General features: G+C 39.7%; 7 protein-coding genes across 16 annotated transcripts in view; 4 read left to right on the top strand and 3 right to left on the bottom strand.

Moving 5' to 3' along the window:
- Positions 1–12,034, top strand: part of tp53bp1 (tumor protein p53 binding protein, 1) — a 20,240-nt gene extending 8,206 nt beyond the window's left edge. For 3 of the 4 annotated variants that reach the window (XM_058381584.1, XM_058381585.1, XM_058381583.1), the window contains exons 12-29: positions 1–701; positions 1,333–1,449; positions 1,595–1,786; positions 1,934–2,000; positions 2,921–3,010; positions 4,077–4,356; positions 4,446–4,505; positions 5,323–5,472; positions 5,556–5,776; positions 6,257–6,388; positions 6,863–7,230; positions 7,341–7,532; positions 7,662–7,835; positions 8,800–8,988; positions 9,072–9,166; positions 9,640–9,836; positions 11,095–11,231; positions 11,732–12,034. The exon at positions 1–701 is cut by the window's left edge and continues 506 nt beyond it. In XM_058381584.1, coding sequence (XP_058237567.1) covers positions 1–701; positions 1,333–1,449; positions 1,595–1,786; positions 1,934–2,000; positions 2,921–3,010; positions 4,077–4,356; positions 4,446–4,505; positions 5,323–5,472; positions 5,556–5,776; positions 6,257–6,388; positions 6,863–7,230; positions 7,341–7,532; positions 7,662–7,835; positions 8,800–8,988; positions 9,072–9,166; positions 9,640–9,836; positions 11,095–11,231; positions 11,732–11,916 — 3,547 coding nt within the window. In that variant the 3' untranslated portion in view covers positions 11,917–12,034. The remainder of the gene's footprint in view (positions 702–1,332; positions 1,450–1,594; positions 1,787–1,933; positions 2,001–2,920; positions 3,011–4,076; positions 4,357–4,445; positions 4,506–5,322; positions 5,473–5,555; positions 5,777–6,256; positions 6,389–6,862; positions 7,231–7,340; positions 7,533–7,661; positions 7,836–8,799; positions 8,989–9,071; positions 9,167–9,639; positions 9,837–11,094; positions 11,232–11,731) is intronic. The other variant, XM_058381586.1, reaches the window with a different exon arrangement.
- tubgcp4 (tubulin gamma complex component 4) lies at positions 12,024–21,563 on the bottom strand. The gene is made up of 18 exons (XM_058381587.1): positions 21,384–21,563; positions 21,026–21,154; positions 20,588–20,710; positions 20,443–20,496; positions 20,293–20,349; positions 19,931–20,010; positions 19,477–19,678; positions 17,808–17,973; positions 17,603–17,727; positions 17,461–17,511; positions 17,012–17,117; positions 16,793–16,900; positions 15,146–15,290; positions 14,864–15,041; positions 14,148–14,282; positions 13,865–13,981; positions 12,330–12,469; positions 12,024–12,247 (listed from the first exon to the last, which is right to left on the bottom strand). The coding sequence occupies exons 1-18, from the start codon at positions 21,459–21,461 to the stop codon at positions 12,235–12,237; spliced, it is 2,007 nt and encodes a 668-aa protein (XP_058237570.1). The 5' UTR covers positions 21,462–21,563; the 3' UTR covers positions 12,024–12,234.
- On the top strand, positions 21,558–26,330 carry cdkn2aip (CDKN2A interacting protein). 3 transcript variants are annotated; one of them, XM_058381590.1, is made up of 4 exons: positions 21,558–21,716; positions 22,092–22,357; positions 22,448–22,569; positions 26,302–26,330. In XM_058381590.1, exons 2-4 carry the CDS (start codon positions 22,113–22,115, stop codon positions 26,313–26,315), a joined length of 381 nt encoding a protein of 126 aa, XP_058237573.1. In that variant the 5' UTR covers positions 21,558–21,716; positions 22,092–22,112; the 3' UTR covers positions 26,316–26,330. The 3 variants fall into 3 exon arrangements, with proteins under 3 accessions (XP_058237573.1, XP_058237571.1, XP_058237572.1); XM_058381588.1 differs by lacking the exon at positions 26,302–26,330 and adding an exon at positions 22,910–23,676; XM_058381589.1 differs by lacking the exon at positions 26,302–26,330 and adding an exon at positions 22,910–23,676 and having other exon boundaries at positions 21,624–21,764.
- A 67-nt stretch (positions 26,331–26,397) lies between these two features.
- On the bottom strand, positions 26,398–27,717 carry cart3 (cocaine- and amphetamine-regulated transcript 3). Its single transcript, XM_058381591.1, has 3 exons — positions 27,498–27,717; positions 27,300–27,383; positions 26,398–26,535 (listed from the first exon to the last, which is right to left on the bottom strand). Exons 1-3 carry the CDS (start codon positions 27,660–27,662, stop codon positions 26,428–26,430), a joined length of 357 nt encoding a protein of 118 aa, XP_058237574.1. The 5' UTR covers positions 27,663–27,717; the 3' UTR covers positions 26,398–26,427.
- Positions 27,718–42,281: 14,564 nt separating this feature from the next.
- cartl (cocaine- and amphetamine-regulated transcript-like) lies at positions 42,282–43,955 on the bottom strand. Its single transcript, XM_058382164.1, has 3 exons — positions 43,769–43,955; positions 43,396–43,470; positions 42,282–42,715 (listed from the first exon to the last, which is right to left on the bottom strand). The coding sequence occupies exons 1-3, from the start codon at positions 43,898–43,900 to the stop codon at positions 42,608–42,610; spliced, it is 315 nt and encodes a 104-aa protein (XP_058238147.1). The 5' UTR covers positions 43,901–43,955; the 3' UTR covers positions 42,282–42,607.
- A 7,580-nt stretch (positions 43,956–51,535) lies between these two features.
- On the top strand, positions 51,536–90,822 carry iqgap1 (IQ motif containing GTPase activating protein 1). The gene is made up of 37 exons (XM_058382143.1): positions 51,536–51,784; positions 53,927–54,029; positions 66,843–66,999; positions 67,093–67,170; positions 68,927–69,003; positions 71,040–71,107; positions 71,676–71,789; positions 72,638–72,816; positions 72,915–73,002; positions 73,082–73,245; positions 73,333–73,417; positions 73,655–73,818; positions 73,906–74,066; positions 75,970–76,094; positions 76,176–76,339; positions 80,119–80,209; positions 80,294–80,461; positions 80,549–80,691; positions 81,077–81,247; positions 81,363–81,446; positions 81,559–81,630; positions 82,463–82,532; positions 82,659–83,023; positions 83,114–83,277; positions 83,392–83,616; positions 84,297–84,437; positions 84,647–84,731; positions 86,174–86,406; positions 86,556–86,688; positions 86,806–86,908; positions 86,998–87,133; positions 87,218–87,305; positions 87,394–87,603; positions 87,910–88,076; positions 88,205–88,327; positions 88,430–88,538; positions 89,547–90,822. Exons 1-37 carry the CDS (start codon positions 51,739–51,741, stop codon positions 89,658–89,660), a joined length of 4,968 nt encoding a protein of 1,655 aa, XP_058238126.1. The 5' UTR covers positions 51,536–51,738; the 3' UTR covers positions 89,661–90,822.
- Positions 90,823–93,902: 3,080 nt separating this feature from the next.
- crtc3 (CREB regulated transcription coactivator 3) lies at positions 93,903–128,266 on the top strand. Of its 5 annotated transcripts, XM_058382144.1 has the most exons (16): positions 93,903–94,239; positions 95,283–95,446; positions 104,486–104,596; positions 107,146–107,277; positions 110,732–110,793; positions 115,780–115,842; positions 116,924–117,021; positions 122,033–122,071; positions 122,622–122,707; positions 123,713–123,762; positions 123,872–124,089; positions 125,329–125,594; positions 125,762–125,956; positions 126,873–126,956; positions 127,386–127,584; positions 127,920–128,266. In XM_058382144.1, exons 2-16 carry the CDS (start codon positions 95,312–95,314, stop codon positions 128,123–128,125), a joined length of 1,944 nt encoding a protein of 647 aa, XP_058238127.1. In that variant the 5' UTR covers positions 93,903–94,239; positions 95,283–95,311; the 3' UTR covers positions 128,126–128,266. The 5 variants fall into 5 exon arrangements, with proteins under 5 accessions (XP_058238127.1, XP_058238128.1, XP_058238130.1 ...); XM_058382145.1 differs by having other exon boundaries at positions 93,903–95,446; positions 127,389–127,584; XM_058382147.1 differs by lacking the exon at positions 115,780–115,842 and having other exon boundaries at positions 93,904–95,446.
- The last annotated feature ends 14,992 nt before the right edge of the window (positions 128,267–143,258 follow it).

Raw genomic sequence — 143,258 nt, 5'->3', positions numbered from 1 at the left:
TGTAGCCTCTCAGCAGAAGAATGAAGCGGAGTTGGGTGAAGATCTGACCTTGAGTAGTTGCTCACAAAGCAAAGAACAGGCCGGGAGACTCACTAGCACAACTCCTGTTCCATCTCAGTCCCAATCTCAATCTGTCATATCCTCTCACAAGAGTCCTCCAGGTGAAGGAGAACAGGAAGTTGATGGTGAGCAAAGACTGAGCCAGCCCGTGTCTCAAAGTCATCGACTTGACATGAGTATCAGCAACACTAAGGATGTGGATGAGGAAGAGGATGTCAGAATGGATGAAGGAGAGGTACAGAGTACTAGCAGGACCCAAGGCTCCGGATTCGGCCTGGCGCTTTCTCAGAGCCAGATCGGATCTCCGGAGCCGATGGAGGACGAAGGGGAAGTCTCCCAACCTGCAGACAGCAAGGACGAGGAGAGCCTGAGTGTCATAGTCCTGGAGGAGAGCGAGAGAGTCTCCCAGGAGCAACAGCATGTTGAGAGGTCACCAGTGTTCAGAAGTTCCTCACAGCCTGTCAGAGGCTCCCCGAAGGAGAAATTTGAGCCTGGCAGAAAAGTCACAGGATCCCAGCCAAACAGCTCGGGCCAGAATTTGCAGGTGGCCACTAGAACTGGTGCCAATAACACACAGGGTAGTGATGGAGGATCACAAGTCCTGAATGTGGCCAACAAAAGCCTGAGTGACAGCTCTGGAGGTAGGATTTTATATATGAATTAGTTTGAGGTTAAAATCAATATTACAAGATACACAAGCAAAACGATCAGGATAAACAACATAAAAATGTAGCATTGTAAGAATTAAATCAGACTTTACTTTACTCATTAGATTTTGGGACAGACCTAAACAGCATCATAGTCACAGCAGAGTCAAGCGTCGGGCATGGTTTTTATTCAGTAGCTTCCTTCGTGTTTGCAATATATTTGAAGGACTTGTTGGCAGCAGAGGTCTTCCCTCGACAGCACTGGCTTCGGGTTCTACTAGCTTTTGGATATTATGGGATGGATATTGTCAGTTGGTGTCATTTGTATAGTGGCGATATCCTGAACTATTAATGTCTTATTATATTAATGAATCATTACATGCTATTTTGTTACTTTCTAATCTGTAAAACTAAGCCCACCGAATAGCTTGTTTGTTCCTTATTTACACATGACTGTTTTTCCAGATTTGAATGCTTCCTGCCTGATGATGCAGTTCTTAATACTTTTGATCTCTATTGATTAAGGGTTAAAGTAGATACTCTGCTTCTGCCTGCTTATGGCTTTTTAACACATCTAAATACTTAGATTAGATGAAATACTTAGCATGCTCGTTTTGCTCTACAGATCTTCCATTCCACTTCACACTTCCCAGAGAAGGAGAACTGATTGGGCCTGCTGCGAGCGCAACTCCTCCACACGTCAGACAGCTAAAGAACACACCGCTCCACAGCACTCCTATCGGTGGGCGTCCCTGTTGTATGACATTTTAATTTGTATGCACCTAAGAGAAATGAATTCTCAAGGGAGACGCAGGAAACATTAGTTCTACACACCGGATTCTGCAACTTTCCACATTGCTGATTACAGACGTTTTTACATGTTGCAGAAACGAGTACGTTCCGTGAGCGGACAGAGGCCGACGTCACCCGGGAGACGATGGCTGCCAGCGAGATCTCGGTCGAGGAGAGCGGAGAAGGAGAGGAGCTGGCAGCAAAGGGGGGTGATGGGAAACTGAGTCTCAGAATGAAGGTGGTGACCCCTGTTGAAGAAGGCAGCTCAGAGCATTTCAGCCTACAGAGTAAGAAATTGTCTCCTTTACTTAGTGTATTGATCTCTAAATATTAGGCCTAGATATAAAGAAATACTCATTATGAATGTATGAGAAGAATTTACTTCATTGTAGCCACTTATCACAGTTCGCCGACTTTTGGAAATGTCTCACCAGAACCGTCCTTATCTGATGAGGAAGGCTCCGTTTCCAAGGCTACCGCTGTTGCCAAGGCTGTTACCAGGTAACGTCTGGTGGTTGCTATGTAAGAAAAACGTATTTCTGTGTGTGTGTGTGTGTGTGTGAGAGAGAGAGAGGTTGGATGCCATGTTTCCACACTCATACCTGCTGATTCATCGTCACTTACATTTATGGCACATTTCTGCAAAAAGAGCTTGATTATTCATCCACAGTCTTTGGTGTTATCTTTTGGGAAGATTCATGATTGACAACTAGATAATAAGAAATCTTGAATGAATATTTAATAAACTCTCAACTATAGATTTACTGGCACTCTTAGTGGAGAAGAAGCAAAAAGGGTGTCTCATATTTATGACAATTACTCTCATATATGTTTTATATAAAGAAATGAAAAGAATAAAAGAGAGAAGCCACAGTGAAGTGCTTTTATTACATATCCCAGCTTGTAAGGAAGTTGGGATCATATCACAGGGTCAGTCATGATGGCTCGTTTCTGTAGAGAGGGTTAGGGGTCATGCACAAGGGCCCATCATTCACAGCTTGGCGGTGCTGGGGCATGAACCCCCAACCTTCTGGTCGACAACCAGAACCTTAACCGTTAGAGCCACCACTGCAGTATGTCCAGTCTGTAGCAATAGTATTAGCACCCACATCCTGTTTGGGCATGGCACTATATTTACTCTATTTGACCACATATGAAGCTGCGCACATCACTATTATCCTCTATTATCCATCAAGGGGCATTGAACTTACAGGCCTTCAAAACAAAAGGGACAGATGAATGCTCTTCACATATCAGATAATGGCTATTTAACATTTAACTGTAAATATATCTAATGTGTTTCTTTCATCGACTGTGAAATATACTGCTTAAGTAAGCTATTTATATATCAAATCTTTGTATAACTTTGTTTAAATGTGTAATGACCGCTACACTTGTTTGCTCCATGTCCATCACCTCAGCCCTCAATCCATCTTCACTCGTGTCCGTGAGGTTCACAGACAGCTACAGGTGGAGGTCGAAGAGAAGGAGCCCAGTGATCTGTCAATCAGGTGCTGCTGCTCACCCTGCTCACACACACACACACACACACACACACACACACACACGTCACCTGTTCAGTCTTATTTGATCACATCAGCACAAGAGTTTACATTAATGCTGCTAATGTGTTGATGGTGTGTTGTATTGTATCAGGCATGTGGATATGAAAAGCTACAGGTTTTCTGTGCGATTCTCACCCTGGTGTCTGGAGTATGCCTGACCTTGGCAGTTTTTGTAGGAGTTATAAATAGAGCTCCCTTGGTATAGGGTATTTCTGGAGACCATTAAATTGGTTTCACAGTGCCCTGTTTGCTTAGAGTGATGGTATGCAGTGAAATGGTGTGTGTGCCCTACTTACACTATCTGAAGTACCTTGGGGAGGTTATTCTGATTCTGTAGACAAGCGTGGAAAAGGGAAGATTTGATTCTAGTTTTCAGACTATTAATAGTTTTCAACAATAATCTCCCATCAGTTGAGCTGCTTCTCTTAAGCATTAGGAATATACATTTCCTCTAAAAGACGACTTGCTATAGTGTTGTTGAGCAAATTGTCTTCTTCAGGCTCAAAGATAGCCGGCGTTGTGGTATCCTGATCTGGCGTCTCATCATTTTGTAATAACTAATAATAACTAGTGTAATCAGAGTAGTCAGGGTGGAGAAAAAGGGTTTGGATTAGTAATGAGATTCAGTTTACATACTCAACTTGCCAATCCCTTGAGCTTGCTTTAATCAGGCAAATGGCTGTTTTCAGTATGATATGTAGTGTGCTGTTATAATTTTATGACACACTTTACATTATTACACTGAAGGCAGGCCCATTGATTTAAATGAAAATGAAACTGGTTCAGAAGACCATTTACTTCATGAGATTTTACCATTAATGACTTTCCAGTTTGCATATTTACAGATTTTTTATGAGGTTTAGCCGTTGCCCCGGCATTTTAGAAAATACCCCTTTGTGATTCAGCAGAGATTGTTTTCCAGTGTTTATTGTTAATCTTGTAAATACTGTTCTGTTGTTAACTGAAGCACTTTAACTCGTACCCATTTGCCATTATCTTTTTCTCTCTCCAGAACTACTAGACCTCTAAGCCAAGCTGACCTCCTGAACAGCGAGGACCCTGAGACACCTCCTGGGCCAGTAGGTAACGGTACACCGGAGCAGTCGTTGCAGCAAACCAACGGCACTGCCATGCACTCGGAGCCTCTGGTTGAGGTTCAGTCCCCCACGGCTAAAGAACATGAAGCTCCCAGCACTTCTGGACAGTCACATCACAAGTCAGTCGTAAGTCAGAGAGCCGTGTCTCAGCAAGCCAGTGTGGACTTCGCCTCTACAACAAGTCCTCTGAGCAAAGTAAGATTTTTACATAGAAAAAACAAATCGTATTAGGAGAGAAATTAAGAGTTAAAAAACGGAGTGTATTTTTCCGTTTTCCTGTTCAGAGAGCAGTATCGCAGCAGACCAGCTTTGATGCATCTGGACCACAGCTTCCATCAGGCAGGGTAAGAGACTTCACTATCATTTATAAAATCTGAATTACACCCTATTTTTTTTACTGCTAATGTGAAGATAATGTTTTAATGAACATTGTGGCCAAAAAAGAAATGTACGCAGTGTTCACTTTACCCAAAAAGAGCCACAATTTAAAATGACTTTTATTGTTAAAACTGTAATGCATGTGTTGCTGTTTTATTAAGATGATCAAGTGTTATGAACAAAACCATACAACATAAAACCTAGCAGTTACACTGATCAGCCATAACATTATGAACACTGACAGGTGAGGTGAATAACTCTGATTATCTCCTCATCATGGCACCTGTTAGTGGGTGGGATTTATTAGGCAGCAAGTGAACATTTTTTCCTCAAAGTTGATGTGTTAGAAGCAGGAAAAATGGGCAAGTGTAAGGATTTGAGTGAGTTTGACATGGGCCAAATTGTGATGGCTAGATGACTGGATCAGAGCATCTCCAAAACTGCAATGCTTCTGGGGTGTCCCCGGGTCTGCAGCGGTCAGTATCTATCAAAAGTATCCTTTAAGTCGTGTAATTATCTTTAAAGTCCTGGAACCTGCGAGGTGGGGCCTGTGGACGCCCCACCTCACAATTTACAGGACTTAAAGAATCTGTTGCTAATATCTTGGTGCCAGATATCACAGCACACCTTCAGGGCTCTAGAGTCCATGCCTCGACAGGTCAGGGCTGTTTTGGCAGCAAAAGGGGGACCAACACAATATTAGGCAGGTGGTCATAATGTTATGATATGCCTGATCAGTGTATATAGCAATATTTATGTGCTTTCTTGTATTTCTTTTTTCAGGGGGAGCCAGTCACTCCAATCCGCTCGCAGTCAGGCCCTTCTCACCGCAGACACGTCCGCACCATTCAGGAAGTGCGCACTATCATCACTCGTATTATTACTGACGTGTATTATGAAGATGGCAGGGAGGTGGACCGTAAGGTGGTTGAGGTGAGGCACTCTTTACTTTATTTCATAGTGAGAACATATCAGAAAGATGCTCTATAATCATAATGTATCTGTTTCTTCTCCAGGAGTCTGAGGAGCCAGTGGTGGACCGCTGTGTCATTGACAGCGACATCTCTCCCTCACGTACAGGAAGCTCCATGACCTCAGGAGACCTGGCCGATGTGAGCTCGCTTTCGTCCAAGGCTGCGTCCCACTTCAGTTCCAGCGGGACCAGCAGTGGAGGTCCAGCTCCCAGCAGGATGACTGACTTCGTCATGCCTCCCAGCCGAGGAGCGAAGTCTGGCAGGTGAGTCGCTGTGGAGTCTGTCCAGTGGCCTCTGCATGACCCCCCCTTTAACTCTGGTACTATTTACTACTACTATTACTTTCTACTGGAGTTGAGTACATGCACTGGATTTACTTGTGTAAAATATATACAGCTACTCAATTTCATGTTTACCTCAGAGGAGAGATTCATTCATATGCAATGTGGCACATTCATGTCTCACTAGTAGAATTGGTAGTGCTACTGAATTACATCAGTTTCTGTTTTCAGTTTGATATTTTAACGGTAATCCCCAAGCATGTACACAGCTCTCAGTACCACTTACCTCTTCCAGTTTCTCACACACACACACACACACACACACACACTTACACACACACACTTCAAGAGAACACTCATGGCCTGTACAGCTATTTCCCCACTGCTGCTGCTACACACTTGCTGGCTGAGAGCGAGTCTTTTGACCGCTTCGTGTGTGTGTGTATGTGTGTATGTTCTCAGCCCCAGGCGAGGGGGTAGACAGGCAGTGGGGTCAGAGCTAACAGGTGTTTGGGGTTCTCCATCCACTGCCCCGCTGAGCCCCAGAGGCCACGGGCGTCGAGGAAGACCCCCCTCACGTGGTCCACTGTCAAGGTGAGGGTTCACAGACTCCATGTACATGATTCTATCTGTAAACACCTCTTAAACCTGATGGGAATAATAGAATTTCATCCAAATGTTAAGAGAAAACAAAGGAGCTGCTGTACAAAAAATATATAAAAATAAATCTAGTATTTCAACAATAATTTTTATTTATCACAAAAAAATAAGCAAATAACAAATTCTAAGATATATTTTATGTTTTTAATTAGTAATGAAGGACATCATATGTTTTTTTTTTTCCCTTTTTGATATTTTTATCAAATTTTAATTTTTTGTTTCGTTTTAGATTATCTTCTGTATAATCAAAAAAACATGTGGATGGAAATTCCCGCTCTTAACATCTTCTGAATTTAGTACCCTTTCATTTAAATTCTTACTAACCCTTCTGTCCGCAAAACCTCTTAGTAGTAAGTCTAATGTGTCTAGGATACGTGTTTATGACTTTGATTGTTGCTGCTCACTCAGAGGTGGAAGGTCAGCTCAGAGAGGAGGTGCTCACGGTCCAGCCGTGTCTTCTTCAGAAGATGAGCATCTCGCTCGTACAAATGCCCGCATCCCTTCCAGCCGTTTGGATGCACTGAACACTACTTCCCCTGAGAACAGTGCTGGGAGCAACAGCAGCTTCATCGGACTGCGTGTGATGGCCAAGTGGTCATCCAATTCATTTTTCTACTCGGGGACCATCACTCGAGACCTGGGAGAGAACCGCTTCCGCCTACTGTTCGACGACAATCAGGAGTGTGAGGCGCAGGGGAAGGACATCCTGCTGTGTGATCCCATTCCTCTGGAGACGGAGGTCACTGCGCTGACTGAGGAGGACTTCTTTAACACTGGTAAGAGGCTGGAGTACATAAATAAATCATTTATTTATTATCCTCAGTGTTTCGCCTTTGGAGTACCATTAAAAAAGTAGTAAAGGCTAAATGTTTGTGTCTGTATGCAGGTTTAGTGAAGGCATACAAGCGTCAAGGTGCCGAGTTCCTGTACTGTGTAGAGAAAGATGGCCAGAGCACGTGGTACAGCAGGACTGCAGTGATCCTCACCATGGAGCAGGGCAACCGTCTGAGGGAACAATTTGGCCTCGGGCCTTACGAACCCTCCACACCTCAGAACATGGCTTCCGATATCAGCCTTGGTGTGTCATCCGTCTCATAGTTCTTTTGCAGACAAGCAGTTAACTGATAACGGAAAATTATTACTGCTGTTAGCATTGTTCGCCATTTAAGGAGCCCATGTGTCCTAACAATTCATGATCTCTCTGTAGACAACCTCGTAGAAGGAAAGCGGAGGCGTCGAGGAAATGGGACTGGGCCTGGAACACCAAACAGCAGTGCCACAAACAGCCCAAGAACCCCGGCCAAACGGAAACTTGCAAGCTCCACGGAGGACGAGAAGACACCAGCAAAGAGAGGACGCAGAGGGGGTGGGGCCAGAGCGGGTACGGATGGCGTCCGGACAGAGATTAATGACTTGCAGCCTGAGCAAAGAAACCTGAACTGAGGACGTTTTTAGAGCTATTTAATAATGGCTTCATGAATTCATCCATTTTTTTTCTTTTAATGTTATAAATTGCATTGATCTTATTGTGTAAGGTATTCTACATTTTAAACTCTTTTTCAAAGTATGCATTTTAATGATCTTTTTTAAACATGATTTTAAAAACTCTTATTCCCTGGTTTGGCATCTTGATGTTTTAACAAACCTCAGATATTTTACATAAATTTGTCATATACAAGCGTGAATCAAGATCCCTTTTGTTTGAGTTTTAATGAGCAGCAGATCCAGATCTCTTATGGATGTTGGTATGTAGATTTTGGGTACGGTTGGAAAGGCAGGTGGAAAGGTGGTGTGTTTGTGTGCGTGTGTGTGTGTGCGCGTGTGTGCGCGTGTGTGTGCGCTCACAGGGTGGTGGCTCATTTTATTTTGCATGCTCCAATGCAGAACAATAACTCTAAATATGGTGTATGGGTTTCTAGTGTTCAGTTTAAAGAAATGTAAGTGTGAAAAAAACTAATGTACACAATTTTCTACTTGCTGGAAATGTAAGCACATGCTCCTGAGGTTTGAAGCATAGTCATTGGAATTGATTTTCACACTTAAAAACACTTAGATTTTTCAATACAGTATGTTTCTGCTAAGTTTTTTATTACTTAATGATAATGATGCCTGAAACAAGTATATGAAGATTTGGGCATGGATTTATACAAAAGTGTTCATTGAGAAAGACTATTGTGAGAGGTTGCTTGTTCCGCTAGCTTTGAAGCTTGAGGGAAAACTAGGCGCATGAAAGTCAGACACCTTTTGAGTTAAGTAGAAAATTGTGTCATTAGATTTTTCTCTGGACCAATCTGCACATAATCACACTTTAAATCTTGCATACTTATATTAATATTTGGGTTTAGGTTTGAAAATGGCTCCATGTGACACCTCTGGGAGCGGAGCTGAGCTGCCTTCTGATCCCAACGACATCCTGGTGACCCACGGCCCTCTTCCTGAGAGCACGTCTCTCTTCATGGGCTTCGTCTTCATGCTGACCGCATCCTCTGACAACGACAGGAAGTCCAACCAGCCTACCAGCGATGGAGAGGAAGGTGAGAAAAGAGACTCGAACTCTATTCATTCTTTCAATCTCTAAACAGTTTGTCAGACTCTTCTGTTTCCTTTTTGTTGTTAGAATACGTGCCCACAGCTCCATATAACAAGCAGTACACCGAGAGGCAGTTAGAGGCAGGTGGAGGAATGATCCTGCCTGAATTTAATGAAGAACAGGTAAGACCTCATTTGTAAACTCTAGTAGTTATTTCTACTGTGATTAGAAAAATATCGCCGAGAATCTAGGGGAAGGTGTACAAGACAGTGGTGAGACCGGCCATGCTTGTATGGTTTAGAGACAGTGTCACTGAGGAAGAGACAGGAGTCAGAGCTGAAGATGTTGAGGTTCTCTTTGGGAGTGACACGGACAGGATTACGAACGAGTACATCAGAGAAGAATGTTGGACATGGAACTGCCAGCCAGGAGGCAAAGAGGAAGGCCAAAGAGGAGGTATATGGATGTAGTAAATGAGGATATGAAGCTAGTGGGTGCAAGTGTTGAGGGTGCAGAAGATCGGGATAGGTGGAGAGAGATGATTCGCTGTGGCCACCCGTGAAGGGAAAAGCCAAAAGAAGAAGTAGTAGTAGTTATTTCTACAGCATTTACCTTCCATAAAGTTGAACTTTTCCTGTGTGTTCTGTCTGTTCAGTGTAAAGCAGCGTACCAGAGCCTGTTGATCGCTGATAAGCATTGCCGTACGCAGACGTACCTGCTGTGTGTGGCAGGTGGAGTTCCCTGTGTCTCTCAGATCTGGGTGCGAGACTGCTGTCAAGAGAAGAAGCTGATGAACTACAGGAACTACCTGCTCCCTGCTGGAATTGGGCCTGAGCAACGAATCATAGAATGGTATTGCAGGGCTTCCATATGTTCTGGAAATTTACTCACTATTAAAAAACAAATAATAATAAATATGAATCAGGGTAGGTGATGTGACCAAAACCTGCATCACAGTATATAGGTTTGCTAAGAAATGCTAATAGTGATAATAAATTGAGCTTAAGGATAGGTTTATTATAACACTGAATTTTAAAATAAAAAATTAGCTACATTCCATTGTAAAGAGTTTGGCACTGTAATTATAAAAAATGACAATTTATTATGATCTTGTTATAATCCAGTATATATTAAATTGACAAATTGTAAAATCATATATACATTATTCTGTTGCATAGAATATCTTATAAAATATATAAGATTCGAGGAAAAAATCTTTTTCCCCATCAGGATTTCATCAACTCTTTTCTCTAATCAGTTACCAAGTGAATTTATGAGATCATATGCTTTTAGGGGTAGTAATTCAACTCAGTAACACTGTTGTAGAACACTGGCTGCTTTATACTCCTTTTAAAGAGTGCCCTAATCAGTAGATGTCATTTTATATATAATATAGCCACCATTGGGCCCCTGAGCAAGCCCCTTAACCTCCTGCTCCAGGGGCATCACACGATAGCTGACCTCTGCTCTGACCCTGACCCCCAAAAGCTGAGATATGTGAAGAATTTAATTCCATTGTGCTGTAATTTATGGCAACCATTAAGGCTTCTTCTTTGTGTACTGTAACTCTTCACCAATTATACCTCACCAGTTTAAAGCCAAGTAACTGAGCTTCATATTATATTATATTAGTCTCCTTTATCTAAGTAAAATGACAAACTCGGGAGCTCAACTAGTAGTCAAACTAACCGAACACAACATTTCTTTTCAGAATGATTTACAAATACATTTGTTTGTTTCCAGCTTGATAAGTAAGGCTCAGTGGTCGTGCTCTACGCAGTTCTTAGACACAGAGAGAAGAGTTTTAATCCAGCCACTGGATCTAACAGCATTCAGTAATTCGGTCTACTTCAGTCTGTGTATTTCTTTAAACATCATTTATGAAGCATTGTAGGTTGTGAGAGATGATCTGTTTTATTCAGCCACTGAAGTGTTGGTGTTTAATGTTAATATCACAGATGTGATGTCAGTCCATGAGCAGTTCCTTTCACGTATGGAATTAATTTGCTAAAAAGAAATGAATTTCCTGGAAATCTTGTGACTGATAGTAACTTTTATTACATTATAATACAGAACAGTACAGATTTAAGAAAGGTTCTTTTTCCCACAGGCATGCTCGCTGTACCCCTTTCAAAGCGTTGAAGGTCCTGCTGCTTTCAGATGACCGTGTGGATTTGTGGACTTCCTTACTCACCATGTGTGGAGCCTCCAAGGTCCAGCAAGATAAAATAAGCAACAATAGTTCTGGTAGGTTCTACCTACTTCACTTGAAGATGTTTTTACCTGAATGTCTGGGTCCCTGACCACCAAATTACCACAGAACTGGACTGAGATGTGTACAGTAATCCTAATTAAATAAGAAGGAACCTGTGATTGCAATTTTGCTTCTACAAGAACATACACACGCTTGCTCTCTCGCGCACACACCGTGCAAGTAAGATCACAAAATTTTGAACAAGCTCCAGCAAAATCAAGCATTTTTGGCTGCAAGAAGCACAAAAGAAAACAAACCTGGAGACTGCTCTGACGTAGATCTGAAAGTATTTGGATTAGGCCACATGAATGTATTTCATGTGTGAGGCTGGATATTAAGTTCAAAACTGTACACTACATCTATTTTTGTTGATTTATTTTCCCTACAGTTATAGCCTTGGTCCAATTTGCTGACTTTTTCAGGGTCAATGAAAGGTTTTAACCTGAAGACGAAGCTTTACAAATAAAGCCGTTTCCTTTGTCCTGGTTTGTAGATATTTCAGCAGAGAGGTTTGACCTGGTGGTGTCTGCGGCGCCGTGTCCTGCAGAGGTGTTGAAGTGTGTGATGGCCACAGACACGCCGGTGGTGTCTCTGGAGTGGCTGGTTCAGTGTGTGATCTGTGGAGAACGTCTGGCCTACAGCAGTCAGCCTGAGTATCATCATGATTACTCTTCTTAGGCTCTGTCTCTTCAGTATTTTTTTTAACGTCCTGTACTGTTTTAGCACCTGCCTGCTTTTACTGTATATAGTTTTAAAACTGTTTTTGACATAATAAACTGTGTGTCTCCTTTTTTTCCCCTTGGGATTATTATTATTTTTTTTTTTTTAATAATTCAGTATTTACAATAACACAAATGTCATTTGAACAGAAAACGAGCCAACATAAATATCAGGAAATAGAGGCCGTGTGTGTTAATACACAATGTAAAATCATATCATGACTTTAAGACATATTTAAACAGTGTAGGTTGAGGTAATACATCCTCCGTTTCTGTCTCAGAGCCCAAAACTGCAAAGGAAAAGAAATACGAGTTATAATATTGCTATAATTAACAAACAATGTGACATTATTCAAGCTTCACCACACGTACCTTCCCAGCGTGCCTCCTGACTGAGTGTAGTATTTGTTATAGTCCAGACGCAGCAGTAGTTGAGCCAGGTCGGAATTGATTTGGTGGTTACGCACACTGGAGAGGATTTTGAAGAGCAGGAACGACTGGCGGCTGAAACCCTATTCAAACAGCAGAGTGGTTAATGTTACAAAAGTCAGTCTGTAATTTAGCAGTTTTTAAACCCACGGGCCAAAATCAAGCTCGAGACATGGTGGAGAACAATACACTGAAAACTTAAGTGCCACATTCTTTCATTACGTATCCTTTTTTTACAGGAATACATTTCTGTGGTTTGATTCCCCCCCCCCACACCAGACACACTCTCCAGCTAGCTCGCACAAACACACTTCTATTTAAACTCCGATCTCTAAGCCTCCATTAAGCATCCCTCACTGTCTCGAGGATTACAGACTGTCTGCTCAGCTTCTATTTATATTCATCCTATATACATAGGATCTGTAATTTGTGGATGAACAGGTTCGGTCGAGATACTGGTATGGATTTATCTGTATAAAAAAAAAAAAAAAAAGACGCCGGGACAAGAATATTTAGCTTACTAGTCTCCAAAATAACCAAAAAGTGTATCTGTTTATAAAATCCATGTTAGTGGGTTCATCTGTTTAGCAGCACTACTAAGGTCATTAGGAACTGATTTGTGGATGAGCGATATGTAGATTTTTTCAGTCCTACATCTAGAGGAAAATCAAGCGACCTGTCTATTGCACAAATGACTTAAAAGATATTAAGCAAGCATGATGTCGCCGGAGTCATCTTGTAGACAGCTCTATCTAATTTTTATGTAGAATGGTACATTTTAATATGTTGTGGTATTAAAGCTACATTTACATTTCTGCCATTTGGCAGATGCCCTTATCTAGAGCGACTTACAATTTATCTCATATTGTTCAACTGAGCAATTGAGGGTTAAGGGCCTTGCTCAGGGGCCCAGCAGTGACAGCTTGGTGGACCTGGTATTCGAACTGACAACCTTCTGATTAATAGCTTAACTCCTGAATGAAGAAAAAGTAAAACTTGTGGCATAGTTACTGGTGTTTTATTCTGATGGTTGATGTGAACATCAGAAGCTGAAGCTCTTGTCCTGTATCAGTATGATTTAATGCACTGTGCTGCTGCCACATGATTGGCTGACTGAATAATTGCATGAGTGACCAGGGGATGGTGAGTACAAATGTTTTTTGAGTTACAGGCTAAAAATATTGTATTATAAGCAGCCCCGACAATCCTGTAATAGGATACGAGTTGTTTATGGTCTTGCAGAAAGAGCACAGTTACACTGAGGCAGGTCAGCAATGCAGAGGTGCTGCTGTGTTACCAGGCAGCCGCATTAAGAGCTGCACGTCTGACAGCAGCTAAAAGACAAGCTCTTTTACATTTTCATTTTATTCTAATAAAACTTCCACAATACTGAGAAATCACAATTTCCAAACAGTAACTTTTCAGTTTACTCCTATCATTTTCAGCTGAAGTTTTCCATTAGCCACTAGTGTACTGACCTTCACCATAATGTCCAGCTGAGCCGCTCCTCTCTCGTCCAGTGGTCCCAGGTTCTGGCTCACCAGCAAGCAGAAATTGTGACAGAGATCCAGAATCTCATTTAAACAATGAAACACCTAGGACAGTCAGATTTGGGGGTTAAAAAAAAAATCAAATAAGTTCCCTGAAGAGGCATCAGTTCGAGATGTGTATTCCTCACACTCGTAAATCACTTTCACTGTAGTAACTGCATAATAGGCTGGGCAATTTAATAATAAATCTGAAAGGTTAATCAAGACTCACTGGCTTGAGCAGGATGAAGGACTGGGCTAAGAGATTACTAAGGAAATGATCATGAGCCAGGCGAATGCTCTCAAAGTCTCGTGTCGAGTTGATCTGCTGCAAAAGCTGTGAAAACTGTGACTCCAAGACATCCACCTGAGTGGGAAATGAATTGATAGTCAGTGCCAAAAAACAGTTACTACATATACACTGATCAGGCATAACATTATGACCACATGCCTAATATTATGTTGGTCCCCCTTTTGCTGCCAAAACAGCCCTGACCTGTTGAGGCATGGACTCCACTAGATCCCTGAATGTGTGCTGTGGTATCTGGCACCAAGATGTTAGCAGAAGATCCTTTAAGGTGCGAGGTGGGGTCTCCATGAGCCTCCATGGTCCCCACCTCGCACTTTCAGGACTTAAAGGATAGTTTTGATAGATACTGACCACTGCAGACCGGGAACACCCCACAAGAGCTGCAGTTTTGGAGATGCTCTCCAAAACCAGTCGTCTAGCCATCACAATTTGGCCCTTGTCAATCCTTATACTTGCCCATTTTTCCTGCTTGTAACACATCAACTTTGAGGACAAAATGTACACTTTCTGCCTAATATATCCCACCCACTAACAGGTGCCATGATAAGGAGATCCGAAGGTGTTATCCACTTCACCTCTCACTGCTCATAATGTTATGTCTGATCTGTGTAGAAATAGCTACTCGGGTAGCTCAGTACCTGTAAATAATACTGCAGGTTATCAACAAGGAAAGCCATGTGGTTGCGCAGCCTCCATTTGACTGCGTCAGTCTTGTTAGACTTTAAGTGTTTGCGCTGCATCTGTAAGGCCCAGCAGTGCTGCAGCTCTGACTGCACCCGGCGCACACTGAGCAGGTATCGAAACACTACGTTGTACCTAAACAGAAATTCAAATCATGAAACATATACAACAGGCGTGTCCAGTTCTGGTCTAGTTCCTATCCAAGTGCAATGTATTCCACACATTTCTGCATGATTTACTTTTCCAGCACAGCAGGAGTGAAGAGAATGTGCAGAGGCCACTGGACTTTGTAGGCCAGTCCCAGTGCAGCCCAGCCTGTGGAAGGAGGCTCTCGAGGAGAAGACTCCTGAGGAGGTGTGGTGCCTTCTCGAGTCCCGGATGCCTCTGTTAAAAACATAGACATAACGTCTGCGTTAATAAGAATGCACTTTACACTGATTAGCTTTGTCGTTTCTCTATAAACAGGATGTATAATATGTTGCCAAAAGTTTTGGGACACCCCTCCAAATCATTGAATCCAGGTGTTGTTTTTCAGGGGTTGGGCTTGGCCACTTAGTTCCGGTGAAAGGAACTCTAAATGCTTCAGCATACCAAGACATTTTGGACAATTTCATGAGATGACATGGATGAGTGAGTTTGGTGTGGAGGAACTTGACTGGCCTGCACAGAGACCTGACCTTAAACCTGATGGAACACCTTCAGGATGAATTAGAGCGGAGACTGCGAGCCATTCTAAAACTGGGAGGTCTGCCTTTACATGCACATGAATGTAATATGGAGTTGACCCACCCTTTGCAGCTATAACAGCTTCAACTCTTTTAGGAATGCTTTCCACAAGGTTTAGGAGTGTGTTTATGGGAATTTTTGACCATTCCTCCAGAAACGCATTTGTGAGGTCAGGCACTGATGTTGGACGAGAAGGCCTGGCTCTCAGTCTCCGCTTTAATTCATCCCAAAGGTGTTCTATCAGGATGAGGTCAGGACTCTGTGCAGACCAGTCCAGTTCCTCCACACCAAACTCACTCATCCATGTCTTTATGGACCTTGCTTTGTGCACTGGTGTGCAGTTATGTTGGAACAGGAAGGGGTCATCCCCAAACTGTTCCCACAAATTTGGGAGCATGAAAATGTCCAAAATGTCTTGGTATGCTGAAGCATTAAGAGTTCCTTTCACTGGAACTAAGGGGCCGAGCCCAACCCCTGAATTCAATGATTTGGAGGGGTGTCCCAAAACTTTTGGCAATATAGTGTGTGTGGGTCCTTAAAGAGTCTGTTCTTAAATAAATGTGCAAAATTCAAATGAATATTGTGATACAATTTAGGCTCTGGTATCCTCTAGATCAGCAAGCAAGCTTGTTAGGTTTTAACTTCCTTCATTATAACAAGTAACGTAATTGGGTAAACACTGTATGGTAAGATATTAATGTTGTTCTTTCGGCTGCTCTCTATGTTTAGGGACGCAACGGCGGATCATCTGGTCCGCATGTTTGATTTGGATATGGTATGATATTAATAATAATAATAATAAAAATTAAAGCTATATTAGGCATCACATTATACTCCCAGTGTCTGGTAAATTGTTATGGGTATCTTAACAATGACTTTGCTTACTTTTATTCAAATAAGTGCCATGTAAGGGCTTCTGGGGAACTGCAACAAGTTTATCCATATCTTCTAATAGCAATTAAAAAACTAAAGCTTCCATTTATGTGTTGACAGTTTATATTAAAACCAGCACTTATCAAATTATGAAAAAGTTTAACTAGCTCTAAGGATTTGTATCTTTCTGCCACCACTAAGTGGTGCTACAAGCCAAACATCTACAGAAGAATGTCATTTAGAAAAACCCTTGCAAGAGATTCAATATTTATTGTGGTGACAAGTACCTTTGGTGTCTTTCCCTTGATAGTCAATAGTGAGATGCAAGAGGGGCAACAGGTTGTCATCATCAAGCAGAACTTTGTGAGCAGCTTGCTGAAAGGCCACGTTCACATCTGGAAACGAGAGTGATAACTAAATGACGTTATTACAGTGAGAGTTTATTATTAAATCAGATACTGATGGCAGTTTTATGAGAGGTGCTGAGCAGATCACACCACACACACCATGTTCTGTCACGGCTGACGGTGGAGTCTTCAGCATGTGCTGGGCGAGGTCGATGAAGACCTGATACAGTTCACCACGTCCCAGCAAATAAAAATCCTTTATGATCTATTGGGGTAAAAAACATATATGTACAGCAATTAAAGTTGGATATGGTGAAAAAAATCATATCAATTTTTAAAAGGTGGGTCACAATATATAAACACAATATATAAAAAATGTCACTCAGCGATACACATCAAGTCATTTTTTTGATAAACTATTAATAACCTGATTTTTATGGTTTTGTTTGAGTAACAGTGGAGTTCATCATGAATAATAAGAGCTGAATATTTTACATTAAAAAAACATTTATTATAGCTACATTTATCTTTATATCAATACTATACTGTATCATCATCATCATCATCACTGCTTAACATTACTGTTTGTAACATGTCCTCCTGTTTACCTTGAGTTGACCCAAAAGGTCAGATTCTTCAACCATCAAAGTCCAAAGATGCTAAAAAAATGAAAAGCAGAAAGTTAGAGTTATTATGTGGCATCAAGAGTGTTTAAAAAACAGAAAGAAAACAGTGTGCTTCATAACTGACCTCAGCAACTGTGCTTCGAATTCCATCGATTACATTCTCGAAGTCCACCAGGCTGAAAAGTGGCTGCTGTTTGAGTCTGTGCAGTTCTGCAGCAAATGTGTCCTCTTGGTGTTTCAGTATGGACCCTAAAATAAACACAATACAGCATGTAAGGATTATACTTTACAGAATCAAATACAAAATCATGCATCTAATGCAGGCTCACCAGCTCTGGAAGGACTATGGTTGTGGTTCTCAAACATTTGGACCGATTCCCCGACAAACAGGATTTTTTCAGCTACTCGGACAGGAATGTACGAAGGCAGCATCTCGACGCGCAAGGAGAACTGCTGCAGGGACGGGGCGAGCATGTTCTCCTCCTCGATCAGTCTCTAAAGAGGAAGAAGGTCAGAAAAGCTCAGAACATTTCACAAGCCAAGATAAGAAAAACTGCGGCAAAAATGTTCAGAATTTCTTGAGGATTAAGATGATTATGATGTTGATGTCATCACTATAATCCCTGACATTTCAAAATGAGACAGTTCATTTCAGGCATGGATTTTAACAGAAGCTTAGAAAACAGTTATCAAAAGTAACTTAGTTGTTGTTGTTCTTTAGGCTGCTCCCTGTTTGGGGTCACCACAGCGGATCAGTTGGTCCACATGTTTCAATTTGGCACAAGTTTTACGCTGGATGCCCTTTCTGACGCCACCCTCCCATTCAATCTGGGCTTGGGACTGGCATTGAGAGTTAAATCATAAGTATCCCCGGGCCATGGCAATGAGAGCACAGGATCCTGCTGCTGGACCACCAGGAGGCATTATTAACAGTAACTTAGTGTTAAGTCAAAAAGAATTAAAAACAGTGATAAAAACCAGGAAAATCTGAGACACAAGGATGTACATAATTACAAATGGAATAATCGACCCACACATCAACATACTAGCTACATTAACACTGTAGGATGATGATGTTATGAACTCTTGGATAAAGCTTCAAGCAGATTATAGGCTTTTAAAATGCATGAACTATCATGTTTTGAAAGAATTATGTCTCAAATCCGCTACATGCTAGGGTTTTATAATAGTTCAGGAATTGAGGTCTCAGGATTTTATCAAGCTGCAATGTCATACAAAAATAGTGAGGCAACTGGAAATTAATGTTGGTGTCTCTATATACAAAAATCACGTGCACAGCCGCAATATCAGAACTAATATCTTTTGCCTTTGTGTATTTCTTTCTTTTTTCCCCCTCTATGTTTCTGTTTGCTTTTCAGGCCTAGCAAAGTAGGCGTGGCCTCTGTGTGTCAATCACAGTAAGGAGGAATGAATTTTCTGCAGGTCAGGTTCAGTAAAGTAGGCGTGGCCTGTGTGTGTCAATCACAGTAAGGAGGAATGAATTTTCTGCAGGTCAGGTTCAGTAAAGTAGGCATGGCCTCTGTGTGTCAATCACAGTAAAGAGGAATGAATTTTCTGCAGGTCAGGTTCAGTGAAGTAGGCGGGGCCTCTGTGTGTCAATCTCAGTAAGGAGGAATGAATTTTCTGCAGGTCAGGTTCAGTGAAGTAGGCGTGGCCTCTGTGTGTCAATCTCAGTAAGGAGGAATGAATTTTCTGCAGGTCAGGTTCAGTGAAGTAGGCGTGGCCTCTGTGTGTCAATCTCAGTAAGGAGGAATGAATTTTCTGCAGGTCAGGTTCAGTAAAGTAGGCGTGGCTTCTGTGCTGCTCAAATCCAATAAAGAGGAAGATTGCCTCCTCAATTCCTGGACTCTTTGTGGTGTGCACAATAATAATTGACTCTCTTTATGTTGTTCATTTTCATACATGATTTTCACATCTTCCTGGAGCCACAGATACACAGCCCTATTTCATATGATGTGAAGAAAAACATTTTCTTACCAAGTCTTGCAGTTCTCTAAGTTGCTTCCCACTGAGACCTCCAATGCCAAGGTCTTCCTCCTCCTCCTCCTGTGCTGCTGCAGCTCCTCCTGCGCTGGGGCCCTGTCTCACAAAGAACTCCTCGCTCTGGTCCAAAAGCAGGCCATGAAGCATCCATGCAGCCAGCTGCTTATACATCACTCCATGGCACACTGCAAGAATCCTGTTTAAGCCAAATGTTTGTTAGAAGATAACCTGCTGAGTACAACTCGAATCCACCAAAGATAATTCACACAATTTTATAATATTTATAGGTTTGTTTACATTATTTTGACAACATCCATCATACCAAAACCATCCACACAAAAGCCAAGAGCTTAGAAATGAATTCAGAAATTTCTAGTCTGATGTTTTACGAAAGTGTGCCAAAGCTATGACTGAAGGCAGTGTTTAATAATTTTTATGTAAGACTCACTTTTCTAAGGCCATCCGTACAGGGGGAAGTCCTCCACAGCTGTGCTTGTAAACAGTCTCCAGAATCTGACAGCCATGGATCTGATCCAAGCAAACACATTTAACATATTTCATTTACTTAACCTTCATTATTTAACTTCATCAGGAGTGTCCGATCTTATCCAGAAAGGACCGGTGTGGGTTCAGGTTTTCATTCCAACCAAACCGAAGCTAGACCTTAGTGTATTAAAAAGCCAAGATCAGCTGATTAACCAGGTGGAATCATGTGTTTAAGTGGAGTGAATACTTACACCCACACCAGTGCTTTGATGATAAGCTTGGACACTCCTTTTTTATATCAATGTGTTAAAACAATCAACTAACCTTTTGAGATTTGATGGTTTCCACCACAACCATCACAGAAGGGAACAGCAACTGAAACTGATTAGCAAGAAAAGACCACAGGATACAGAAAGTGTGATCAAGTTTGTCATTTAGTTTAACAACTCTAAACTCAAATGGAATGTTTAGTACCTGTTCCAGCTTGTAGTTTACATGGGAAATGGAGAGATGTGGATCACCAAGAAACTGCAAAAATATTTAAAAGACCAATTTCAGTCTAAGATTCTAAGATACTCATATGAAAGACGAGAGACGTTTGTACAGTATGTAATAACACCTCTTGTTCAAGATCTAGTAATGCTTGTCTGTAAGGCTGCAACATGGAGTGCAGACCAGTGCAGAAAGCCCTCAGGTATATCCCATGTAACCCACTTTGGCTCTGCTGGCTCAGGTGGTGCTCCTAGAGATAACAAATTAGAAATCACAAACAGGGAAAAGGTTTTATATGTATTTTTTTTTTTTTTTGACCTAGAGAAATTGAAATCAGATACTGAGTATGGATTTCGGGTCAATATCGGCTAGAATGACTCATTTTATCCAATCTGGACATACTTATATGCTGGTTACTCATGTAACATTTTACAACATGCTTTGGATGCTTTGCATAAGTTAACAAGAAGACGATATCCAATCAGCATACAGAACTGCCCAATACTCAGATCTCTGAAATCAGTATTAAACTGAAAAGATACAATACAATACTAATAAAATTTACTTGTTGGTGGACATGGCCTGTGTGTTGTTCTATGAACTCTGTGAACCGCACATAGTCTGTGCCCATCTTACACAGCCGGTTCAGGACACTGGTTTCACTGGGATGGAGAAAGGGCAGATCCTGGGATACCTGCAACAAGCAACACAACTCCAAGTGACTCCAGATTAGAAACATAGAGCACTCTGGAGACTGTAAGTAACTTATAATGGGGTTACAGCTATTGGCTCTTTACTTAAGCATCTAAAACATTCATTTTCATCACCATGCCTGACTATTATGAAATGATTATTTTGCAAATTGTTTACAGCTAGTTACAGCAGGAAATTTAACACCATATTAGAGTGACGCCTAGAAATACCTGTAAACCATTTCGTTTGTTCCATGTAATGATGGTTCCAGGATATCCGCTTAAAGCAAGCAGCAACTCGTGGATCATCGTAACAGCAGTTTAATCAGATATCACTAGAGACGGCGTCCATTGAAACACTAACGTCTATCATAAACACCGCCAAATGTGCGTCGCATTCCGGTGACGTGTGCACAAAAAAACTGCGCTAAACTCGCAGGCGCGTTTCGATGACGCTCACGGAAGGGGCTTTTCAATAGCCTAATATTTTGTTGATGTTGCTGCTAGCGGTATCTGATCAATGTTACCTGGTTATGTAGAATCGGTGAACGAAAGCTTTTAAAGGTTGGTGCTTTACTCGTTGCTTTTTTTCCCAAAAAGGATGTGTTTAAGGTATTTAATTTACTTTATATGTGCTAATAACATGATGCAAATGAGATAAGCAAAGGTGGACGGCTAGCTGCAAACACGTTCTAATGATAAACGTGGCAAGAGACTCGTGATGGAACATATCGAGTGATAATTGTGATATTTATACATCGAACTTGAATATATAGTATGCGATACAATACTAGTTAAATGTCATATTAGCATGTTGTTGTGTTTTAAAGGATAACTACCTTGATGTGATCAAGCATAAAGATAATATTGGTGCCAATGTGTAATGGAAACTACACAAACAGTGTCTGTATAAGTAATACGCAATCTCTTCTTTTTTAGTTATCTGGTTCTTTTCCGGTGATGGCAGAGGGGAGCGGACAGGATGTTGTTTCTGAGTACCTTCAGCAAAACCCTCACCTGGCACACTGGGTGGAATCCTTAAGAGAGCTCTCTGAGACGAATAAACACTGGCATGCCAGGCGAGAGTTTGTTCTACGCAACATGGAGGCCTTTCCTACCATCCAACCAGGGATCACAACTCCCAGCCTGGACAGGCTTCTTTCTCTGTCCAAGGTTTGGGCCAACCAAACGTTCTTAGGCTGTCGGTATGTGATCTGTCCTTATGATTACTTGCATACCTGTGTTCTTTATCGCTGTAAGACAGTTTTGACTTTGATGGTGTGCTTTTATTGTAGCTATCCTCAACCTGTGATGGACAAGGTGAAAGAGATGGCGGAGGGGATTGGCGTGAGCAAAAGTCCCGTGCAAAAGACAAAAGATGAGATCGTAGGAAAAGGAAAGAGGCCGTCTGTTTCAGGTGTGAGACCGCAATAATCTTACTGCTCATCATCCCCAACTTTAGAGCAGTTTTATTTGTTCACTGATTTGACACCTGAAAGCTGAAATTTTAACTGGAGTTAAAAATTTTAAAATTATGGTTTGGATTTTTAAAAAAAAAAAATACAAATTGTTTGGAGTAGTAAAATATAGAGAAATAAATAAATAATAATAAATGAATATAAGTCCAGAATTTTTATTTTGCTCAAAAATGCACCTTTACACTCCTTTAGGATCATTGAATTTAAATTAAGATAATCACAACATTCACAGTCACTGATTATGAGTCCTTTTCACTTCTATTTCCAACTTATGTGCAGCCATGGATGCTGAGAGCTGTGCTAAGAAAAACAAAACTGTTCCTAACGACTCTGACATTAAAGGCGGAGAACACAATGTGGACTGTCCGAACACTGCTGCTGTCAAATCAGGTCCTCTGCCCGAGGCCCCTGCAGAACATCAGCCCTTCTTTAATCGTCTTTATAAAACCGTGGCCTGGAAACTGGTGTCTGCAGGAGGCTTTGGACCCAACCTGGATCACTTTGAGATCCTGCGCACCTGTGTGGAGTCATGCAAGGCCAGCCTTAGTTGTGTATTTGTGCCTCTCAAAGACATTCCTGACCTGCCTGCCGGCTGCACCCAAAGAGAGGGCCAGGTGTGTGAACTGCGCTGCCACACTGTCTACATGGGTACAGGATACGGCCGTGACGAATGCGCAGCGAGGGCCATGGCCTCGAAGGAGGCCCTTAAAGGATTTCAGGGGCGGAAGGTGACGGTGAAGATCTCCCGTCGCAGGTTCCGGGGTCGAGATGTAGAGGATTTGGTTCTGTTAGATGAACAGCCGAGAAGTTCGATTTTGCCTCCTGCTCTTAGCTATCCTTTTTAAGTCGAATGAGCAAATCTCTGTCTCTTTGTGCCCTAAAACAACTTCTAATTTTGTTTGATAATGATATTTCAGTTGCTGTTATAAGGTCACGTTGACGATGGAAGGTTCAGGGCTGTAGTGAACGCCTTTTATACACAAACTTTTATACTGCTGTGAATTTAACACTGATCAGAAACAAGCAACAGTTCATTTTTCACAAGACAGTTTAGAGTGAAAGCATAAGCGTGTAGGATTGTTTCGAGTCTGAGCCCCACTTTTGTAGAGGAGTCTATCGTTAGTAATTACAAATTTTCGGCTAACTTGACTATGTTTTGGTCTGTATATAAGCTAACGTTGAATTAATAAGCAAACTGCACTTGACCTCTCTCACATTTCGGTTGGTTTGTGGTATTTAAAATGGTTTCACTCTCATCAAAGTAATCCAATCATTTATAAGGTTTATCCCAATTGTTGATGTTCTCCTTATATGTTCATATAAAATCTATTGAGTTTGGATTATTTCATGTCTGTTGTGGAAGTGTGTATGGTTTGGATGGATTAAGCCTGAATCTATGTGAAGGTTATTGTTCTTAGAGCTGCTTGCACTGTACCTTGAATTTGACATGAATATCATTATCCTGTTCCAGGTTAGGAACAAGGTTGTTGTGTTACTGGAGCATTGACTGAATATTTTCGAAAATATATTCTTTGCCCTGTTTTGACAGCAGATAAAACCGTCAAAATGACATGCTGAAATTCAAGTCCTTGAGTTCTGTATGTTAAGAAACTTTCCTATGTTTCCGTAAATGTTTTTTACTCCATCGGTTAAAGATTTTTAATATCTTGGCGCATTTTCTGGTCATGATACTGACATCTATTTTCATTTTCAACTGAAGAAATGTAACTTTTTCATGCATAAATTATTTTCATTCATGAGTTTCACTTCGATTCTGTCTAAATATTACTCTAAAATAAACAGATTTTCCATAAGTAAATGAGGCTTAAACACCTGAAATCAAACAAATCTCTCCAAATATTCTAACATTCAAGTCTTAAATATGCAAATGTTAAAGGTTGTTTTTTAAATTATTTATATATATATATATATATATATATATATATTAGACATGATTACTTCTGAACATAGAAAATAGACACAGTTTAGAAAAGATAGTGTGCCAATTCTGACCTTTTCTTGACGGCAGTGTAATCTCTTAACTGATATTTAAAACGAAATAGAAAAAGATTGATCAAGTAACACAGTGCTGTTTAGAAGATTTACAGTATAATAAAGGTTAAGGTTCTGAAAGCAAAGACCTGTGTGTACAAGTTTTTACAGAATATTTATTTCACTATCAGAAAAGAGAACATTTTTTTTTATTTCTTCATCTTGTGTTGGGGATATTCAAACATTCACACATATATGTAGTGTTCAGTGTTTACAGCAGAGGATCTTAAACCAGACCCAGTTGTGGTTCTGTTTGGGATTATTTTGGAGGTTTTTAGAGAACGATAGATTGTCTAGAGAGCTACATAAATATATAATAATGCTCTCAAGTGATTTAGGAGTTTTTTACATCTTACATTTTGCTAGAATATTTGAAAAGAAATGTGTATTTATTTGACTGTCCATGAGAGTAGATGACCTGAAAGACTGAAAGGGTTATAAGTAAGCAAAAATCAATCAAAATATATGAACACACAGGATTTTGTGGTTATATATCGGGCAGTTGATTCACTTCAACAATCTACATTTAAGCGGAAAAGGCACAGGTCTTTATTAGAAAGCTGATGGGAGTGAAGGACTTGTTTAGTATTTCTTTTCAACTCTAATAGCCACCATAACATGCTGAGGTTCACTGCTCTTAAATGACGTGACGCTCTGAGCATTTTACAGTTTCTGTTGCTTTATTAATACATGCCATTTCATGACCTTTTATTCTCATATCAGTTTCTCATATCTTCTTCAGGGCATCATTTTAATTGGTCAATATGACATTTTCAGAGTAACAAGTGTGAGTTCTTGGTCACGACATGTTTCGCCTTCGCGCTGGGATGCCAAAACATTGTGAAATTTTCAACACTTCATTAAAAACCCACCACCTGTATACACACAGCTGTAGGTCACAGCTAAAATGTTTGTTATGCATCGAAATCAAACTTGATTTGTATCTGACGTGTGCACACATGCCCTTCGGATTCCACCGGACCACTGCTAAATATTAATAAACACGAGTGAAACTAATATGAAGTGAAGGCACCCAGTCAGAGGCCCGAGTTGATGGACAGTTGGCGCAATTTAGTCGTAGGTGATGAAGGCTGGTTTTGTGCTGACCTCCATAAATGGCTAGCCTCGGAGGGACACTTGATTTATGCAGGGACAGACTGAAAGTTCTGTGCTTTTCTCTTCTCCCTTCTCTTCTCCTCTCCTCAGGGATGAGCTTAAATTCACTTCCACAATCATATCATTTATGGTGACTGGACAAAAAAAAAAAAATCTCTACATGCAAGACACGTCCTTCCTTACATAAGACTAAGGGATCAGCTCTCGACATGACGCATCAATCACAGTGTCCCAGATGTGTTATGACGGTGTCGCTCATTGACTGCTCTGCTGTGTGGCTCCTTGTTTTATAACCAGCTGCTGCTCTAAACTCTAAAGCTATCCTCAGTTATATTTCATTTAAGTGATGTGCTTTTGAATCAATATCATATCCTGGCAACGTCCCTATTAGGAAGAAAAATATTAGACGTAAGTAAGTATTTGCAACTCAGTCCCACTTGAATAACTTTATTCTATTATTCTATTATGAAATAAATTATTCCATTGGGTTTTTTTTCACACAGAAGTACTGCAATAGAAAACCGAAGACAAAATGTACATATGTACATAAAAAGCAGCACATAAGGTAACGTGAATGGACACAGAACTTAAATTCATGGATCCCTTTCAGAGTGGATATGATGTAATGATTATAAGCACTTGAGCAGGTAGGTGTTACAAGCCGCTCCGAAGGGACAGTCGCACATCCTGCCGATCCGCGAGCCTTTCCTCACGGCACACTGCTGCCCGACCCCGCACTGCAATTACACAGTGGAAACCAAACATCAACATCACACTGCAATAGCTGGGGAGAGCAAATCTTTGCATCTATTGTGTTATGTGAACGAAAAATAGGAATAGGCCTTATTATACCAACATACCTTTATGTTCTAACAGAATGTGATATATATATATATATTTAAAATGTGTACAAAACTGTATGCACCAATTCAATAAAAATATTTACACTGAAAATCTGTGTGCCAACTCTGACCTTTTTTTATCCTCAAGGCAGTGTATGACATTGGAAGTTATAACAGATATTTAAAACAAAACTAGCAATATGATCAAGTGGCCCAAATGCTGTTTAGAAGATATGCAGTATAATAAAAGTTATGAAGGTAAAGACTGGGTGTAGAATATCAGAAAGAAGGATTTCTCATTTTTCATTTCTTCATCTGGGGGGTATACAAACTTTTGCACCTATGTTGTGGTTCTGTTCTGGAACTTTACTTAGACCTGAAACAGACTGATGGGCTAAGGAACTGGACCGAGAATGATATAATAATAAGTAACAAGTAAGTACACAATTCTATCATTTCATTATTATCCACAGATCTGAATAAAACTCCCACTGTGTAACAGCTGGACGTCGACACTACAGATAATCACACAGCAATCTTTCTTCATTAACAATATTAAAAATTTCTTTAAAAAACAAACCTGTGATTAAATAAAGCTGTATTATTGAGTCTATATGAATATTAGTTTCTATCTAAAAGCCTTTAGTGGTGTAACTCACCGTGGGAACTCGGCTAAACTTCTTTTCCCAAAGTGAGATCCGTTTGTTCTGCAGCTTTTCCAAAACGTCATGCAGAGCCCCAAGCTGTGGACACGATGCAATAATTTAATTCATTTCAATTCAAACACAGCTCATTTTTAAACACTACCAAAGAGACACCAGTGTATTTTTTCGGCATTATTCAGCAGCAGAGCTTACAAGCTCTTTCTGGCTGGTTAAATTAGGCTCTTTAGGGTAGAAGTTCCTCAAGGCTCTCCTGTCTACATCCACCGTCTCCTCGTCATCCAGATGGTAAATTTCATTGCCAGAGGCGCAGGAGAGCAGCGCGGCGCACACCATCACACACACTCTGCAGCTCTCCATGCTCTTCAGCTTCTCATGTGCTTCCCAATGATGCCATCAGTTTATATCTGGCTCTGTCGGTGGTTCCTTTTGCTCCACCTTTCACCATCAATGGAGTTCATGCGTAAAGGAAACGCCTGATGTGACTCATTTTGCAAAGTTGCTGGGGAGGGCTGTAGCATCTCTCTGCGCTAAAACATTTACTCTGCTGCAATTGATGGCATTTATAACAAAGACAAATATAATATTCATGCATTGTTCAAAAAATTTGAATAAGGATGTTGTATGAAAAAAGTTTAAGCTATGATTAATGTTTTTGATTTTTAATGTTTTTTTATTCATATAGATTCATATCACACACACTATATGCTGTATTTAATGATCTTCTCAATCAAATGTTATTTTGTGATTTGTCCTGTTGTACCCTCTCTGTAAAAAAGCACCCATTTCAGATTGTTAGTCCTATTTCAGTTCATTTAGGAACATTGCTCTAAATCATAATAATGATGTAATTATTCATCCCAAACACATAATGCTGTTTTGCTGTTTCGAGAGGCCTTTTTGTAATGCATTTTTAATCAAAGCTAGGTACATTTGCAGCAATTTTTAGCTAAAGACGAGCAAGTCTGTTTGCAAAACTCACTTCACCTCATGAGTCATCCCTTTCCAATTATTTCCCGAGCCATTGCACGTACACCAACTTCTCCCTGAGCTCTGTGTAAGTTCATTACAGCCACTGTGTTAATATACTGAGACTAGTTTACCTTATTCAATGATGTTTTCCCTAACTAACTGCTAAATGGTCAGGGTTAAAAATAAATGAAAGCAAACACATCCCACTGAAGTGGATTTGAGAGATTTTACACCACAGAGTGACATGAAATGAAACAGCACAGGATGCTCAGGCCAACAAAAACGAGTATATTGGTAAATAAAGGATTTGTTGATTCTTGAGATTGATTGGTCACCAGGGAGTTGATTGATTTTCTATAAGAGTCACTCTGACAATAGTTCCAGCTGTAAATCAACTAACAGATTGGGGTAGCTGGTTGGGTCAGTGGTGGCTTAAGGGTCTGGGTTGTTGATTGGAGGAGCAGGGTTCAAGCCTCAGCACTACCAAGCTCCACTGCTGGGCAATTTGAGTAAGGCCCTTAACCTTCCCTGCTCCAGGGGTACTGTATCATAGCTGCCCCTGTGCTCTGACCTCAACTGTGACATGTGAAGAAAAGAATTCCACTTGCCCTCAAATCTTCTTCTTCTTCTTCTTCTAACAGATTTATATTAATCTCATTTTAATACTTCTAATACTTAATAGTAAGAACTTGTTTACCTGCTCTCATATGGTACATGTGTGACATAATAATAAACGTGTTTCTTCACTGAGAAAAATGTATAATTGTTGATATGCTTTGATAAGTTTTGTATTTGTATTTGTTTATTGTTTATTTGTTTATTTATTTTATTTGTTATTTTGTTTATTATTTATTATTGTCAGTGCTTTATAACAGTCAGGAGGTTTTCCACCATAGGAAAGTCCCCATGGCAGAGGATCCGGTGAGTTTTTGGTATCATTTCAAGCTGTCGGTTTTTGTTTTGTTTTGTTTTTATTAAACAACTGTTGATTGTTTCAATTCAATTTTATTCGTGTATCGTATATAACAATGGATGTTGTCACAAATCAGCTTCCCAGAAATATAGAAATTCAGGATATAGATCTAAATTTATTTAATTGATTGAAGTGAGCAAACTAGAGGTGACGGTGTTGAGGAAAAACCCCCTGAGACGACATGAGGAAGAAAACTTGAGAGGAACCAGACTCAAAAGGAAACCCATCCTAATAACAGGAATAATATGAATGAACAGGATTCATGAAAAACGTGTCACAAAAAAATTAAATCTAACTATAAATGGACAAAAAACAGGACGTTTCAGCAGTCCATCCATTTTTTGTATTGCTTAAGGTACTCAAAGTCTCAGAGAACCTGGGGTCACAAGGTGGACTGGGGGCAAGCATGATCATTTATTCCTAATTTTAAAATAGTAATTGTCAAATCTGTGCTGTATAAGAGGAATAAAACACTTCAGGACATGCTGTTTTTGGAAAATGATGATCTTTGGGATGGTAACAGTAAGTCCACCTGTCATCAAATATTTTCCTCCTTTTGTTTTATTCCATACTTACATCATTACGTCCTCATTTGACTTCTTCAAACTTCACTTCACCCTGAACGTGTAACTTTTGAGGATTTAGTTTAAAGACCTGACTGAATGGACTTGTCTTTGCAAGCAATCAGCTGAAGGATTTTATTGTGAACTGTGCTGGCTTTGCTTCCTCACAATGATTAATAGGATGGCTGCAAATCAATATATGTACACATTCAATGAGTATTGTCTAACGTTGCAGCATCAGTCTGTGATTACATATGATATATGAGTCAGAAAAACTTCAGAAGAACTTGGACTAGATGAATATTTCAAGCTTTTGAGGGTGACTCACAGCAGTGAGAGAGAGAGAGAGAGAGAGAGAGAGAGAGAGAGCAGATACTTTTAGATTATTTTCTCAGCTGATTTAGTAATGCTACTTCATTATTATTTTAAACAGAGAAAATTATGAATGCAGCATTAATATTCTATTCCGTTTCAACTTCAACTTTATAGTTAAAGAGAATCTCAGATGTATTTCATGTCCTTTCCTTACCCAAATCTCGACAATCTCCTGAATAACAGAGGATAGACAGCTTTGAGTTTCAAGCTCCATAATCAATCTTCTCTTTACATTTCAGGGCTCTGAATACCAGGGATATCCCAGGAAAGGTGTTAGTGTGAGCATGTGTATTTGTCTTTATTTGTGACTAATATAGTGACAATAATTGAAGCTCTGGGTTTGCCTTTCTGAGATTCTTAATGAGATGCAGTGATCCTGCGTGGGAAAGATTGAGAATTCATTATCTCCTAGAATTACTTCTTCCTGTCCTTAAGACATGTGGAGGGTCTGTTGTTTTTGCTGTTCAGATGTTCTGGATCCATGTGCCACTCGGTTCACATGCACACACACACACACACACACACACACACAAACAGCGTCCAATTAAGGGAACTGACAGAAGCTTGGCTTGGAATTGATTCTTGTGGGTTTGTAATTATATTCCTCTCTGTTCAGAGGGAAACAACACAGAGAAAATACCTCTTTTGACCTATAGAATCCTGCTCATTGGATTATTTTGTTCAGGGGCTTGTTGATTTACTCCGAGTTGCCAGGTTACTAGTTGCATCTATATTACCTGCTCGTTCAGTGTATGTTGTTGCCTTCCTTATTGTTTTCCTGGAAGCCCATTTGCTGATTTTGACTGACTTGCCAGTGTATTAGTTAGTACATAGATGTACCATAAGTTGTATAGGCTACAATCCTAATCTCAATTTGTCAGATACAGACTGTCTTCCATCTACTATACATGATCAAATCTGGTATATAGACTACAGACAGTCAGTGTGCATCTTCATTGTCCTTCTCACGGAGGTTTTATTTGGACTTAAACTGCCAGATGAGATTACATTACACTGAAACCCTGCCGGCAAATACTGTACATAGGGGTGACTTGTTTTCCTAGAACAGCAAAAGTTAATATAAAGTCACATCCATTGTGTTGTAGCTCTGCTACAAATGCTATTATTAGTTCAGCCATTTGTAGTCTCTTTGGGACAGTAATCAAGTGACAAAATACAATCTGCTCAATTTGAGAGAAAGGGAAACAGAAACGCAGAGAGAGGCACAACTAGGGTTTAAAGAGGGATGAGAGCACAGGGGAGCTGAGCTCGACTATCAGAGATGAACTCTATAATTAGCTGGAAATCATAGCATTGCATAACGGGGTCGTTGACTGCTTCATAGTGCTTTATGTAGAAATGCCTTCATTTCAGAATTGGAAAATGGTTTCATGTGTTTAAATAGGTGTGTTATTAAATCTATTTGGTTTAAACGAAGTTAAATAGATTGAAAGGCTTTATTAATGGCGAAACTGATAAGATATTAAAAATGTAACCCAAGCTGAATAAACTGATCACAGCAACGGATATGAAAACATATGTTTTAATTATATTCTTGTATCAGATACACTACCATAGATATCAGTGTTGAAATCAATATTAAACTTAACACTTGAGAACACTAGTTAGCAAATAGTTCTCACAATCAGCAATCATGCAATAGTATGCATGACCAAGTGAACTGGCACTGCAATTTATCTTAATGTCATTAAGTAATTAAAATATTCCTTTTTTCTTATATGTTTCGTTAATTTGAATACGTTTACACTCTGATACTGTATTATGTCCTACAATTTGATGTAGTTTTCCCCCAAGCTTGTGTGACTGCAGTGGAGAGTCTCTGCGTCAGTGTGAGGTGAGTGACATGCTGGGCTTTAATTACACAGACAAGAGTTTGAACCCAGCATTTATTCCAGTTCCATCATCTTGAAGCGTTGATCGTTTACGCTTAATCCACATGATGAAGCCTGGTGGATACAATAATCATAATACATAATAAGTTACAATTATTTAGCTAAACAGTGGACATAAAGGGATGAAATGTGGAGCATGGTTTAATGATGTCAAGTACTTGGAGAGCCGGTAGAGCAGTGGGATGATGGACAGGTCTGAGTCAGTGCTTTTTACCTTGGTGCGGATACGGTATGTGACAGTTAGAGAGCAGGTGGTGAATATCACCTCTCACATAAAACTGGTAGAGAAACAATTAGATAAAATTGCATTTGTCGTTTTAAACTTTTAGGAGTTGCTTGGCTTGTTTTACCAGAAAGTGGGAAGTTTTGCCCGTGGCTTAGCAAAGACAATGAGAAATAATACTTATATCAGAAAATACACCACTGAATTTGGCTCAAACAAACTTCCTAGATGAGGTGAAATGGGGCTGACTGCAGTAAAATCAGGTAGACGGTTCCTGTGCTAAATAATTAATGCCTCCTGTATTAAAGCTCTAGCCTTTTTTACATCATATAAGCTGGGTATGTGTCAGTGCTTCAGGTTCATATTGTATATTACATGCATATGGAGTCTTTGTGTATGTTCTGTATAATAAGTGGAGGTTATGTGCCGTGGGCCAACTTGACAATATGACTAATAAGAGCGAAAAAAGCCTTTAAGTCTTACCTTTGCCCTTTCCTTTTGAGTTATAGTTTGAGGCATCTGCCATGTTTTTTCTTTCTTTATGTTTTGTTTAGTTTTAATCCACATTGCTGTGTAGCGATGTCAGGGTCTGCAGTCGACCCACTGTGCGTCACTGTGAGGTAATTAAAGGTCTTTTAAAAAGTCGTCTTCAGCGCTGAGGCATTCGCCCTGCCTACACAGCTGTATTTGCAGTAATGAGGCACATGCTTATTTTATAACTACAACTTCTTCTAAGATATTTCTAAAAGACTCCACCCACACGCCACCCCCATATTCCTTTTTTTAGTCATTTAGACTTCTGTGTTAACATTCAGACCAGATTTGAGGAAGAATTACATTCCTGGGTATGTTGTGATTCAACAAATCAATCCTCCAGTGAAACTAACTCCTAATACATTTATTTTGCTTGTATTATATTCCCCTGTATTAATGATTGATATCAGGACAGGATTTGTAATCTTGTGGAGCATGTAGATGCTTTGTAAATGTTTGTGTATGATAAGATTAGAGCCTAAAGGAATCCAGGCAGTCAGAAGAGATGACATTTTCATTTTTTGCACAGTGACAAATATTTATTTCAGGAACTGCTGAAATGAGGCAGTTATTATTCAGAGGTGCGTATCCTTAGGATTAGGTTATACAAACATCCTCAGACTCAGACAGATTTTGATACACCCCTGCCTGAGAAAAGTCTAATTACTGAGATGTCAAGCAGCGATTTTAGAAACTCGGATTTGTGCTCCTTTTTAAGTTACCTTAAGGTTAGGTTTACTGGACACAAGGTCACAATGGTACAATTAACATAGAGACAGAATGATCTGCAGTTTGGTCAGTAAATGGACAGCACACATTGTTTATATTGACTCTCGGACACTGTTAATTAACCCACGATACAAATATTTTAATTTATATTTGGTGTTTTTTACGGAAACTGTGTTGACCTCCGGTCGTTTTCGCAAAGGTCATTAAAATGCATGCCATCCTCCTCCGGCTATGGCTCAAGAAATTGCAATTGAACAAGATAAATAATGAAGGAACCGATGTTTACTGCAGTCAAGTTAATGATTTGCATTACTCATCCATTGACCTACCCCTGAAGGATCTGCAGTGGTATTGAGCCTGATGTCTAATTTTACTGCGAGAGGAGAATAACAAATCATTCACAATTAGTCAGTAATGCTTTTGATAGAATTGTTAATATTTAGGATGGTGTCATTATTGCATTTGATAAGAGTCTAATCATTTGTTCCTCCCAAATCCAATTAAATGCCAATGATTCCCTTATTAGAGCTGCAGATGGGGGTCCCTTCACCCTCCCAGGCACAGTTACAGTGCTGTAATACTTTTTTGTTGTACACACTCAATAACAGCACACACAGTAAGTCTAGTAGAAAGATAGTAATTAAATAAGAAATACACTGTACTGTGCTCTGGGAGATGAATTCGTAGAGTCGTGGTGCCAAATTTATGGATTTCACCCGCTAGCACTCAGACTTCATTAAAAAAATAAATAAAATAAAATAAAAAACAGTAATATGATGTAATAAAGTTTGCCATGAATAGGGGAGAGTGGGCTCAGTAACATGCTTTTATGACTGAATTATTATAAATCTCCAATTTGTTGTTGTATAATAAATACCTTTGTCTGTTCACTGTTCATAATAAATGCATAATAATACATATATAATAATAACAACAACAACAACAACAACAACAATAATAATAATTATAATAATAATAATAATAATAATAATAATAAATTTATGTATTAATATCAGAGTTTTCTAATAGGGAAGGAAGTTTTTTCATGTAAGTTAAATCCTTTTATGTGTTAATTATCTTAAATAGTTAAGGTATCTTAATATTTAACACAATATTGCTAACAATGTTTCAAGTGACCCCCACACTGGTCAACCAGATCTTCAACCAAATCTTAGTTATATTAGATTGTACACAGTTTTATTTTTGTAAACTAACAATCCTGCACGGAAAATTAAGGAATATTCGCTCAGCAGATTTAAGGAAAAAATATTACCTATAGTTTATATAATAACATTAAGTTTCTCTACAATATATGATGTCACTGCTTATATTAATTAATTAATGGAAGCAAGTCCTTGTCCTGCATTCATTCGGCTTGGTTCTTGTGCACGTCCTCAGGAATTAAACTGACCTGTCTGTATGGTGCAGTACGAACATACCTTAGTGGAGAGCAGTATAGCATCGTGTGACACCGTGTCTGAAACTGAATAATCAAACTAACGCCATGTCTCTAATCGCAAACCGATTAACAACACTGCATTTTCCATTATTAAAGTAAGCGTTTTAATTTTAAAAACCTCTTCAATTTTCCATAACATCTGTTTTGAGTTCCAGTCTTCAGATTAGTAAATATATCTGAATTTGCAGTGATTTGATTTCACTGTGCATGATATCACAGATGTTTGCAGTTTGACTAGGGAGACAAATCTAAAGCAAGAAGATGCTTTAGCTTTGACTTTTCTTCGATTGGATGTTATTTTTAATCCTCTAGATGTACTTAAAATACACAGCCTAGTATGTAAACCATGCCATCTACATAGTACTCATGATCACACAATGAAAGTAAAGTTTATTTGGGGCTTTCATTGTTATGGTTATCCCTGTTACTACTGTCCCCTCTGTCCCCTAAGTGCTATAGTGATATAATTCATAGACCTGTACTATAAAACAATGAACATTTAATATGAATTAGAGTTACCAAACTCAGCTGCCTGTTTTTGGTTTTAATATTTTTTATTGAATTTTCAATATCCATATACAAAACATTTAACAAACCCCCAGCCCTTACCAACAAAACCCTAGAGTAGCGCTCATGCTGTCCGTTAAATCCGATGAGAATTACAGATGTGGTTAAAGAAAAATAAATAAATAAATCAAATAATAATGATTATGGTAAATAAATAAAATAAAATAAAAATAAAATGAATTAATTTAAAAAATCCGAAAGAAGTGACTTAACATAATCTCTTACTTGCAAGACTCTAAAGAAATCAGATTTAATAAGAACAAAATGAGACACTAACTGTTCGAAAGAAGCAAATAAATTATCAATAAATAAATCTTTGAAACATTTTATCCCCTCGTCAAACCAACTCCTACACGACCCATCCTGCATTGAAGGCAAGAAGAGGTGATTACGGGCAACAGGGGCAAGAAGAGAAGGATCCTTAAAACCAAATGATTTCTTAAACTGGGTCCATATCCTCAACGAGTGTTTAAACACTGGGCACTCGACAGAGGTATAAGAAATTAACTGTAATTTGGTTGCTAGAAGTGCTGGAAGGGAAATTTGCTTATGGGCATGTATTTCCATGTCCACCCAGGGTGGTTTATTAGGTAGAAGGTGATAATGCCACCAATACAGTGTATTTCGTATGTTAGCTGCCCAATAATAAAACTTAAAATTAGGCAAAGACATACCACCATCTCGTCTAGACCTTTGAAGTTATGTTTTACGCAGACGAGGATGCTTACCATTCCAAATATAAGTCCAAGGATTTAAAAAATGATTGAGGGATAAACAGCGGTAAACACTGAAAAGGATAAAGAAATTTGGGGAGGACTACCATCTTAATGGAATTAATGCGTCCGATAAGAGAAACCTTTAAAGGGGACCATTTAGAAATATCTTTCTTAATCCGTTCCAAAAGCGTACCAAAACGCTTAAAAAGGTGTTTATGATGGCGAGTAACACAGACACCAAGATAAGTAAATTTGTTTTTCCCTGGCTTCAATGGTATATTGGAGTACTGTAATTGCATATCTACCTTATTGATTGGAAAAAATTCACTCTCATCCAGATTAAGCCTGTAGCCAGAAAACCGACCAAAATTCTCAAGCACGGTTAACGCTACAGGTAAAGAAGTCTGTGGATTAGAGATAAAAAGTAGTAAATCGTCTGCATATAAAGTTACTTTATGCACGGCCTCACCACATCAACACCACTCATCAACGGTGGAAAAAGACAACCTCTGCTTTCAGCTGTCGGAGATGAGCAAGTACTCTGTTTCTCTTCAGCGGATGATTTAAACCCCTAACATTCCAGCTCAAAAATCTTAAATCTCTACCCATTGCGATAAACATCAGAGGATCATTGAAAACACTGAAGATCAGAAATACAAAAAATTACAAAAATGAAACCAAAAAACAACAAAAAAACACCAAAAACGGTATGAAATAAGAAACACCCAGTAGTAGGTTTAACATATGAGCAGAACTATGGTATAACAATCCGTCATTCACTGCAAGCATTATAGCTATAAAATAATCATAGGGAAAACCATAACAGATGAGAGTGCAGAAAGAAACAAGAACCTTCCCCGAGAGTAACAAAGATTGTAATCAAAAACTATAACTGCTCTCGGCTTCCCTCCTTGCATCGGCTTAGCAACAAGAGCTCGGTGTGCCCTGTCGAGTTCTGGAGGAGACGTTAGAACCTCTTCGCCCATAATTTCCAACAGCATCTCCGAAAAGAACACAGTGGGGCGAGGGCCCTCGACGGACTCCGGTTAGCCAATAATCCTATTACTGTTGCGCCGAATTTGGCTCTCCAAATCAGTCGTTTTAGCCTTGAGCTTAGCATACTTCTCAGTTAGCTCGGCACATACCGCTTCCAACGATTGAATTCACTCGTTGACGAGGTTTGCATTAGATTCCAGTGATGTTATTCGTGGACCTCAGCTTGGACAAGATCAAGTTTTGTCTCTAAAGAGGTTAAAGCGGTTTTAAGTTCAGCGGCTCTGTGCTCTTCCAATAAACTCGTCAAGGCCGACACGCTAACTCCACCATGAGCGTCTGATGCACCGTCTTTAGCGGCAGTGTCTTTTTTCTCTTGTTTAACTGGTTTAGATGCCATTTCCCACCTTCTTCTATGTTAAATGTATTTACCAACTACCTTCGAAAGTTTTACACTGGTTGAGGATTGTTAACTGCAAATAAAAGAGACTTTTACAGGGACAACGAGTTCCATTCGCATCCAAAACCGGAAGTCCAGTTGCCTGTTTTTATTTGTTTGTTTTTTTGGGTTTGTTTTTTTTTTCTGGTCACATCGACTCCTGCATAATGTGACTGCTCTCTGAAAGCCTTAAGTAAAAGGTGTTGCCTGTTTTAAAGTCAATACACATCTCAAAGGGCATGTGTGAGCTTGCTCATGAAGGTAACTGCTGTCTTACACTCAACTGCTGTGATATTTTGGCTATGGTGTAACAACACTGTCTAACTCTGTCTAATTATCTGACATTTCTGACTAGCTATAAAATGGAGCTACATTACACAAATATGTGTCCGAATATAGAGAGAGACTTAGGAACAATAAGATTCTGACTTTTTTGAAAAAATGTACCACTAACATGGACAGTTTTCCTTTTTCTTTCTTTCCCTAGACGTGCATCTGAGCAAGAAAAATGTAAACAAATATTTTACAGTTGACATGGACAGCCTTTCCTTTTCCTTCCTTCCTTCCTTCCTTCCATCCTTCCTTCCTTCCTTCCTTCCTTCCTTCCTTCCTGCCTTCTTTCTTTCTTTCTTTCTTTCTGTCTTTCCTGGTTTGAGTATGTGTGAGAGATTAACCACTCACAGGTTTAACACGCATAAACAGTTCAGGTGAATTTATATATCTTAATGTATGTATCACATAATACTGGCCACAAAGTGGCAGCATAGTGTAATACCATTCCTGTGTTAGGACCTGGAAACATACTTGGACAAAAGTGTTGTTGAGGTAATGACTCCATTAGAGTTTTGCAATAGACTCATGATTCATGACACTTCATCACCAGGCTTAATAAAATGTGTTTTTGTATTATTCATATATATATTTTTGAAATATCATTATCTTCAGTGAGTGGAATGAGCAAAATTGCTTGACTATTCATGAAGTTCTTATAGCTCCAGTGTTTTACTGCTCGTACACCAAGCTTTTATTTATTTCATTCTTTTCTTCTGTTTTCAATTCTTAATGAAATTACTTATTTATCTTCTTCCACTTCAGTTATTCTCCTCCACGTGGTCACTGATGAGATGTTCGAATGCCTGTTTATCCACACTTGTGAAATGATGGATGATTTTCATATACAGCAAAGTAGGACGTGGTGAAGGCTTCTAAAATATTGATTAGGAAGGCCACAGGGAAAATGATCTAATCCTAGTGATAGCTTCTGGAGCCAGTGTTTCCAAGCATCTGGTAAACAATCAAATAATATATTTTAAATCATTTTATATTTTATGTGAATGTTTATGCAGATGAGTTTTCTCTCGTTGCTTTATTGGAAATATTCTTTAACATTTTTCTTCTATCACTATAGAGTAAACATGGTATGATGACTTACCCTGCTGTAATCATTAATTATACTGAATATTAACAATGCAGAATGTAATTATTTTCATTATAATTATTGGATGTTAGCAATTTATTATACTTAATAGAGAAGGCATTACAGACTCAATCATGGACTGCTGCCCACGGCAGATTAGCTTGTGAGATTAAACCCAAGGTCCACTAAGCTATCACTGCTGGGCCCTTAAGCAAGGCCCTTAACCCACAATTGCTCAGTCATATTTGTAAAAAATGTTATAAAGTGTAAGTTGCTCAGGATAAGGGTGTCTGCCAAATGGTGTAAATGCGAAAAGTTTAACTTTGTGCAAATATCACGTGACTTGGTGCAGAGATAGAGGGCATGTGATCCATGCTAAAAAGCACACACTGCATCTCTTTAATCTCCAGAATGTTTCATTAAAACTGATTTGGAAAGCTGCACCACACGCTGATAAATGTTATTACTATGGCCACCAGAAGTAGGAACACCTACTGAGGACTTCGTAGTACAGTGAGTGGAAATAAAATCACTGAATGTGTGAACATAACTAGAACGCACGGGTCAGACGCCACCGATGGTGGGGATCAAACCCGGTTTTGCCCACCGTAAGCTTGATTGCCCGCCATAGCAGAGCCAGGGATCCAGTATGTGCACTGCGTAACTATGACATGGAAAATAACCTCAACAAAGCATGACTATAACATAAGAACCTAGATAACACGGCATGCAGCCTTAAGGCACACATACACCATTACATCGACACATAAGCATAATGACTGGCATGGACCAGGACAGCAGGACAAACATATATAGAGCAGCACATCAAGGGAAAACAAGGGACAGGTGAGAAAGCGGGAACACGCATTAGAAAAGGGCGTGGCACCGCCCACATAGGAATAACACAAATAAACCGCTCGCCAGGACTCCCTAGGGTTCTGTCCCAGTAACTCCTGTCAATAACAAAATGACTGATTCATCTGAGAGCCAAAAGTATCAACTAATGCTCTTTCTATCACAAGACACACTCAGAAAAGAAAGTGCTATCTGCCCTCTTCCACATAAACAAATGCCTACGATTGATTGGTTAGTGTCACTGTGATTGACAGAGGAAAGAGACAATGCCATCCGTCCAATTTTGCTCCCGTTCACAGCTGACTATGACTATGACTAAAGGGTGAAGATGTTTCTGTATATGTACAATATGAACAATATGTAAATATATTTTTATGCACACGATCATTGGTTTTAGATGTTGAGTTGATGAGTGAGATGATGAGTGAGATGTTCTGAAAACTGTCCTAGGCCAAAATTCTAGGCCATGTGAACATAATAAAGGGAATATACACAAGTGTGCATATTGAAGAAATGTAAATAAATCTGTGTTGGTCTGAAGACTTTCATTACAGGGTCCTATTTGCAGAGACACTGCCCTGTATTTCTCATTTTCATGTAGAAATGTTCCTTGTATTATTTTGCTCATTCGAACGATGCAGTTCTCCAGAGACCCTGTAAAGAATCTTGCAGCTTTTTTTTAAATAGATATTGTCATTTGCATTCACACAAACATTTAATAAAAATTTATATTTAATTACAGTTTTGTTTATAATGACTCTGATGTGCATGTGTTTAGACACATGAGAACTGTTATTTCACTCATTTTAGTTCATCTGTAGAAATTAAACAGCATATAAATGATAATATATCAGGTTGCTATTGCTATTTATTATTGGCTGACATTAGAACCAATTGTGATTCTTTATATGTGAAGCAAAAAAAATATGCCAGAAATGATCAAGTGTTTGATTGTATTATGATTAAGAGTGTACTTTAAAACCTAGAGTATATTTGATGCTTAAGGTTAAATGAACGCGTGAAATCAAAAAGCTTTAAGGCTTTATGGTAAAGCTTTAACACCTAATTTCTTTTAATAGTTTGGAACAGAGAAGCTTTTGTAATTTCATTTTTCTATTGAACTATTGGTCAAGTGAGATATTAAACTACTACTTTCTGGTAACAAATACTTAACCTTTGGGCTGAGAGAGAGAGAGAGAGAGAGAGTGAGAGAGCATCATGGTATTCAATACACACAGCTTCTCTTGTTGCCTTTACTGTTACTAAGGTAAAACAGAAAGCTATGGATCCTCTGCCCTCTGGGTTTAGCACCTCATAGTTTCTTATGGCACAGAGAAATCACTCACACTCCTCTTGCACCACATCAGCAGTCTCTAACACAGCTTACATGAATATCTTCATTCCAGTACCTGCTACTCTGTGATATATGGTTTAATTTGGTGCAGATTGCTTGTTTCCTCATTAACGTTGTTGATCTTCACTAATTGGTGAGCGGTGAGAAAGTGTACAATTATACACTTTATTTCAATGCCCTGGAGGTTCCTAGCGATAAACATTAATGAAGCAGGAAAAAGCATAAACCTTAATGTCCTTCATGCATCATTCTCAGATTCTCCTAGAAAGAGTCAGTACTGTATTGATTAGTTTTTTTTTTATTGCTCACTGAAGACAAGTCATTTGCAGGTTTATTGACTCGTAAAGATTTGCTTCACCTTCGCCTAAAGCTTATGTACCTGTAGCTCAATGGTCAGTGATTAGGACTGTCAAATTTTCCCAGGCTGAAAGGTTATTTTTTATGTTTTTAGATTCACAGAGCAGCTGTTTAGAGTTAATTGACTACATCCACATTACGGTTCATCAATATACCCCAGCTCTCCCCAAACAACAGCTTAAGCTCGTTCTTATTAAACTCCACTTGACCAGTCAATGACTGACTCTTTGCCTGCTAATCTTTGGCACCTAAACATTTTCTTTTACCTGCATTATACCACAAACTGCACTATCCATGCTAACTATGCAACATATCCAGAGGCAGCTAAATGTTTTTCAGCAGTTGTCAATAGTGACTTAAAATAAGAAGAATAATAGGTTTTCCCATGTATTAATAATCATGCTGACCAGCTGGTAGAACCACACAGCCTTCTACAGATCCAATGAGAATGAATAGTTAAAAAAACACAGGAACTTATCAACAAAGGAAAGCATTAATCATTGATACTGAGCAAAGAAAGTTTGTTCAATAAGAGCATGGGTTTATTGTGCAAAATAACATACTGCATGGCTCATTACATGCTATGAATCGATTAAGATTGTACAGTAACAACAGAAACTGCATTGCTATACAACTGCACACATTAAAACACACAACATGCAGTCTACACCACTGAAGAAATTCAGGGTTTGTCACAAAGTAATATTGTAATCTAGAGCATAAAGACAAGCACTCAGGAATATAAATCGCATGCTTAACTAGCTCAATGAGGGTTTAGAGTAATGCATTTATGTGTCTGAGTAAGTGGTCATGTTTATGGAAATGTTGAAATGAGAGATCAGGACAGATCTCCTCCAGCTGGTGTCTCAGATGCACTTTAGCAGGTACGAGTTGCAGTAGGAGCCTCGGCTACAGCTACACAGCTGCCCAAAGCGGGGACCAAACCTCATCGCACAACGGGAGCCAATTGCACACTAAGAAAATAAACAACACATTCTTTATTACTACAATCACATATCCCTGAAAATGATTACTTTAAAATAGACAGAAAAGGATTCTATACTCAACGAAAATATGATTGATTATTATTATACTTGTATGCAAATAATAGAAAAGAAAAAACAGTTTGCAAAATCTTTATCTCTGTAAGTGGATTAAAGACATGCAAGACAGGTTCATGTAAAGAAAAGAGAAATTGGGAAATAAACAAGTACTAGAAAATGGTCTAGGTAATGTTTTTATGCAATAAAACATCCCTATATTCAGTAGAAACATACTTTTCTTGTTGTACAACAAGAATTTGAAGCTAGATATTTATGAATACTAATTAAGAGCCACATTTAGGTCATTTAGAGCCACATAGTTATGAATGTGCCAGTCTGATGTGTCATTGTAAGAGTGTACATTTTACATAATCAAATTTTTACGTAATTGAAAAAGTATTTAGAAGTAAATCTATTTCTGCCTGCCTACATTAATGCTCAGTGTCTATTCTATTAGAACATATTCAACAACCTCAAAGTTATCTAATCAACTGTATTATGTTAAAGTGAGGATTAGGAGAAGCAGAAGAAGAAGAAGAAGAAGAAGAAGAAGAAGGAGAAGAAGAAGAAGAAGAAGAAAAAGGAGAAGGAGAAAAGGTAGAAGAACTTGCTGCTGGAATGCCACGTTTCTCTGTTGAAGGAAATCTGTTCTGAAGCCTTGACAGGAGATCCTCCATCTCTTCAACCTGTGCAAATGAGAAACCATCTCTTCATTTTATTCCCAGTGCAGTCCATTCAGCTCCTCTAAATAATCTGCAGTGTATCATATCCAGTAAATGAGCAGTGTTCGGCTAAACAAAAAAGATCTGTCACTGTAATACTGAAGTAATTATTTGTTAATGAATGTTTTCTAATCTATTCAACCTACTGTATCATGCAAATTCATCTGTATGTATAAGAGCCAGACTACTGTATCTATAAACCTCTAAATTCATCCTGAAGAGAGTTTTAAGCTCTTGGGTAAATTAAACTGACTGTACATACCATCCCATTGCCAGGGTTCACGTCAGAGTTCTGCAAGTCCTCTTCAGATACCTCGGGTAAGTGTTGTCCATTGCACATGATGAAAGACAGAGTGATGAGCAGCACCCCGATCCTGATCCCTGAGCTCTCCATGGTCCTGAGACAGTGTCTCGATTACACAGCAGTACTGATGAGTGAGGAACCTGGACAGCAGTTTTGCTCTTATCAAAGCTAGCTTTATAAGCAGATATGTCCTGCCCTCAAGGTTGGGCAATAAACACACATGCCCCACCCCTTAGGTTTGTTTAATGGGTTTTAATAAGTCAAACTGTTTGTTTTCCTCCTGCACAACAGTCACTATATGTCACAGATATGTAGGGGACAAAAATCTGCATCCGCTGTACAAAAATGGACTATTTTTAACAATTCTAAACAATTCTATTGTTAAAAATAGTCCATTTTTGTACAGCGGATGCAGATTTTTATTAAAACCCATTAAACAAACCTAAGGGGTGGGGCATGTGTGTTTATTGCCCAACCTTGAGGGCAGGACATATCTGCTTATAAAGCTAGCTTTGATAAGAGCGAAACTGCTGTCCAGGTTCCTCACTCATCAGTACTGCTGTGTAATCGAGACACTGTACATTGTGCGGAAAAAAAAAACTTAATAAAATACAAGAATAAATTTTTTTAATCAGTTTTATAATACTTTAGAATTGTTACAAATAGTTTTATTTGTAACAATTCTAAAGTAGTTTTTCTAAAGTAGTTAGTTTTTATTTATAAATATTTTGTACTACAGCACATGTTAGTGTCTCAGAATGAATCACATAATATATGATTTTAACAAAATCCTATTAGGATCATGAACTCAATTCAATTCAATTTTATTTGTATATTTGTTTAACAAAGAGCATTGTCTCAAAGCAGCTTTACATGAGAAACGACATAAGAAAACAACAAACATATGAACAGACAAACAGACAAACAGTCCTAGATGTTATCCCAAGTGAGCAAGCCTGAGGTGACTGAGGCGACTGTGGCAAGGAAAAACTCCCTTAGATGGTATGAGGAAGAAACCTTGAGAGGAACCAGACTCAAAAGGGAACCTCATTTGGGTGACAGTTGTGTGATGCAGATACAGCATTTGTATAGTGTTATGTAAATCAATAAGGAGGTTGTTGTCCATGGCGCTGCTTGAATATCCCAATCCTCACAAGCAGAACCCGGCTGGAGCTGGCCCATCTCCGGATGCTACTGGAGCCGGCACAGTCTCTGTATGCCTCGGGATGGGTAGAAGAAAGGAAACAATGGAACAGCATTAGCGTAGCTGCTGTTCATAATATTAGCAGTACTAGCTGAATGTGCATTTAATCAGGGCACAAGGTTATGGGAAGTGTTAGATGTATACCAGGCTAAAGAGATAAGTCTTTAGTCTACATTTAAACTGGGAGACTGTGTCTGAGCCCCGAACACTGTCAGGAAGACTATTCCAAAGTTTTGGAGCTAAATACGAAAACGCTCTACCCCCTTTTGTGGACTTTGATATTCTGGGAACTACTAGAAGTCCGGAATTTTGTGATCTTAAAGAGCGTGGTGGATTGTAATGTGTTAGGAGACTGGAGAGATAGGTGGGAGCTAACTCGGGTGTTTGTAGAGTTTAGGATCATGAACTCGGGTCTTTGTGAAGTTTCACATTTGACATTATTTTCTTATAGTTGAGTCATTGCACATTCTAGTTAATGCATAGCAATCTGAGAGGGTTAGAGCCAACATGTGCTTCCTGTTCCAAATGAATCTTTTCAACCTGCTGCTCATGAAACATCACAGATCGCGATGGAAGATCACAGATTGAACAAAACGTTTGGAGGAGAGCGCTAAGTGCTTATTCTGTATTCATGAGATCTCTGTGATCTCTTTGTGTTGCTCTGATCAACTGTAGTGGTGGGGCTGTGGTCAAGCAGGGGTTAATGGGGGGTGTGAATGGGGAAAAAAGGCAGGTCGAATCTGCAGGTTACATAGGATGATTCTACCTGTTTGTATTAGAAGTTTGTATAAGATTGTTTACTTATATGTGTCTCTGTGTGCCTTCAGGTGTCCCCCTGTAACAGACGAGAGAGAGAGAGAGAGAGAGCTGAGCAACCACGTTTGTTATTGTGCATGTTAAACTCGCTGAAAAGTTATGGAAAGTAGGAAAAGCTAAAATAAGATCCTTTTAATTGTCCCAAGCCTGCCTCTCATCTCCTCACTCCAGATGTGTGCACGTGTCATAAACAGGCATGCATCAGACACAAAACATGCAAACAAACAATGTGTCTTATTTTTTGACTCACACACTAAGGCTCCCCTGACTTCCGTTTTTTTTTACCTGGAAAAACCACTTTTATTTATTCCTAAAATGGCACATTTCATATATCCACAAAATGACACATTTCACCAAAACATACACCAGGTTTCAGTGAACATTAGAGAACTACAGAATAACAATAGAAAGGATCAGTCAGCAAAAACATACACGTTTCTCTTCTCTCATGGTCCCCTATTTTGCCCAAACCTTTTAGGAAGCTCTAAAATTAATCTTAAATCTACTGTTACAAATCTGCCATCAGGAACAGCCTCCACACCCAACATCGGTGAACACAGGCAACTCCATCAACAAAATACTGCTATATGTGGAAAATGTGTCATTATATGCTTTCTCAACCTAACATTTGTTCTGTTGTGTTCTGTTCTGTATATTTACTGTCCTGCATTTTATGTAGCCTTATCTGCTGTTATGTGTTGCACCATGGCCCGGGTTCTAATGTATACAAGCTATATAGAAGCATGAGAATAAACCCCCACTTGACTTGATGCAAATGGCATATCAGAGAATGACAGATTTGAAGCAATAAACTGGCAGTGGTTCAAGCCGGCAAAAAACTGACCAAATTGGTCAATGAACTAAACCAGCTTTCAGAAAGGAGAGTTTAGGGAACCTTTTTTTTTTTTTTTTTTTTACAGTACTGTAAATCACAACCCACCATGTATTCTTAAAGTTATTATATTAGTGAGTTTCTGTAGTTATTAGACCCTTTGACTGGTCACTTCAAATGAACCATAACTCATAACCAAGTAATGGCACCTTGGACCTAAGCAGAAATTTCATTAAAGGCGAAAAAGCCCAAATATTATTCCACACGTTCATTTAATGAGCCTAATATTTGAACAGAATGTTTATTTCATGGAGGGAGTTAATCAGTTCTATTTTAAAATAAAAGGAGCTCCTGGTTTCAAGAAGTTCAAAAAAATCATCAAATTAAACCAACAGGGTCAAAATCAGCATATAGTTATACACAGTAGTAAAGGTTGTCACTAGTTAGCTAGGAGAGAGTTTCCAATGATTATGACAGGTATGTGGAGTGTATTCTGTGTGACTATTAGCAGTGAGTGAGAGTGAGGTAACAGGGCATGTGACATATCAGGTGATATGTCATTACTTGGTGGAGGATTCTGGGAAATGGAGTCAGGGCCAACATGACAGTCATATATTCCAGCATTAAAATGCCAAATCCATCTGACTGTAACAAGGTCCTAGCTTACAACTTATAGCTTGTAGTGGTTTACAGCAACAATGGGCATAAGACCAGAATACACACAAGTATTCAACACACAAGGGCAGTAATAGCTCAAGTGGTCAAGGCTCTAGGTTGTTGATTGGAGGATTGGGGTTCAAGCTGCCACTGTTGGGCCCCTGACCAAAGTCCTTAACCCTTACTGTTCCAGGAGTGCTGTATCATGGCAGACCCTGTGCTCTGACACTAACTTCCAAAGGGATATGTGAAGAAAATTTTTTTGCTGTGCTCTAATGTATATGTGACAAATAAAGGCTTCCATTTCTATTCTACTCTATTCCTTCACACTTACAAACAAACTATAGCAGTTCCTTCACATAACAACATGTACTTGAGACGTTGGAGGAAACCCACACTCCACCATGACACAGTTGACCAAGATGACCAATATCCAAATTACAAGTTCTCTCTTTCTGATAAAGCAATGTAAACAGCTTCCTCTATTAGAAAACTGCAAAAACCTGTAAATCAAGGGAGTATGCCCATACATAACTTTTATCATATCACATTGCATTTTGTCTACACCACTTAGCATACGGATCAGTACCCCTGTCTGGTTTAACACTGGGCTTTGTGTTTCTCTACATCAGATTCAATTTGGCACTGCCTAGCTGAATCAGTCATGCAGTATGATTCAACCTTTTTCATCAAATGAGATCCTCCCTATGGCTGAATAGTGAGTTTGTGTGGTGGGTGCTTTATTTTAAAATTGTTTAATCGAGAATTATGTTCTGTTGGTATTTATATCATAGTGACACACTGATCTCCTTGTGCACATAACAAGTCATTGTCATGGAAAATTCTGGAGGCTTAAAAATAGTGGTCAATTTCGGGATGTTCCTCCAGTTGACACTTTTTCAGAGAGTTAAAATGCAAATTCAGCAACTCCAGACCTTTTACTTCCTTAATTTTTTTTTTTTTTCTGATTGCTTCATTTCAAATCCATTGTGGTGGGGTACAGAGGCAAAAACTGTGTCACTTATTGACAGGACTGAAAATATGATGATGACTTACAATCTAATGCAATGTAAACAATTCAAATAAATAGTATAACAAGTGTAAATAGTAAAATAGTACATCCCTGACCAAACAAAAGAAGAGGAGGGGTATCAGAAAGGCAACTCTTACTCAACTACTGCATCAGCAGTACTGTAGCTCTGATCAGGAAGAGCTATGACCATTAACAGCTCAGACCGGGTCAGACCATCTGCATAAGTAATAGATTTCATAATACATGGGTCAGGGTTGGGTCATTTGATCCAGCACATTCATGCAAAGGACAAAAAGATGAAGGTATAACAATCCACCCTGAAGAACACAGCATGAACAAGCAAAGAAAAAACAGTTTAGCCAACACAGAAATATTGAAAAAAAAAACGTTAGTAAATTTAAACTCGAGACTCATTCATTTCAAAAATCTTGACTTCACTAGACTCCATCAAACTTCATAAGCTGAAGCTAGGACATACTTTACCTCCAAGAGTTTATGTTCATGGCTTCTAAATGGGGCAACACATTTTTTTGACAAGTCTTTGTTTACTCCAGCGTCGGTGGCTAAAGTGTTTAAGGCTCTGGGCTGTTGTACAGAAGATTGGGGATCATTCAAGCCCTGGCACCACCAAACTGCCACTGTTGGGCCCTTGAGCAAGGCCCCTGACCCACCCTGCTGCAGGGATGCTGTATCATGGCTGACCCTGTGCTTTGACCCGGGGATATGCGAAGAAAGTGCAGTAATGTACAGCGACAAATAAAGGCAACTTAACTTAATCCAGTTAACAAAACACAGCCACCGCCCTCGCTGGACCCCTTGCAGTTTGCGTATCGTCCTAACTGCTCCACGGATGACGCCATCACCACAACCCTCCATCTGGCCCTCACACACCTGGACTGTAAAGACTCCTACTTTCGAATGCTGTTCATAGATTTCAGTTCAGCATTCAACACAATCATCCCTCAGCAGCTGATTGAGAAGCTGAGCCTGCTGGGCCTGAACACCTCTCTCTGCAACTGGATTTCCTGACTGGGAGACCTCAGTCAGTCCGGATCGGGAACAGTATCTCCAGCACCACCACACTGAGCACTGGAGATCCTCAGGGCTGTGTGCTCAGTCCATTGCTGTTCACTCTGCTGACTCACGACTGTGCAGCAATGCACAGCTCCAACCACATCATCAAGTTCGCCGATGACACGACCGTGGTGGGTCTTATCAGCAAGAACGATGAGTCAGCATACAGAGAGGAGGTGCAACATCTAACAGCCTGGTGCAGAGCCAACTACCTGTCTCTGAACGTCGACAAGACTAAAGAGATGGTTGTTGACTTCAGGAGAGCACAGCGTGACCATTCTCCGCTGTTCATCGATGGATCCTCTGTGGAGATCGTCAAGAGCACCAAATTCCTTGGTGTCCATCTGGTGGAGAACTTCACCTGGTCACTCAACACCAGCTCCATCACCAAGAAAGCCCAGCAGCGCCTCTACTTCCTGAGGAGGCTGAGGAAAGCCCATCTCCCTTCCCCCATCCTAACTGTGTTCTACAGAGGGACCATCGAGAGCATCCTGAGCAGCTGCATCACTGCCTGGTTTGGGAACTGCACCGTCTCAGATCGCAAGACCCTTCAGCGGATAGTGAGGACAGCTGAAAAGATCATTGGAGTCTCTCTTCCCTCTATCACAGACATTTACACCGCACGCTGCATCCGCAAAGCCAACAGCATTGTGGCTGACCCCACACACCCCTCACACTCACTCTTCACCCTCCTGCCATCTGGAAAGAGGTACAGGAGCATTTGGGCCCTCACAACCAGACTGTGTAACAGGTTCTTCCCTCAAGCCATCAGGTTCCTCAACACCCGGGACTGAACTGTTCTACACTCTCTCACACACACACACACACACACACACACACACACTCACTCAGGACTGAACTGTATACAACTCTCTGTCTCTCTCAGACACATATACACACACACTCTCTCTCTCGACTGTATGGACGCACACACACGCACACATAATTTATATTGTTCATTACTTATTGCACTACCTCAGCCTGTCATCTGCTGCTACAGTTATATTTACGTTTATTTCTATTTGCACTACCTCAACCTGTCATCTGCTGCTATAGTTGTATTTATGTTTATTTCTATTTGCACTACCTCTACCTCCGCTGTTGTTGTGTTTTTGCACAATTTTTTTTTTTTTTTTTTTTTTTACATCATTTCATTTTATCCTATTTTATTTCACTTACATTCCATTACACATGTTCTTTTCTTTCTTTTTCGGCACTAAGTGTCCTGTGTTCTTTTTGTGTTGTCTTTCTTGTATTTATTGTCTTTTGCGCTGTCTTGTCTATGCTCTGTTTGCACCTAGCTGCACACTGTGCACTTTACGTGGCTAAGACAAACTTCTGTCCTAGCTCTGTGGTGTTGTTTTTATTTTTGTGTGTTGAACTCTTTGTTGTTGTATGTTTCTGTAGCACCAGGTCCTGGAGAAACGTTGTTTCATTTCACTATATACTGCGTCAGCTATATGTGGTTGAAATGACAATAAAGCTTCTTGAATCTTGAAGGTACAGTAATTAAGAGTACCAGTATTTGGTTCCTGTAAAAATATGCACTATTTTCAACACCTGGTGCTATATTACTTGAAGCTGAAGTGAAAGTAAAATCAGTGCTATACACTGTATAGCACTGATTGGCAGAGCTTAGTATTTAAAGTGATGGGCTACTGCTTGGAAGTAGTCCAACACCTTAAGGAATCTCCAGTCCACCAAGCTGCCACTGCTGGGTCCTTGAGCAATTGCTCAGTTGTATAAAATAATAAGTCGCTCTGGATAAGGGCGTCTGCCAAATTCCAGAAATGTAAATGTGTTTATATATATATATATATATAGAGAGAGAGAGAGAGAGAGAGAGAGAGGTGGTGTGGGGTTTCCAATCATTCATAAGACACACCTCATAGTATTTCAAAAGCCAGGTTGAACTGATTAAACATGTGGGATGAGGTGTGGCTCCTGCTTGATTGGAAGGAATACTGGACATAAACAGTATCTCAGTCCATCAGTGTATATAACCCAGACGTGTGTTGTGTTTTTTGTCCATAGTGGGGCGCTGTAGATTCACTTTGAGCTTTTTTGATGGGTGTTTCCTGGAGTGCATAACTTCAGGATTTAGGCAGGAACCCACTCTCTCACACACACCCAGGACATCAGGGAGGTTTTGGAGGAGGAGAAGAAGAAGAAAAAGTTTTTGGAGACTGCTGTGAAGAAGAAGCGAGGAGGCCACAGAAGCCCTCCGACGCCAGACTTTCAGGAAATACTACAAAAACTGACACAGAGGATATTGATAGAAACGGAGGATTTGTGTGAACTTCTGTGCAAACATGTCAACTTCAGATGAAGCAGACGGAATGCGGCCGCGATATGGCTGTGAGTATGCTTTAATACCCGTCTGGGGTTTTGCCTTTTTTATTGAGAGAGAGAGAGACTTTCTCTTTCGTCTCTATTTTCTAACCTTAGATCCACAAAACAACCCTAGGTTAGTTAAAAATAAAATAAAAAAAAGGTTAAAAAAATGCAGATATAATGTTGCAGTTACTTTTTTTGTGTGCAAAGTTACATCATTTCTCATGAGCTTATGACTGCATCAGCGTGGTGAAGCACTTCCGCATTTTACTGAACCTACTCTCTTAAGCAATTAACATCTGAAGTTTGTTTTAATCTACATAATCTAAATAATCTACCTAGTCAATAAATAAACAAATACATGTTATTTATTTTATTTTATTTTATTTTATTTTGTTTTATTTTATTTTATTTTATTTTATTTTATTTTAAATAGCTTAATCTCATTTATAATGGTGTGAGATCCTTGGTGTTGTATTAAATTTATTTATTTATTTATTTATTTATTTATTTATTTATTAATTACATAAACAACCTTTCATCCAGCCAAGCTGCAGAACTCCAAACTGTAGGACATTTTTAGACCAAAATGTTTTCTGTCTTTATCATGTATCTTTCACTTGGGTGCCTGAAGTACAACTTGCCTTAGCGTTTAAAGTAAAGCTTAGAAAACTACTACTAAAATTTATTTTTAAAGTGCAAAACACCACTGATTATGCAACCCAGAAAAAGTCGATTGGTATCTTTATCTGTCGGTACAGTCTTGAGTACAAGAAGAAGAAGAAATCGAGGAGTTGATTTACGTGACATAGGGTGAAGCTGATGCTTCATGATTGTGTGCTGTTTTAGTGCAAGGCCAGAGTCTCAGCCTGGACAGTGCATGGGACCGATTACGATTATATTAATATTAATATAAACACTAACGTTAACGTTACTCGGCGGTCTGCAGGGTGAAGATGATCTTGTGTTTAGATAACCGAGATAGTAAATGCTTTACATTCAGCTGCTGTTTGTCTAAGGGAAACAAATCTTTATCTTGGATTGTAAAAAGTAAAAAAAAAACAAACCTGCTTATCTCTTTCAGTCTGGAGTAATCTTTTTTTTTTTTTTCTTTAAGTAAATAAGTTGACACTGCAGGTGGGAAGTGAAGAAAGTGCTTCCTGTCTTTACTGATTTGAAGTGAAGGGGATTGATGAAGGGGACACACCTCTTGCTTTCTCTTCTCTCTGGTTGTCTTTTTGTTCGCTCTCTTTATTATATCACTGAATGTTTCTTTCACGGTCTCTGTTTTCCTCATTAAGCCTGTCTCTTTGTCTCTCTTCACCTCTCTTCTCTCTGTCTTTTCTCTACGTGACTCTTTTTTTCTTCTTGCTGCTCTCTTCATCTGTCTCTCTTTCTTTCTTTTGCAATTTTTTCCTCTGTGACTGTCTCTGTCTCTATCTTAATCTCCTTCCTTTCTCTCCTCTCCTCTCTTCACACTGTGTCTTTCTATCAGTCTGTCTCTCCCCTGTTTTCTATGTCTGTCTCTGTATCCCTCTCTTCTTTCTGTGTCTCTCTCTCTTCTCTCCGTGTGTCTCTCTCTCTTCTCTCCATGTCTCTCTCTCTCTTCTTTCCATGTCTCTCTCTCTCTCCCTCTCTCTCTCTCCTCTCTGTGTGTCTCTCTCTCTCTCTTCTCTCTCTGTATCTCTCTTTTTTTGTGGCTCATTTCAACATACTCTTTGGTTCATTATAAAAATCGTGTACACACTGATTCACCGCATTAGCTGCATGTTAACCTTTCACACTATCCTGAGTACAGTTTACAGTTAATCAACATAATTCTTTAGTAGAAGCAGAAAATATTCAAAAATACCAATCTTTGCTATATCCGGGCCCTTTTCCCCTTTTCTGAATCTGTTTCCTTAAAGTACTTCACAGAGAGAGACGTGTGTGCCATTGCCAAATTTTGCTGATAAACCTTGTGTTATCGCAGCACCGCAGTGTGATAAATTAGATTTTCACTGGCTTTGCACAAGCACTTAAATCATTTCAGCATGCAGGAACTACAAACCACTACCCTGCAGCTCAGAAATGTATCCTCATCTCACACATGTAAAAAATATATATATACATTTCTGAGTGTATTGTGTAATGTGTGTTTTTGTGTGGGTTCTCGTTGATCCACAGCCGTGCTGGATGGCGTGGAGCGGCTCACGGCCGAGGAGATGGACGAGCGGCGACAGCAGAACATGGCCTACGAGTACCTGTGCCACCTGGAAGAGGCCAAACGGTAAAGATCATTCCATCCCAATTAAATTGAACTCACTGCCTCTCGCTTTTTTCTTTCTGGTAAAGACGGTTAAGAGGCAGTTTTGTGTAACGTTTAGGCTGCTGCAGCTCACTTCTTTTTCTATTGTCCACAATATTAGTCAAATCAATGCTAGTCAAATGTTTGCAGAACAGTTCCTTTTTGTTTACAGATGTTGGGTTTTTCTACAGAACTTTATATAGTCTAGCAGTGCATGTGATGGAGAGTGGTGAAGTGAGGCAGAGGGGATTGTTGCTGCCTCACAGCTCCAGGGTCTCAGAGCTCAGATCACAGAATGAATGGGTTTCCTCTGGGTTTCTTCTATCTCTCAGAAACATCCTGGTTGGTGCATCGGCTACTCTTACATGATGTGAATGAGTATGAGTGTGTGAGGGAATGAATGAGTATGTGTGCATGCCTGTGTATGTTTGTGTGTGTGCGTGTGATCAAGAGAGAGATGTGTGTGTGTGTGTGTGTGCATGATCGAGAGAGATGTGTGTGTGTGTGTGTGATCACTAGAGAGAGAGAGATTTGTGTGTGTGTGAGCATGTGAGAGAGAGAGAGAGAGAGAGAGAGAGCGCGCTCAACATTGATAACGAGGAAAACTTTGAGCTATCAGTTTATCATCAGAAGACATTGTTTGCCTAAAGTATCCCGTGAGTTCAGTCGAGGTCTCCGACGTTTGGGACGCATCTCCTCCTGGAGTCTGATGTTTATGCAGCCCCTAAAATGATCCCAACTTCAATATGGCTGCTATTATTGTAGATAACAGATTTAGAAACCACATAAACAAGTCTGATAGTGAACAGCTCAACATGCTACAGCCGTTATTCCCCCATCGTATATAATTACGCACAGGGTTTTATTTAGGAAAAAGTTCTGTAGAATATAGTAGTCAAAGTTAAATGCATGCTGTAGAGAAAAACAGGGTTTATAGTGTGTGTGTGTGTGTGTGTGGTAATTGTGGAGGGAGAGCTGTTTCTTGCTGGACAGTTAACACTCGTGCAGGTGGAGAAGCTGAGCTGAAAATTAGCACACGATCATGTGGTTTACAGACTGCAATCAATCTTGTGTAATATGTAAAATGCTTTTATAAATTCTATAGCATGCCGAGTCTTTATGTAGAGTGTATATGCACTCTGTGTAAAGACTCCTGCACTCACTCGCACTCTCACACACATGCTATCACGCACACACACACACACATGCACACACATGCACATGCGTGTTTTACACTCAGTGAGTTCAAGAGGAAGTGAGTCATACTCTGTTGATTTTGAGTATCTCCCAGTGTAACCATAGAAACCCTTGGTTGTCATAGCGACTGGTTCCGGTGTCTGTGTGTCAAAGGTAATGAATGTATAAGCAGAGAGAGAGAGAGAGTACATAGTACTTCATTCCTCTGCTAATTGTACTTGAATCTATAGTAATAGGAAATTGCAGTGGTGTTTTGGATAAATGTACACAATATAATATTTGCACCATGTGTTGCTGAGCAGCCAAGACACATTAAAGCTAATAATCGGTTTCATTCATTCAGTCTTTTCTAAAAAATTTTCTGTAATTGCATTCCCAAATCTTTTTCTACTTTTTTCCGCTACAGTTATTTCTTCAGACTTTGAAAGCTTGGGGCTTAGAAAATAAAAACCCTCTGAAATTACACTAAGATTAATAAACAGAAAGGTATTACATATTTCCAAGATGGCTGCCTCGCTAACACGAAGGCTTCCAGCTACAAGGTGAAGTTTGCGTATCATTTCCAGAAAGAGCATCAGCAGGTCTGCATCATGTTACTTGAAAAAAAAATTCTGTAAAAGGGTTTTTTTTTTTTTTTTGGAATAGATGAGATGGACATCTGTTATTATTTATTCACTTCTAGCTTGTAATTGAGGTGATGATGTAAATATGCAAATGCCGGACTCCAAACATGTTCTCGACCTCTCTTCCAGAACACTTTCACCTGTTCATTGTCTGCTTTGGACTACCCAAACATTTCACAATCCCCTTCCTTTGGATTCCCCCTGAATCATATTTCACATTTCCTCTACAGCTGTTTAACCTGGCACTGTTGTAAATATATGTACAGAAGAACGTTTCAGACCAGAACTAAACCAAGCAGCTGTCAATGGTTTTCTTTCTTTCTTTCTTTCTTTCTTTCTTTCTTTCTTTCTTTCTTTCTTTCTTTCTTTCTTTCTTTCTTTCTTTCTTTCTTTCTTTCTTTCTTTCTTTCTTTCTTTCTTTCTTTCTTTCTTTCCTTCTTTCTTTCTTTCCTTCTTTCTTTCCTTCTTTCTTTCCTTCTTTCTTTCTTTCCTTCTTTCTTTCTTTCCTTCTTTCTTTCTTTCCTTCTTTCTTTCTTTCCTTCTTTCTTTCCTTCTTTCCTTCCTTCCTTCCTTCCTTCCTGCAAAAATGACTAATCATTTTCTTGAATCTTAAACTTAATTATAATATTAAAATGGGCCAGAAATAATATTGATAAGACTATTCATCTAAGATTATTACTAAGATTATTAATTAATAAGATTATAATTAATTACAGCTTTACATATTCATATTCTATTGCCAGATAGTTGTATTCCTTACAGAAGTTAACAAAATAATCTCCCAATAGAACAAGAACATTTAAAGCTTAAAAACAGAAAATGTGTCTAGAAATAGCTTTAATAATCTTATTTATTTGTAAGTAATAATAATAATAAGAAGAAGAATTTTTGGTAAAATTTGTTTTTTTAATTATATTAATTATACTTGTTTAGCACACTAAATATTATTTATTAATAAAATATAATAAATATCAGTCATTTATAATGAATAAAATGGTATAATCGATGAATTAAAAAATAAAATTCTAATTTTTTTTTAGAATATTTTTTATAACTTATAATAATAATCATTTTATTCAGCATACAGTGATAGTGAAACCGTGTTATTTTTAGACTGGCTTACTGTAGTATGAAAATACCTCAGTTCAGTAAAAGTAGAACCTTCCACACTGATGATTACAGACGTCTGAAACACGGTTATGTTCGCTATGATTAAATAACCTCTTGTCTGCCTTCTCATGTCCCAGCTGTAAACAATGTGTCCAAATGTGAGAACTCCAGTTATAGCACTACAACTCGAGCCTGATTTCTGTGCACAGCTCTTAAGAATGTCAACTTTCCCTGTTAAGGCTTGGCTCTGAAGCCTGGAATGCACGCAGTATGTGGTCATGCGTAATGCTCTGCATGCTAGTATGAAGAGAATTCACCTGCAGGTGCAATAACACTGAGAAACAAAAAAGCCTGCGTGCTACTTTGCTCACTCTGTGCTGCACCTGTAAATAGGTGTGGAATATCTCGTGTTAATCTGACGTTGGTCTTGTGATTTTGTTCTGCGTGTTTGTGTGTATGTGACTGTCCTTGATGTAGCGTGTTGTCATTTAGCTGTGTAGTGCAGATCAGTCTGCCTTGGTATCCCTACATGTGCTGCTTTTTTATTGGCAGAACTGTTCCAAAGGGAAACCCTGTTTACTTGATTCACGGGGAACGTTAACACGGCTTGTTTGCTGTTTAGATACGGTGTTTAAATAGTATTCATTATAATACAGAAGAATAAAATGTTTAAAACTATTATAGCAGATGTGGTGACATTAATATAATTTGGGCAAGAATGCAGTAATGATGGCTATCTATTTCTAAGAGTTTATGGCAAAAGGTATGCAGTAATATGAAAATTTCATATCATGATCCTGTGATCAGGGCTGATGTGTTGATCAGGCTTTTTTTCCCACAATATTGAGCAATCATAGTGACAGATCATTCGCTTACATGCTAAGTCTTGAAAATGAAATCAGTGTTTCTTCGGTATTTCATGAGACTCATTTTTTTTTAAATGATACGGACAAAATGAAAGCATGCCACTGCAGTATACGGTCAAAAACCGAGCAACGTTTACCAGAGATCACTTTTTAATTATAGGACACATTTAACATTGTAGTGTCTGCGAAGCAAGATAATTCTTGTTATGGCTTTTATATAGCAGCTATAAACAGAAACAAAATCCCACAGCTTCTCATGTTACACAGTAATCCCATAACACAAACTCCTTTATTTTTGGGAGTCTTACTGACTGTACTGACACTGGAGGCTCCTCCCATAAATGTTAAACTATGAGTCTTAGAATATGTGGAGCATCTGCTGGCCCCTGTGCATTAAGCTGTTACTATAGACACAGTGATGGTATATTGGAATAAGTGTGTTTAGTATAAACCATTGTGTTCAGAGCCGTGCTATTACAGACAATTAATCAACACTTTCTAACCAATCAGAATCGAGATCTCTTTGGAATAATGCACTATATTGCCAAAAGGCTCGCAGTCTCCACTCTAATTCATTCCAAAGGTGTTTTATCAGGTTGAGGTCAGGACTTTGTGCAGGCCAGTCCAGTTCCTTCACACCAAACTCATTTATCCATGTCTTTATGGACCTTGCTCTGGTCACTGGTGTGCAGTCATGTTAGAACAGGAAGGGGTCATCCCCAAACTATTCCCACAAAGTTGGGAGCATGAAATTGTCCAAAATGTCTTGGTATGCTGAAGCATTAAGAGTTCCTTTCACTGGAGCTAAGGGGCTGAGCCCAACACCTGAAAAACAATACGATTTGGATGGGTGTCCCAAAACTTTTGGCAATATAGTGTATTTAATTGCAAACTCATGATTCGTAATGCTGTATGTACTGATGATCAAGCACAGGTTTTTATGTTTTGTGATAGTTGTTTATGAGTCTCTTTTCTGAGCAGTTCAACTGCTCACTGGACTGTACTTCAGAAAAATCCTCCAGTTTCTTCACATTCTTGATTTGTCCAGCATCTGCATATTTGACCCCTTTCCAGCAGCAGCTGTATGATGTTGAAACCCATCGTTTTTTTACACTGAGAGACTCGTACACAGCTATTACAAAAAGTGCCAACAATCACTGCTGCTCAAGAAGCCCAGAGAATGCATTAAGAGCCGGGGGAAGATATTGCTACAGAAGATATTGACATGCCTCCTAGTAGACAAAATGGTAATAATAATGTTCAAAAGTTAACACCCCCTGGCTATTAATGAATTGGGTATTGTATTAATGTGTATATAATACACACTTGCACTCCACTTGTCCCACTTATGTTTCTGTACTGTTTATGAAACTGCGCATCTCGAGAATCATATCGAGAAGCCAGTAGGGTGGTTAGGTGGGTAGTTTGGTGGGTAATCTGGCATGCGACGTGTGGTCTCAGCAGTCAGGCTACCCACTAGTCAGCATATTGCACTTTCATTTTGTTTTGCTGTTAAATTGCAGGTTACTGTACAAAAAAAACAAACAGAAAAACAGCACTGTATGCAGACGCAAATGGACCAGAGATTTTTTTTGAAAAAAAGCACCACTTTTGTATTTGTATTGTTAGTGTAACATGGAATTTTTTGTTGTTGTTAAGCCTTCTGTTGTTCAGGTAAAGAGTGAGGTGTGGTGTGTCCATCACTCACACAGTACTTCCTGTTTAATGATAGTCTTCCCTTCCAGGTAAATACCAAGTTCTTAGTTTTGGCATTACAAACTGTCCTAATGCTGTCTATTATATGCAAAAAAACGAGTGTTTGTACAGGTTGTCATGGTTTCTCAGACATTTTACATGGTGGGGTTTTTTTTCTTTTTCTTTCAAGATGTCATGTGGAAGATATGAGTTTGTGTTTGTGCTGTTTTTCCACAAGCCTGTACAGATATAGTACATTTCTGACTAATGGACTGAAAAACTCTCATGAGTGAGAAAATATACATCTCTCTTTAAACAGATAAAGAGTGAAGCGTCCGGGCAAATTAATGTAAAGTTTTTCTGATTGCTTACCCTCTATCCTGTGATGTAACATTTCTGTCCTGATGGGAGTGGACCGGTCAGATTGGTTTGGTGAATATGAAAATGATCGCATGCTGTGGTCTTCAGTCACCAGATCTGAACCCAGCTGCGTTCACACATACAGCAACTCACAGCGACAAAGTGACCAGAGATCATTTATTTTCATTTTCAATGAGAGTTGCTGATCTTGAGCAACCTCCACTAGATGTGGGCGTGGCCAGTGACGAGACAAAGTTGAGAAAAGATGAATTTACAGAGTGACTCGGTGCTGCAGCTAGAGACAGAAGAGTGACATGAGCTTCTCCTTCACCTCGTGTGATATTATGCATATATATATATATATAAAATGCTAAATTTTAGTTTTATTTTAGGGACAGGAAACTGATTTGGAATGCTAGTTGTGCCACCCACTGATAATGGTTGTTGCTATGGCAACCAGTAATAGCAGCGCCTACAGGTCACTTTATAGTACAGTAATCTAGACTAGTGAAATGCAGTGATAAAAATCAACGTATATGTGAAAGCAGTATAAGGGGAATTTTACAGCGAGGTGCTAGACAGAACTCTCTAACATTATCGGCAGAGGGAAAGTCTTTTGAGTAACTAGTCTAGTACTGATCCACAGAGCTGTGCAAGCAGGGTACACTTTTATAAAGACACGTTGTTGTTGTTTGACTTGAATTGTACACTGATGATAAACTATTTACTCAAATTTTCGTTGGGATTTTATCATGGTTTGATTTGAGCTGTATGATAGCGTCTGATAAGAGAGGAATTCGGCTGTCAAACAACAATTTATTCAAGATCATAAAAGGGGAACCTGGCTAGCCTGTTTCTTCTTTTTCTCTGCTATGTGCATTACCTCTGATTACAAAAACAGTTTTGTGTAATTTCCTGTTATGTGGTGATAAGTACTAGGGCTCTGCGACGGACAATGCAGAGGTTGTGTACTTTCACTACAGTGTGGGTGCAAACTAGCTTTTTAATATCAATTAAACACTTGTCTTATGGCCTCTGGCATAACGGTGTCCTGTTTATTTCTTGTGTAAACATTGCTCTGGAAAAATGTCCTTCCCTGGTATATTCTAACCATAAACCTTTTAGATAATGATCGCAAACATTGCTCATAGAGACTTTCCTCAAGCTTGGATGATTTAATATTACCTCTAGGTTGCTTGGCTGCGGTAGTGAAGCCAGGGCACATCAGTAGGGAGTGTGTAAAGCTCGGGCCTGTTTGAACAGCACAGCTCAGCAAAACACGAAACTCCCAAAGCTTACCCTTCCGGTTTTGAGGTAAAATATGACTAGTGATCTTAGGAGGTGATATCGGTGATGTGAGGCCTTGGTTGCGCCTTGAGGAAAAATCTGCAGTGTTAGGCCACTCGGTGACGACTGGCTGTGATGTCAGATTTGATGTCCGGTGTGGAATAAACATGAATCTTTTAGAATGTAAAAGCTACCTTGCGTGCAGATGTATGCAGACACACTGGAGAATAGTGCAACAGCAAGATTAGTTTAAAGTCCATAACCTCTGGATTTCAGGTTGTATACAAAGAAAATAAACATATTAGGTAATCTACCGTTTAGGTATGCTTAGGTAATCTACTGTTGGAATGGAAGAAATGATCGATGAAGTAATCCACCTTGTTCATGTTCATTGTTTCACATGTGGTTAAGATTGAGGCTTATTCAGGATGTTTAACATCACACAAGATAACTGAGGATGCTAAAATATTTTGATGTCATTCTGCTTTGAAAGAGAGAGACGTGAGAGCTGCTAGCATGTATGTACCAGCCAGAGCCGGTGTCTCTGCTTTGTGGCTGAAACACTGCTGCTTGCACATTTAATTCCCCAGAGCACACTCGCTTGTTTGAGCAGGAAAGGGCACACGCCCTCATGTTTGTCTACCCCCTCCCTTCATCCCTTCATCCTCCCTCTCTCTCTCTCTCTTGCTGGCCTGCTAATTGTCTGAATCTCAGGCTGACTTATTTAGCTGCGGGTTGACCCGCTCATCCGGGCCTCGAGTGTCAACCCATGTTTAGTTTATCATCCATTTTCTGCGTGAGAGTGTGTGGGAGTGAGATAATGTCACTTCTGGTCCAGTGAAAGGCTCTTTGCACTTTATCCATAGAGCGTACAGCTCTGGTCACAGCTGTGTTACTGATCTGTGTGAGCTTGCAGGTCACAGCTGTGTTACCAATCAAAAAAACAGGCCCTCGGTCTGTCGAGCAGAACAGTTACCATATTTTCTGGACAAAAGATTCTTTCAGAGTGTAAAATTTGTCTGCTTTAAAAACGAGTGGCGGAAAAATCAATTCTTGGTGCATTGCGATTCTTCTTTGAAAAGATCCGCATCAAGGCACGATGCGACTCCGAGACACCGATTTTCCAAGAAAGTATGTCAGCTTCATATATTAACATATACACATAATATATTAGTCACTATAGCTACAAGGTCGGTCCATGGCTGTCAATGAAAATATAGTCAAATCATGCGGTGTCTAAAAATGACCACACCCTTTACAATAAGTCGCTTTGCTATACAAGCAAAAAAATGAAACGCAGCAGGACATGGCGTAATGAGAAAATAATCAACAACATAGTGATGCGCTGTCAGTTTTTTATTCCTCTTATGCCACAGCAATTTAACAATCATTAAACCAAAGAAAGCGAAGTTTTACTTTTTAATCCCTTTGTGGTTACATTTAATATTGGGCAATGTTTGTGGAAAAAGTTTAGTATTTTTATCACCTATGTTGTGGTTAAAGGCATCATTGTGGTCAAAAACATCATCCCCTGAATTTCTGTTGAAGTTAATAAGAAAAAAATGTTGCAACTTGTTGACAGTCCTAAGAAGCTGTGAAAACCACAGTCCACTGTGCTATAGATCTTCCCATGCCAGAAAGCTTCTGACTTATGAAACATCAATGCCGAAGTCTCTGTCCATAAATATAATATTAACAACTTTTTTTTTTGTTGTTCGTTAAATAACACATAACTTGTCTATCTAAGTTCATGTCAGTGAGCTGAGTGTAGTGTAGAATATATGTTCCTATCAGAGTAGCCTGATGCTTCTCTTCAGACTGGTTTCACAGAAAGCACATTTCAGACTAAAGGACTAACTTCTCCTTTGCAAGTGTTAACCTGCGACTACTAAAGAGAAGTGGCATGCATGTCAAGAACGTTTGGGTAAAGAGAGCAGGCGAAAGTGTGAAGGAAAGCCAGATGAGAGATGATGAGATATACAGAAGAGTTAACCTGATCACAGGATCCTGGTGAGAGATGAGTCTGAAAGATCAGCGAGCGCTAGGATTTCCCTGCTGGTTCTTTTGAGAGTTCTTTTGTTTCTCTTTAGCTCCTGTATTTGTTTCTCTTGATGTCTCTTATTATTTTGCTGTCTCTCTCTCACTCGGGTGTGGCTTGCGGTCTGGTCTGGTATGGCATTACTGTGCGGGAATCTGAACAACACGGTGTTTCCACTCGGTCATTTCCACTCGGGCGTTTCTGCATGGCATGTAGCATCACACCAGAGCTGAAATTCAGTGTCAAACTGAAGAAGAAAAGAAGGAGATATGATGATGACAGGTGTGTCTCTCACCTCGATATTTCACTGTAGTCAGATAACTCTTACCACAGATTTGCCTCACTCGCTCGTATGAAGACACAGATGCAGACACACCCATTCCTTAAACTCTATCAGGACCTAGATTTCTTTTTCCTCACCTTTACATTGTAAGTCATAATAATTCTGATTTCTCCTGCGTCTCCACCCCTCGCTCTGTGCTGCGATCTGATTGGTGGATTGGTAAGCAGATAAACCACAGTCTTTGAAGTCCTTTATATAAGCAAGGAAATGACTGTTTGTGCTCTGCAGCCATGGAATGCTCAAGAAGTGAGAGGGGGAAAAATGTAAGCCTTGAAATGAATAATTCAGCCAGAAATGACTTTTCTAAAAAAAAAAAAAATTTTAAATGTTATAAATTTTTCCAATGATCTCAACATTTTTGGTGTGTGAGGTTTGCTTCTTTAGTTTTTTTTTTATTAGTGCTGCTAGGCTAATAAATAAAAGAAGTAACATTTGTGAATAAATATAAGAAATGCATTTTTGGAGCTTTGTATTCTGATACTAAAATAAAGGGTCAAAGCTTTGCTAGGTTTGTTAGCCTAGTAGACTGCAAACATTCCATAGTTGTATTTATTTTTCTCCAATTTTACACAGTTTATTTTCTTTTTTCGGTAGAACTCTTCCCCGATCTGCTGCACTAACAACATTGAGTGTTGCTGGAGTTTGAGCTCCGTTTTCTGCTTTTAGAAAACATGATGCATTAAGCGAAATCCTCCTTGGACACTTTCGTTGCTCTAACCTCTTCCTATTAGACTGACCCCTGAACTGTGTGACTTACACTTTTCCTGCCTCACACAAAAAGGAAGCCACCCACCAGATGCAGTTTCACAGCCACCTTAACATTGTCTCATCAGATATCATTCCTCTTCCACTTAACTCATAATTAGAAACAGACCCAGCCTTGGTTGTAGCTCCTGGCATATGTCTTCATCTTGGAATCAAATTGGTGAAGCCGTGCTCATGGCAGTGACTAATTAATGGATGTGTGTGTGGGTGTGTGTGTATGGGTCCAGTCGGGTGTGTCCCTTATAAAAATCCATTAGTGTGTAAATGTCAGTACGAGAGAGTGAAAGGACGACTGTTTCCAGTAGAGCTGAAAGGCTGGGAGTTTGTCTTTCTGAATGTGGAGTCTGTGTGAGACCGGGGTGCAGGGATACTCTGGGTGGAGGGCCTGATCTAACACTGTGCTGTGTGTGTAAGTGCAGGTCGTTTTAGCTGCCAGCTGCTAGCTCAAGCGTTTAGGAGCAGAAGACTCCAACTCACCAAGGATAATTGTGGTGTTTCTGTAGAAATGTCTGGTGAGGGGTTTGGTGTTTCTGAAGTTGCTGCATGTGAGATTCATTAGTCCTGAGACGAGGTGAAGAGGAATCCTTCTGGGAAAAGCAGAAAATAGGTTACATTTTTACAGATGGAGTGCCGTAATTCACCCCCCAAGTAGAAGTTGCTTGAAATCACTTGAAATTCTTCAGCAACTTAACAGTACACAATAAACTTTTGTAAACATTAACATCTGCCCCGACATCTGTAAGGAATGTTCAGTTACTGCATGTAATATTTAAAACAAACAGAAACAACAGAAAGAAGTGAAGAAGTGAAACTTGCTTTTCTTGGAAGTTCTTGGATATATTGGGGTAGTTGTTGAATTCGATCAAATAAATGATTAAAATGTGTGACTTTTTAACAAATTCAGCTTTAAGTGTATAAATGAATATCACGACTCACAAATACTTTTTGACTCAATTTACTCCTTGAACCAGTCCGATGGTTTGTGTGTGTGTGGTCTGACGTTTCTTTAATTCCCTACTCATAATTTTAGTTCCTACCTGTAAAGTAGTGTCATTTAAGTAAGTGACATGAGTGACCTAATGCCAGTTTGTGTGAACTCAGGGTAAGATAGGTTTGAGTAAAAGTCAATGGAGGTTTGAGTAGAGGTTTGGTGAGGTTTGAGTAAAAGTTGAGAGGTTTGAGTAGAGGTTTGGTGAGGTTTGAGTAAAGGTTTCATGAGGTTTGAGTAATGGTTAAGAAGTTTGAGTGAAAGTTTAGTGAAGTTTGAGTAAAGGTTTAGTGTGGTTTGAGTAAAGTTTAAGAGAGGTTTGAGTAAAAGTTAAGTGAGGTTTTTGTTTGTCAAATAAATGTTTGTCTGTGGTTAATGCCTCTGCCTTATAGATGCTATAAACTGTTTTTGTATTGATTTCAGTATGCCAGAGACATAAGCCTTACATATCCTTCATGTCTTTATTTTAGTATCATAAAGAATTTTTTTTTTGCCAGTTTCAGTGTTTTCTCCACAGTCAGCAGAAATGTTGTTTCGAAGGTTATTTGGCCGATTCAGCACTTGTGCAATATTGTAAAATTGTTATGAAACTGTAAGAGTTTCATTGGTCAGAATCTTACAGATTTGTTGTTGACTGATGCAGTGGTGTTGAGCTGAAACCACTGTGAGCTATTAAAAGCATGGACCTAGCAGGATCTGACTACTGGGTCTGACTACACACTTTGTCAGACAAAAGAAGAATTCTTATCCTGTTACGAGGATATTTCGGAAGTCCAAGAACGATAGATTTGAGTACACTCCAGTTAGGGTTTGTATGAATACTAAAATAAGAGATCTGGTTCAGACTAAACGATCAGGCTCTCACATTTTCTCAGTAAAATAATATAATATGATCAGGGAACACCTCAGGCGTGTGAGGTAACAGTAGACCAGGCACTGCAGTCATGGAAACAGACAAATGCTGAGAATCTCGCAGGACACATAAGACTGCAGTAATATTAGAGGAATGCTGTTTGCTGTCTGCTGGTTCTTGTTCAGATAATGAAAGTATGTGGATGACATTTGGTGTAGGGTTATGGTAAGGTCATCTAATCTTGACTTTCTGTAGCTGTGTTTAGTAATAATGGGAAGTGATCTCTTATTGTTTATATCTGATTGCTGTTTGGTTCTGTATTTTGTGCTTCATCATGTTATGGCATTTACAACATACCCGAGTCTCACTAGACGTACTTTGTCTTGGTATAAATAGCAGTCAGCACATGCAAGTTTCAGATGCAGATCCAAGTAGCTAAGGTTATAAATGTATTAATGTAATCTGATCATTACAAACCAACACAGTGTTTATATTTCCCACACTCAGAGCCGACTGTTAAAGCCTTAAGCTTTCAATCCTGTTATTTAAATCATTATTTAAAACGCAGTGCCTTGTATTATTGGCATCAGTACAAATCTTCATGCTTTCCGTGTGTGTGTGTGTGTGTGTGTGTGTGTGTGTGTGTGTGTGTGTGTGTATGTGTGCGCAGCTGGATGGAGGCCTGTTTGGATGAGGAGCTTCCCCCCACCACTGAACTGGAGGAAGGTCTCAGAAACGGTGTCTACCTGGCAAAACTGGGCAACTTTTTCGCCCCACACGTTGTCTCCTTGAAGAGGATCTATGACCGTGAACAGACACGCTACAAGGTGAGAACAGAGGGGAGAAAAGATGAAAGTGATAACATATTTATTATATCACACTTGAGGAATTCATGCTTTTTTTTAATTCTTTGCTTGTAGGCAACTGGACTCCACTTTAGACACACAGACAATGTGATCCAGTGGCTGAATGCTATGGCTGATAAAGGCCTTCCCAAGGTAAGAAGTGTGGCTGATGGATGACATCTTTAGGAAAACGGTTGATGGGGAAATGCTTACTAGCTAATAAAATAGCTTCTTAGCGGTGATTTTGATTCTCTGTGTTTACTCATAGTAAGTTATAGCATCATCATATTGAACTGCTTAATATAACTGATCGAGAAATGCCACAATACCAAAATTAAAAACAACCAAACCTGTCAGTAGCTTAGTATGCTATATTAATGCAGAAAACAGCAAAAAAGATTTATTCTTTTACTGATTGGGAAACCTAAACATTGTGTAAAGATATAATGTTGTTCTCACTGAGTATGAGGAAGCAGAGTATTCCAGCATTAAAAAGCCCCAAGTTGCATAAATACTCCTTTTGTCTAGCGCCTGTCACACAACCTTGCACAAATTTTTGTTACTTTTTACCTCAAATTGTTTTCTCAGCCAAGGGATAGTTAGGGTTAGAGTTAATAAGGATAAAAAGAATAATGTACAGGAAGACACTCAGTCATAAATACACTGACAAACCATGTTTGCTGTTAGTGAGCTAACAAGCTACTACTATAGAGCAAGACCTCAGGACATATATGGTCCTAGTGTCGATTTAATCAGATCCAATTAATCTGGAAGTGAGGCGATTATCTCCTAAACTGTTTTCATTTTTTGATTAGGGAACCTGTACTAAAAGTGATTAGTCAAAATCTACAGAACTAAGCCTTATTGTTTGTGTCAAATTCCCAGGTTCTGTAATTGACGTTTCATTCTTTAGTTTTGTCCCATCCTCCCAACACATTTTACAGTCATGTTAAAATCTGTCTTACTTTCAAGTCCTACGTATAGGAGATCTTTCAGTATTGTGTTGGCCTCAGAGAGAAAATCAGTGAGGAGTGAGAATGTAAATGAGGAGGAACTGCTACTGAAATGTGGATGCACTAATAAAACTTCAGTTTCTAACTAGACAACATTCTTTGTCTGTTGTGTAACCTATCGAGTAGTACTGTTTCTAAGCATAAGATGTAATTTTAAGACGAGTTCTTAATCTTCCTGAATTTACTGTATAAAGGCACAGTCTGCTGTGTTCTATCTGAATCTTAAACCGCATGCACTACATGAAGTCTAGGACCTAGCATATGAACATTAAACTTTTTTTTTTATATTAAATAAAAGCTGATATTATGTAATAATCTCCCGTTGAATATTATTACGCTTTTCCATTCCATTTAAATAAGAAAGTAGTAATGTGTGTTATTTGAAGTGGTGACTGATTGGATGAGTGTCTAAGGGTTTTGGACTATAAATGATGTGTGTGTGATCTGTGTGTTTATATGTGTGAGGTGTTTGGTTCGGAGGGTGGGGTTGTAGGAGGTTTTTGTTCAGTATTTGCTCAGATTTAGGCCTGAAGTCGAATCTAACTGATAACCCTAAAGTTAGCTGTCTTGTCCAAATCATCACACACTTGCTTTAAACTTCATTGAGGTGAAGCTAAAACACCAAGCAAGAGCACACTCAGATGTGACTGGTATATTTAGCACATCTTTAAATATATAACTTTATCTGTATTGTCACATGTCTCGGGTGAAGCACTCGTCGCAGTTCAGTAACTTAGATCTGTTCACAGAATGAATATCAGGCCTCAGAGGCACCTAGAACATGATCCAGCTTGCCTAACAGCTCAGCGTTTGTGTGATGACAATAGAGAGCTTTCAGTGTATGCTCACTACACTGCTCACTCCCAGGCTCTGCTGTCTCCCCTCCCCCTCCTCAGATTTTCTATCCTGAGACCACAGATATCTACGACAGGAAGAACATGCCACGCTGCATCTACTGCATCCACGCACTCAGGTATACCACATGATCCTCACACACCACTGCAGTCCCCTAAATATATTTACTGCATATGTGTGTGTCTCTGTGTGTGTGTGTGTGTCTGTGTCTTTCTGTGTGTGTGTGTCTGTCTGTGTGTGTGTGTCTCTCTCTCTGTCTTTCTGTGTGTGTCTCTCTCTGTGTCTGTGTCTCTCTCTCTCTCTCTGTGTGTGTGTCTGTGTGTGTGTGTCTCTCTGTATCTGTCTGTCTGCCTGCCTGTCTGTCTGTCTCTGTGTGTGTGTAGATTTAATTCTAGATAAAACTGGTTCAGGGAGTGTTGCCTATATACTCAGTTTGAATTGTTATGAAGTCACTGTCTCTTGATTCATCACGTACACAGGAACAAGTATAGATTTGCCATATAGCATACCATGCCAGATGGACCTGTTTAATGCTGGGATTTTCACACACAACAGTCTCTAGAGGTTTCACAAAATGATGTGAAATACAAAAAAACATCCAGTATGCACTTCACCAAACCTGGACAGAAGAACACAGAAGAAAAGTCCATATGAGCGTGTTCCAAATATCAGCTATCCTGTCCTCACTTTAGCTTCAGATTCCTGTTCTGTCACTGTTGTACCTCAGGCTGATGTGTTTTGCATTCAGAGATGCTTTTCTCCTCACCACGGTTGTAAAGAGTGTTTATTTGAGGTTCGAACCAGTTCGGCTTTCCCCATGAGAAATGCAGCTCACTGGATGCGTAAACCAGATACTGTTGTGCTTGAAAATCTCAGGAGATCAGCAGTTGCTGTAATACTCACACCAGCGCCTCTGACACAGACACAGAGATCAGGCTTTCTCCCTGTTCTGATGATTGATTAAATGAGATTAACTAAAGCTCTTGCCCTGCACTGGCATGAGTTTATGTTCACTCTGTACCTTTATTGTTGGTTGTTTGGATAATTACATGAATCATCAGTTGTTCCTATTAAAGTGAGGATATAATTCACTCACTTTCCATGCACTGGTCAGGTGATTTTGCTGATGGAGAAGATAAAAAAAAAACGATGAATACGGAAACTGACATTAAAATATTGACATACCAATTATAAGTGGTTAACATAGTAAATATTTAGCTACAGATTCTGCATTATAAGCTAGGTAGCTATCCTTTAAAGGTAATCGTAACAGTGATTATTATATTTAATGACTGGTTTGTCTACCCGTGTGTACCTCTGAAGACTGATACCTGCTGTAAACTAGAGGGCTGGGAAATTGAGATAGTTGGAAGGGAAAAATGCACATTTATGTATTTTCAGAAATTCTCTTAGTGTGTCTAAAGGTAACGACCTTAATAGCTTCTTTTAAAAAATAATTTAAAAAATTTAGCCGGTGCTTTAAATACCCAAGCAGAGTTTTTACAGTGGTATGCATTTTTATAATTGTTCTTTCTGGGATAATTAAAGGTAATTTAAAATCTGGATTTTTTTTTTTTTTTTTTAGCTATTCCACTTTGCGCTACAAAACTGCAGACTAATAAATCTCCTAAATTTAAGAGGAAGGTTAAAATTGGACAGTTTGGTGAAGGACGTGTTCACTTTGCTGCAAAGTTCGTTAAAATGCAAGCTTGACGGATCAGGAGACGTGTTGTACATATAACAGCGGTTTCCATTGGAAAAGCTGGTGCAAGCAGCGTTGTAACAGTTCGTTCCAGTCCTGCGGTGAGTGGATACACAGCCCACAAGCCATAAATCTTACCTTGCAGAAGCAGGAAATCGCATAGTGTAGCAGGGGAAGAGAGTTTGGCTAAGGGCTGCTGTGGACTAAAAGGCATGGGGGGTTTGTGTTTGGGGAAAGAACTGCATCTTGCTTGTAGTTGTTTTTAACAGCCCCCTGTGTAACACAGATGTAAGGCATTATGTTGCACAAGTGTGTTTGTGAGAAGGTGTTGAAAGTCGAAAGCTATGCATCACTGCATACAGTGATTAATTCCTGTCGAGCCTGTGCAGAAATAAACCAGACCTTTTCCTCTAATTCAGCCTGTTGTGTTTTTTTTTTTTTTTTCTTTACAGCCTGTATCTGTTCAAGCTTGGCTTAGCCCCGCAGATCGCAGACCTGTATGGCAAAGTGGCCTTCACAGGTGAGTGGCCCCAATGTGCTTCAGTCACCTTCTGAAGTTGTTTTTGCAGCAGGAAGCTACAAGGACTCGGTGGAATTTTGGGAGTGTATAAGCCATTAGTGATTGTGTGAGCTTTTCCGGTCACTTCCTGTCCAGCCAACATGGTCAGGCTGACATGGCTCATGGCAAAGGATCGTGATTTAATGCTGAGAACAATGTCCAGCACTCACTACCATACAAAAAATAATGTCCGGTATATTTATATGCTCCATTATTTGGTGGCATTCAGGGAACCGGTGAAAAATAGCATTAGTAACGTATCTGAAAACCGCTGGCTGCAGCCTTCGTTGTATTGGCCAGAAACAACAAGAAGGTTCATGGTTTCAGACCAACAGATTTTGATTCTGAGAATCCTTTCCTAGTGGTTCAAGTTCATAAGTACTAAATCCTGTCGATCCTGTCAGTTCAATCGAAAATTACATACGATGCTTGACCTTTTCTAAACACAAACTTTGTGGCTAAAATGAGGTCTGTGTCCAGTCTGGCACTATCATGTTTGACCCACATATGCTTAATCTCTGTCTTTCAGAGGAGGAGATTAACAACATGAAGATCGAGTTGGAGAAGTACAACATTCAGATGCCAGCTTTCAGCAAAATTGGCGGGATCCTGGCGAACGAGTTATCCGTCGACGAGGCAGCTTGTGAGTTTTATTTACATATCCTGCTTATATTCCACGATGAAATATGAAATCGAGTATAGATGCAGCCGAGTGTAAATCCCATATACTTTTTAATAAAAGAAAAGAAAATGGATATCTATTTTCCCATTTATTTACAACCAGGATGTTTCTAGTGGCTTCTGGTATGTGGGGTCAGGGGGTATGTGAGGGGAAAGGACGAAAGCAAGATGTTGAAGTTTTGCCATGACTTTCTTGCTCCCCAGAGATGATTTGAAGAAGACAGTGAATTGCCATTCCTCTTGACACATCTGCTTGGCGAATCTTTAACATCTGGCCCTGATCTGGGTCATTTTGATAGAACAGATATTTTTGGAAGAAAAATAGATATCAACAGACAGCATCTACAAGCTGTTAAGAAGATGATACAAACAGTGTTGGTGAATTTTATGAGAGAATAGATCACTTTTTTTTAAGCCTCAATGTCTGGAACAGGAAACTGCTGCATGCTGGTATTAAATTTGGGGACGCTCATTTCATCCTGAGAAAGACATAGCATTAACTAAGTCTAATAATGAGACAATTGAGTAAAAGTATGTCTTAGGAGAACATCTGAGAATAAAGAGAACATTTCTTAAAAGGATTATTGATTATTACTGTGGAAAGGTTTTATATTAGAGTTTTTCCCACACTTTTGCAACTCTGGTGCCAACAGTGTTGAAAAGGCTTTTGTATACATGTTGTGTAAAATTCTCACACACACACACAACTGACTAAATCTTATGAAGTAATGCCAGGAAGTCAACCAAGTATTCAGTTAAGAAATGGTTTTGAACAGAGAGTGAACACGATGTTGTGTTGCTTTGATTCAGTGCATGCCGCAGTGATCGCCATCAATGAAGCCATTGACCATGGAGACCCTGCAGGCACTCTGGCAGCTATGAGGAACCCCAATGCCATGCTGCTTAACCTGGACGAGAGCTCTGCCCAGCACTACCAGGACACACTTTACCAAGCCAAAGCCGAGAAAGTGGCCAACTCCAGGAAAAGGGTACGACGGACTTAACCAATCACATAAACTGAGCAACAGTCTGCTTAACTCCATGCTCCCCATCATTGCCTAAGCCCTAAGATCTGTGTCTGCTATAGATCGGGGAGAACGTCGACGCAGAACGAGACGTCTACGAGGAGCTGCTCACCCAGGCTGAAATTCAGGGCAACGTCAACAAAGTTAACTGTAAGTTCATTCTAATCTCATTTTACACACGTTTTTGCCGGTGTTCTCCATCCTGACACCCTTCTCTGCTCTGTTTCAGTGTCTAATTCCCTGACTTCAGTGGAGCAGGCACTATTCGGTGGCGATGAGGACAAGCTCTACCAGGCGCTTTCATCACCAGCGCTGGGTCTGCAGTCCCTCAAGTCAAAGAACAAAGGCTGGTACCTCAAACAGCTGATGGCTGACCGTGAAGCTAAGGAACAGGTAATGGAGGAAAATTAGAGCTCAGCTGTTTAGGTGCTTGTTTCTTAAAATAAATGGATATAAATCAAAATTTTATTGGCTGCCCAGAACAACCCAGGAGAGCCATTGACCAAAGAAGAGCTGCAGAACGGCGTGGATGCAGCCAACAGTGTTGCAGACAGCTATCAGAAAAGTATGAACGTGTCTCTTTGTTTGCGTACTGCCTTTTCACAGCACCCTAATTTTCAACACAAATATGTCTTTGAGTGTACGAAACGTGTGCGTTATTTTCAAGTGTCTTGATATTGAAATACTTTTGGGCAAAATGTATAGTCTTTAAGTATTGCGTGATTAAACCATGTGTTTCGCATTTCATTCAAGACCTTTGTTTGAGTCTGTTTAATTTTGACCCCACATGTGTCTTTCTCAGTGCTTCAAGCTGTACAGCGGATAAATGCTGCCATCAGGAAAGGTGTAGCTGAGGACACGGTGAACGAGCTGATGAATCCAGATGCTCAGCTCCCGGCCGTTTACCCCAGAGCTGCTGAACTCTACCAGAGAGAACTCTTCAGCCTGCAGCAGCAAAGCCCTGAGGTCAGAACGAACATACACACACACACACACACGCCTAAAGTAAGATTAAGTTCTCTTCTCCTGACTAACATGTATCTGCATGATCAGGGTTCGCTCACTCACCCGGAACTGCTGGTTGCCGTAGAGATGCTGTCGTCGGTGGTGCTGATAAACGAGGCTCTGGATGTTGGAGACAGAGGCGCTGTGTGGAAACAGCTGAGCAGCTCTGTTACAGGCCTCAGTAATGTGGAGGCAGAGTACTCACAGAGGTGAGACACACAGCCAGCCTGCTGTACAAATCACTCAGTCACACTCTAGCGACTTTTTATCTTCATGTTTAGAAAAGTTGAAGCACAAATCGAAGCCCATAAAAAAACATTTTGTCCATTCAAGCTTAAAATATGACACTGAGTCCACTTTCTCACTTGTCTTCCTCGTTCAAGTTTTATTGGCCACATACACAATACACAGTACCACCTGGAGTGAAATGCTCTTTATGACTGTCCTTGATATAAAAATAGGCCTGAGGTAAAAAGAATTAAAAATAAGGTCAAGGAATAAAAATATGACATGTATAGAAAATCTAGGGGGAAATATGGTAAAAATAGAAAATTGCAGTAGAAAAATAAATATATGAAAAATAAAGAAGGTAGTATCTGAATACAGTGATTGGATCTGAATATGGTAGAGTGATGTGTATGATATTTATAAATTATCCAGGATAAATCCTAATCAGTATTATATTACTGAGAAAATGTCCGCTGTTAATAATATACACTTTGATTTCTTGAGAGCATGTAAATTCACCTTATTTTCACTTTTACAGAAAAAAAAACCCTGCGTTTATTCTTATAAGCAACAACAGCTTGATATTATTTCCTGCTGAGCCATGAGAGGGTGCTCAGGCAGTTTGGAAATATTATATAACAGATACTATGGCTGCTGTTTTGATATTCCACACACTGAATAGTGGCTGTGCTTCATACTGCCATGAGCATTAGGTCTTGTTTGTGTAAAATTATGCAAATAGCACACACACAGAGCAAGTTGTTTTGTACAGGGTGCCATCGTGATCAACACTGCTCTGATTTGTGGCTGAAATAGGATACTGCGACTCGATAAAGCAGTACGGATATCTAAAATATCAAGCGCTTTTGTTTTTGCTCTCAGTATGCTTTCAACCAAACCGTTCCCTTTTGAAGAGAGCCGAGACCCGACATCTGCAAGCCCTGGTTATATTTTCCATATATACTGGATATTATGTACAGGATTAGGTCTTTGTGATGGTGGTGTTAAAAATTCATCACCTTGATTGTGACTCCACAGCTCCAGGCAAGACAACACATAAACAGGCATTGTTTAGACACGTATCCAAGTTATTCTCAATATCATTGCTCATAAATTTGCCTGTGTATTATTTTTATTTTTGTGAAGGTGACAAAATATGTAACGTTTACAATTTAACAATGTTTTCGGTTCCTAAATGTGATTCATTATTGTATCGTGACATAAAACTGAATACAGCCATTACTGTTAGTGTCACAATCTAAAGTTTTACAATCAGTTATTCTAAAGTTTTGCGAAATATGAGTTATTAATTGTATTTATGTTCTAGAGGACTAACACTAACATTACAATTGAACTAGCAGGTCATATTAAAGATGCATGCAACGTAAACAATATACTAATAAATTATGCAAACTGAGTTTATAAACCTTGCCATTTGCACAATTAGGACAAAAGAAATGATAGAAGAGTCTTATGATAGAAGAAAGGATTAGTTGGTCTGTTGAAGCTGGTGCGCTGCAGTGGATGCGCTGCATTACTGGGAGATTTAGCTCAGATCATTCTACATTGCCTCCCTTTTGGTATTGCATCTTGCAGATGTTCATTTCCCAAGAAGCAAACAACCAACATGCTGCGTATCATGTTATGGTCACTGCCACTATACAGTGCCTAGCATAAGTATTTATCACTTAATTTCTGTTTCGCAGCAAAGGGTGAATACTTATGCAGTCATCAAGACAGCAATTTTGCAAACTATATTGTTATTATTGCCTATTTTGTGACCCATATTAATGATCTATAATCCTGAAGAAGTCTTTCAGTTTGAGGTTATTTTAGTTTCACTATAAAATATGAAAATTTAAAGGATTTTGGTTTTGTTTGCAGGTACATGGACGAGTTGATGCGCCTGAAGGCTGCAGCGCGAGAAGAAGGCAGCGATTATCTGACGTGGAACGACATCCAGGCCTGTGTGGATCAGGTCAACAGCACGATTCAAGAGGAGCATGAGAGTGAGTCACGTATAAGCTACTTTCACACAAGCTGATCATCTTACATCATTAGTCCTGATCTTCTGATGTGTCATGTCTCAGGAATCGCTGCTATTGGTCTGATCAACGAGGCTTTGCATGAAGGAGATCCAAAGAAGACTCTGGAGGCCCTGCAGCACCCTGCGGCCAAGCTGACTGACGTGGATCCGTCAGTAGCTCAGCATTATTTCGACAAACTCCTGGAGGCCCGGAGAGAGAAAGCTCACGTAAGTTTTTCTTGTACAGAATGAGGGCAATATAAAATTTCAGTTACTCAGTCATTCCAGAAGAGCCACGTCAATGTACTTTCCACTGTCTCTGCTGGAGGCTAAAAAACACATTATATTATATTATATTACATTACATTACATTACATTACATTACATTACATTACATTACATTACATTACATTACATTATATTATATTATATTATATTACATATAACATATCATAACACTCCAGGTCTGTATGAATCAATCACTGTGTCTTAATCATATGAAATTTATACATAAATTGTTCAAAGGTGCATTTACACAAGAAATGTGTTGGAAACGATTAAAAAAAATTCCATAAATGAATAATAAACCTCATCGTTTGCCCAATTAGAACAAAAGAAATGGTGTCTTTTTTATAAAAGAAGGAAGAATTAGTTTGTGTCTATGGCATACGGTGCACTGCAGTGGATGAGCTGTAGTACTGGGAGATTTAACTCACTGCCCCCTCAGTAGCCATTCTCTTTCCATTTAGTTGCCTTTTGTCATTTTCAGCTCTGTAAGCTTTACCTTATATGGTGTCGCCAAATGAAAATCGGCTGTGCCATTTGGTGACGATTGGCATTTATCATTCCCTCTAGGATTTTGTTATTGCAACACAAAATCAAGCAAACTCCATGAGATTTAGAGATGCTTGCAGTTTATCCAAAAATGAAATGGCAGATTTTCTGCAGATTTGGACAAAGACATAACACGCATTTATCCAAAGCTCACTTGATCCACGTGCATCGAGCATGAGTAGGGCTGGCGTCGAAAATAATTACACTGGTAGGAATTTAAAGGCAGTTTCATCAATTTTGTAGTTTTTTTGCCCAAAAAAAGGAGCATGTCAAGCATGTTTGGCTGAAACAACCCAAAAAAATGGAGTTTAATCCTGAAAGCACGGATTTATCAGCACACACATTTGAGTGTGAAGAAAATTGCTGTTGCTTTTGCAAATCGGGTGAGAAGATAGAAAAACAGTTACTGTTAATCACATTTTCCTGTGCTTTTTGAACCATCATTTAAAAAAAATCAGATAGCTTTAAAGGTTACATGAGTGTATCTATAAATAGCAGTATTATAGATTAGTAGCTGAACTACACACTACACCTCCCCTTCTCCTCTCTACCCTAGAGTCTGCATGTCTAGTAAAGAAACTTCCCCAGAACTCCTGCCCAAATTCTCCCTACTTTTTACAGTTATATAATAACTTTTGAGAGGAAGGCGTCTGTTTTGTTTTTTGTTTTTTTTTTTTGCATATTTTGTTTCGGTTGAAAGCAAAAAATATACTTGTGGTTACAGGCTGCTAACATATCAGGTCTCTAGTCACTTCTCTACAGATGTAGGTACATGACATTTATCAGACTAACGGTACACATGCACTAAAAGCCATGTGAAATATGACAATGATTATTAATATGCATGTAAACACGCACGTTTTATTCTTTTCGTCTTCTCACTGAAAGGGATGTGAAAAGTTCTGTTCGGTTATTGATTCCTCAATGCATATGACTCAGTAAGCCATGACTTCAGACAGATAACATCATTAACACTCATTGACGCATGCTCTCCTTCAACCCCTCTTCACATTTTGTCATCTTTTTTGCATAAACGCCCTCAGAGAAAGGGTCTTCTAGTATCCGAGTATCACATGTAAAATGCATCATTATGGATTTCACCCTTTGTTAGGTATAATTAGCCGTCACACTGTGTACACGTCGAAGTCACTGTAAAGCTGTCACTCGGTGAAAGTGAAAGTCCATGCAGGTGAGAACATGGTAAATCTTTGCCAGTAAAGTCCACATCATCCCTGTGCTTGCTTAAATAACGTCATCCAGATGTAGTGGAGGGGGAAGTATGTGTGTGGGGGGGTGGGGGTGGGGGGGGGGGGATTGGCATCAGTCTGCGGATGCAATGAAACTTTCCAACCTTGCTGAATGGCTTCTGATCGTTTGCACAACCTAGAATCTCTGACCGTTTTTCTTTTTTTGTAAATTCATTTGGAAAGCCTGCCCCTGCTTATTTTCCACGCAGATGCAGAGTGCTGTATGTTTTTCGACTCCTGATTTCTATCTCGTGTGTGTGCTTAAGGCTTAATTGTTGCTCTGTCTAATTTCTGAATCATGCAGGACTCGAAATGGCAATGAAAACAAAGTCTTCCTTTATGCGATGGTTTTCACAACACTAGGAAATAACAGACTGATGACTGTCGCTGCCTTAAAAGGACAAAACTCTGCTCCTCCACACTGGCAGAATTAGACCTTGCATTTTTAAGCTCTGAGCATATTCTGAGTGGAGATCCCTGGGTGTGATATTTACCTCGAGCTCTCCAGATGTTCTTGTGACATAGGAAGTGGTTATGGAAGGAAGTTTGTGTGTTTTTTTTTTTTCTTTCTTTCTTTCTTTCTTTCTTTCTTCTTTTAACTTCTGCAAAGTCATGTGCTGTGCAGCTGAGGTGAGGGAAGAGCTTTTATTCAAACGCTGCTGCGAAGGTGTTGCACTCTGACATAAAATTCTAGGTAAAATTAAAGTAACCCACTTTTGTTGTTATGATCTCATGCTGTGACAAAACCTGAAGAGGATGAAACATGATCTCTGACATTTTGCTCCACCCTGTTTCACTTCCTTAATTGTGATTGGCAGTCTGCACAATTTTTTTTTTTTGCTACACCCTGTTGGATAGAGAAGTTTGGTGGTATTTATTATACAAATAACACGCTAGGCACAAGCCTATTAAATGTATTGTATATGACTTGTATCTGATCATTAAATATAATAATAAACTTAAGCACAACCTCCAAACGAATTACAATAAGACAAGAAATGCAGTGTAATTAAATAGCATTAACATCACAAAGCAGCAACTAATCTCAGGTTTGAGGCAATCACTAAAAACTCTAAACTTTGTATTCCCCAGTGGTTTAGTAGCTCAACGCCACACCCTCAAGTTCAGTTGAACCGCCAGCACTCGTGAGGCCAATGGGGAGGAACCAGGCACTGTTAGCCAATCAGAGATTTGCTCACGGCGGAAACCACCAAAGCTCCGCCCACTTCCTCTTCATCCAGTTGTAGCAACAGATTACAGCATTAGATTATAGATCCACTTCAGAGCTGAATTGAGCTAAAGTGATTTATTAAATATGCTTTAAAGTAAACATTTCATAAGAGAAGTTTCCAAAAACAAGGTTTGTTTTGCCAAGGTTAATTATCTGTCATAATAATCCCCCCCCCCTTTTTAGTGAAACCTACTGCTTTGCGAATCAGATTTGTTCTACAGCACCACATAAGCCATTTTATTTTAGACTCTCATGAGCTGAAAATAAACCCCAGAAGAATTCAGACTTTACTGTGCCTAAAAAGTCTCTGGTTCATAAATAGTTTCACTATCCAAACAGAGAGCTGCTTATGTGTCAGAACTTCTAGCCAATCAGAGCGCAGTGTGCTGGTAAAAAGGGCGGGAGAGCAAAACCACGGGCTGGTGTGACGCACTGCGAAGTAACTCTGCCTCCTGGTGGCTAAAAGAGGGAATGCATTTATTCTGTTGTGTGGATTTAGTTTGACGTCTTACGATCCATGGTTAGGTCTGGAAGTTCGCACTTTCTAAATTTTAGCTTTTTTCAATTTAAAATCTAGAATGAAGTTGCATCTGTTATCTCTACTAATTAGGAAACAAAAAAAAGTTTTGCATCATTTCAGATTATTTTGATTTTGATTATTATTTTGATTCTCTGCATGGTTTCCTTCGGTGTAGGAGACTCAAGATCCATCAGCAGTGCTCTGGCTGGATGAAATCCAGGAGGCCATCTTCCAAGCTAACAAAGACACCGAAGAGGCCCTGCAGTGTAAGAAAAGACTACGCATAGTTTCTAGCTTACATCATTATCATCTTCGTTACACTTGGCATTAACGCAGCTTCGCTCTGACAGTCTCTCAGGCGATCCAAGCCATTAATGAGGCTGTAGACAGCGGGGATGCGACCCAGACGCTGCAAGCTCTGCGCACACCCGGAGCTAGTCTGTATGGCATAACCCCAGAGTGTGCCCAGGCATATCAGGATGACCTGTATAAGATTAAGAACGACAAAAAGAAGGAGGGTAAGAGTGTAAAGTGTGCGTCACTCACGTACCTGTGATTAGACACGTTTTGAGAGTGGTTGTGATCCGAGTGGCTGTGTTTCCTAGGTGATAACAATAGTGAGTGGATGCAGCACTGGGTGAAGGGAGGCTACAATTACTACTACAACCTGAAGACTAAAGAGGGAACATGGGACGAGCCTGCGGGATTCGTGCAGAACAACACGCAGCTGAACAAGGATGAGATCCAGGTGAATATTACAAAAATATTTATGCAATGATTTAATGTGATTTAAGTTGTGCAGAGGAGGCTCACTTGTTACGACCTGTGGGCTACTAAACAGAAGGTCAGGGGTTAAAGTCACTGTTGGGTCCTTGAGCAAGGCTCTTAACCTTCTCTGCCTAAAGGACACTGTATCATGGCTGACCCTGTGCTCTGACCCCAAATTACTAACAAGCTGGGATATGTGAAGAAAGCAATTTCACTGTTCTGTAGTGTTTATGTGAAAAATAAAGGCTCCTTCCTCATTTTCAGTCATTTGGATGTGATCATGAAGTAGCTCTCTCATCGTAATTTGCACTACAGCTGATTTCATAACCATGTTCATGAGCCGATTCTTGTCTCTTCATGTCTAGTCGGTCGTATCAGGAGTGACCGCAGCCTACAACCGTGAGCAGTTGTGGCTGGCTAACAAGAATCTGATAGCTAAACTGCAAGCACGATGCCGGGGTTTCCTGGTGAGGAGGAATCTGAAAGAGCGGCTCGACTTCCTGCAGTCCCAGGATCCAGCTATCAAATGCATCCAGGTGAGAGTCCTGGACTCCAGGCAACAGGCCTCATTAGGCCTGGTGTGGAATCTGAGCAGTGCTGTTCATGTATTTTGCTTTGCCACTGAATTGATTGGTCCTTTTTGATTGACAGGCCCACTGGAAGGGTTACAAAGAAAGAAAGGCCTTCAATGAAAGAAAGCAGTACTTGAATGATCACACTGAGGATGCTGTTAAGGTACGATCGAGCTTAATAACTGTAGTTCAGAGTGACTTTCAAGGACACCGATTTAGTCGAACCAGGAAAGTGATTACAAGAGTAAGCTAATGTTTAAGCTGTTATTTTTCAGATCCAGTCGATGGTTAGGATGCACCAAGCACGCAAAAAGTACAGAGATCGCCTGAAGTATTTCAAAGACCATGTGAGTAACCATTTCCTCAGTATCTGTATATGACAATGATGTCTATTTGCATTATAGTCTTTCTTTTTCGAGTTCAAGTTAGTAAGAGTTCAGTTCAGAAATGGGTTTACACACATGCTTAAGTAGATTGTCTGGCTTTCCTAATTAAATGATGCATATTATCTGCATATATTCCACTCATCCAGGGTTTGCCAGATTTTTCTTGAGTAAAAGAAGAGAGCTTTTTAGTAGCGTCTAGATCACCACCTTTAAACTCAAGCACATGCCATTTAGCCTGAAAAAAATCAGGGATAGAAAATGCAGACCTAGCCTGGAAAAAATCAGGGATAGAAAATGCAGACCGTTTGCTATCATATGTACCATAATAGCAGATACTTTAAAAATAATAGAATAAAAAAAATAAAGGTCTAATTGGAGCCTGGAGCATTGCTGATATGCTTGTAAGTAAACACTTGATCAAGCACATCCTATTAGATTGCAATTAATGCTCCCCTTATTTTTTAATGTACAGCTAAAAACATATATTTCAGCATAACATTGGTTATTTTAAGCTGTCAGATAGTATTAAATTAAAACTGCTCCATACCAGAGCTGATATAGCACAAGAAAACTGCTCAAGCACAGAGATTTCATTTCAGCAGTCCATCTCGTGTGTTATTCTCACGTAACGTCTGGGATAGTGTTTAAGTCTGTAGTTATGTCTGAGGTCTGAAGACTGATGATGCAGTTTTGGTAGTAGCTCATTACTACACATGCTCAACTCACCTGTAAATACAGCCCATGATGATTTGGAACAATAACCATTTTCCTCGGATATCTTTTGAAATCCCAGATTAATGAAGTGGTGAAAATTCAGGCGTTCATCCGGGCCAACAAAGCACGAGATGACTACAAGACACTCAGTAAGCATCACTCCTCTATAATGATTTATTCCTAAAATATAAGTTTATTCCTGGATTAACAAATCCTAATTTTTAGTAGTGTTAAGTTGTTTTTTTTTCCTGCTCACATGCTCTCTTCTGACACAGTCAGCGCAGATGATCCTCCGATGGCGGTCGTGCGTAAATTCGTGCACCTGCTTGATCACAGTGACCAAGACTTCCAGGAAGAGCTGGAACTGATGCGACTGAGGGAGGAAGTGATCACCAACATCCGCTCCAACCAGCAGCTGGAGAATGACCTCAACCTGATGGACATCAAGATCGGACTTCTGGTGAAGAACAAGATCACCCTGCAGGAGGTCGTCTCCCACAGCAAGAAGCTCACCAAGAAGAACAAGGGCGAACTGTCCAACCTCATGATGATGAACAAGCAGAAGGGAGGTCTGAAGGCTCTCAGCAAAGAAAAGCGAGAGAAGCTGGAAGCCTATCAGTACCTTTTCTACCTTTTGCAGGTAAGTTCTGCCTCACATATGGAGCATCTTGCTATTTGCCATCTTTTGGGGAAAAGCTAAAAGCCTTCTGTGTTTATATTCAATCCTCAGACAAATCCTACCTATCTGGCCAAGCTGATCTTCCAGATGCCTCAGAACAAGTCCACTAAATTCATGGACTCTGTGATCTTCACGCTATACAACTACGCATCCAACCAACGTGAAGAGTACCTGCTGCTCAAGCTCTTCAAAACAGCACTGCAAGAGGAAATCAAGTAAGATTCAACAGCCAGGTCATCATGTCAGGCGTGTAATTGTAGAAGTTGGTGTCATTAAAGCGGTGATTCGGTCGATGAGTCACGAGCGTAATGCTCAATCTTTTTGAACAGATCAAAAGTGGACCAGATCCAGGAGATCGTAACTGGAAACCCCACCGTCATCAAAATGGTGGTGAGCTTCAACAGAGGAGCTCGTGGTCAGAATGCTCTGAGGCAGATCCTGTCTCCGGTCGTGAAAGAAATCATGGACGATAAGACGCTAAACATCAAAACTGACCCGGTGGACATTTACAAGGCCTGGGTGAACCAGATGGAGTCTCAGACTGGAGAGGCCAGGTTACGACTGTTTTACATTTAATAACTTGTGATTTAAACCAGATCCTAGTTATGGAATAAAACATAATAGGATATGATATCCACGACTAGCTGGTGTGATGTGGCTTTAAGCATTAGATCTTAGATCTAATCTTATAAGATTAGATTCTTTACTACAACAGTTTGGCAAATTTTTATTCATTAACAAATGACACTTTCGGTCTGTTTATAGTTATGGAAGTTTAGTTCCTGGTTTCACTTATTTATTGCTAAGATTATGTGGAGCATGTGACTCGCCAGTCCCTGTGCTAGCTGTTACCATAGTTACAATGCAAAAGACATGTCAAAGATGTGTCCTGAGACTCATCAAAAATGAATTTCTTTTGGGGAGGGAAGAAAATCAGGTTTTGGCCGGAATTTAATATTTGTGTCTGTAATATACTTGAACACCTCCTTTTAAAAGTAAATATAATTCCCCTTTTCACTTTTTGGGATAACAGGATATTAAAATTCTAAAGCTTTTATTTATTTATTTTTTTACTACATGCAAAAGAGAAACATATTTCAGTATGTGGTATTTTCTACATAAGAGAGTTTAATAATAACTCAAATAATAGAGTTTGGGCATGTGATGGGTTTTTTGTGCTGTCAAGAAGTCTAGGGTTAGGGTTAAAATGTATTTACCTTTTTCTCGTGTACAGCAAGCTGCCTTATGATGTCACCCCAGAGCAAGCCATGAGCCATGAAGAGGTCCGAAACCGCCTGGAAGCTTCCATTAAAAACATGCGGACAGTGACGGACAAATTCCTGTCAGCCATCATAGTTTCTGTAGATAAGATCCCGTGAGTATTCTTCTCTGATTGATGAGTCCATTTCTCTCTTACGTTGTGTCTCTCACTGTAAGTAAAGCTTTAAGCACGTTGGCGTGTTTGGATTTGAATATTCAAACCCAGGCCTGTTATATGATCTGGCTGTTTGTTCAGGCTCAGTGTGGAAGCATCAGTGTTGCTGATACGCTCTCTCTGACTCTGTCTGTCTGATTTCTCTGCAGCTACGGAATGCGTTTCATTGCCAAAGTGCTGAAGGATACGCTGAAAGAAAAGTTCCCCGATGCCACAGAGGATGAGCTTTTGAAGGTTGGTGTCCCGTAAATCACAGCGGGCCATGTCTCTGAGTTTTGATTATTGTACACGTTTTCTTCATTTTCTTGGGTTTCCGGATTGGATCTGTTGTTCGTTTATATACGCAAACCTGGATTTGATCACTTCTAGTGATGGCCATACGAAGTCATTTTGTGGTTGAGTAACAAAAGGAAAAAAACACCTTCATATTTAATATAAACAGACCGTCTCGTTCATTTAATAACAGAACATTTCCCTCGTTACAGCAAGCAACAATAAATTATTCAGTGTAGTAACAAGGTAAAAATGTTTTATTTCAACTCACAGAACAAACACTATAAGTAGCTCTATAGGTTTTATATATATTAGTGATTCAAATGGAATATGGAGGAGCCACGGTGATTTCAGATTATTCTTAATTGCGTTCACATTACAAGCTCTTTTAAACAATTCAGTTTTTTTTTTTCTTGGATGTGTTTACTGCATACTGACGGTTCACATTCATGACCACTGTTTAGTTTGAATGCACCACGCTCCATATCCCCCTGCATGCGAGTATCATTTGACTTCTTTACTCGCTTTCAACAGGATCCTTTAACTTCACTCGATTTCCTCATCCTTCCCCTGGATATAATCACTGCTGTCACTGTTCTCCATTGTCTAATTGTCTTACTGCTGAAACTTGAGAACAGTCACATGGGGCAGTCACAATAGGGTGGGAGGGTGCGGGGTGGGGGTCGAGTCACATGATTCGAAAAGATCAGTTTTTGATGTGTGTACAGTCGTGAAAAAGATCAGATCTGTGACGAATAAAGGCAGAAAGTCATATTTGTGCTACTTTAACATGAACGTAGCCACAGAGTAAAACATGATGGCGTTGTAGAAATGAATGGAATCATTTTCAGGGCAGGTAACACTAAAGCATCATGAATTCACTCTTCACCATGGACAGATTGATGTTTTTTCCTTGTCTTTAAGTTTGTCAGCCCAATTTCTGTAGATGTTTCTACTCGAGTATGTGTTTTATAGCTACTTGATTAGTGGCTACATATGGCCATTACTATATGATATTACATATTTAGTAATCCTTTCTGAACCTGTTCTTGTGAAGTTCTCAGCTGTGGTGCTTCTGTCTCCTCACTTTCCTGAATGCTGAGTGCTGCCTCTATCTCTCTTGTCTTTCTGCCCGCCGTCTCTTCTGGCTCCAGCTGCCCTCTTTGCCCTTGCCTTTGCTCCTCTCTTGAGACTTCTAGCTTCTCCGTTCCTGCGCACACCAGGTGAGCCACACCACTATCTCTCTCTTTCCTTCACGCACCCTGCCTTCCTTGTTTTCTGCTCTGTGCTGTGAAAACATGGAAACACCAGAGGAAAAATGTGTTAAGCATCTTAATGTCTTAATTGTGTTGCCTTACAAGACAGCACTGGCAGTCTGGCTGATCGTGTATGTCTGATTTCAGATTGTTGGAAACCTGCTGTATTATCGCTATATGAACCCTGCCATTGTTGCCCCTGATGCCTTTGACATCATCGACATGTCAGCCGGCGGTCAGCTAACCACCGATCAGAGACGAAACCTGGGCTCCATCGCCAAAATGCTGCAACACGCTGCCTCAAACAAGATGTTTCTCGGCGATAACGCCCATCTTAACCCCATCAACGAGTACCTTACCAACTCCTACCAGAAATTTAGGTACATCACCAGATGTTTACTTCACCCCATGCTTTTTCATTTCCCCTATCCCCCAGCTCTCTTAGTATTTTGTGAGCCAGTCTTCTAAATTCTAACTACAGCCTCATTTGCTACATCTTCCCTTATCCTCGTTCTTCTCTTTCCTTCAGACGTTTCTTCTTGGCAGCTTGCGATGTCCCGTCACTGGAGGATAAATTTAACGTGGATCAGTACTCTGACCTGGTCACCGTTTCCAAGCCGGTTATTTACATCTCCATCGGCGAGATCATCAACACACACACGGTTCGTGTCTACGCACTCGCACTCGTACCTGCCCTCAGGATCTGTTTTTATGACTCACTGTGTTTTTTTTTGTTTGTTTTTTTTGTTTTGTTTTTTTCCCTCCTCGTCATCTCACAGCTGTTGCTAGATCACCAGGATGCCATCGCTCCCGAGCACAATGATCCCATTCATGAGCTCCTGGAAGATTTGGGAGAGGTGCCAACCATCGAGTCTCTGATAGGTGAGTCATTGAGGAATAGTAGAAAATAATTGAACGAAACTGAACAGTGGATTATATTGTGATTTTTTTTTTTTTCTTTTCACTTGCAGGAGAGAATCCACTGCCACCTGACGACCCTAACAAGGAAATGATGGGCAAGACGGAAGTCTCTCTCACCCTCACCAACAAATTTGATGTCCCTGGTGAAGCCAACGCTGAAACCGACGCCAAGACCCTCCTTCTGAAGTATATCCTACTCCAGACATTGTTTTAAAATTATTATTTCAGGTGAAGACTTATATTTCATCAATTGAATCTTTTCCATTTCAGCACCAAGAGGCTCATTGTGGACGTGATCCGATTCCAACCAGGAGAAACCCTATCCGAAATCCTGGACACGGCAGCAACCCCGGAGCAGGTAAACACCAGAAATGAAGAATGTTCTACAAGGACAACCACCTAGATATGTTCACTGATATCTTGTTATCGCTTGGTGTCCTCTACAGGAAGTGGAGTACCAACGGGCCATGCAGCGACGAGCCATCCGTGACGCCAAGACACCTGAAAAAATGAAGCAGGCCAAACCGGTGGTGGACGACAGTCTCACTCTGCAGGGCAAAAAGGACAAGATTAAGAGTAACCTGCAGAGGCTGGCCGAGCTGGGGAAAGTACAGCCTGAGAACCGATACCAGGATCTCATCAATGACATTGCTAAGGTACCATATATCAGACTTGCTTAGAGTATATAATTATGTAATATGAATTAAATGCAGTTTAATATTACTGTGAACTAATTACTAAACGTTTTAAGAAATTGAATGCATCTTAACCATCATCCAGAACCAGTTTAGCTTCTCATCTCTTAATGAATAATAATTTGAATGCTGGAAAGTGGAGAAAGTCATTCCAGCAGAGATGCTATTTATGTAAAAATAAAAAATACGCAATCATATGATTCAATAACATGTCTGTAATATAACAGCATACATGATGTTAATGTAAAATCTGGGTTATTTGTGCAGGACATTAGAAATCAGAGGAGGTATCGACAGAGAAGGAAGGCCGAGTTGGTGAAGCTTCAGCAGACCAACAGTGCCCTTAACACCAAGACCAGTTTCTACAATGTACAAATCGACTACTATAACCAGTACATCAAGACCTGCATGGACAATCTAGCCAGCAAGGGCAAGTGAGTGAATTTCATCCGTTTTTGTTTTTTTTTTGTCTAGTGATGGTGATAGAGGGTAATGTCACTGTTGCATTAAAATAGCCAAAGAAGCTCTTCAGAGCTTATGGATTGTCTTACTATCTCCTCAGAGTGTCAAAGAAACCTGGAGAAAACAAGGCTAAGAAGAGCAAGCAGGCTTCACAGAAATACACAGCAGCACGTCTGCACGAGAAGGGAGTGCTGATCGAGATCGAGGATCTGCAAACCAATCAGTGAGTCTTCTCAAATGTCTCTCAATATAGAGATAGATACTGTTTATAGTTAGATATACACACTAAATAAACCATAAACATGCATCACATTTCCTTTCACAGGTTCAAGAATGTCATTTTCGAGATTTCGCCATCTGAGGCAGTGGGAGTGTTTGATATAAAAGCCAAGTTTATGGGAGTCCATTTGGAGACGCTAATGTTAGAATATCAGGTATGGCTTGCTCTTTAATACTCCTTTTTATATCCTGTATTGCTGTTTTATTTTACACTGTTTGTTTTTTTGTTTTGTTTTTTAATTAAATTATTTTATTATAGTTGGACCTTTTTGTTTATATCCTCTATGCTGTATTGTGTTTGGTTTAGAAGTTATTCTTTTTCTTTTTGTTTCAGTTTTTTGTATTATTAATTAATACATTTTTAATTTGTATTTAGTTATTTAATTATTTTAGTTATTCTTTAATTGATTGATTAATCAGTCAGTTAATTAATATCAATATTTATTTATCTATTCATTCAAACATTCTATTACATCCCTTTATTAGACGCTTATATATACACACACACACACACACATATATACACAACCCCTGGCAAAAAGTATGGAATCACCACTCTTGGAAGATGTTCATTCAATTGTTTAATTGTGTAGAAAAAAACAATCACAGACATGCCAACACGAGAGATGTCAGTTGAAACAAAGGAGAGGATTATAAAACTTCTTGAAGAAGGTAAATCTTCACGGAATGTTGCAAAAGATGTTGGTTGTTCCCAGTCAGCTGTGTCTAAAATCTGGACCAAGTACAAATCAAATGGGAAGGTTGTAAAAGGAAGCGTACTGGTAGCCCAAAGAAGACATCAAAGCATCAAGATAGAAAACTTAAAGCAATATGCCTTGAAAACAGAAAATGCACAACGCAACAAAACAAATGAGGAACAAATGGGCAGAAAGTGGAGTCAATGTCTGTGACCGCACTGTAAGAAATCGCCTAAAAGAAATGGGATTTTCATACAGAAAAGCCAAACGAAAACCATCATTAACATCTAAACAGGAAAAAACAAGGTTTCAGTGGACTAAAGAAAAGCAGTCGTGGATGACTGGATGAGAGTGATATTTAGTGATGAATCACGCGTCTGCATTGGGCAGGGTGATGATGCTGGTTATATATATATAACTGGCATTGCTGGTGTATAGTGTATTAATGGTTCTTCTGATTCGCAGGATCTTCTGCAGTTACAGTATGAGGGCGTGGCCGTCATGAAGCTTTTTGACCGAGCCACCGTCAACGTCAACCTGCTCATCTTCCTGCTTAATAAGAAATTCTACGGCAAATAAAAGAGACTCAGAAGAAGGGCTTAATAGACTGTTCAATGCAAAGCTATGCCCATTACCACACAACTCCTGCCCTTGCAGCCCTGTTACCCATCTGCACTACTCTGAATATATAAATGTGTCAAAGCGTTCTTCGATTCCTAGAAATCGTTTTGTAAGCGGCAGTGCTAAAATGATTGCAGAAAATCCTGCCTGCACGAGCATTGAATACTATATATTATGTAAAGAGAACAATGGGGTTTTTTTTTTTTTTTGTTACCTTAAAATTTTATGCCTCGGGAAGACAGAGCATGTTTCTGAGTATGCTTTAGTATGTCATATAGGAAGTATGCAGCCAAAATGATATTTATCAAAGCAGTTCTCATCATCTGCCTTGCTCAGAGTTCTGCAAATGAAACCTGGATTGTATTATCTTGTCACAAATTGTAATTTATTGGAAAAGATATCTATCTATCCCCTCCCAGCTATAAGATGCTGTATGAATTTTAAGTTTATGTCCTTTTTTTTTTTTGCTTTCTTAGCTTTTTTTTTCTCAATATTTGTTTTTATACTGCCTTAACTTGAATAAAATGTTGGGTGTAAAGTGCTCGTATATTAGCAGTCTTAACAGGGCTCTTAGATTCCTACTGAAGTATGACAGCCAAAGGCAGAACATGGTGCCAGGGTCTTTCTCATCACTTCTTCCTCTATATTTGCAACGAACTACACTTACTGTGGGAAATAGAAGGGACTATGGATATAGATGTAAATGCTACATAATCTATAAATTAGCTTACCTTTCCTATCCTTTCCTTTCCTCACCCTGCCAACTGAGAAGATTTAAACCATTCAGAAGTTTTCTGTCTGCTGTGGTTACTGTTTATGGTGGCTGCACTATATGGTGGCGTCGGACTACATCTATCTGCATGGCGTCATTGTTGGCTGGGTCTCGATATTTCATCATCATTGTGTTTTGCCCTTTCAGATGTTTTACTGTATACAATCAGATTGAACAGCACTTGAATGCCTGATAGCACGTAAAAAGTATTTACCTGCCAGTATAGTGCAGTTTTGCCAAAAATAAAAAATAAAAAATGCTGGTGCTGAATAGCCCAGGGAGCAATACAAATAAAGACCATTATGACAATCAGTCTAAAGCTGGAAAATAAATAAATGTGTCAAATCATTTGGCCTTTCTGACCTCTTCTTTTTTTTTTGGATTCATTGCTATGGATATTTTCTAGGTTCTGTCTAACATGGAGGTGAATAATGAACTGTACATTAAGGGATGACTTCCACAAGACCAGGTACTGATGTAGCCTCGTGTCTTGGTCGTTGCCTGATAGGAAGGGAACCCAATACGGTCCTTATTAGTTGTTACCCATTCTCACGTGTCGATGTGCTTTCAGCGTTGTAAAGTGTGGTTATTTGAGTTACTGAGGCATTTCTGTCTCCTCAAACAAGCCATTCTCTTCCTACTCTCATCTTCAAGGTGTATTCCATCCATGGGACTGATGTTTTTTGTTCTTCCTCTGGGTAAGCACAGACCTATATCTGTGAAAAACAATGGAAAATCAGTGTTATCTGAAATACTCAACCAGCAAAGTCACCGAGATCACTTTCTGAAGCTCTTGTCCAGGAGTCTGCATGATTGTATGTATTGTTCTGTCGCTACACGATTGGCTGATTGGATAACTGCATGAATGAGCTGGGATACAGGTGTTCCTAATAAAGTGGACCCACCCACACACACGCAAAAAAAAAAAAAAATAGTCATCAGCTGAAACAAACTCCAAAATTACGGCTGTACAATTTCAGGTAGAGTTACTACACATTTCTGGTAGAGAAACTAACTTCTAATCAGAAGTGTATTCATTCTTAACAGATTTCTTTCTGGAGATTCTGTTTTTTCTCTAAACCACTAGTACTTGGTTTTCAGTATAAAGCTGATCCTAGCATTGGCAATTTCTTTTGACTCAATAGAACAACATCCATCCATCCATCCATTCATTTTCTATACCCGCTTTATTCCTAATTAGGGTCATGGGGATCTGCTGGAGCCTATCCCAGCACACATTGGGCGAAAGGCTCAATAGAACAACATGCAACGTTCAAATTTACATCTATCTAAATCTATATTATTTCTATTTTAGGATGGTTACCTAACCAGATTGTGGATTTTTCTTGAACCGAAACTTGAAAACAAGGAATTAATTTTCCAACATCTTACCCAATCGCAAAATAATACATGCTTGGTCTTTACAGAAGCTCAGGAAATGGCCACATATAAGCTAAAATCTATACCGTATTTTTGGGTGGCTATATTTGCCTTAAGAATTATATGCATCTAATAGTAAAGGCTACTACAAAAAATCTTATTAGATAATTGGGTTAATATTCACTATAGACCTTTCCCCTCAACATAAACATTACCCAATAATAATAATAAAAAAAATCCTTTTTACAGCTGTAGTCAAATACCTTCCCCTGTGGTGAATGATTTGTTGATTAAAATCCAAATAAGGTCAAAGCCATTTTCTGGTTTTTCCATCTCTTATCTGACAATAACAATATTAACCCTTTTAAATCAGTGTAGGACATGAGTATAATTAATAATCAGTCCTCTGCCTCTTTCTCTGTCAAGCTCCTGCTGCTTGGTGTCAAGCCGGTGTCAGATCCTGAGACACTTCTAACGTCATGGCTCCTCTCACCCTCCTGACCTGCCTAGTTAATCCTGACAAAAATTAAAGGTTAATAATGATGGATGTCTTTTTAAATGGAATCTGAAGCGCCTCTCAAATCGCATTTCTATTTTCATTCACTATTCTGTCATTTGGTAGTATAAGTATAGTGTGAGTAGTGTGTTCACAGTGAAATTTCCAACAAGAAGCAGTGCATGTTGATGTTCAAGTACCCAGATAATACACTTGTGAAAAATTGGTCTTTTAAATCAATCCACAGTGTGTGATTTATTTTTCATTTTAAAAATTCACCTTATTGTGCGTTGTTGCATTATGTGCATTATGTGCATTTGTGCAACAACAGCAAAATTACTGTGCTATTTGAGGCAGTACTACCCGTCATACACTAGACTGTAGAGTACATAGTGCATAATGCACACCGATCAGCCATAACATTATGACCACTGAGAGGTGAAGGAAATAACACTGATTATCTCCTCATCATGTCACCTGTTAGTGGGTGGGATATATTAGGCAGCAAGTGAACATTTTGTCCTTAAAGTTGATTTGTTAGAAGCAGGAAAAATGGGCAAGTGTAAGGATTTGAGAGAGTTTGACAAGGGCCAAATTGTGATGGCTAGACGACTGGATCAGAGCGTCTCCAAAACTGCAGCTCTTGTGGGGTGTTCCCGGTCTGCAGTGGTCAGTATCTATCAAAAGTGGTCCAAGGAAGGAACAGTGGTGAACCGGTGACAGGGTCATGGGCGGCCAAGGATCACTGATGCATGTGGTGAGTGAAGGCTGGCCCGTGTGATCCGATCCAACAGACGAGCTACTGTTGCTCAAATTGCTGAAGAAGTTAATGCTGGTTCTGATAGAAAGGTGTCAGAATACACAGTGCATGACGGGTCAGGGCTGCTCTGGCAGCATAAGGGGGACTAATACAATATTAGGCAGGTGGTCATAATGTTATGCCTGATCAGTGTAAATAGTATATATTGTAAATAGTGTGTAGTACATCATTCGAGACGCAGCTCCAGTAACACTTTTAGATCCACTAAATGACCATAAGTATGTGGACACTCTCTTAACTACAGCGTTCTGATGTTTCAGTCATACCCTTTCCTAAAAGGGTCATTAAATCAAGCAAAAGGCCATGCATTCTCCACAGACAAGCCACGACATTAAAATTGGTCAAACCGAAGACTTTAAATGCAGCACTGACATAAAATGCCACCATTATCATTTTCTATCCTGCTAGATCTGCCCCGGTCAACTGTAATTACTATAAGTGCAATAATTGTGAATGTGCTAAGTGCTTTGGAAGAAATGAATTACCCTTCTTCTTTATTTATTTCCTAACAGCTTTAAGCAATTTTATTCCTTACTTTATACTCCTTTAATCATAGGTCATTTTTTTTGTACTCATTAATTCTTAAGTCGCACTGACACGAATCAAAGAGAGAGTCGACTCAATGATCCGAATCATTCTCGAACGACTCATCACTAATAAAGCGGTACTATCTCTTTAAGAAAACTCCACTGCCGTCTTGTGGACAAAGTTGTTTTTCTTTCTTTCCTTTTTTTTTTTTTAAATTGACGTACAGTTTTTGAAGCGAGCTGTTTTCACTCGGTGATTAGGGCATCGGAGTAAAAAAACCAAACAAGCGCGTTGTGCAAGAAGAGCCTGCATCATATACATTAGAGTCCAGATGGAGGTGAAGTGGTGGATGAGAAGATGTCGGTCATGATCGAGGAGACTGTTCAGATGACCGGGATTTGACAATCTGACACAACTGACACTTGTGTGTGTGTGTTTTTTTTTCACTGTCGGATGACAGCGACGATCGATCGGACTGTGGGATCAGATTCAGTGTCTATAAAGTCAGGGATGAGAGCACTGTGTTGAATTCAGCAACAAGGTCAAGTCTGAGTTTGTTCATTTGATTCGTTGTGAATGCGTAATAAGGCTTAGAGCCCCACTACGGTGTGCTCAGACCACTTGTTGAAATTTCGGAAAAGTTTACAATTGCCAGTGCACGAAAACAAAAACAAACTTTTCGTGTGTTTTTGCTAGTTTGGGGTCGATATACTGCTGTCTCGGTGGCTACAATCCTTGGAGTTACTTGCGTAATAACTTCGACATCTACAAGAAGGAAGGAGTCGAATTGTGATCATTGACTACTGCCTCGGCGCGGGTTGTGTTAGCTTCGCGGGGCTTCGGGCACTTTTCGGTGTTGGCTAGCTGGCTAGCAAGAAAGCTAGCTGAATAGTTAAAAAGAGTTAAGCAAAAGCATTTGATTCCACAGACAATTTTGTCCCAGACACGCTGATCTGACTAGAATTTTAAGCGGAATTGCCCATTTGTAGTTGTCAAGTTGAACTAAATGTAGTTAGCTGGCTGTTAGCTAACTAGCTAAGGCTTAGCTTGCGAGCTCGAAAAGTTGCTATTGAGCCAAGCTTAGAGAAAATACTTGCTTTATTATTGCTACCCATTTAGGGCCCAATTATAAATATCCGCTTTCTAGGTGTATATCTGAAAATAATATTGATAGCCGAAGTGGAGGAAATGATGCAGATAGGAGCTAGCGTTAGCTACCAAGCTATGGTTGTGTAGCTAGCGCGGCTAAACCGGCTAACGAATCCTGGCAGTGGGTAAAAAAAAGTTTTATATCGATAACAATATACTGATACCATATTCCTTGCTTTCACACGTCTAGACTAATTTTTGTACGAGGATAATACTGTCTTTTTTTAGTTTACACCAGTTAACAAGGTTTTTCCCCGACTTGCGGACTGCAGTTTGACAGCTGACGTCTCCGACTTTCCAACTTGTTTCTCCCCTCAAAAAAAATGATTTGCATCTCGAGCCTACTGGAATGTCAACCATGAGAGGGCATTTGAAACATATCTGAGATTTAACTGCAAGCACATAACCAGTGGACATTTTGTTTTTGCTGTGTAGTCAGTCTCTAAACTCTTGCGGCCCTCATCATGTCCGGATCCCCGGGCTCGAGTAGCTCCTCTAACCCGAGGAAGTTCAGCGAGAAGATCGCGCTGCACAACCAGAAACAAGCGGAGGAGACGCGGGCCTTCGAGCAACTTATGACGGACCTCACCGTCTCAAGGGTAAAGTATAGCCACAATCTAAAAAAGTATGGCTTTATGGACTTAAAGAGAAAACTAGACTACAGTTTATATGAAGTTCGTATTAAACCGACTCCATTGTACCGATATAAGCCTCTCAGGCTGTCAGTGCTGCTGCTCAGAGAAGCTGAGACACCTGAGCTGTCAGGAGTCACAGCTTACCGTAATGACACATTTTTATACACTCTGAACGCTGATTGTTTTATCGCTTTTCTACATTTACAAAGACCTGAGTACGTATGCACTTTGTTAATAGACATAAAACGCTCATTAGTGTGTGGAGTCTTCTCTGCGTATTGGCTTCATCACCTGTCCTGGACTAGAGGTCTTAGAGGAAATGACCGGAGCTGTGTAACATCTGCATGATAATGGTCATTTATTGCTTCAGTCTCCGCTCTCAGTGTCACACCACTCACACTCACTCACAATGGATGCTTTTAACACTACCTTATACTCTCTTCCAGTCTTTTATAAACTAAATTTGCATGCTTTTTTATAAAGACACATCAGCAATCGCATTCCCATTTGAAGGAAGGAGGATACTCTGTCTAAACCCCTGCTTTGTACACTTTAAACCTTGAACGAACTTCCTTCTCTTCCTAAATTACTTCCTGTCCTTTTTTTTTTTTTTTAGCTTAACACTACAAGTTGATAGGATGGTAGGAAGTACTCATGGACGTCTGGTATAAACGGTCTCTCAGGGCTGAGCTCCTGTGTACAGCATTGTTCAACCGTAAAAGCTTTATTGTCAGGTTATTGATAGCTTTTAACCCTCCCATGTACAATCACCGCCACACGTCAGTGCTAGTTCCATCTTTACACAGGTTTCTCTGTCAGATAGTCGTCCGTCCAGCTCCGCGGATGTGCTTCAGTTCATTCAGCACGGTGACTAAAAGGAGCCGCCGCTCGGTCTATTGCTGCTAACAGGTTTTCTTTCAAAGGAGCCTTGACAGCTGATGGAATATTAATGATTAGTGAACATAGATAACATTCCAGCTTTTTTTATTTCACTTTTCTTTCAGTCCGACTTCGACGTGAATAGCGGATGTAGAAGTAGAAGGGAAACTCCATTCTATTTACATCAGGTGCTCCGATCCTCTGTGATTATATATTCTTAAAGCGCTCTGCTCTCAGAAAGGAATTTTTCCTTGAGTCACCGATTCAAGGAAAAAAAGCAAAGAAAAGACTCTCTAAAAGTTATTTGGGTAAAAATGAACAAATATTCTGCCGTGATGTCTTTCATGATGTAAGAGTGCAGGAGAAAGCACTCCAGGGAGATTGTACTTTCATAAAGGGTTGCTTTCTTTACCAAGTTGTACTTTTCTCACTCGAATCTGGGCTTGTGGTTGTTTGTTGAATGCAAATATGAGGTTTTTTTTTTTTTTTACTCACAGCATCTGTGCAGCAAGAAGACTGATTGTGGTTTGCTTTTCACCTCATATACAGCTGCTTAACATTTTAGTTCATTACGTTGAGTTAATTACACAAACATCGCTCTGTAGAACAAGATTTTTTGGAATAAAACAAGTTCTTTTTGTATTCGGGATGTACAGGAACTCTTTTAGTCAGTGTATGGTATGATTGAATGGTTATGGATCTGCTAGTCGTTATTATTTATTTCATTCTTATTGTGTTTCCTTCCTGAGATGTAAAAAAAAAAAAAAAAAACTAATATCAAGGCTTTGTGTAAAGTTTTTAAGTTTGTGTTTAAGCAATGTTTGTGTAAGCCTAACTGTTTTCATAAACCATCTGATGTTCTTTGTATTTGTGTGTATCTATCTATTGATGAATGGCGATCACTCGTAAATGACTGGGCGTGTGTGTGTGTGTGTGTGTATGCCACAGCTGATTTGTGTTTGGTGGTGTTCTCAAAACTACATCAAATGTTGACAGAACAGAATGGGCAAGAGCTACTAAACAGCCAAAAAACACAAAGAAGTTCCCTAAAGAACAAGTTGACTTGTGTCTAGGAGCGTAAAGAAAATGATTTAGCAGCGAATTCATCACTCACCGCATCTGAAGAGAATAGTTTAACCCAGAAAAAAAATCTCCAATTCTAGCAGATGGTATATATTATTGCTAATAGGAATCTGCTACCATTGGAAGCCAAAGCAGGACAAACACACCCCTGTTAAAATGGCAGGTTTTCAAGTCCAGAACTAAGAGATGTGAAAAGAAAAGAAAAATACTACAGAAAGTGCTGATCTTTATTTAAGGTTAATTTAATTGATGACCGCTGTATGATAGTTACTTCTAAAGGTCTCATTCTGAATACAGCCACGTCTCTAAATATAAAAGGGTGTGCATACTTATGCAACCAGATTACTCTAACTTGTTTTTATTTATTTACTTTTTTAATAAAATGTTTTTGATTGGTTTATACTTATGAGGAAGGAAAAATCTTCCATGATTTATCTTCGTTTAATTTTTGTCGTTTTAACAGGGGTGTGTAAACTTTTTAGATCCGTGTGCAAGTGTTTATTTGACACCAGACAATCACAAATAAGTATCCCAAAAAAGTATAAACACTAAAAAAAAATAAATAATTAAGTACAAATGGGTATGTGCGTTGAAAAATTTTCAGTTTGGCGAAGCAACACTAGATACTAAATGGCAGCTATGAAATCATGTGTGCACAGGATGTAGTCTGTTTAATCATGCTTTTAATATTCTCTGAATAAAGGAAATAGTGTCAGGATTTTGTTAATGTGTACAGAAAACCTGCTGACTGTCGGAAAGATAAGCTGAGCGTTCATCTGCTGTGCTCACAGCTCATTACGTTGATTCATATCGCTTTAAGTTGATTTAGAAAAATAGGTCCTTGAAATAAGCATCCTCTGTTTACCAAGCTGCCTCCTACGATCTCCTTCTAAAAGCTTGAATTGAGTCATAATAGTGGACTTAATACAGTTCTTCACAGCTCAACTAAACAGTCCAGAAATACATATAACATGAGACATGTCTCTGTTTTGCTTAAAGCCACCCTGCATGTGTTTAGGGCTTAAGTCTGAATGCTGATGCGTGTGATCCTCCCTCTGGCTGTAAATGACAGGTTGTTTCTAGTCAGTCGGACATGGCTAGCCCTGTCCACGTCCCTGTTAGAAAATCGACGATTCATTATTATACACATACACCGATCAGGCATAACATTATGACCACTGAGAGGTGCCGTGAATAACACTGATTATCTCCTCATCATGGTACCTGTTAGTGGGTGGGATATATTAGGCAGCAAGTGAACATTTTGTCCTCAAAGTTGATGTGTTAGAAGCAGGAAAAATGGGCAAGCGTAAGGATTTGAGCGAGTTTGACAAGGACCAAATTGTGATGGCTAGACCACTGGATCAGAGCGTCTCTAAAACTGCAGCTCTTGTGGGGTGTTCCCGGTCTGCAGTGGTCAGTATCTATCAAAAGTGGTCCAAGAAGAACAGTGGTGAACCGGTGACAGGGTCATGGGCGGCCAAGGCTCATTTGATGCACGTGGTGAGCGAAGGCTGGTCTGTGTGATCCGATCCAACAGATGAGCTATTGTTGCTGAAATTGATGAAGACGTTAATGCTGGTTCTGATAGAAAGGTGTCAGAATACACAGTGCATGACGGGTCAGGGCTGTTTTAGCAGCAAAAGGGGGACCAACACAAAATTAGGCGTAATTAGGCGTGATAGGTGTAATTGTGATTTAAAGATTTGTATTGTCTGTTGACTTTCTGCCAAATGAATAGAACGTTAGTGTTGCAGTTCACATGCACTGCCATATATCAGTACTGATGATCTAAATACTGTATATTTCCTTTTGAACTGGTGAAAATGGCAATATAATGCAATATAATCGCAAATGATTTAAAGATAATAGTCAAATAATAATTAAGACCCAGAGTCCCAGTGGTTTTATTGTATCGGGGTATGCTTATTAACATTTAGATTTATTTATTAACAGTATTGTATCGCTCCATACGAGGCTTTCGAATCAGTACATCTTCATATCAAACATTCAACAGGTTAAATAATGAATTGCATTTTCCTCAGTAATCAGTCCTTATGTTACATAATGTTATGAGATAAGATAGAACTTTATTAATCCCGAAGGAAATTCTTTTGCCGGAGACAGCTTCAGATTGCAAGAAAAATAAATATAAATGAAATCTAAATGAAAAATGAATGCGATTACATATACACAAATGTATTCGAAAATATAAAATACAGTGTATGCAGTTTACTTAATCGTCACTTAATCAAGCCCACACTCGCATCTCTGAAAAGTTAATCGTCCCTAAGACAAGGCTATCAGGGTTTTAATAAATCACTTCCCCTTAGCCATGCTGTTTTTCCTGAGCCAGTCCACTAGCATACTCGCAAATCAGCTCGGGGGTGACTGAGAAAAAGCACCATTGACTAGAGACGGCTCCAAGCAGAAGCTGGAAGATTCCCCCAAATCTTTTACATATTGTGTGTGTGAGCACTTCACCTTCCCATAGACATCACTCTGTTTGTCTCCGCCGAACCGTGTGTGTGCCTGTGCTGCAGTCTTTCCTCAGCTTAAAGAAATCACTGCTGCATCTGAGACGTTTATATTCCCCGGTGGTCACAAACACACCTAGCGATACAGAGAGCTGTGTGAGACTTGTCAATCACGTCTGTCAACCAGCAGAATATGAAAAGCCCTGTGCGTCAGTCACACATCTGTGTGAGCCACAGCAGTGAAAGCTTAGTCGGGTTTCATTTAGTTATATGCCGATGTGCAGATTTTTTATTTTTTTTGTTGTATGCTGCAATCAGTCTGATAGATCCTGCACATGTTTATAATGGTGAATGTTTCCATCAGGTGAAAATGGGAGTGTGAAGACTGTATGGTTTTGTTGTAGGTACAGTATATCGTATAGAGAAACCACTGTGTCGTATCATATTGAATTTAAAATTTATATGGAAATGCGATATTGTGTGTGGAGTTTGCATGTTTTCCTCGTGCTTGGTGGGTTTCCTCCGGGTGCTCTGGTTTCCTCCCACAGTCCAAAGACATGCTGCTAGGCTGATTGAAGTCTCTAAATTGTCCGTGATTGCGTGAGTGAATGAGTGTGTGTGTGCCCTGCGATGGGTTGGCACGCCGTCCAGGGTGTATCCTGCCCTGATGCCTGATGACGCCTGAGATAGGCACAGGCTCCCCGTGACCTGATGATAGATCGGATAAGCGGTACAGACAATGATTCAAAATGAAATGGAAATGTGATTTCAGGATCTAACGTTTAATTCAATTCCGATGATTCAGACCCAAGTATACACTTTAGGAGACTCTGAGGTGCAGGATAACGTTGCTATACATTACAATCTTGGTCATGCTGCTGCTGCAGATGATACATTATGTTCATCTACAGGTTGAAAACATTCACCCCTTCTTCATGTTCTGAGCATCAGCTCTGTACAGATATGGCGATTCACTGTGTAGGTGGAAACGCATGATGCGTACTGTGGTCTGTTCCCAATATGTCTTGCAGCAGGTCTTATTTTCTGGCTCACCAGTAAATTGAGGCATGTTTGGATTGATTACTGAGAAAACACTGAAGTGAGATGTGAAATGGTGCTTTGTTTTGGTGAGTTGTCACTACTTATTGAGATTATTTACATAATCTCCTGACCGTGATTTACATAGTCACTTGTAGGGCTGGACGATACAGACAATACCACAATATAGATAATTTTATATTTTGAAACTATATATACCCTGATCAGGCATAACATTATGAGTACTGAGAGGTGACGTGAATAACCTTCTCATCATGGAACCTGTTAGTGGGTGGGATATATTAGGCAGCAGGTGAACATTTTGTCCTCAAAGTTGATGTGTTAGAAGCAGGAAAAATGGACAAGCGTAAGGATTTGAGCGAGTTTGACAAGGACCAAATTGTGATGGCTAGACGACTGGATCAGAGCAGCTCCAAAACTGCAGCTCTTGTGGGGTGTTCCCGGTCTGCAGTGGTCAGTATCTATCAAAAGTGGTCCAAGGAAGGAACAGTGGTGAATCGGTGACAGGGTCATGGATGGCCAAGGCTCATTGATGCATGTGGTGAGCGAAGGCTGGCCCGTGTGATCCGATCCAACAAATGAGCTACTGTTGCTCAAATTGCTGAAGAAGTTAATGCTGGTTCTGATAGAAAGGTGTCAGAATACATGCATGATGCATGAATGCATGATGGCTCAGGGCTGTTTTAGCAGTCATAATGTTATGTCTGATTGGTGTGTGTGTGTATATATATATATATATATCATGATGTATTGTGTTTTCTTTAAAACTGATCTCCGCAAAATAACTGCATGCATTTTGACTGGTCTGCAGCGTACCTTACATATGCCCGTGTTCTGGTCAGTGTCTGATTTGTTGTTTGAGATCCAAAATTAGTTGAGCTGATGCCTGTTGTGTGTCAGATTGTTTTCCTCAGTCATGCTCCTTCAAGCTTTATTTTTATTTTTGTTACTGCACACTCACCCCAGTTCCAGGCTCCAACATTAGTGATGTAACACAACTGTCATAAAGTTTCATTTGCAGCATCGGTGATGTAAGCAATGAAAGAAAAATAACTATCAATATTCATTTTTCTGTTATTCGATATATGATGTATGATGTGTCTGGCCATATTCCACAGCCCTAGTAACTAGACATTGTTTAAATTGTTTATCACAACAACCAGTTGTGATAAAATGTAAGTCATTAACTGTGTGCCAGTACACCCTGACCAAACAAATGTTCTTCTTTGGAATATTTGCTGCATTTATTTGCCAAACGTGTTTCTCACATATATTGAGTTCCAGTGTACTCAAATTTCTTGCTAAAATATTTTTTATTACCAGGTTTTCTAGCTATACTGAATGAAAACATGACTTTTCTGTGTGTTACTTCACTTTGGTGTATATTTAATTTGCAAAGCTAGTCATCTCATCACAGCTTTAGTTGCTTTTTAGTGCAACTGAGAAAGAAGAGTGCAGTAACATGGAGGAGGCAGTTTTTCAGGTTTGCAGGAAAAAGCACGACCACCACTTCACAAAATTCACCAAACTCGAAAACAACTGCAGCTATTCTTTCTCTGACGCGTGGCATTTTTAAAGCTTTCTGCTGAAATATCTAGATGGTTGCACCAGATGGCTTGTGTTACAGAGCGCATGTCACTGTTTATAACCAAAGTAATTTTCCTGTTTAATTATTTGGACTGTACTGAAAGACAAAAAAGGAGGTTTTTTTAAATAGATTTCCTCCCAAAAAATGTTATGATAATGATAAGGCTGTGTAAACGCTGTACAACACTAGAAAACAAGTTTTGTCTACTTGCATGTTAGCCAGCTCTTAATTTTTTATTTGTTTGTTTGTTTGTTTATTCCTCCCTCCCTCCCTCTCTCTCTCTTTTTCTTTCTTTCTTTCTTTCTTTCTTTCTTTCTTTCTTTCTCTCTTTCTTTCTTTCTTTCTTTCTTTCTTTCTTTCTTTCTTTCTTTCTTTCTTTCTTTCTTTCTCTCTCTCTCTCTCTCTTTCTTTCTTTCTCTCTCTTTCTTTTTCTTTCTTTCTCTCTCTTTCTTTTTCTTTCTTTCTTTCTTTCTTTCTTTCTTTCTTTCTTTCTTTCCTTCTTTCTTTCTTTCCCTTTCTTTTCTTTCTTTCTTTCTCTTTCTTTCTTTCTTCTCTCTCTTTCTTTCTCTTTCTTTCCTTCAACAACAACAACAACAACCTTCCCTTTCCTTTCTTCCCTTCTTCCTTTCCTTTCTTCCCCTTTCTTCCAACAACAACCGCTTTCTCTTTCTTTTTCAACAACAACAACAACAACAACTTTCAACAACAACAACAACAACAACAACAACAACAACTTTCTTTCTTTCTTCCTTTCTTTCCTTCTTTCCTTCCTTCCTTCCTTCCTTCCCTTCCTTCCTTCCTTCTCCCTCCCTCCCTCCCTCCCTTCTTTCTTTCCCTTCCCTTCTTTCCAACAACAACAACAACAACAACAACAACCTTTCTTTCTTTCTCTTTCTTTCTCTTTCTTTCTCTCTTTCTCTCTCTTTCTTTCTTTCTCTCTTTCTCTTTCTTTCTTTCTTTCTTTCTTTCTTTCTTTCCTTCCTTCCTTCCTTCCTTCCTTCCTTCCTTCCCTTTCTTTCTTTCCCTTTCTTCCCTTTCCTTTCTTTCCCTCCCTTTCTTTCTTTCCCTCCCTTTCTTTCTTTCCCTTCCCTTCCCTTTCTTTCCCTTCCCTTCCCTTTCTTTCTTTCTTTCTTTCTTTCTTTCTTTCTTTCTTTCTCCCTCCCTCCCTCTCTCTCTCTCTCTCTCTCTCTCTCTCTCTCTCTCTCTCTCTCTCTCTCTCTCTCTCTCTCCCCCTCCCTCCCTCTCTCTCTATTTATGATTATTCATTACATTGAATATATTTTTGGTTTTATATACAGAAAAGAGATGAAGATAAAAGATCACACCATTATTGTTTTCTGCAGCTGATCCTTTAGCTTGATTTGCTGTCATAATTCACAAGGTTTTACTGTAGAAATCTGGTTTCCATCTCACCACCGAATGGATCTACTTTTTTTTTTTTTTGGAGATTTAGCACACTGCACTTTTTTTCTGATTAAGATAAAGCTTTTAAGCAATTAAGATAAAGCTGTTTCTGGACTTGAGATGGCTTTCAAGACAGTTATTAGAGACAGGAGTCATTTTCAAGGTCTAAGACTGTCCAGGACCACTGATTTAGACTCAACATCTCTGACTCATCCCTTCTTTACCCACAATGACCTATTCGAGTAGAACTGTTGGCTTTTGGTGAGTGCAGCGAATCAGCTAATGGCAGCTTGTTTATTCCTGCTCCGAATCTTTATCTAGGACTATGAAGAAAAAATAATTTGACTCATTTCGCATAAATTTCAACTGCTTTACTCATTTCTAAGGATTCATTTTCTCAGGGTTCATCCATAAATCCGTAAAAGATATGATGGTTGTTTTCAAATTCTGTACTCTCGCAGAAAATAGTGACTATAAAGCCACTGAGAGTTTTCCTCCTTGTTATTTTTGCAGGTGCAGTTTCAGAAACTCCAGCAGCTCCGTTTGTCGCAGAACCGTGCCCAGTACTACGGTGGTTCCCTGCCCAACGTCAACCAGATTGGCAATGCCAGCACTGATTTCCAGGTAAATGGCCTATACTGCTCTGTCCAAGTCTGAGTCTAGCAAGATGTTTTTATTAAGGAGAAGATAAAACGTCAATAGTCTCCTCACTACATTAACATAAATGTTGTTCAGAGATGGTAATTGCAAACCTCAGTCATGTAACGAAACAAAGAATGTGTTTTTTTTTTTTTTTTTCCCCTTCCACTCACATCACAGTTAGTCTTCTCGATAAGTAGCTGGACAATCTGGGTTATAAACCTGATATGGCAGCATGCTCCAAGGGCTGGACAACTGTATCTGTTGGTGTTCCCTTAGGAGAATAAGTGTTGTGTACTTCTAAGTGAAAGTGCACTGAATAAAGCTTCCTTTGAGGAATTGGATACTGATCCCTATTTTTTTTTTTTTTTTGTCCGTCATCAGAAACTAAATCCAGTGAGGTAAATCCATGCTTTGCAAACTCACTTGGGTGGAAAAATGAGACTAAATGGTTGCACATTTTCTTTTTTTTGCATGATTTGCTAGTTAAAGATGCACAAATATGGTTGGAAGAAATGTTCAGATCTCTGAAGCCGAACAGGTTTAACCAAGATAATCCCGGTCACTCGTTTTTCACTTCACCTGTCCTTGTGTCCGCACTGTCTCAGTGTCCAACCCCTGATACGGTACACTCTTCTGCACAATACCAATTTTTACACTTCACTCTTTCTTCCTCCTTCACCATTCATTCATGTATATCTAGTGCTGCTGTACTTGTCTAAACACACTCCAGGCAAGGACTTGTGATGCCTTGGCAGTGCAAGGTCTTTTTTTTTTTAACCTCACTCCATTCCAGTCTCAGCGTAGTAATAAAATATGGGTGCTTCTGTGTTTGTCTTTTGTTTGCAAGTCCAAAGCAAATTTACATCGTAACTGATTTAAAAGGAAGAATTGCTGCTGTTTATGGCTGATGCTGTGTGCAGCCATGTCACTTGCTGAACTCGTACATGTACAAATTGGAATTCTGAACTGATGGGAGAATTTTCTTTGTTTGAGTCTAGTTATGAGTTTTTTTTTCTCAACAAGTCCTACATGGCTTCAGGTCAAAAGCTCATTCTCAGTCTGCAAAACCAGTAAGTGGTGGTGGCCCCTGACAGCAACTCAAAAAGCTTAACTTAATTACAGCCAATAAAATCTACAAAGTGGTTTGGAAATTCCTGGTGAAAATGCAGAAAAAATCTAATATTTTATTGATGATTCAAAGTTCTGAGAAAGGAACCAAAGCTTTACTGGCTCAGTGTTTTAACAGTGCCAACAGAATTTCATTTGGGCAGCTATAAACTCTGCATAAACAGTCTAAAAAGCTGTCAGATGTAGAACATTGTTGTAATCGTCTGTTCTGGACAAATCCTAAACTGGTGAGTTCTTGAGAAGATGGCGGCTTCTGGACTTGTTTAGAGAACTAGGTTACTAGTAACTAGCACTGGATTGATCTTGATGGAAAGAGGTGAGGAATCTGAGGAAACCCACGTCAGAAACATGGAGGATTTGGAGTTTGTGGTTGCTAAAAATCTGTCTGGAGCGCTTTAGTGGATGAGTCTGGAAAAGGTTTCAGTTGTATAGAAATCATCGTGTCTGGACCTGGGCCATAAGAAACAGGAACCAAATGACTTGAATGATGGTGTGTGACATCACATTTGATGAAAACCCTGAAGAGGCTGATGTTGGTTCATTTATAATTACACTGGTATTGGCCATGGTATTGGTTATTGGTGTTTCTTGTGCATTCAGTACGGTACAACCTGTGCTGTTTACGAAACTCTGGTTAATCAAGATCACTGCATTCGGTGTATTCAGAATGTTAGACAATTTGACTGGTAAAGCGTTTCTGCAGCTTCAGCACTGCCTTTGTGTGTGTGTGTGTGTGTGTGACATTGCTGTAAGCACCACAGGCATTACAAGCACCAGGAACATTATTGGCTCCCTTTCTGTTTACCCTGGACACCTCAGACTTTAGGTACAACACTGAGTCATCTCATCTGCACAATTTCTCTGATGACACAGCAGTATTGGGATGGAGCAGGAGGATGAACACACAGCCCTGGTGAAGTGTATGGTGTATTTCAGGAAGAGCACACCCCTTCAGTCTCCTGTGGTGAAGACTTTTGAGAAGCATTTGGATCAGATCTGAGTAGACTATTAAGACTGCCTTAACTTTTTGAGGAGGCTCAGGTCATTCTGTAAGCTCAAGGCTGTATTAGATGATAGCTCTCTTGGTCTGCATAACCGTCATGGCTAAAAAATGGAGTTGCTTCAGTATCAGACTGAGACAAATGGAGATACATGATAGCTGTATTATTCACAGAAGTGGCTTTATTTACTTAATCATAGGACATTTCTTGTATCCTCACCAGGTTCTCCAGTTTATCTCATCTGTAATTACATACATGTACATTTCACTTGTCTCAAGCTATTTTTGTTCAATTACTCACTGTAATTCTTTGCAAATGTTTGTTTGCTCCTGTGCTCTACAGTTTCTATATCATAGCAAATTTTTCATTCCATTTCTCTTTTTTTTTCTTCTGTTGTTTCAGGGCACATTTCCCTCTGGGCTCGACTCTGTGAGAGGCACCAGGCACCACGGTCTGGTAGAGAGAGCGGTCCAAAGAGACCGCAACCGCATCAATTCACCACACCGCAGACCTATCGACAAGCATGGACGGCAGATATCCTTTACATACAATCCAGCCTAGTGTATTAAATACTACATAAAATAAAAGAAATGAAATTTTTTTTTTTTAAATCTATTTTTGAAGCTTACTGGAGGGTGAGTCCAGATTTCAGAGCAGAATTTACATGCACATTTGTGTGTGTGAGCAAGTAGTTGTATGCATGAGTGCACGCTGACCTTTGCTCATGTGGGCAGTTGTTTTTAAAAGCCGTAGGGTCAATGCAGGTCTTGACTGTATCTTACTGTTTAGCCCTCATACCAGTGTGGCGATGTTGCTGTGGGTGAGTAGTAGCCGTGTGTGTGTGTTTCATGTCGCTGTAATGTGTTGAAGGCTTTTTGCATATGTGGGATTTGGGGTTAGTCCACAGCAACAGACGGACTTCTGCTCTGACCATCTTACGCTGCTTTATGAATAAATTAGCGATTGTTCTGGCTTCATTATTTAGTCTTTTAGAGCTAAAAAGCCACTCAATTGGTTAAAGGTTTGTTATATTTTTATTATGCTGTACCACCTCTTGTTAACAGTGGTCCAAAATTGACTTTTGCAATATAGATTTCGTTCATTTTCCAAATTACTTTAACAAAAAAAGGGTCAATCTGGCTAAAGTAAGACAGGGAAATTAACATTTCCATCATCTGAGTGCTGATGAGAGTACAGGAGGGTGGGATATTTAACAGGTATGAGGTCAGGGAACACTTGCAGACAGCGACAGTCACAAAAACTCTGTTGTCTAATGTCCTCACGGTCAATATATTCCCTGTTAATCTGCTTCTGTTCAAACAGTGTCTGTGGGCTGAGGAGAAAAGCACAAAAAAAACCCTGCATTTCTGAAACCACTTTCTGATCATCATGATTCGCTTTATTTGTTAGTGTCCAGTTTAATCAGAAATCAGTCTTTTTCCTCTTTCTGATAAAAAGTAATTTTGTTAATTGCTAAGTAAAATCAAACTGATTTTTATTTCACATTTATGAACTCAAAATATTCTTATTTTACCTTGACCGTACACAATATTTTGATTGATGGAAGGGGGCGTGGCTTCCGGGTGTTTTCAGAGTTCAAAACACTAATGCAAATCATGCCAACTAGGTCATCTCCTGGTTTAGTAGGGAGAGTAAGACCGCTCTTTTGGCATGTTTCTAAGTGATCGCTCGTATCAGTGTACACCGAAGACTTCTAATGCAAAATGTGTTTTCAGGCTTGGTAACGTAACCGGAGAAAAATATCACCGGATAACAGGGCAGTGTAATATTGTGCAGGGACAATTAAATTTCTAGCACGCATACCTAATACGAAATAGACTAATTCACTGAAATATGAGCAGTGAATCCCTACTATTTATTATTTATTTAAAATATGGTAATAGTTGTAGGTTGGCCTTAGACGTGAATCGAGGACTGTGCTGTGTACCTGTATTTTGTGCTGGGCATTTCATTGTCAGAAGTTAGTGTATATGTACACTGATCAGGCATAACATTATGAGCACTGAGAGGTGAAGTGAATAACACTGATATATTAGGCAGCAAGTGAACATTTCAAAAGTTGATGTGTTAGAAGCAGGAAAAATGGACAAGTGTAAGGATTTGAGTGAATTTGACAAGGGCTGAATTGTGATGGCTTTATAACTGAATCGGAGCATCTCCAAAACTGCAGCTCTTGTGGGGTGTTCCCGGTCGGCAGTGGTCAGTATCTGTCAAAAGTGGTCCAAGGAAGGAACAGTGGTGAACCAACAACAGAGCCATGGGTGGCCAAGGCTCACTGATGCATGTGAGGAGCGAAGTCTGGCCCGTGTGATCCGATCCAACAGACAAGCTACTGTTGCTCAAATTGCTGAAGAAGTTAATGCTGGTTCTGATAGAAAGGTGTCAGAATACACAGTGCATGATGGGTCAGGGCTGTTCTGGCAGGAAAAGGGGGACCAACACGATATCAGGCATGTGGTCAAAATGTTATATAGACAAGTTGTGCTAGACTTTTCAACACAAACATTCGTCTTTACCCAAAAGTAGCTAGTGATAAATAGTAATAGGGATGTGAATTTGGGGAAAAATGAATACTCAGTTGTTTAAATATTAAAAATTTTCTGAGAGAAAAAAATGAGAGCGAGGGTATTCTGTAACATAAGGATTTTAGCTATCATTGAGGTGATCTCATGCTCTGAGCAGCTGTTGACTTTATTCTTTGAGGAGTATGAAGCTTTTGTGTTTGGACCCAGTCATTGTACGGATTGCAGGACCTGTTTTTTTTTTTTTTTTTTCTTTCTTTCTTTCTTTCTTTCTTTCTTTCTTTCTTTCTTTCTTTCTTTCTTACTCCTGCTACTTTTATGAAGCTATTATATTCTCAGGGATCCAACTGATCTGTACCAATGTATGATTTCCACTTGATTTATTACTTTATTTTAGGGTAAGTGCTCTAGTTTTGTCTCCATTACTTTAACTGATAACATCGGTTCTATTTTTAGGCGTTATTTTAGTTTTAGTGGTATTGTGAGGCGAGTTTTCTGTTCAGAACAAGAGATCTGTCAAGCAAAAGTGACAAATTACAAAATGAGTGCATAATGTGGGCAAATTACGATAATTATCGCTCTTTAATGGAGCTCTACACCTCAAATCTTTTGGGATAAATTATTTAATTCCGTTTTTCCACTAACATTTTAATTTTGTAAGAGGGTAGAGGATTTGCTTCTCAAGAGCAAATTCGCCAGATGCCTCATACAGTGTTGGCTCCGTTTTCCTAGAAATCATTTCAACTCCTTCTGCCAAGTTGAAGCAAGCTGCGTTACGCTCCACCCACCCATCATAACGAGCACTGGCCAGACCGGTGAAAACGACGGATAGGGTGCCTTGTTTGTCTTGGAAATGGCGCTGCACATTGTTTTAGATGAACCCGAATGACTCAAGTTTATTTGGTTTATTTTCAAAGAAAGGGGGAATTTTAGTGGTCAGGTTTTGTTTGCTGGTGGTCATTCATGTGGTGTCATGCTCCAGGTCAGTAGCCGAATATGTCGGCGCCGTGGTACTGCACTGCGGAATGGAGTCTTCTCAGTGCAGAAATGATGACTCGGCTTTTCGGGCTTCAGCAGATGTTTAACAGAACATGCCAGACTCGCTCCTGCTCTGTTTCTCTTTTCTGCCTCTTCTCTGACAGGAGATTTGGCACAAACAGTCGTGACGAGTCAGTATTGTGAACACTGCTCTAAGCATCAGCTGAAGAACCCGTGTTTACTTAAGATGTACTTCATAATCTTTCTAGGCTTTCTACACTCCTTAGTTTGTCATCGTTTTGTTTCCTTAAAACTGAAACCACATCTGTAAGTCATTTCCATCCCATGATCCTATTTGCGCTGTTTTTCTTACTTATCTGTAGACACACATGGAGTCTAGACTCCGAGTCGTTTAAACGTTGACCTGTATTTGTGTAGAGAGGGACACTTTTCCTTGACTAAAGCACGCAGAGAGTTCTCCTTATGGAACCGTGTACCTGTCGCCTCCCCCAGACAACAGCTGGAGAAGGTGAGTCTTATGTGCCCTACCTCTCGATGCTACACACACACACAAAAAAACACCACCCAAAAGCCGTCATACGTTGAGGTGTGGTTTAGAATGTCATGCACTCAAGTGGAATGTGAGTGTGTTCTACTGTCTAGCTAATAGCTCATATATAATAGCGAATGAGCTTTTTGTTTCATTTCACCTGAAGGAAAACCTGCTCCACAGTCGACCGTTTCTGTTTTGGTGACTGAACAAACGAAGAAATGGCACACTTTGCTAGTGGCCTCACTCATGTCCATGACTGTGGTGCGAACACACACAAAAACACATGCCTGAGCATAGCACTAGCTGTGTTTCATCCATCAAGATTAAAATGTAATAAAATAAACAATAACAGATCTGCCTTGCCCATGTCTTCCAAAACCACTCCTCCTTCCCTATCTCAATAAATTGTTATCAGTGGAGGGTGTTTTTTTTTTTTTTCCCCTTCTTCTCGTGTTTACTAGTTAGTGAATTGCAGCCTGTAATAAACGTCCTAAAGCAGCTCCTCCTCTCTGTACAGTCATGTTTTGCATGTTGGTCTGGCCTTTAGCCAACATGGCTTCCTCCCAATAGCAGTTCCACCGTGACCTGCCTGACACACTGTACTCAGAGTGTAAAACTGAATGAGTCCACGCCCTCTGTCACTGTTTACACCTGAAGACAGTATTGGCCAGAGCTGCTTTAGCCTGACCTTCTGTTCCCCGAATGCTGTGACAGCCATATGCTACACAACATGTACGTGATTACCTGAGGACCTGCTGAGGACCTTTTTTTTTTTTTTTTTTTTTAGGCTGTTATTTATTTATTTATTTGTTCAAACCAATAACCCTTTCTTTCACATTGTACAGTATAAACCTGTGCAAAAATAATAAGAATTGATTAAAAAAATACAAAATCCATTTTTTACATAGTGTTTATTAAAAATATGTGCTAATGGGACATGCTGTTATAGAAAAATAATCATGTTCCGATCCTAAGTGACTTGACAATAGTTACATAAATTTTTGTTTATTAAATAAAATAACGAACAAAATTGCGTATTGTTTATTGGCAGTAAATAGCTGCACTGAATGTTGTGGATCATCATCCAAACAGGATAGTTTCGTTAATACTTAATTTTTTTTTTTTTTTTTTTTTTTTTTTTTTTTTTTTTACAAATGCTAGCAATTTCTCTCCCTGTTGAATTTAAAAAAAAAAAAACCAATGAAATACATCTTCTTACAGAGAAAGCTTCTTGGAAAGGACCGACACTGAAGACTAAATACTAACTAAACATCTTATAGAAAACATCACCATGTCAGTTATTAGATATTATTCACTGTTGCATAATTCAGTTTGGAATTTTATTTAAATTATTTCCACTGGCGTAATATGAATTGAATTAAAAGAAGAAGCCACAATTACAATATGTAGCTTTTTTTAATTTCCTTTCATTTCGAGAAGCTTGGAATATGAAGGTTCATCTCAGACTATGAGGCAGCAGCGTGACACGGCAGACAGAGACGGGTTTGCTGAGATTATCTGATATTTTCTCTGATGCTGAAATCAACTGAATATGTAATCACTGGCCAACTTCGAGTCTATGATTATACATGCAGTGAGCACATTATTCCTTATGGTCTTGCTTCAAAAGATGCACACACGGTTTTATGATAAATAATGTAACACAAGATTTATTCAGAATGCCACAACAATTTTATTTTATATCTGATAATCTCTCTCTCTCTCTCTCTCTCTCTATTTATTTATATATATATATAAATCATAAATCATTAAAGTTGAATGTGTTTTAATTCTGTCCAATTAATGTTTCATGTTTTCAGATGTGCAGCGTTTTTATTTATTCATTTTGTTGAACTGTTTTTCATGAGCTCCTGGTGAAGTTCCAGCACTAACTAAGCCCTGCTCTCTGATCTAACCATGTCTTTCTTCTTCAAGGATCAGTGTGTAGCTATTCCTCCAGTGTGTGTGCTCCCCCAGAGCGAACAGCACTAACTAAATCTGCCAGATCTGCCCTCCGCCAAGCTTTTGCCGTCTGCTGCCTCCCATAACAGATTGTGCTCTCACTGTGTTAGAAGTTCACTTCCTTTCTGCCCAGGACCTTCAGGATTGGACCAGAACTAGCATGGCCTGTGTGCTTGATTTAAAAAAAAAAAAAAAAAAAAAGGCTTGGCTTAATGTATGAACAATAGCAGCACTGTGGGATTGTGGTGCATTTCCTTGCTTTCTCCGTTTGATGTATCTAATTGAAAGGTGGGCGTCGTCTTTGGCAGTGTGAAGCGTGATGTCACCTCGATGTGGCCAGGAGAGATATTTTCTCTGTCTGTGTTGACAAATGTCGGATGAGTCTGTAGGTGATTTCACCCCCAAATGCTTTTATTGTTTCTTGTCACAACGCCTCGTTTAGAAGGTTTGCTATCGGTAAAGCCCGGCTTGTCTAGGATGGCTATATTTATTGGTACTTATTTTACATGGCAGTTGCTTTGCTGGGATTGTTTATGAAGACATGGCTGTTAAAGCTATGAAAACGCTCTCTCAGGGAGGGAGGGGGCGACAGGCTTATTTTTCAGTGTGAGCTATGATTCACGTCTTTTTACCAATCTTTGCCTGACTATATAGCAGAGGGTTATAGAAAGGGTAAATGAGGGCAAAAAGTTAAGCAGTTATTTATTTTGGGCCGCATTAGGCTTCATGAACTGGAGATTGCTTCAGCTAGCCAAGATATTTTGAGCTGTGGTTAGCTTCTTGGTCAACAGTAGACTCCAGTGTTTCTCCTGCTTGGTTAGCAGAAGCTGAGACTACAGATTTTTCAGCTACCTGAGTTAAGTGAGGAGAGCTCACTGGGCTGGAAGGTAAGTTGCCATCAGTAGGAGTATGCCAAAAAGTCTGTAATTATCTCTCTTTTTGTATAAGAAGCCCTTAAGTTGACTGGGAGTATTAGCATAACGTATCCACAAGCTAAGACCAGCAGAGATAGAGAATCCTTTCCAGTTGGGAAGCAGATGCTAATGTACGAGCTCTTGGGAAAAGAAGAGCAGGATATGTTTACAGCTCTTTCCACATCTGTGAAGCATTACTTCAGGACATGTTGGAGGCAAGACACACTTGTTTTAACCCCCTCTGTCCCGATCAGCATTTACCATCCCATCTACACACCAGGATCAAGCTGTTCCTGTCATGCCCATGAGTGTGGGTGGCTCTTTTGTTGTATTGTTGTATGTTTGTACTTGGTTAATGTAGAGGGTTCTTCATTTCTCTTCTGAGATCAAAGTGTGGTTTGCTGCGGCTTTTCAGTTGTTCAGCATCAAACAGCGAAGTAGGTCACTGTATGAAACACTCGAGCAGCACAGAGCTTAAACATTTGTTGACCAATGATTTCATAGTCCATTTGTCATTAACATATTTCAGATGCTGTTTTGTTTTTTGTTTTTTTTGCCAGACATCTTTCTCACGTTGTAATAAATGGCGCATGAACTTTCCAAGTCTGGTTTGATAAGAATATTTATGGAGTGTAAAAAATTGGAAGTGTTTCAATGCAACCAAAAAATGCCCATTTCTGTCAACTGTTTGTTCAGTGATGTCAGTTTTCATTTGTAGATGAGGACCGAGCTGTCCTGAGGGAAACTCGGTCCCTCTGAAGTGTGGGTCAAATGGATTTGGCCTGGTTCTGAGGACTGGGCAGGGTCTATACGGTGTCCCAATGGAACCCAGCTGGACTAGGTCAAATCTCAGGGTCAGGGCTGCTCTCCAGGTCCCACGCTCCCTCCACCCTCTCGCTGTTTTGTCAGTCAAGCCTCTCGTGGGACGTCACCCTCGAAACAACCCATCTCAGAGACATGTAGTAGAAGTGTGGTCCAACAGCAATATGCACTCATTCAACAATCTGTCTAGTGCCTTGGTGGCTCGAATGTTTTCATGCTAGCTATCAGGCATCTGCCTTTAACATTAGGTCTTGCATGACACAAAAAAACCACACACACACAAGTGGCCCACAGCGAATATAAATCACTCTCTACTGGGTCAGAATTTTTTAAGTGGTCAGTCAGTATTGGTATTTGTCTGGTTATCCATGCATTCTTCATGTTTGCATGGTTAATCTTTGTGTCTATTTTGAATGTGCACCCCATGATATCTGCAAAGATGGGAAATGAGGTCTCAGTGCTCCATATGTCCCCTCCTGCTAAGTCCTAATACATTTCAGAGGGTGGTGGTAAATGAGAAACAATGCTGGTGTCCAGTCTATGATGCAGCATGTTGATAGCCTTAGCTGTGCTGATCCTTTTCCGTGTGTCACGTATCATATGTATAGCCGTTTTCTGCAGCTGAAGACCTTTACAGATTAACATTAATCATGTTAGAATGCAACACGTTGTTGGCTATGTACAAATCACAGCTGTTGCTTTGGCATCTGCCTTAACATGCAGCATCTGGTGTAGAAACTATGGCTTGCTTGCTTGCTCGATTTTGCTTTGTGCTTAGTGATTTTGATTTGTAGTGGTCTTCTGTACAGTATATTGGCACGTTAGAGGTATTACTGTAGTGTGAAGCTCTGTTTTACAGCTCCAGCTCAGGCATTTGTCTTTTGGTTTTTTAAAGACTTTATTCATCCCATTAAATGCTGTGGATATTGCAGCACTTCTGTTTGTTCTCTTATTTGTTCCCAGACGTGGCTGTCCCTGTAGTAGCATTGAGGCAGTAAATCAGCAAAGTGCCTTGGATGAGTTAACACTGGGGACTAAGCTGTGATTTGTGCGGCTCTGTTTGTGTGTGCCCGCAGGCCCGCCGAGGCTCCTGTTGATTGCTGAGTGCCACATTAGGCTGCCACTCTTTCCTTTCTCCACAGCCTCTCTCTCCGGCCTTCTGTCTGTCCTGTGGCTTGTTTCCCTCTACTAACCCCCTGAGCCATGAGCTCCAGGTCCTGTGTGTGTGGTGGTCAGTAACGCATGATTGTTTCCATTTCCAAAGGGAACAGCAGCCATGGACCGAAGAGAAACGGCCTGGGTTTAGATTAATATCACAGCTCAACAGGTGACCTTTGACCTTCAAACTCCTTTTTCACAGATCAGCTCCTCTGGATTCCTCTCTCATATTTTCTGTTTCTCACTTACTGTTCCTCACACATACTCCTCTTATTTGATTGCCTTTTAATGTACTTCATGATTCATGTCTCTCCTCACAAGGTCACGGTGTTTGCAACCAAATCATTAACTATGGTCTCTATACTCTTTTCTGCTTTAATCATATTTGGCTCTCTCAAGAATAACAAATAAATATGGCAGACAAACTAACCCGATATTAGGGATTCCTAATTTCTACTAATCTGTAATTTCTTTTAAATACACTGGACCTGAATCTTTTTTTTTTTTTTTACTGGAAATTAAAGCATGAAGTATATGTGCTGATGAATTTAAGCTTTCAGCTCCTTTGTTTCTTTTTGTATTTAATTTGTAATGAAGCATTTATAAAGCTCTGAGATAATTAACAGTTCATGTTTGGCATGAAGTAAAGATATTTTTTATCCTCGTTAAATTCGACGTGATTGCTAATAGATCAGTTCAGAGGAAGAAATCATTGTAAGATCATTTTGCAAAATGTAGCGTCTTATTAATCAACACCATATTATTTTGCGGTATGTTGTTAATGTTTGTGCATTAGTTCTAAAGTAAGAAAATGATTTGGGATTTGAGTCCAGTCTATGTGTGACATACCAAAACAAACTTTTGTAGCTTGTAGCCATACCTTCCTTTCTGTCCCAGTGCACAGACCCTTAAAGGGTTAGCTCCCTGTCAGAGAAAAATGCTTTGCATTCACCTTTCATGTGTAATGATTAATGCTCAAGCTCAATATTGAGTGTGTGCTTGGCAAAGAGAGAGCCAGAAAAGCAGCAGAGCATTCTGAAGAGCCCTTGAGAGAAATCTCATGTGTAACTGGTTAAAGAGGGCAGTGAGGAGAAGGGAGGGGTAATTGTGTGTCTTACTGGCATATGTAGGCTCTCAGGTCTGAGACTCACTTAAGCCTATTACTCTATATGCTTCTAGACCCAGCATGGCATTAACCAAGACCCTTTTATTTCCACCTTTCCTCCACTCTTCTCTCCTCCTCCCCACAGAACCAACTCCGATTCAGCTCTGCATACGAGTGCGATGAACCCGCAGGATCCATTGAGCGGGAACCAGCAGGCTGGCAGAGGGCCGCCCCAGCGCAACGGTGAGCACCTCTTGCTTCAACTTTCACCGCGTAATTGTAATCCGTCCTTTATATATGTCTGTTCAATAACCCAAAAGCACTTAAAATGAGCGAAAACACTGCACATAGCACAAAACAAAGCAGCGTTTGTGTGGGTGGCATGCAGGCTGGGATAGGGTGCTCTGTGTGTAGGCGATAAGCATTAATATAACCTTTCTGAATTATTATGAACACGTGTCCTAATGAAAGACGTGCTGGGATTTTTTTTCAGGAAGATGGTAGACTGTCATTCATTCATTGTATGGAATGGAAGCTGCGCAGTACAGGAATCCTTTACACACATGTATATACATACATACGTGTGTATGAGTGTGTCAAGCTGATTCTGGTTATTTGGATGTTTGTTTAGTAAGCAAAGGTTTACTTATTAACAGAAAAGACAGTTTGTGTAGGTTATGCACTGTAGCACGGATATCCCCGATGTTTGCCATCCATGCAAACATGGCCCTTTGGGAAGTGCTTTGTTTCTGTGTTCAGCCTGTTTATTTTGTTTCAAAAGGACAGTACTCCTGGGGATCATATGCACTGCACGTTTTTGTTTTCTCCGCTCTTACACACCGGATTCAACTCATTGGGTAATTATCAAGCCTTTTATGTGCTTTAATTAGATGTCGTAGCAAAAAAATAAAAACAAACCAGAAAAAAAATCATGCAGTGCATAAGGTCCTCAGCACCAGGATTGGAACTGTGTTGCATTAGACACAATTAGAGTCTATATAAGTAAATAAGTCTGGCTCAAACAGCTAAGCTTGTGATTTTATTCACTAGAGTCAGTAAACACTCATAGGGAATATTATTTTTAGATTCACTATACAGGTATGATATTAAATAAAAAATGGTAAAGAAATAAAAAGGTTTTCTGAATGCTGCAATCTGATTGGCTCTCTGCAGTTCTGTGAATTTTCACCTCAACGTTTAAAAATACTTGAACACTGTGAGACAATTGGCTTTTCTGAGCAATTAATTGAATGCAGTCTTGATTCAGTGGCTAGGACCACCAGGCTGTGTTTCTACCAGAGCTGCAAAGGTATTTCTGTGTGCTCTTTTCCTTTGCTGAGTACCATTAGGAAAGTTCTGACCTGTTGTTCATGACGATGACCTTACATGTGTAGCCTATAAGAGCTCGCTGCTATGTCGTGTCCATTCTCGTGAACCCAAGTGACCCAGGGGTCCTCCACTTAGATGTAGCTCCATGGTTACATATATATGTAACACACACACACACATATATAGATATAGATATATAGATATATAGATATATAGATATATATAGATATAGATATAGATATATATATATACACACTTAGGGCAATATGCACAGCCCGCAGGGCAATGTGCACTCTATCAGCGGTTCACCACTGCATTTGGCAACACTCCTCAACTCGGCAAATTGCATATACCGGGACCTTGGTTTTGCATGGAGGTTGATGTTACAACTTAGAAGAAAAATGCGCTCCCAGTTTTAAACAATCAACTTGTGTTCAGATATTGCTTCTATATATTCCTTCATTTTACACCCAGGAAGACATACTTCTGGCCCACTCATATGGACCTGCACACTTTCTGACCATACATAAATTCCATTTGCAAACCCATGCATAGATGGTACAATCAAACTCACAAGAGCGTTTGTGACACCTTGTAAACATGTCTGTATGTTGGAGACGATCCAGAGGGCCAGGGCCTATCCAGACAGAATGGGGCAAAAAGCTCTGCTTGTGTAGTCTGCAGTGTCCTCCATAACCGTGACAGTAGTGGAAAAAACATACAGAACTATTCATGCGCCAAGGTATCGGGGCCCAAAGCCTCTCTGTCATGCCCACGACCCCCATTAGACAGTGAAATGTCTGCCTGTTCAGAAGCAGATAGACTTCCGTAGGTGTTTTAAATGAGCTGAACCACCTCCTTGTGAATTTGCTATTGCCTGGGCATGGGTTTACTGTGAGACAGCACATCTGCTGTCTTATTGCAAAAGCCTGGCAGGTAGGCAGTTCATAGAGGCAGAAGGTATGCATCTACCCACTTCCAGAGCTTGTTCTCCTAAGCTCCTTGTGTTTCCCCAATGTGATAAAGAATGAGGATGTACTTGGTCGTTTTTACTGTTGGTCAAATTGCCTTTTTTTCCAGTATGTTGGACATGTGCCTAGGCCATGTTTAACGACAAAAACTGTTGCCTTTTCTTTCATTGTACTCATTAGTGTTGTTTCGGCGTTCTCTTTAGTTGTTTCTCGTACATGCCTGGTGATGGCTGCAGAGTTACCGTGGTAACTGTCCCCCAGTGACGATTAGAAGAAAGAAAACAGCAGTGTTAATTTGCTCGTTTATATTGTGGTGATCAACATGAACAAAAAATGTTAGGTATGGTAATATACTACACACCATTTATAGAGGAAACTAATATAGCAAGTAGAAATTAATATACTAGGTAGATATTATTGCTTGGCCATATATAATGGTATTTTTCTTAACTTCCTAACAATTTGATATTATTATTGTTGTTGTTATTATTATTGTATACCACTTATAAAATAAAAGAAAAAGCAAAGGGGGACAAAAGATAATGGTCTCGATCCCAACCACCATCACACCACCCTCAACAAAAACATGCACAGTTACTTGAATAACAACTCCGGTTTAAGGCCATGACTTTTTATATTTTAATATTAACCAGCATGTGGATTAGTCTTTTAAATACTCACTCAAAGTAACCGTATCACTCCAAAAAAATCTGTATCAGTTCACAGAAAGAAATCACCTTGTTTCAATTCCACCGTGTCAGTGTGTGTGCTGTTCCACAGGAAAGCAATGCACAGTGAAACACATTTTCTGGTTGCATGGTAGCAGTGTGACTGCTTTTGCCACATTAATGGCACATGAATACAGTAAATCCATCATCGCTAGCCATTTTCTTTAGTCTGATTTATTTTATGGTGACATTGTTGTATTGTATGAGATGCCTACTATAAACAAGGAAGTGTATTTCTTTGTGTCATGGACTCTGTGTTTCTGTTTTTCATTTACTGACAGTTAAAAAAAAAAAAAAACAAGTTGGGATGATTTGTAAACCTCAGCAGATTGGCTGCCCTGTGCCAGTCGCCTTAGGTAAAACTCTAGCTCAGTGGATACGGTTCTGTTCTAATAAAAGCAATGATTGCCAGAAAGCCAATGTTGTGCCCTTGATTAAGACATTTAACTCTCTCTGTTGTGTGATTGGATTAGAAAATTTGCTTCGGCCCAAAACCTTTGCCAAGCGAATAAATGCAAATGCGGTGTAATAAGCGTTTTGAGCTAGAAACACATTCCGCATTGACCACGCACGGCTCCCTGTGTGGCTCACAGGCAGAGAGTTTATGTAGCTCGGGCACCGTGTGAATGTAGTTTAGTCAACATGTTTAAGCAGGATGTTTGGTGAAGTATCCAGGGCAGATATGAGACCTAAAACAGCCTCCAGCTTGTCTTTTGCTTTTGAGGAGTGCTGGCTGATGAGAGCAGTATACTTAAAGCACTGACTGACAGTTGGGATTAAATACATTTTTGGCGCCGAGTCTCCAACCCTCCAACCTCAGCAGTGCAGACGCAGTGCTGGATAGCGTGGGGTAAAACCAACCAATTTTTTATTTTTTTTCCCCCAAGACGTGTAGAAACCAGCTCTTTCAACCAGTCTAACATGAGAGTTGTACTAAAGGTGTATTGAAAAAGCAGGAGCTCCCCCATAGAAACAGGATGAAGCTATTCTATTTATACAAGCACCTCTAGAGTAATATTCATTATGTTCTCTAGTTTCACCACGTGAAGTTAAGCAGTTGGGTATCCTGTAAATATAACTAGTGTTTGCTTAGGGCTTAGGCATGGGACATAGGTTTGTATAGTTGATCTTGGGTGAGCCTTTGATCCAGAATATTTGTAGAGTCAAGGCATTGTTGTACATTTTGTTGCTAGTCAGGACCACATATGTATTGCAAAGTGAAAAATTGTATAAATCAGAAAAAAACAGATACTTGTACTAGCTGAGCATTCTAGTTATTAGTACAGTGCACTTGAGGAGGGGGGAAAAAAAATCAGGTGCATTTTTTTTTTTCTTTTCCTCATTATGTTTGTTGATCCGGGTTCTGAGATGATCTGCCCTGCTGGAGCTGTTGAGCAGAGCAGAGTCCTGGCTCGAGGCCCGAGGTGATCCTGCACTCAGCCAGCATTGGCCCAGTTGCACCCAGGGGAAGGAGAAAGAAGGCCTGTTCTTGAAAGGATCTCTCTGCTGCATGCTAAACAATGCCTCTCCTTTGATTCTCACAGTGCCTGTAGTCACTGAGACTGCCTGCCCCTCCTCTTCTTAGAGCAGCTCCTCTTATAATTGTCTTGAAGAGACACATCATTGTAACTCATTCTCCAAAATCCGGGCTTCAGAAGAAGGCCTTAGCATGAGCCTGAACTCTGTAATGGGTGGAACAAGTGTGCACTCCAAGTGACTCAGTTTGTTCGAATCAAATATTTGCACTTTGGGGAGTGATTGCCATCCCAGTGGGATTAACATCCACATATGCAGCTTTAAGCTCTAAAGCCATCTTTTACAGAAATGCAAATACGTATATTGGTTACGAGCATTTCTCTAAGATGTGTTGTTTTGGGATGCGATGAATGGAAAAAAAATGAACTGGTTCTAAACTGGTTTGAAAAAATGTGTTCTGTGCCTTTACCTCAACAGCTAGACAATTATATCATAAACCTTTGAGAATTAGTATTTGTTTACTTTTAAGACGTGTGAAAGCCTTTTATTTGTGTAATAACAGCGTATTTGTACTTGCTTTCATTCATTCATGCTGTCATCAGTGTTACATGTCTCAAAACATTTGTAGCCCTACTAGATACTTATTTTATTTTATTTTATTTATTTTACTGCATAAAGTAAGATATTACTTTGTGTTGTAAAAGATTTCTTTTGTCTTTTCTTCTTTGCTGTGTTGGTGTGGTGATGCAGCCAGTATGAATGAAGCGGAGGTGGATGGCACAGGAGATGGTAAGTGTGTAAGAGTGTGTGTGTGTGTGTGTGTGTGTGTGTGTGTGTGTGTGGGCAGAATATTGACATACAGGTAATGTTGCATCAGGTTACTGACCCTGCTTGTGGCATTCTACACAGTGCACAACCTTCACTAAACCTCTCTTGAACCCAAACCACTGCTGTATATGAATTTTTTTTTTATTTTTTTGCCTGAATTTTAAAATACCCTGTGGTTTTAGCTATCTACATAACCACGGTTTTGTTGCTTCCAGGGCTGAGGTTCAGTCTGTTCTATTCTGGTGTGATGTTTATTAGTGTCCCCTACTGGCAGGAGAGGTCAGGCACAGGGAGAATGACTTGTGACTGTTAATCGTTTTTTTTTTCCTTTAGCAAATGAAGAAATAATTACATGTCTGTTTCTAAAAATGAATCAACTAAACACTAAATAAAGGATTTTAGACAAAGATTATGACGTTTTTTTTTTATTATTTTTTCTGCACCAGACTGTTCTGTTCTTCTGCACGAATAAACATGTCTTTTCTCTTTTTTCTCCCTTGTTTTTCTGCAGTTTTCTCTTTCCCTGCTGTTCCTAATGAGGAGAGTCTTATAGGTGTGAGTAAGCCCTTGCCCAGGCAGCTGTGGGAGGCCAAAAAGGTGAGTGAGTGAATATATTCACAGTACATCATATGTTATTAACACAGAGGTGGTCTCTGCAGCATGATGCTACAGAATAAATTTCATCATTTTGTATAAAAGTGCATCTTGTACTCTTCATCCAGAGTGTTTCCAGACCTATGTCTACAGGATTAATTATTTTTAAAGAACAAAACTGCAACAAATTGATCTGGCTAGTCTTTTTATTTCAGGTTTTTTTTTTCTTTTTCTTTCTTCCACCCTGTAGAATAGCTCCTGCTTTATTCAGAGCTGCTGAGCTTTGAGACCTTAAAATTTAGTACACGAGGCAGTAGAGAGAATGAGGTTGGTTGGGGGAAAATGGAAAGATTTGTCTTTGATTTCACTGCAATTACAATTCACCTCAAAGGCTACAAAAAGGGCGTTTTTTTTTTTAATGACAAAATGCTCCTTTAATTGATACCTCATGAGTGGAGAAACAGATTTTAAGCAGAGCAGATCATTTCAATCAATTTCAGTCTTCGACATTTCATATGGATCGAATTATGCTTTCCTTGGGTTTGTGTTATGATTACAACATTATGGGGCAGGTATTTTGCTGTTTTTGCTCTAGCTTACTGAGTCCTTATTGACTTTCACAAAACAAAAGGTTTTCTTGTGTGTGTAACCGTGGCCTCACAGTGTCGCGGCACACCTCAATGCTTTAACTATAGCACTATAATACAAATCCCACTCTTGCTGGTGCGCTAATCGCGTACTAGATGGTTTTTACAGTAGCGTGCACGGATTGTTCTTTTTTTTAGAACATACATGTGTCCACTAATGAAAGGAATTGTAGAGCAAATTGGTCACATAACTCTTCTGCTTATTACAAACAGTTTGTGGGCAGCTAAAATGTGGAACTTTGTCCATCCTTGTGTTCAATAGCTGAAGTGCTGCAGTTGTTTGTTTTTTATGTATATTATACATTTTAAGTGAGCTGGTTGAATCACCTCCAAGCTAATGTTTTGTGTTCCTTTGTGACAGGTGCAGTCCCTTTCATCACGGCCCAAATCTTGTGAAGTTCCCGGTATCAAGTATGTCTGAAGAGCTTTTTCTATTCTCTTTTCAAGTCTCAAGACACGTGTTGTTGGATTCCATGCCTGATCTACATGTTTCATGTTATCTGTTTCTCTCTCTTTGCAGTATATTCCCATCTCCGGAGCAAAACGTCGGTCTATCTCACTATCAGGGCACGTTAAATACAGGCGGATCTCTACCGGACCTCAGCAACCTGCACTTCCCCTCTCCTCTCCCCACCCCGCTTGACCCTGAGGAGGGGGGCTATCCTAACCTTAGTGGAGGCAGCAGCACAGGAAACCTGCCTGCTGCCATGATGCACCTTGGAATTGGAAATTCTCCAGGTGAGGTCATTGGGTGTGCACTGGTGACAAAATTGTAATCGCTGATTACATGGCAAACTGCCATATGAGATAGACCAAGTCGTAAATTCAAAACTGTTTGCAGCTTCTTCTTTTTTTTGTTTTGTCTGGAGACTGCAGGATATCTGTGACTGATCCTTGCACAAAATGTACATTTCCTCAGCTGAACTTGGCAGAAGTCATGCCTCACAAGTGCCTTGCCGAACACTCCGCCCTTTGTTTCATGGTTCTTTTAGACATAGTGTGATGAATAAATGCGTCTTGTTCTCAGCACAGGCACATCCGTGCCTAAGAGCAGCCAGAATCTTGCTCTCCTGCCCCCCACACCCCCTCCTGCACTCCCCCAACCCAATCCACCCACCAACTTTCCGCTATCTGATTGCTCTCATTCAGTTTAGCTCTCTCTTGAGCTTTGGACCTTCCATTCAGGCCCATGTCTGGGAACTGACTGCGCTGTCCCACTGCTCCTGCCAACATCCCCTGAACTGGATACAGGTTGGCTGAATTCCAGAATCACAGTGAACTTTGACCCCTGAATTGGCTTCCTATCAACAGCTCTTTTCTCCCTGTCCTCAGTGGTCCAGCGGCTCACAAACAATCTCTCAGTGTGTCAGTGAGAGAGGACAGATTGAGACTACAAAGATTCAGCATGATCTTAATAAACATGTTCGCTTTCAGCAAGTTTCTATCAAGGTTTCAGAGCCTTTTGAAGATTTAATGGCTTCTGGATCTGTGCTGAGCGAGAACTACACAGTTCCTGGACTTGACCTTCTAGGTAAAAAAATAAATTAAGCGGGTTAGCTGACTGAAAGAGCACAGTAACACGGTGAACATGGAGGGATTTGTTATTCAACATTTAAAAAAAAAACTTAATGTTAACTCTTAATGCACCACCTGAGTAGTTCCTGGTCTATAGAAAATAATCTAAACTAGGTGGATATTGTAAAGGGTATTGGAACTGTAGGCCAAGAACTCTTTTTTTCATTCAGGTTCCTCTAGTGTAAATGCATCTAAAGTTGTGTCCCAAATGATGTACTACACAATATTAACATTATTAACACTATGTACTCTACCTATGAATTTTAGAAGTATCGTCTTAAATAAAATGAATGCTAACTGAAATAAACTGATTTCTAACTGAAAGTAGAAGCTTCCCAGTCGGTGGCTAAAGGTGTCGAACGCACGTAAACTGATGTTCTTCTTCTTTCTTTTTTTTTTAAGGTTTGTCATCCTCTCTGAGCAACCCCTCAATCCAGGCATCACTCAACAACTCCCAGCTGCCCTCGTCTCTGAGCAATCCCTCCATCCATTCTTCTCTGCGGCTTTCTTCGCTCTCCAGCCCTCCCACAGGGGGCATGGCCACCTCGCCCAGGAGACGACCAGCTCCCATCAGCCCCCTCACCCTTTCTCCTGGCTCTGAGCAGCGCCGCAGCCTGGGGAAGCAGCTCTCACCCACCATGTCACCCTCCCTGTCTCCAATCACACAGGTATGGCACTTCCACAGTACCTCATCCGTGTGACCTTGAACTGTACTGAGCGTCGCTTTTTAGCAAGTGTAAATGGACAAGAAGATATCCGTTTATATAGAGCTTTCCAGAAATGCTGTTCGAACACAGACCTGCGAATTTATTTATTTATTTTTATTTTTTTCCAGGGGGTCCCCTTGGACACCAGTAACCTGCCAATGGAGCCTCCTCCTCCCTATCCCCTCTATCAGCAATCTCAGCAGAGTTTGCAGCAGCAGTCGACCCAGTCCCATCCAGCCAACCTCCAACAGCGCCAGCCTCAGGGACAGCAGCAGCCTGTTTCCCCTTTGCAGAATGTTGCCCTGGACTTCAACTCCAGTGCTGTGAGTTCCTTAAACTTTTTTTTTCCCTCTACAGAAGTGGGTTGAGTTACAAAATATGATTATTCATGTCTTATCTTTATTAGTATTTACTCTTACTTTTGATACAGTATTTTTGTGTTTAGAAAGTTGTATATGTATGCCTTCTGGAGAAAACCTAGACAAAAAAAATGAGAAAATAGCTTTTTGAGTACAGCTTTAGGGACAGCTATAGTGACTGGAAATCCATTCATGTTAATGATAAGCCAGAAAATGAAAGTCACTAACCGATAACACCTATTGTGTAATTTTTGTTAACTGTAAAAAATAAAATAAAATAAAAAAAAATATCCATGATACAGACAAACTGAAATCCATTTTTTTACCTTCTTAACCTAAATAATCAGCTTAATCTTAGCTGTGAATTTTAGGCACTTGTGACTAGGGCTAAGCAATATAACACTGATGAAAAAACATATCCTTATGCTAGTACAAACACGCATCAGGCATAACCTTATGACCACCTGCTTAATATCGTGGTGGTCCCTTTTTTGCTGCCAAAACAGCCCTGACCCATTGAGGCATAGACTCCACTAAATCCCTGAAGGTGTGCTGTGGTATCTGGCATCAAGATGTTAGCAGCAGATCCTTTAAGTTCTGTAAGATGCCCATAGAGGCCCCACATCACAACTTACAGGATTTAAAGAATACTTGCAGGACACTTTTCAAAGGATACTTAAGGATACTTTTGATAGATACTGACCTCTGCAGACCGGGAACACCCCATAAGAGCTGCAGTTTTGGAGATGCTCTGATCCAGTCGTCTAGCCATCACAATTTGGCCCTTATCAAACTCACACAAACCCTTACGGTCCCTGTTCGTGCATGGCTTCTAGCTCATGAATGTGATATGATTTAAGATCTCTTTGTCCTCTTTAAGCCAAACAGCATGGGTGTATTCTTCAACGATCCGTTCCTGGAGCCGCAGTACTCTGCTCGCCAGTCCAAGTGTTCATCCTACCAGGTGCAAACACGCATAGTGTACCATCAGTATTTCACATACACAATAAAATTCCATCACACATTAAAGGGTTTAGTCTTCATCGTGACAACTGTGTCTATGAATGTTCTTAGCATGTGTGGTGTATGCCGTTGTAGGTTTATTGATTTTATAAATATGTGCCAGTTCTGTTTATACTGGATAGATAACACAGATTCCACTCAAAGCAGGAGACTAGTATTAAACAAGAACAAATATTTACCTGAGATAATAATAGCAGTACAATTTGTGTTTTGATCCAACGTTTTATTTTTCAGCCTAAAGGCCTGCTTCCTTAAAGAGAACTAATTAGAATGTTAAATTTAGCCTTGCTAGAGCATTTGTAGCAAAAACACGTGTCAGATTGCGCTGCTGTGTAAAATGTATTTTGTGTGTATGCTGTTTTTCATGCAGCAGGACCAGTACAATATGCTGGAGCATGCCATGAGCTCCATGGCCGGAGGATTTGACCCCTCCTCTAACCTTTACTGCTCCCAAGCTTCGCTCATGGGCCTGACCGGTAGCCATGGCAACCTGCATGACCCCTTGCAGATGAAGGCTAACATGCTGTACTCGAACTGTGGAGGTGCAGTGCCCAATATCATACTCACAGGTAACATCTGTTACAGAAAACGCTCAGTTAAAAGAAACACTCTTGAAGCTCATAAAACACAGTCTTAAACGAATGCGGTTTTCGTCGTAAAGGGTGATGTATTATGTAACGTTGCTTTCTTTACTAACATTTTTCTGTAATATTTAACTGTATTGTTGTAAAGGTAATGTTTGGGAATTGAAAATGTTTATGTACTGACTCAATAATGCAATAAGTCTGAACAAATGCTTCAATATTGGAGAACACCACAAAGTAAAAAGACATATTTCAAGCGCTGTGCCAAAGCCTTTTTCGAAAATCTATTAAATGACGATATCACTGGCTCCCATTTTCAGACGAATCAAGTCCTAGCCTGTCTAAGGATATCAGCAGCGTGTTGTCCTCCGTGCCCGAGTGTTTCGATTCGGAAGGGGTCTTCCCCCTGGAGGACGAGCTCCGCATTGAACCTCTCAGCCTGGATGGACTGAGCATGCTCAGTGACCCCAACATGGTTCTGCCAGACCCTTCGGTGGAGGACAGCTTCCGCAGTGACAGACTCTGAGGAGCTGCATGTGTGCATGCATATTCATTCTCTCTCTCTTTTCTAACACACAAACAAACTTGCTCAAGACAGGATGCTGCATAAAATTGCACCAGCAGAACCCAATCCTGCTTTACACACACACACACACACACACACACACACACACACAAAGCAAAAACATATGGCCCTTTTCCCCTCACACGCATACACTACAGCTTCATGTACAATTACTGGTGAGATGTTCACACGTTACTGTGACTCACAGGAGCTTCGTCTCTCAGGGGCCATTCTCACTCTGTGTTCTCCATCTGCCACTTGAGACAGTGATGACTGTGATATTCACAGTGAGTACACTCAGTGAATTCTGTCTGATTGCTTCATATACCCGTTTTACACACACACACACACACAGGAAGCCTGGTCCGGGACTGAAAAAGATTTTTAATCTTTTAATCTGTGGCCAGTTCAACATCTGTTAACTCTCCAGCTGGGAATTGATGAATCCCTCCAGCACTCTGCATTTACAAATGGAGAACATGTGCATGAATGTGCATTACATCCTTAAGGGTGTAGTCTTTTTTGTTTTGTTTTTTTTTTGGGTGGGGGGTGGCGTAATTACCTTTCAGGAGTGACACCAGCAGCAGTGTGGTTGTTGTCATTTTGCTCTTTTAATCATTTCTGACTTACCTTATTACAAAGAACCTGTCGAAAAAAAAAATCAAAAGCTCTCGTAATCAGCCTGACAATCAGCACTGTCAAAAATGGATGCAGCTTTACCACACGAGACTCGTCTGACCTGCTCCACTGCATCGCAGGTCTCTAATGGCTATAACCAAAAGAATGTGCTATTTTTACATCCAGAAAGCCATGTTTGCTTCAAAGGTTCAGGCACCTTTGTTAGAAATCAGAAACGCTTTCCGATCGTATGCCAAATAGCAGCCGACCGTGGGGCCTGTCCGGCACTGTCCTGTCTGCACTGTGTGATTGTATAGAGAGAGAGAGAGAGAAAGAATACACAACAGCATGGTGCATTGTGGAACAGAAGGAGACAGCAATCTGCCTGATCGCAGCTCATATTGATGCACCACATGCGCCGTGTCTGTGCACCAGCAGGACGGGTCGAGCTATTTCCCTCCCCTCCAGACCGCATAGCACGAGCTAAGGGTTGCAGTGAATTTCTGTCCCTCATAGATATATTTGAAGAGTAAAGAGATGAGGGAATCAGGCTTTTTCTGTACAGAGCATTATTTTTTCAAATTTTTTTTTTTTTTTGCTTATATAGTTTGTATTGGAATAAAAGATGATGAAATTAATGTTAATGACAAATACATATGCCTCATAATTTCAAAAAGGGAAAACTGTTTACAAAAAAGTTTATGACCTAAAGCTTATAAGTAGGAGTTAAAATTTCTATGATTTTTTTTTTTTTTTTGGTATCATTCTGGAAGAGTATATTTCTATCTTTTATTGGTCCAGTCTGTGAATGGAAGCCCTCTTCATGCTTTTGGCTATGCAGAATTTAGTATCAGTGTAAACTCAAGGCTGGAACATCCCAGATCATGAGAAAGGAACTATTTTACCTGTATATTTAATACTATATACCAGTTCTATATATATATATTCACTTTATACATTTTATACTGACTTGTAATATCTGTTGTATGTTTTTATTTTCATTCGTCAATCTGTCAAGCTCTGAATTTAATATGTTCTCTTTATTTTTCGTGTGATTTTGTGGTGGTTTTATGAACGCTTGGCCTGCATTCCCTCTGTGGTCAGAATGTTTATTTGTGGACATGGTACACATCAAGCATTGCATTTATCGCCACCTTTTGAACATTTTGCACTGATCAACAGAAGGAACCATACGCATTTATTTTTATTTTATTTTTATTTTTTTTAAGGGACTGAATTCCTTTTTCGGCTATGGATGTCGCTGTGATTTTGCACATGATGTATGCAAAAAAAAATAAAAATAAAAGCCTTTTTGAATGTATGCACTATTTATTTGCCACACTAAAATGACCAAGGAATTTTTTTTTTAAAAGGAAATGTCGCTGTGCGTTGTAACGTTGCTCAGGAATGCATGTTCTTTGTCGCGATCACTAAATCATATCACGTATCAGCAAGCTTTTTTTTTTTTCCCCCCTAAGAAGGTTTTGGTCTTGTGAAGGGGGATTGAGAGAAACATTTATTTAAAAGACTCTTTTGTAGGATTTTTCTTGAGCAATACCATGTGTGTACCATGTCCACTTTTTTTATTTTAATCAGCGCTCTGTGGTCTGTGCACTTGAAGGGATCAGGGGAGATTTTATGTGTACAAAACCAAGCAGAAAGGAAAAAAAAAAAAAAAAAGATTTTAACGACTATCTGCAGTTGAAGATGTTGGGTTTATGATTCTTTTTCTTCTTTGATAGCATGATGCAGCTCAGAGGTCAGGGTTTCTGCTGCATCTTGTTTTGCATAGCGTACTTCTCTTTGGCTAATAACTCGGTCTCTCCGTGTCAACTTTGCATTTGTAACACTTTGTATGCAGACGCTTCTACACAGTTCAATAGTTTGTGATGGAGCTCCAGCTATAGAAGAGTTTTATTTTTTTTCCTCACACAGACGGCACTAGCAGCCTGCTTCTTCTGCTTTCTAGAGGACGTCTCGTCTTCTTCTGCCTTATTGTTGCTGACCTCGTGACCGTCCCTCTGATTGTACTGTGATGTTTCCCCCCTATTCCAAGCCCTGTGCTAAAAATGTTTATATATATATATATATATATATATATATATATATATATATATATATATATATATATATATATATATATATATATATATATATATATATATATATATATATATACTTTTTTTTTTTTTCATTATTCTGGTCTGTACTACAATTAATAGTAGTAATGTATTGTTTGTAGAGCAGCATTTTTTTCTATTTGTAGGGTTTTTTTGGTGGTGTTTTACTATTTTTCTTTTTTCTTTTTAAATTTTTTTAGTCGCCTTTTAAAATGTACAGTTCTGTTATTTAAAAAAAATATTTCTTGTTCACTAGTGTTACTATGTTTTTGTTTTTTTTGTAATATGCCATTTTAAACCTTTCTTCTTCTTTTTTTTTTTTTCAGATATTAAAATATTACTACACCATTAATGCTTTTGGTTTGTGACATATAGTGCTTAACTTTGATTTAATATAAACAATAAAACTCTTTGGCTCTCTTTATGTATTGTCAAACACCCCTTTCCTTCCCTTCTCGGTATCTTTAGGATTTTGATGCGGAATTGAAATGAACTTCAGTCTTTCTTCTTGTCTTTGTTTTTGCCAGTAGATGGAGGCAGCGAGATATATTTTCCCTGTTAGTTTGCCTCAGGAAAAAGAGAACGTAGGATCGCTGAGGAATACGCTCTGGTGAGAGGAAAAAAAAAAACATTCGTCCTCATTTCATTCTGTACGGCTTCTCACGTGATGCTTTCAGTAGAAAGATACTTGAACGTACAGAAAATCACAGCACTTTTAATGTCTTTCAGGCTTTTTGTTCTGCTGCCTGAGTGAGAAATTCCTTGCTTTCGTTAATACAGTTATTTCTCCTTTCAGGCTGGCCAAATCCATGCTGCTTTTATTAGCGTTGTTTATGAACTGAAAATATGTATAATAATTAAATCAGTCGAGGAGGAAATTCTTTTATGGTTGACGACGACGATGTTTAAATCGTTTCCGTCCTCTGCTTTGAAGCTCCAGCTGTCGTCTGCCTGTCTAGATTCCGGCTCTAGAAATTCGGTTCAGTCAGTGTACAGGGTTTCTTCTTCATCTTTTTTTTGTCCAGACTGAAAAATACTGTACGACTTGAAAGGGTGCGTGCCAGTCGTCTGAATGTGGAGAAATGCCTGAGCAGGTCTGTTATTACTCCTGTGATAGAGTCTCCTCTGATAATGGATTAAAAAAACACACTGTAATAACATGGTACACAGCCAGAGGATGGGCATGATAAGATGATAAGAGTCTGCTATTTACACTCGCCAGCTCTGGTATTCGCTTAAACTGTTAGGAGGAGGCCGAGCACATGGCTAACCTTGTTTTCTCTTTTCATAAGATATAATCTCCAGTTTCACTTAAATGCTTTGAACTCTATTACACCCTACTGTGTGTAGATTTATTAAACACTACAGCCTCAAGAGATCAGGACAAAATGATCATGACAGTGACTGAAAGATGAAGTGATGTACAGTATGTATGATTTAGCCATCTTCGAAATGCTTGTTACAACTATGCTGGCACCGAACAGTGTTTTTGTCCATTTTCTTTTTTGGACTGTGACTCGGGTGTGTTTCAGATGACGGCCATTATCTTCTGTTGTGAGTCAGCGAGGGAATTTACTGGAGGATTTGTTTCACTTCACGTCTCTCCACTGATGAAAGTAACCCTTCCCTTGAACTCTCCCGGGAAGTCGGAGAGGTGCGTTTCATCAAACAAGTCCTTCTTTGGCTATGGGAGGCTTAGTGAGAGCCGTTAAAACTAGAGGAAGAAAGCTGTTTGACAGCTCAGAGCTCGAGTCAGGCTCAGGGTTGTAAATCTCCAGATTTACAGTAATCCTCTGGTTTTTAGTAAACAGTACAAGAAAAATTGTTAATTACCACAATGCCCCTTTTTTTGAGGCCTTCACAGAGAAATACACTGAGGCGAGTAAACCTGACCCAATTAAAATTGATATTGATATTATTACAGGATGCAATTTCATACTGCACAGGAGGAGAGATGCTTTGTAGCTCTTTAAAGCAGTTCAGGCCTACAGCAGTCTTGATGTATAGTAATTGTGTAATTGCTGTTTATCATTTTTTGAAGAACGACGTCGTTAGACATGCTATCTGAGACCCAGTTCATCAGAGCAGTTAAATCCTTTTAAGCAAAAGGCTGAAGAGGAAGCAAATCGTTTCTTAATAAAGAATTGTGGTGTTTCGACATCAGTGAAGCATAAGAAAGCTGTGTATTTCACAGTGTATTCTTCTTCACTTTGCAAATCTACTCGTTAAATCACTTCTGACCTTTGGCTTGTCCGCTGCAGGGGTTTAGCACTGACCTAATGACTTTAGACTCTAATTAGAGTTTCTCGTGCACTTCTCATGCCCTGTTACCATTATAGTACATTACAGCATTGATCCCAGACCTCTTCTTTTCACTTAAATGTCTTCTCAAGTCTCATTCCTTGTGATTATCACCAACACTACATTAAGGCTTTGATTTTTAATGTTTTTAATATTTTTTTAAGGCACACCCTGTGTATTCTAAACATTCTTGCTCACTCCTTAAACTGATCAGGCATAACATTATGAACACTGAGAGGTGAAGTGAATAACACTGATTTATCTCCTCATCATGACCTGGTTAGTGGGTGGGATATATTAGGCAGCAAGTGAATATTTTGTCCTCAAAGTTGATGTGTTAGAAACAGATTTGTGCTAATTGTGATGGCTAGGTGACTGGATCAGAGCATCTCCCAAACTGCAGCACTTGTGGGGTGTTCCCAGGCTGCAGCGGTCAGTATCTATCAAAAGTATCCTTTAATAACATAGAGACCCCAGCTTTGCAATTTACAGGACTTGAAGGATCTGCTGCTAACATCTTGGTGCCCGATACCACAGCACACCTTCAGGGATCTAGTGGAGTTCATGCCTCGATGGGTCAGGGCTGTTTCGGTAGCAAAAGTGGAACCAACACAATGTTAGGCAGGTGGTCATAATGTTATGGCTAAGTTTATCCCTAACATCTAATGCAGGTTGGTTAAAGTGCTAGAGTAGTGAAGTCTGTCATTTAATTAATTAAAATCTAATCTGCATAAACCAACAAAATTCAGAGTAGAGAAATGCAAAGATACTAGATATTGTGTGATAATGTAGATCTTCAGTGTTTTACAGATGGAATGGAGACACTGAGACATCTGGACTTGGGCTAAACCTAATCCACTATTAAGGAGACAAGACACTGAAGCAAATTTGAGAAATATAGCTCTTCGGCTGCATGTTAGCTCAGTAGACCAGCTTTTTTTTTTTTTCCCCCAACACTTATTCCTCCACCCTACTTTCTACTGACTTATTGAAAAGTTTTTATTCGGTGTATTTTCTTCATTCTGCATTACACACATCAGATCAGATAATCTCGTCAAGTACGATTCTGGGGAATGCGCTTGAGGGACTGAGCAGCTTTCACTTGCTTGGTGGGATTTATGATTTTGTCCCCCTTCTTTATATCGTGAAGTTCTCTGTGCTCGGGATCCAGTTCAGCAGAATGTCTGTTTCTTCTGACCTTGACTCTGCAGCTTCTCGCTCACTTCAGTGCTCCAGATGCTCCAGGCATCACGCCTGATTTTCAAGGTCACTGCAATCTGGGCTCTCTTCTGATGAATGGCATTTCCTTCTACAGAAGTCTGAGCGTGAAGTAAACTGTTCCTGATTTACATCCAGTGTCCCAATGTGCTGCAGATTTTGTTAATCGTTTGTCGTCCAGTCTTATAAACACTGGGGCAATAGGGTCCCGCTGAGATGAAGAGTTTGCGTGTGTGTTTACACGTTATTTTTCTGGTTTGAGAGAAGATAGAGCAGACCTGCTTCTTTAAGACGTCTGTTTTGAAACTTCAGCATCTGTTTTCGGTGCTGTAGTTATAGGAAAATATTGGGATTTTCATCATGGAACTAATAAACATTCATAATGTTCATTCTCTGGTAGCTTGACTCAGGCTTGACTTTCATTAAATGCATGACTTCCAACAGTGTGTTTTCTGTCTTCTGCTGCTTTGACTTTAAATACAGGGAAGTTGTTAGTATACAGAATCGCTGCTAGGCTTCTTTGGAATAAAAAAAAAAAGAATTCCTCTGATAGATCAGAATCATTTCCAAGGAACAACCAGTGGCTCTGTTATAGTGGTGAGATTGGTTGATGATATTTGTGTCTTCTTGGCCTTTTAGAGTGATTTCTCACTACTAAGTTCTTCTGACTGATCAGATGATGAATCATTCCTGTCCTGATGGATGTGGTCTCTTCCAGGCTTATCCTGCCCCTGTCTACAGGGCACGATTGTTAAAATAAAATAAAAAAAGATCACTGGCTCAATAAATAAATAAATAAATACTTCATTTGTCACATATACACTGATCAGGCATAGCATTATGACCACCTGCCTAATATTGTGTCGGTCCCCCTTTTGCTGTCAAAACGGCCTTGACCTGTCATGCACTGTGTATTCTGACACCTTTCTATCAGAACCAGCATTAACATCTGAGCAACAGTAGCTCATCTGTTGGATCGGATCACATGGGCCAGCCTTCACTCCCCACGTGCATCAATGAGCCTTGGCCGCCCATGACCCTGTCACCGGTTCACCACTGCAGCCCGGGAACACCCCAGAAGAGCTGCAGTTTTGGTGCAGATGCTCTGATCCAGTGGTCTAGCCATCACAATTTGGTCCTTGTCAAACTCACACAAATCCTTAAGCTTGTCCATTTTTCCTGCTTCTAACACATCAACTTCGAGGACAAAATGTTCACTTGCTGCCTGATATATATCCCACCCACTAACAGGTGCCATGATGAGGAGATAATCAGTGTTATTCACGTCACCTGTCAGTGCTCATAATGTTATGGCTGATTCTTTTGTCATATATGCTATCCCTGTGCCATTCACAGGGTCAGCCATGATGTAGCACTCCTGGAGTAGGGGGTGTTGGGGGCGTGGCTCAAGGGCTCAACAGTGGCAGTTTGGCAGTTCTGGGGCTTGAACCCTGATCGACAACCCAGAGCCCTAACCACTTGAGCCACTACCACACACAGTGTCTGTGGGAGATTTTGATGTCATGTGTTAGACAGCACTTTCCACTACTAAAGAATTTGTGTCAAGGTGCAGTGAAGCTCTTCTTATGGATTATGGTGACAAAGACTTAATTTACTTTTTCTTTATCTTTAATTTGTCACTCACCTGTATCTCAAACATGAAAACATTGTTGTATTTTGTTAATTTAGGACCTTTACTGAATTATGATTTTGAGTTAAAATAAGTTGGTCATAATCTTCCAGGCTTTTCTTAATCTGATGTGTGTGTGCTTGATTCTTTATTCCCCCATATGTTATGAGATCTGTTTTTAAGTATATGTTCTGCATCACAGATGGTATATTATGGGATCACCAATGTAACATATGGGCTTGTGTTAGAGATTAATGATACCTGTCTGCTGTTAAACTAGCCCACACACACACATAAATGCTGATGTATTGAAATGAAAAATAGAAAGCTTGCTGGTAAACAGCATCACATGTCCTGATTAAAAACTTTGTGTTAGCCAACACCTCAGTGAACTGCATACAATGATTTCTGTAACTTCATAAGGAATTGCTGACACTCCTTAAGCCTTTATAAGATGAACATATTTGTTTTCAAACCCTGTATTAAAATTTTTGCCATCTGTTAAAAAATAAACATGGAGTCGATGTTCCCTCTCAGAGTAGCTCATTTTCTGCCTTGCTTGTTTTATTGCTCCTGTACCAGAGCAGTTTGCCGACATGAACAATTTTATTACAAGACTTTATTACACTTTTGATGTGTTTCCAGTTCCTGTCATTTACATTATAGAAGCTATAAAATGTCATTCCCTCACCAGCCTCTGTTTTTATTTCTCAGCTTCCTATATACACTTCCTATCATCCATGTGTTTATCTGAGATTCTCATTAGTGCTGTATCTCAGGAACGAGGAGTTGAACGTTTGTACAATTTAACTAGAATAATCTTTTGTAAATAACCGATGAACTCGAGATTAATCCTGGCTGTTCATAATCTGATGTTTTAAAATTTGTACATTCCCACACCCTGGGTTAACATTCTTATATGCATATTTGTCAGCAACCATGATTTGATGAATTCAGTCTGTCTTTCTTTCGACTGCTCCCTGCTCGGGGTCGGCACAGCTAATCATTTAATCGGTATGCTTCGATTTATCACAGTTTTACGCCGGATGTCCTTCCTGATGCAACCCTCCCATTTTATCCAGGCTTGGGACCGGCACTGAGAGTTAATTCTTCAGTGGCTGGGTTAGCGCCCTGTCTGGAAATGGAACCCAGGCCATGGCATTGAGAGCGTGGGATCCTGGCGTTGGACCACCAGAAGGAGTTTGATGAATACAAAAAATAATAAAAAATAATGACTAGTCTCATGCTTTCATATCAGTGAGGAAAAAATGACAGGTCTGCCTTTCCACGTTATCTTTCACAGCTTCCTGATCTTTTTTAAATGTTTAAATGTTGTTGTGTACTTTGTTAAAATCCAACTCGAGCTAATTTTTTCCCCTAATTTTTCTGTTGTTCAGCGATTTGCCGCCTGACGCTACCGAGCCATGTTTTGTTCAGCATTGTTCTCTCCAGGTTTTCACGTAATATGAGGTATATAGTGTTCAATTTCTGATTGGGTGTCTGTTGCTAAGCAACTCTCCATAACATTCTAACACTGCATCGTTTCAGGCTGTACACGTTTGGTACCACGATGCAGAATTGGAGCAGAGTTTCATACCCCCAGGTAAAAAGCAGTGCTAACCTGCTGCTTCCAAATTAAGTGTGTGAAACATTCCTCTACCTGGGGGTTAAATGCAGGGATTAGAATGATAACACACGGTGTGAAAAGCCCTATTGTATGTTTAATGAATTACGTGAATAAAAAAAATACAAAAGCCTGAACATAATTAAAAGAAAGTAGTCTACCTTTAACCGAGTAAAGAAATGTTTGTAAATGTATTACATTAACTGAACTGCATTGTCTGATATCGGTGTGTATTTCACACGGACATCTGCTCTGGACGCCGTGCCGAGCTGAAACAGCCAGTTACCATGTACCATCATCTTCCACTTGAGATTTACTCCTGTTAGTGGTTTGTGGCAAATTATGCGCATTTCACAATGTGTCTTTTGGAAAGTCTGTTTACTCCGTTCTAATGTTACCCAGAATTGCTTTATATTCCCTCTGCCACCTTTGATGACCTCAGAGCTCTGTGAGGAGCAGCATTCCTGTGTGTTTTTTCCTGGACTTGTTTTTCAGCAGTTATCCTAAACTGAGTTAAAATCCTTCAGCTTTATCTCATTACGATAAAAACAGTTGCCTCCTGACTTCACTGACACGGTTATTGAGGTCCACAGAGTAGAAACACAGATATTCGGATGTTGAGTAAATGCTGCTTCTTCTTCTTTTTTTCCCTTATTGGTAGGATCTCTAACTACTGTGCCACACATGTACACAAATCTCAGCCAGACCCTGTGCTCTACACACCCCAAGATACCCACTGGTTTATTTTGGTACCACTAACCGTTCATCAGAGTCAGGCTGAGTGGTGTTTATTTGACACCTACAAAGGAGATAAGGTTAAGTTGAATTATTGTTGGGCGAGAGCAAGGATAGGCGACGTGTGTGCACCAGCTTGCAAAGAAAACAGGATTTAAAGTGCATTTCAAATAGCATTTGTAGGATGAATGGCATTAAGATGCACGTTCTTCAGAAGGTGAAATGTTTTACACCCTTACAACACATTTACATGCTCTTCTGCCATGATGTTTGTGCATATTTTGACAGAAAGGCTGAGGGAAAACATCTGTTTCCCAGTGGGCTTTCACACTGTGAGTTTTTTCAGCTACCATGCAGCTGTTTTGTAGTTTAACCTTTAACTCATGATGCCTAGAAATGAAGTTCCCATTCACGCTGAGATTACTGACTAAGGTGTCCTTAAGAATAGCAAGCGTTTGGCAGGTAAATGCCTTTTATTACCAGACGAGATTTTAAACTTTGCTATATATAAGGGGAGGCTGTTGACATAGATACAGCTGTATATCTATCCGCTGCTATTTTTGAAAGATGCCACATCTGGCTCTTGATACAATGTTTACAACATCTTTAAAACCCAATGAAACCAGAAAGCAAAAAGTCTTTACTGTCCACTTAAAGGGACAACATTATTATATTAAATAAACCTCTACTTAAAGAATGCTTAATGATATTGATGATTATTCGGTATGTTTGAACTTCCTTTTTAAATCCATTTATTATTAGACTGCAAATACTGTAAGTCCCTGCTGGCTATAGAACATGAATCAACACCTTCCTACCAATCAGAAAGAAGAATTCAACGCTATAGTAGTCAAATGTACAGAAAGAACTGATTGAACAGATTAACACACAAAAGAAGAAGAAATTGTGACCAGATTTGTGAGACATAACTGGAAGGGTTAACTAACAACAGACATCCAATCAGCTAATCCTGTCCCAGCGGCGCAGTGAATAAAATCATGCAGATAGAAGTCAAAAACTTTGTTCACGTTCACAACAAACTTTGACCGTGGCATTGTTGTTGGCATGACAAGCATGATTTGAGTTGAAAATTGGAAAATGACACTTTATTATATTATATTCAGGTTGGACAGTAATTATTATAATAAAATATTAATATATGTGGCTTGTACAGGCTAACTGAAACTAGGCATCACTTCATGGGTTTTTTGACATTCAGCTGTCCAGTTTCAATGAGCCTGTTGCACACCCTGTGTAGCTAGTTAAATAGGCTTTATTTGTCATATATATTACCGCACAGTGAAATTCTTTCTTCTCATATCCCATCCTTGGTTGGGGTCAGACCTGATGCAGCACCCCTAGAGCAGGGGTGCTGGGGGCCGTGCTCAACTGCCCAATGGTGGCAGCTTGACAGTGCTGGAGCTTGAATCCCAATCTTCCGATCCACAACCCAGAGCCTTAACCACTTGAGCCACCACTGTCCCTGCTAGTAAAGTACAAGTCAAGTATACATTTATACTGGATTATAGCAACACCTGTCCAACCTTAGTATAATATAGTATATACACAGTATATATGCAGTCTTAAGATTAAAAACCACCTGATTAATACTGTTTCGGCCCACCAAAACAGATCTGATCCTTTGAGGCATGGACTTCCCAAGACCTCCTTGGTATCTGACACCAAGACATCCTTTAAGTTGCGAGGTGGGGCCTCCTTGGATCAGACTTCTTTCTATACCACATTCTACGGATGCTTGATCGGATTGAGCTCTGGGGAATTGGGGCCAAGTCAACACTCTGACTTCTTTCTTCAAACCATTCCTGAACAATTTTTGCAGTGTGGCAGGGAGTCTTATCCTGCTGAAAGAGGCCAGTACCATTAGAGAATACCGTTGCCATGAGGCAGCGTACATGGTCTGCAAAAATGTTTTCGGTAGGTGGAACGTGTCAAAGTAACATCCATATGAATGCAGGACTCAAGATTTCCCAGTAGAACATTTCCCAGAGCATCACACTGTGCCATTGTACTGAGATAATCAATGTTATTCACTTTACCTCACAGTGGTTTTAATCTTAGGGCTGTAATTTTGGTTACAGATTGCAAACACAACCTCAGATAAAATATTTAAGTAGGTTTTTGTTAAGAGTGCTGAGTTCAGTCATTCATGTATTAGGATATGTGTACTCAGAGCTGCTAGGGTCTTTGATTAATCAAACCTGCATGTACTTTATATTAGCGTGGATGTTTGTCTGCAAAACTAAACAGCTGATGTTAACCAGTATGAGGTCAAGCACAGAGGAATGTTCATGAAGTGGACAGTGTGTACCATGTTGCATTAGTTTATAAGAGCATCGGTTTACAAACCCTCACTGTTAACATGCACAGTTTATAAAACCCGCAGATGTGTGTGGTTGGTGAGTGCGGCTGCTGTTGAGGTGATTCATGCCTGTTTATGTATTTACATAAGACTTTTCGCCCCTGTACTTCCCTAAATCAAACTAGACATTTATCATATTCCACCGGTTTTGCTTTCACAGTTATTAGAATGGCAGGATGTGTGGGAGTTATGACATGTGCTTTCTCCTCTTCCTGCTGGTAGATAATGTATTATGAAAAGCATATCAGAGTGAGCTTGCTGATATGGTGTCAGGTCTTGTTATCCACGTCCTCTCTGCCTGCAGCATGCCTATCGTAAAACCAGAGAGGGATGGAATGTGTGTCCTGATTCTCTTTTCCTTTAGACTGAGAGCCTGGAACTGTAAACTGTAAACAATGCTGTAATGAAAGACCATAAAAAGCCCATTCAGTGAAGACAAAAGGTTTGTCTCATATGGTTACCTCTGGTCTGCAGTTTAATTTCAAAGTAATATTACTCTAATGTCTACATGTTTAAAAAAGATATATGGGTGCATCCTGTAAGAAGTGAACAGAAAAAAAGTTTTGCTGTGACACTTTTGCTTGACATCTGGAAGATTTGTAACAATCCCAAAAAAGAAAAAAGAGAATATGAATGGTTGGAACAATTAGAAATGATGTGCAAATATTTTTTCAATCTGTCATGTCGTATTTAATTGTTTTTGTTACTTCATGAAGAACACGAAATGTCTTGTTGATATAAATTAACTTTCTGCTTCCTTTTCACGCAGTTACTGATTCTCCGCTCTTTCTATCAGTCTCCTGAGACATGTAGACTCAAATAATGTATATTATAAATACAACCCAGGCAATGGCATCTCCAGATAACACACACAGACCAGCTATGACATGAATGTTTATCTGAAAAGGCGTCAGGATTACGAGCTGAAACATGGGCTCCATGCTCATGTTGAAACAGTCAGCTCGTGCGGGAAGCATGGCGAGAGATGGTGAGAGATCTTGGCACGTTATTGGAAGGATTCTGGATGTGGACTCACAAGGTGAGGACAGCTGTCGATGTCAGAGTCTGGAGGATTAGCGCTGCAGACAGGCAGGTTCTCTGTACATCTGGGAACAAATGATGGATTCTGGAGCTTGAGAAGATCTGCGTAGTTCAGTGTCAGAAAGAATTATGAGTGACACCTTGTGTACTTCAGCTTTCTTCAGCCTAATCTAGATTTACAGAATCTGTAGCTTTGTGTGATCAGTACTCACTTTCTTAGTCACTTTTAATGAAAGCCTAAGGTCAGTTTCAAATACATGTCTTACACACCAAAGCCATTTTCACATTAAGTTTGAATACCTGAGTCAAAATCCAGTACTGATTCTTGCCACAGTAGCAGGAGGGGCTCATGATCATACAGTAATTTTATATGTATATCAAGCATAATACACTATGTTGCCAAAAGTTTTGGGACATCTGCCTTTACATGCACATATGGAGTTGGCCTGCCCTTTGCAGTTATAACAGCTTCAACTCTTCTGGGAAGACCTTCCACAAGGTTTAGGAGTGTGTTTATGGGAATTTTCTGACCATTCCTCTAGAAGTGTATTTGTGAGGTCAGGCACTGATGTTGGACGAGAAGGCCTGGCCTACATTCTCCGCTCTAATTCATCCCAAAGGTGTTTTATCAGGTTGAGGTCAGGGCTCTTTGAAGTTCCTCCACACCAAACTCACTCATCCATGTCTTTATGGACCTTGCTTTGTGCACTGGTGTACAGTCATGTTGGAATAGGAAGGGGTCATCCCCAAACTGTTCCCACAAAGTTGGGTGCATGAAATTGCCCGAAATGTCTTGGTATGCTGAAGCATTAATAGTTCCTTTTACTGGAACTAAGGGGCCGAGCCCAACACCTGAAAAACCACACCTGAATTCAATGATTTGGAGGGGTATCCTAAAACGTTTGGCAATAGAGTGTAATTCTTTCACTGGAATGCTGAAAGTAGAAACAGGAAGTAACATTACAAATTGATAATGTGCCAGTCACATTAATAATAATACATTTTATTTGAGGCCCCTTTCATGAAACTCAAGGTCACCTTACATCAAATAGAATCAAAGATAAAATACAAAGCAGTACACATGCAAAATCTAAATAAAAACAGAAAGACGGTTAACAGAAGTCTGAAAAGGCTTTCCTAAAGAGATAGGTTTTAAGATTAGATTTAAAAGACGTGAGAGAGGTGATTTCGTGGATGGACAGTGGAAGGGAATTCCAGAGGTATGGTGCAGCCCAGCTGAAAGACCTGGAACCCATTGTGCGTAAGTGGACAGAGGGAATGGCAAGTGAGTAAGATGAAGAGGACTACATTCATGTGATGCTGAGCAAGGATAGCTTTCACACCTGATCGTACCATCATTTGGTTTGCTTGACCAGTGACCTCCTGAGTTCAAAAACAGCATTCACATTTCAGCAAACCATCCAGAG

The sequence above is a fragment of the Hemibagrus wyckioides genome, linkage group LG27 (assembly GCF_019097595.1).
Source record: "Hemibagrus wyckioides isolate EC202008001 linkage group LG27, SWU_Hwy_1.0, whole genome shotgun sequence".
In the NCBI taxonomy this organism is placed as follows: Eukaryota; Metazoa; Chordata; class Actinopteri; order Siluriformes; family Bagridae; genus Hemibagrus; species Hemibagrus wyckioides.
The sequence above is the reverse complement of the archived record's forward strand: the minus strand, read 5'-3'. Positions and strand labels throughout refer to the sequence as shown.

Coding starts and splice junctions, on each gene's coding strand:
- tubgcp4 (XM_058381587.1), bottom strand. CDS start 21,461: ATGATCCACGAGTTGCTGCTTGCTTTAAGCGGATATCCTGGAACCATC. Junction 20,011..20,292: donor AAACCATCAAATCTCAAAAG/GTTAGTTGATTG, acceptor TGCTTGGATCAG/ATCCATGGCTGTCAGATTCT. Junction 17,974..19,476: donor TTAGAGAACTGCAAGACTTG/GTAAGAAAATGT, acceptor CTTCCTCTTTAG/AGACTGATCGAGGAGGAGAA.
- iqgap1 (XM_058382143.1), top strand. CDS start 51,739: ATGTCAACTTCAGATGAAGCAGACGGAATGCGGCCGCGATATGGCT. Junction 67,000..67,092: donor GTGAACAGACACGCTACAAG/GTGAGAACAGAG, acceptor CTTTGCTTGTAG/GCAACTGGACTCCACTTTAG. Junction 80,210..80,293: donor CACCGAAGAGGCCCTGCAGT/GTAAGAAAAGAC, acceptor TCGCTCTGACAG/TCTCTCAGGCGATCCAAGCC.
- cdkn2aip (XM_058381588.1), top strand. CDS start 22,113: ATGGCAGAGGGGAGCGGACAGGATGTTGTTTCTGAGTACCTTCAGCAA. Junction 22,358..22,447: donor CAAACGTTCTTAGGCTGTCG/GTATGTGATCTG, acceptor CTTTTATTGTAG/CTATCCTCAACCTGTGATGG. Junction 22,570..22,909: donor AAAGAGGCCGTCTGTTTCAG/GTGTGAGACCGC, acceptor ACTTATGTGCAG/CCATGGATGCTGAGAGCTGT.
- cart3 (XM_058381591.1), bottom strand. CDS start 27,662: ATGGAGAGCTGCAGAGTGTGTGTGATGGTGTGCGCCGCGCTGCTCTCC. Junction 27,384..27,497: donor TAACCAGCCAGAAAGAGCTT/GTAAGCTCTGCT, acceptor TCGTGTCCACAG/CTTGGGGCTCTGCATGACGT. Junction 26,536..27,299: donor AGTTTAGCCGAGTTCCCACG/GTGAGTTACACC, acceptor GTGTAATTGCAG/TGCGGGGTCGGGCAGCAGTG.
- cartl (XM_058382164.1), bottom strand. CDS start 43,900: ATGGAGAGCTCAGGGATCAGGATCGGGGTGCTGCTCATCACTCTGTCT. Junction 43,471..43,768: donor TGAACCCTGGCAATGGGATG/GTATGTACAGTC, acceptor TCATTTGCACAG/GTTGAAGAGATGGAGGATCT. Junction 42,716..43,395: donor AGAAACGTGGCATTCCAGCA/GCAAGTTCTTCT, acceptor TTATTTTCTTAG/TGTGCAATTGGCTCCCGTTG.
- crtc3 (XM_058382144.1), top strand. CDS start 95,312: ATGTCCGGATCCCCGGGCTCGAGTAGCTCCTCTAACCCGAGGAAGTTC. Junction 107,278..110,731: donor TCGACAAGCATGGACGGCAG/ATATCCTTTACA, acceptor TGACTAAAGCAC/GCAGAGAGTTCTCCTTATGG. Junction 122,708..123,712: donor AGCTGTGGGAGGCCAAAAAG/GTGAGTGAGTGA, acceptor CCTTTGTGACAG/GTGCAGTCCCTTTCATCACG.